We start from the raw sequence: 144,179 nt of genomic DNA, 5'->3' as shown, positions 1-144,179 counted from the left end.
CTGCAGTATCTTGTGAGGAATGATGATGGTCAGATTTGTTTTGTGGAATACTATTGCTGCCCTGATGAAGAAGTGGGAGAAGAGTAATTGGAAATGCTTCATTTTCTCCATCTTCATAATTGTTTGTGTTTTGTTTGATATTTAGTGTGCACTGGCCTCTTGGTTCTTTATTCTGATAATTTATGTTGTATACTTAAATAGAAGCTTAATATAGTTATAAATAAAAATAAAAAACTTGTGGATTTTGTATTGAATTTGAGACAATACTATGTGTGATCGGCAGAGGGCGGCAGAGAAATGCTAATTAGGTCACTGCAAATATTAGCAGTCTGATGTTGGGATTAAGGTTATATGTGTATATATATATAGAGAGACAGAGAGAGAGAGAGAGGCATGTTTTAGATTTAGCTTTTAACTCATACTAATTGAAAGTGTGTGTGTGTGAGAGAGAGAGAGAAAATGATAGAGATAGTATTTTATCAATAGTCGGTTCATAAGTCTACTCTTAATGTTTACTTTGCTCTAAATTACTGACTAACAGCGAAAGTTGTTGTCTGGAACATCTACATTTTTAATGGGTGTTCATTTTATTACACGAATGCGTTGCGAGGCAAACATGCAGTTGAGCAAAGCAGCTTGATGTTGACGCTGGCTGACGCACGCACTCCTACAGAGAGTCCCAGAACAGCGCGCGCGATGCTTGAACTGCCGCCTCGCGACCAATCGCTTCTCCATTCGCAGCTGTCGAGGCAACACTGTTTCCGGGCAGAGGAACATCACAGGAGCAAAACAAGCGAGCTTCTGTCACACTCATCTCAGCGGGTTACTGCCCTGACTGATGAATGTCCAACTCTGCGTGTAGACGCTGCAGCAAAGCCCGCTAAAAACAAACAAAGTTGCTATTAAATAGTGTGTTACGTCATTTTTAAGCAAATTAGAGAGTTGTTGGCTAATTTAATGAATAGCATTCTGAAAATCAAGAAGATTTGTTTAAAGGGATAGTTCACTTTGAAATTAAATTTTGGTATGTTTTAGCTTACCTCAAGGGCATCCGAGATGTAGGTGTCTTTTTTTCCGCAGTAGTTTCAATTTTGATATTTTTAGGTCAAACCGTTCTTGTCTGTCAGTCATTTAATGCAGGTCTATGGTCACCACCTCAAAGAGCATGCACAGAGTCCAAATTAAAACAATTCCCCGTCGTCCAAATTAAACAATTCCCCATCGTAAGTACACATTGATGGCCTAAGACACGAAACGAGCGGTTTGTGTGAGAAAACGAACAGTATTTATATAGTTTTTACCTCTTATACACAGCCACGTCCAAGTGATCTGAGGGCGCGCGCGCATCCTGGTGTGTGACATGTACGCAGACTGGTGCATAGATATGTACACTAGATGTCGTCTTAAAGACATTGGTTCCAATGAACTGCCGTAGACAAGGCGACATCTAGTGTATATATCTATGCACCAGTCTGCGTACACATCAGATCACTTGGACGTGGCTGTGTATAAGAGGTAAAAACGATATAAATACTGTTCGTTTTCTCACACAAACCGCTCGTTTCGTGTCTTAGGCCATCAATGTGTACTTACGATGGGGAATTGTTTATTTTGGACGATGGGGAATTGTTTTTAATTTGGACTCTGTGCATGCTCTTTGAGGTGATGACCATAGACCTGCATTATATGACTGACAGACAAGAACGGTTTGACCTAAAAATATCAAAATTGAAACTACTGCGGAAAAAAAGACACCTACATCTCGGATGCCCTTGAGATAAGCTAAAACATACCAAAATTTAATTTCAAAGTGAACTATCCCTTTAAAACATCACCATATCAGTATCGAAAAATGTGGCTAAAAGGTTTATGTTGATGTTATATATGTGTTATATATTAATGTTATATTAACAGTTTATAGAGAGAGGCAATAGGGATTATGCCAAATTTGTCTTTATATAGACTTGTTACAGCAAGATATTTAAAGGGACATTTTTGTACATAGTTTTTCAGAGTTGGACCAATGTTTGACATTTTGCTTTTAATAATGTCTGAATGTCTGGTCAGTATTATTCTGCTTGTTGTCGATAAACTGTACATCTTAGAGCTACACTATTGAACAAAAGTTTGGGGTCAGTACGGTATAAATTTGTCTATTTTTTAAAGAAATTAATTTTATTCAGCAAGAAGTAAAAATATTTAGAATGTTACTAAATATTTGTATTTCAAATAAATGCTTTCTATTCATCTGATGAATAGAAAGTTCATCTAACTTTCTATTCATCAAATAATCGTCAAAAAAATCCATTGTTGTTTCTTGAAGAGCAAATCAGCCTATTAGAATGATTTCTGAAGGATCATGTGACACTGAAGACTGGAGTAATGATGCTGAAAATTCAGCTTTGCCATCACAGGGATAAATTACATTTGAAAATATATTAAAATTGTAATCATATTTCACAGTATTACTGTTTGTCTGCAGCCGTGGTGAGCAAAAGAGACTATTTTCAAAAACTTTTAAAAATACTATCGACCCCAAACTTTATAATGATAGTGTACATTGAGAGTACAGGTGTATATATAGCAGCTGTGGGCTTATTATTGGCTATGGCTATTCATCCCTACTTATGGAAAACAATTTATTGCAATTCTGGTTTTCTCCATCTGCCAACCTAAAAGTCTTTTCAAGGCCTTTAGCTCCAACACCTGCTGGCTATTTATTCATCAGTTATTGAAAAAAAACTTAATTGAACTACCTTACAAATAGCTGAAAATATTAGGTCTTCTCAAAGTATTTGTGATATTTCAGGGATTTCCTTTCACTTGATCGATAAACTCTTAATACTGTAATTATCCCTTACAAAATCACCCAATTATATGCGCATAAACCATTACTGACCGAACAGAAAACAACAACATTCAGCGTAACCAAGTAAACACTGTCTACACACCAAGACAGAGTATCATTTGATAAGGGTGAGCAACTTGATCCTGCTAGATCTACATCACTCACAGCAGGTGATGTCAGGCTCTTCAAACACAAGCTTGCTCGATGATGAAGATGGGGATCTTCTACCCATTCCTCAGATAAACAATCGAGCGCTGACCCGTTGTTTGATGTCTTGACCTACCAGTGAATCAAGTGGTGTCAGGTTCTGGGTTTTGCAAACACAAACTCGGCAATGACCTAATTGTTGTGACACTCCAACAATTATCAACAAGAGAGCCCATGGGAGGTGAAGAGAAGGTGCACGGCTTTCAGCACGGCGTCACTAGGGACAGTGAGTCATCATATTGTCTGTTGCTACACTATAAATTAGAAGAAGAAATGTATGCACTACGTAACCTTCAATACTGTTAATGAGGCTTAACGGTTTTAAACACTTTTTAGGGTCAACTTGAAACTAATTATACTCCAATAGTGGATAAAAGCTCAATTTGATCAACATCTAATATGTAATGTCTGACTTTCCACAAAACAACTGACCATGAAATTGATAAGCCAACAAAAGCGCAGCGCCGACTCCTGCCTAGTCAGCTGAAAGGAACCCTGAAATGGGAAACTCCGCAGTGCATAAACATGATTTGAGTATAACATTCCTTCACTTTGTGTTAAAAATAACCAACATTATCAAGCCATTGTTTGGGGACTGTGGGTGTCACACGGGGTCATGTTTGCAACAGCTGGCCTTAACAGCCCTCTACAATCCACCCCCAAACCCATTAATACTGCTCTCCTTCTGCCTCAGCTTGCAACCATGTGTGAAATGATCCTTGATGATGGAGATGAGGTAATGCCTTCAGCAGCTCTGACATCACTATAGCCTTTCCCATCCAGTGCAATTGACCATCACTATAGGACAATGAGCTTTTTGTCTTACACTACCTTTCATTAAGGAGAAAAGGATGAACATGACACCTGTGAGTGGTTTAAAGAGCTGATATTGCAATGTTAAGCATATATATATATATATATACAAATTGTTTTGTACAAATTGGCGGATGTACTAACGGATGATATAATTGTAGTCATGTGTAGTCATAAGTTGTGTGTCTAAAATAATTTTCAAGTTTCATTAACAGTATTAAAATGTGTCATTATTTATGTAGTGCTGATACACACATGCTATATACATATATATTGTATTTTTAACATATATATATATATAATTTGTGTATTAACATATATATGTATATTAGTGCTGTCAAATAAATTAATCGCATCTAACATAAACGTTTTTGTTTGCATAATATATGTGTATATATATATATTATTGTATTTATATATAGTATATGTCTGTGTGTGCATTTACTGTATACACACACATATGCACATGCACACACACATAGGCCTATATAATATATTTAAATATAATAATATATACAAAAGGTTTTATGTTAGATGCGATTAATCAATTTGTATCCGTACAATATATATAGGCTATTTATATATGTATACACACAAACACACACACACATATATATATATAGGCCTATAGATAGATAGAAGATAGATGCGTTATATTATATTTTTTGTAGTGTAATAATTAGCATATAAAGAGCCCAATTAAATATGGCACGGTCTAATGGGGAATATGAATAATTCTAACACACAGTGAATCATGATCTTGTAAGTTTCTCTAATTAATCTTGAAGTAGACACGCTATAATCGGAGGAATCGTGCAGCACTAATGGTAACAGTTTAATGTGGTTGCAGAGAAACATGCCCATAGTGGTACACAAAACATGTTGTTTTCTGTTAGTTCCTTTTTTTTACAATCCTATGTAAACACTCACAAATGTGACTGAAACTGGGTTTCAAAGATGTGTTCTCACTTCTGTTTCTTTATTGAGAAGATTTATGAAAAAACAAACAATAAACTTACGTGATCATCTTTGCTTGATATGTAATGATTGCTGCTTTCAGTGTAGGTGATTTGGATCCTTATGACACTCATATCATGTAATCAATTACGAGTAATTTTCAATCATGACTGAATGAGAATCAGGAAGCATGCATATTTTCCCTTCTCTTTTTCCCTTTGATGTCATACGTGACATGCAAATTGACCTCTCTGCCACAATCATGGAACTTGGTGAGCAGAATAACAGCGTGACTACAGTCGATAACCACTTTACACATGGCGGCTAAATGCAAGCATAGACTGGTTGTTTGTTAGCCTTCTAAACCTGCAGATCTCGGGTCTGTCACTCACTCACCACCCTCCCATTACCTTGAAGGGTGGCAGCTGCGGCCCTGCACCACCAATAGGGACTGTTTATCAGGCAATTAAGGTGACAACAATGAAAACTAATATGTAAAAATGTGGGATGGGAGGTAGACGAGCAGTGCCCGAGACAGGTTTATCAGATACGGTGGAGTGTGAAGGAAGGAGGGGGTAAAGTAAAGGATGATGTCACCAGGACACAGTAAATTCGAGCCTCGCTCTTGTCTCGTGTTTTCACGCTCACACCCACGTGGACGTTGTGTTTTGGTAACGTATGTAGCCGTTGCGCAGTCACAGAAGAACCATACACATGATCTCTTCTCTGTCAGGTAGTGAACTTTGGTAAACTTATTGTTCTCAGCTGTCATGTGGACATTGGAGCGAAGGGAAAAGTTATTTATTTACAGTAAAGAGACTGTCTTTTGTGTCATTGTGCTGAAGTGTCACCACACATGAGATGGAAATAAACATGTTACCTGTTTGACCATTGAGCTTTGAATCAATTGTTCATGTTTACGTCATAGAGGACTGTATGTGGCCTAACCTCAGGGTAAAAACCACAAGTAAAACACTGTACCATGCATATACCACTGTACCAATAATGAAATAAAATGAATATAAATACATTTAAAATAATATTTTTTAAATATTGCAGTAGTCTGTTTTTATACAAATTTTGTATATAGTATACTATAGACCCTTTTTTTTTTTTTTTTTTTTTTTTTTTACAAGACTACTTGTTTTATATTTATCTATAGGCCTATTCATTATAACTATCACAATAAACAGTATCAGCTTTCATGAAATACTGAATTTCATGTCAACACCACGAACTAGGCTATGCATTTAACACTGAGGCGACTGATAATAAAGGCATTGCCGTCCTAGAGCAGTCTGCGTGGGGCTGTATGCCCAGACATGTACCTGAATGGGGATTCCCCTCCACACAGCGCTTCCTTCATCTGCTGTCTGTGGGACAGGAGCTCCCCATCCATATATGAAGTTAAGCTCCCCATCATGCGCAGGACATCTGCATTTAAACAATAGATGCAGTCGGAAGCTGCTGTACAAAGGTCAAAGGGGATGAAAGAAACGGGGGGATTCCGTATTCAATTAGCATATTAGCTCACGTTATCAGCGCTGTGCATCGATGATTAGCAAAAGAGCAAAAGACTAACGAATTTCGTAGTTTTTATGTTTTATTAGTGAATGTTGAACGATTAAATTAGCATATTAGCCATCTTATGCATGACGTATTAAATCGCAAAGGAGGAAACAATAAAAATATATTTTAAATGATATGATAATAATTATTATAATAGCAATAATGATATTAATAATAATTCTGAGAAACTAAACAATGTTATTGAGGGAAAAAAATGCTGCTTAGCAAACTGCAATATTTTTGTGCATATTCACTGCATATAGGACATTTTAACGTAAAATCTGAGTAGCCTACATGAAATCTGATATTACTGATAGGCTATATGACAAAAAAAGAATATGACAAAACATTTAAAAGATTTCATTTATATTTTTTCATATTTCATGTATTTAGAGGTTTCACTTCTTTTTCCTCAATGTTGCAAAATAAACAAAAACAACATATTTACTGTCTAGGCTACTGCACGCGAAATTTCGAACTAACAGGTTTAAACAAAAAATAACAAATAAAAATGCATGTTTAATAGCCTATTTAGCAATTTGTCACATTAGTGTAGGCTACGTTAGTGGCAAGTCAGCCATGTTGAATAGGCTTATGTCATAATGGGATAAGAATACCAGTCGCGTAGAATCACGAGCATAGATATGTAGGCTATATAACTATTTTAGGCTATCTAGTATAGCGTCAAATGTAATCATAGCTTTTAAAGTGTGGATCCTTTAAATGCAAATGAAAAATGACAATTATGCATATTTAATATATTTTTTCAGGCAGTATAGGTGTGAACTCACACTGAACTTAACTTGTTGCTTTTTCTAAAAGCACATTTAGTGCACTGTTCTATGTTCTATATTTTACTATATGATGTCACTTTATTGTATTTTGCTCTATGCAATATTCTATGCAAAACAACAATTCTAAGTGCGTTGTCAACTGTGAGAATGACAATCATCGACAAGATCTTGTACAGCACACTCAGTACATACTACAGGCACGCTACTCCTATTGCCAATAAACAAACAACAATGGGCGTGTAAGGGCTGCTTGTTCCTGTGCTGTCTCGACTGCTCGTGTGTGTGTGTGTGTGTTTACACTGTCTCTCGCCACGCCCCTGATGATGAGCATGTCAGGACTTGTTATGAGTCTCTCAGAAGAGGGTGTGGCCTAAAGCGAGCACTTCGCGGGAGTGAAAGCAACTCGCTGTCATCATCATAACCATACAGTTTACAACCTCACGAGCACACGGCCAATGACGAATCCCATGAATTGACACACTTTTTCTTTCCTGCAGTTTGTGGAATAACATGAACGGACATTTCACGAAGTCTTTTTGAAGCACGACACATATCTGGTGTCAGAGCATAACAACCCTGGAAAAACATCTACTTACTTGCAACACATTTTTGAAGGTAAGCGTAAATGTGTTTTTACTTTTGTTGAACATGCATCTCTTTGTTTTTTGCAGTGATCGGTGAAAATTACCTATTTGGCAGCCAGTAGATGTGGCATATTGCTGCTCATTAATTATGCACAAACATAATTATTTAAATGACAGAATCAACCAGACTGCATTAGGTAATAAAAATCATTCGATTTTATTTTATCATGTTAGATCAGGTAGATATTTGCCATTTTCTTTACATTTTGTGTAAAAATGGGGTTTGATGTTGTCCTATCCCCTACTTAAAAGATTCCAGTTTAAGATGGAAACTGTGTTTTGGAAAATACAGTTGGTTTCTAGCTGGTCTGCTCGTTTGTTCAGGTGCAAGCTGCTAGACCAGCTACCAGGTGGTCAGTCAAGCTGTTTTTTGGAACTGGTAGCAGGTCAACCAACAAATAAACAGCTTGGACCGTCTTAGACCAGCTAAAAACCTGCTAACTTACCATGTTGCAAAACAGAACTAGCCTATCTGCTTATGTTGGAAGAAGTGATTTAGCTAATGTTCTAGTAGCCTACTTACATATATTAACCGGCTATTTGTATAATAGAACAAGCATTTAAACTATGCTGTATATCAAAGAACTGCCAGTTTCCAAAAACTTCCACCTCTTCAAATCTTTAACCTTGCATCACTCAACAAGTCACCGGCTGTGCGTTTGTAGGTGCCACTTTTCCGACGCTTCATAATTTCCACGTTCACAGCATAAGCCCTTGTTGCCAATTGAGAAAAATTGATAAAATCATAGCCAGTGTCGTAATTAGGAAAATGTAATATGTATTCCAGTGGAATTAAGCTTTTTAAATGCACTGAGTGTCAGAGAGACTCGCTATAGCGCAAGATTGTGTTAAAGCGCGCGAGAAGCTGTGTGTGACATCGCGTGCACGGATTTGTTTACAAACACATTCGTGAGCACGAGGCTGCAAGTTTCTGCCATCTTGTGGACGCTCAAAATATAGGTTGCTAGGTCAGACAATACTTTTTTTGTTGATTTTCTTACATTTTCTTCTTATTATTATTAATTCCATAAAGTCTACATGAGAAAAAAAAAAAAAAATGTTGGTCTATATAATCATTTTGAAAGTGTTCCCCTTAAAATTTGCCTGCGATTATATATGATGATGTCATTTTTGTCCAGCTGCATTTTTAAACAAACCAGGTGACGTTCAAACAGGTCAGATGTTTTCTATAACATTTTTCTGCTCTCCTCATGTCAAGGCTGTAACGGGTATGGCCCGACCAGAGATGGACAGCAGGGTGGATGATTGCAACCCCGGAGCACCGAACAGCTGCAGGATGGAGGTGCTGCGTCAGGATGCCTGGCCCAACGGCAGCATCATTCAGCCCTTCCACCGGCACCGAACCATTGCCACACAGACCAGCACTGTCTCCGCACCACTACCCCACGTCCCAACACAAGATGCCTTCAGCTCAGACAGTGTCCTGCAGCAGGACTGTCTACTCAGGGATATTACAGGTAAGGCGTTACAACATAGAGATCATGCTTGTGAAAAGATGTTTATGTGATGTGCATGGTGGAAATCATTAGCATAATATATTTAAATGAGATTCAGAAGACGAAATCAATGGCTTTGACTCCAAGGGTTAAAATGCAGCAGGACGTGCCCTCCCCTCCCCAGTGAGAGAGCTCAGACATGTTTAGACATGTTCTTTGCTGTTGGCTTCCTGTCAAGTGCTGCTCAGTCCACAATGGCGGCCTGTCACAGAGAATCACGCATCGTCTCAATGTTGTGGTTTCTCTCACTCCTTCCGCTCTCTATTCCTCATATTTTTCAAAGAACTTTAGCTATCATTTAACCTTATCTGACACTTCTGCTGACACTCCTCCTTAAAGGCTTTCCTCACTGGCTGATAGCCTGTCCCTGGTCCCTCCCTGTCCTCCAACTGTCCACCCTATCCCAGCCCACCCCTCATTCCTGTCCACCAATGGCTGGATTTCAGCTCAGGCTGCACCGGCTTGCAGTTACCCTGGCAACAAGCCAGAACCCAGCACTCCCGCTTTCTCAAGTCACCTGCGCCGAGGATCAGCGGATTCTCATGGCTGCAGCACTAATCCCCTCCGCGGAGGCATTTTCTCAGTGCGCTAAGCGAGAAAAAGATTTATCATATGCTTACTTAAAGTTAATCTTTAAAAACACCAGTAATTTAATAACACTGTTAAATGTGACCTTTAGTAAATTTCAAAATGAAAATCTATTTTTCATACTGTACATTATAATGCTGCAGTGCCTAAATTCACTTGTAGCGTTTCACACAATTGATTTTAGTCTTTTTTTAGATATATATTTAGTCAAAACATTACATTAAAGTTCATTCACATTGTATAATGAATACAATTCTAAGTGCTTGTCAGTGCATTCGTCAGTACACTGTAAAAGTACACTATTTCAAAGCCAATCGAAGTAATTATGAATTACCCAATTTCACAGACATGACTTAAAGGGTTAGTTCACCCAAAAATGAAATTTCTGTCATTAATTACTCGCCCTCATGTCGTTTCAAACCCGTGAGCCCTTCGTTCATCTTCGGAACACAAATGAAGATATTTTTGATGAAATCCGAGAGCTTTCTGACCCCCCCATAGACTGCAACATTATTACCACTTTCAAGATAAGGTTGTAACGACCCTTAAAATAGTCTGTGTGACTACAGTGGTTCAACATTAATGTTATGAAGCGATGAGAATACTTTTTGTGCAGAAAACAAAACAGAAATAAAGACTTTATTCAACAATCTCTTCTCCTCCATGTTTAGTCCCAGACTAAAATGCATGTTTGAGCTGTCTAAACCAAAAGCAGTAGGGTTGCAAAGTTTCCAGAGTTTGTTTTAAAATGTTCAGGATTTTGGGGGAATTTTCTGAAACTTTTGGAAAGTTTCAGCCCCTTTGCAACCATGGGTATGACTGGGATTCTAAAGTGTGTTTTGTCCTTATTGTGACATGTATCCGAGTGAAATGGTGTCTTGAATAAGGAAAAAAATGTATGGCGGTACTTGATTTTGTTTAAAGATTATGAGGGCACATTAATTAAAAAAATATGAATTGCCCATTTTGATTTCATGGTGACTTTTAAGAAGCGGCGGGATGTTATGCCTTGTTAAAATAGCAGTACTTATTCAGAGGTGATACATATTATTGCTTTCCTGCTGTCACCTAAACCATAAGGATTTGAAGTTTCCATTCAATCAATAAAAGAGGATGAGTTGTCATATATTTAATCAGATTAATATTGATGCAACCGTAACACAATGTGAAAGTTAAATAGAACATAACATGACCTAACAAAACAAACATTGTGGTTCAACATATGACATCACCTGCTAACAAAAGTTACTTAAACAAATAGAGTATTTGGCTCACCAATGCATATGAAATCTCACTGCTATTGTAAGCTCTGTTGAATCTAAATTTGGTTAGATTATCCACTCCTTTACATGTCTGCCTGTTAAATAGTGGCAGACAGTGGAACAGTCCCATATATCTCAGTTTTGTTATGAGAACACTGTTAACATTGTGCCAGTGGCACAATTTTACTCCAAGTAGTAGTAACTTAGGTACTAGTTTGACAGTACTACCAGATCGTATGACAACAAATGACGATTATCAGTGGATCAGTTGCATACAATTGCATACAAACAGTAATCTTAAACAACCAGCAGTGTTGCATTTAGTTGAGGAACTCAAATAAAGCCCAAAGTATACTTCAGCCGTCCGCTCCGCGCACTGTCCAGGTAACAAACATTTCGACATCAGGAGGGTCCGCGGACCTCCATAGATTTTTTATTAAACTTCTATTAATTAATTGATAATTGTAATGCTTTTTAATAGTCAAAAATGTTAGGGTGATGTGAAGAAAAATCTCATTAAAAGAATTTCAAATATAATTTTTAATAAAAAGAAAAAGAAATTATGTCTATAATCATGTGCCAACACACAGAAACATGCAGATCGTGATACGATAATCATACAGAGAGGACACCTTCAGACTTTTATGACTGTCAATAATGTCAACGAGTCTCTTAAAATAACTTATTTTTCACATGTTTTTTATTTAAGACAAGGTCAGGTCATGTTGTGTGCCTCCCCAAAAATGTAATGATATTTATCAATTAAACATTTATAAATAAAGAAATATTTTTACTTGAACGAATATATATCTGTGCAATCAATATAATATTTGTACTCTTATTGTTTTTATTTAGGTACAGAACAGGAACTTCCCCTGCCTGATCTGCTAGCAGACAACCAGAGCTCCTCAGAAGACTCGACGTCCAGCAGCTCTGCCGCCGAGGACGACCCCAGGCTGGAGGATCAGGCGGTCGAGAGGGTGGCCATACAGCTGAGGACCATCGGAGATGAGATGAACGCTGTTTTTCTTCAGAGGGTAAGGATCACGTTTGTCTAGTTGCAACAGTTTAAATACGCCAAAGCGTCATCAAGTGCGATAAAGTAAACAGGCGCGTACAGGGCATTGTCTGCTTGTTAATATGAGCGAGTGTGGCAGGGCGTGCACAAATGTAGCCTCCAGTGGGTCTTCTTGTAAATGGATCAATATGATATTCACAATCCTGTAGTGAATGTTGTGACTGGAGTCGAGTTTCCAGTTGTGGCTGAACTTAATAACCTTCCCTCCCTCTCTCCCTCTCTCCCTCTCTCCCTCTCCCCGCTCTGGATCCCTGTTGTATCGCGTGAGGAGCTAGTCTGTGAAGCGAGCAGGAATAAACAGAGGCCAACCCCCCCAACCGAACCCACCTCCCCCTCCTTTCCTCAGACAAACACACATGACGTCACTGCTTTGCCTCTGCGCTCTCTGATTTACCTATGTTTAAGTGTGTGCGCCACTTTCCTCATTTTTAGTAAGAGTCAATTGTTTTGTTTTTTCAGTAAGAGTCACTCGTCCCCAGATTCCCGTACATGCTAACACACCTGCACCGACACACGCGATGCTATAAAACAAGTATGTCTCGTTGAGGCAGCTGCCGACATGGTCATGTGCAGAAAGTCTGCGACCTGTCGTGTGGCCTCGCTGAACTCTGATACCAGTGTGTTTTTACTGGATGAAGGCTCTGTTTACTGTGGCCGGCAGAAGAATGACATGACAGGGACTTCCCTAAACGGAGCAGTGCAACAAAAGCTCAGTGTGATTGTGCCGTATGCATGCTCACAACACCGTTCTCTTTCACCGTAACATGTGAGACCGCCGGACCATAGATCCTCCTCCCGCCCACTTCTGTCCTCTTTAGTCCCTTCAGTTGTCCAGACACTTTCTCTTAGACTCAAGGCTGTAACCGTCTTGAACATTGGGGGGGACACATTTTTGTTTATAAAGCATAAAGAAATAGAACAGTGAAGGAAGTTCTAGGTGTAATTAAAAATGTTCTTTGCAAATAATATTTGAATTACTTTGAATTAAAATTTGAACTCATGTACTTTTATTTGTATGCCTAATATGTCGAAAACGTAAAACGTGTCTTGTCTCGTCACACTCAGTTAGGAATTACATGAATCATAAATGCATATTTTTAAGTAGTTTGCATGGGGTGGGGGACAATTTGGACACTTCTAATTACTGGTGGTGGGACTTGTCCCACTCAATGTCAATAGTGGTTACGGCCCTGGTTAGACTCTTGCATTCCAAATTCCCATTTTTATACCTTCCAAGGTTCCTCATTAAAATTTTCATGAAATCATGGAAATTAATAAAATATTAAAAAACTTAATTTCTATAGTAAATATAATTTGTTAATATTTGTATTTATTTAATATAAATTATTTAATATATTATTTATATAATTTAAAAATATATATTACATTATGGAAATATATTAAACTATTTAATTATATTAAATATATATTTTATATAGTATGTTAATCATGGAAATAGTCTTTAAAAATGAAATTTCTATAGGAAATATAATTTGTTAATAAATGTTTTTATTATATTATGAAAATATACTAAACTATTTAATTATATTAAATATATATATATTTTCTAATGCAATATTTTATATAGTATATTAATCATGGAAATAAATAAAAATCTTTACAATTTTATAATATAATGTTTATATATAGTAATTTCATGTAGTATATTAGTTCTTAAAATCTTACATAATATTAGTCATTGTCAGCTTTTAATTTGTCTAAGTAACAGATGGCAAAAAGATTGAATGTGTTCCAAAATATTGAATCTGTGCAGCGTAAATGAAGCCCGAAAGACATGCTGTTGTCTATGATGTCATTAAAATAATCTAAGCAACAATATTGACAAGAAAACCACACAGCTCCTTAATATATATATTTGTTCTTTAGTACTGTTTACTTGTGTTATTATTTGAAGCAGTGTTAACTTAATTTAAAAATGTTGTTTTAACTTAATAAGTCAATATTTAAGCTTTTAAATAAACATGTTCGTTAGCATAATAGTTTATGCTGTAGTAACAAAAACTTGCATAGTAAATATGCATAGTAACCCTGACCGCCTCAATATTGTGTCCATATGTCCCATCTTGCACCTTTCTCTGCGTTTAGCTCATTCTCCCACTGTCACTCTCTTGTTTTCCCTCTTTCACTTGATCCCCCCCCATGAAGAGTTATTTTTAGCGGATGACTCATAGCAGCTGTTGAGGAGTAATGTGCTGCCTCTCCTGACTCCTCTGTGCAGACATTGTCTGTCTGAGACTGCCTCACCCCACCTTGTGTCTGTGCTTACACACGTACACATCTGTGCTAATATAAACCTTGACACTCACTCCCACTCAAACACATCAACGTCACAAAAAGTTGAAGCAATTGCCTCACGGCCGCTGTAGGATAGAAGAGGTGGAAAAAGCTAATAATTACACAAAGCAAAAGTTTCGAAATTCAGTTTCCAAACGGGGAAGGAACTAAGACGCAGACCTCAGATCGAGTCTTTTGCTTCATACCATTGTGACAATTTTTTATTTATTTAATAGTATTTAAAAGAAGTTCTTAATAGTATTGAATGTGCACTTTGTAGTGTACTTCAAACCTCAAGTATATTGTTAAAAAAGCTGTATTTGCAGATAATATAATATTAATGATATAAATGACCACTTAAGTGTATTAAAAGAGAGTACACTTTCATGACTTCATTGCACGTCTTAATAAGTTTTACTTTAAAGTACATTTTAATAATCTCTCTTCATGCTTTAAAGAGGTACACTTAAAACCACATGTAAAGTACATGAGTATAATTTTAACCGTAGTGTTTTATTCACTATAACAATTAAAGTTGCTAAATATTTTAAATGTTTCAATAGAAATTACATTGAAGTATATTTTAGTTTGATATAAATGCTTGTCAGTACATTTGGCAGTACACTTTAACCATATTTCAAAGACTATAGAAATAGTTATGAAATTACATATAAAGCGAGGGTGGGCAATGTTTTTCATGAAAAAGTTTTTGTTATACTGGTTGAAAGTCTCTTCGCATCCTGATAGAAATGAATCATAGAAGTCGTCTAAATATTAAAAAATGTACATATATCTTCTGTGGAAGTCTTAGGACCAAAAAATGTCCGTCCGATCATTGCATTTGGTCCGAAAGTTCCCATTTAGGTATATTCTTTTAAAGTACATTATTTCCACAAGTGTACTTCTTTTTCACAAAAGTAGGCAGATGATTAGAGCAATATCTGAAATCTAAGTAGGTCGACTGTTTCGTTTTACAGTCCCTGAGTGCTTTGCAATGTACAAAAACAAGTTTTTAGTTATTCTTATGTTCCCTTTCACTTTTTGTATTGCATAAAACACATGATGAGCTCATTCTCCTCTCATCTTTGTTTCAGAATGCTGACCCACGCTGGCAGAACTGGAGGGGCCTGTACCGCGGGCTCGTCGCATTCATCGCCGACACCATCAATGCTTTCTACCAGGACGGGTTCAGATAAACAGACGGGTTACGTCACAGGAAGAGTGCAGGCGCTCTCCTGCCGACCACTTAAAAACTCTGGGACTTTTCTGCAGGATCAGATGTCACGTTTGGTTCTTAATCTGTGTTTGTTTGTTTTGTACATCTTTTTTTCATGGATTCTCATGTAGCATAGTGACTGAAGCGTGTGTCCCGGTATAGATGTCAGTAGGAGTGCGTGGCTCTCGGCGCGTTTGCATACTCCTTTGCAACTAACTGCAATGCTGCGAAGTTACAGTAAGCCCGGGTCGCTCTCAAGCAAACAGAGTGATTAGATCTGCACAGCGCCTCGGGGCCAGAGGTAGTTTATGTGTCATGGGTTTTCCTCTCAGCCGCCTTACAGGAGCAATAACTGCGCTGCACTATCAGTCACCAGTGGCGCAGGGCACGCAACCGCACACCATTAATGGAAAACGGGCGATAATTATTAAGATAATGGAATGCTCACATACTATATTAATGGAGCACAGTTGGATCGTGCCTTGCTAACACCCTTTTTTTACTAAAGCCATCAGGGACAATCAGCAGATGGTGTGCGGGTAAACCGACCCTGTTGCCCCCTACCTGAATCTACACTTCGGGACACAAATTTGCCACTTAATTCAAAGATTGGTCACCTCCAATGGAGGTACGGGAGTGAGGCTGGAAGCCTTGTGGGAAAGCCAGACCACTAGTTATCAAAATGGCTGGAGAGCAGTGTTAATATTTGTATGGATTAAACATGTACATATTTTGTGAGGAAAAAAAAGGACAGGATAGAATAAACAGGGAGTTTTGTTTCTTATGTGTTTTGTATATTTTGATGAAATGACCTTAAAGTACTTAACATTAAGTTCCTTTTTTCGGTTTGAGATTTGTTTTGTTCTGGAAACATTTTTTTGGACCAACACTGGAAGCAGTTGTTCTAAAATCCAGTGGATTTCTACTTGCATTTTGTTTAGATTTAAATAGGCTATCTGGAGTCCTGTAAAAAAAAAAAAAAAAATATTGAAAATCCCCATGAAATGTACTTTTCGCAGATAATTCTCAAATAAATATTTGAGAAACACAAGCTAATTTATTTTGTATGTCCATCATTTGTACTTTTTTTGTTTTTTTTGTTGATGATTTATATTCATTTTTCAAGTGGATAAAATAAGCATGGAGATATTCATTAATGTTGTGTTCTATGGACCAAATATCTCTGAAGGTTGTGAGAAAAATCCATTTGTATTTTCTGCTGTAACTTATTTGTCTACAAAAAGAACTAAACTGAGCCAAACTTCAATCATACTTGAAAAGTTGGTTCTCTAGCAGTCTTCGGGCGGTAATTGTTTCTCAATGGGACATAAGCTATTTTCAGCATCCAGGGGCCAGTTGCATAAACATAGACATTAGGCCTATGTTCACCTACTAGCAGCTAGTCCAGGGGCAGGCATTATGCCATATTGCAATCTACGTTTTTATGTACAAAAAAGTTATAACCAGTCTTAAAGATTTTTTTTTTTTTTTGATGACTTAAGCCCTATTCGGATTGTAATAAGCCCTATTCGGACTGTAATTAGCCCTATTCGGACTGTAATTGTTTCTCGTGGACGTCCGTAACAATACATTTGCATGGCACCTGACCTCAGTGATAAACTCGGATGGCAATTTATTCGCTACGGATGAGCGCGTTCTTCTTCTGTGATCCGAACCGGGAACGCGCAGCTCACATGGTGAGTCGCATAGTGTCTGCTGTAAATAAAATGTCATATGCTTGAAATAACAAGAATAAGACAGAAAACCATTGTAACTATATTATTTCATGCATACGACATTTTATTTACAGCATACAACCATGCGACTGACCACGTGAGCGAGCGTTCCCTCGTTCGTATGATCATAGAAGAACGTGAATAAATAGTTTTATCACTGAGGTGCCATGCTAATTTTTTATTTTTTTATTTAGACGTCCACACGATAAACAATTACCGTCCTAATATGGCTTATGAATCAACGTTGTCAGATCCAGTTCTGTCTGGGCATTATACAGATAATAACACTGTTATGGTTGCAAGCACTTCCCTCAGAAACCACTTTTGAAAAACTGTGGCCAGTCGGTGGGAAAACTCCTTTAACCACTCCTTTTCTGTTTGCATTGGCTTTGTAATGCCGGTACAGAGTTTTCATGGCATATTGTGGATCAGAGATTCCTTTCCTGTGGCTGCCTGTCTCATGACTTCCTGTGAAACAGTTGTGTGGTCTCCTCCTTCCTGTGGCCACCTTTGTGACTTCTCATCAATACAAGTGTTCTCTGATGCAGAAAGGCCTTATTTGTACTGTCAGATTTACACTAAACACGTCAGACTCATTTTTCTAACTTTGTACTTTTGTCATTTGGAATTTTTGATGTACATTTTTACATTGATTTTGTATTGTTTTTCCCTTACCATTTTCAATAAATACAAGAATTGCGAAAGTGTTTTGATGTTGTTGTTTTTTACGGACATCCTCAAACTCATTTTAAAAGGATTTGACACATTAAATACACCAATTTTCAAAAACTAGCCATAATGGCTGTTCAAAAGTCTTGTCAGTAAAGCCAATTCAATTATATTCGAATATTTTTGCAAAAATATATATAGCCTACAAGATTTTTTTTTACAGTTTTATTAAACACAATATTAATTTAACTTTGCATTGCAACCATCAAATCAAAACAAATACAAATACATGTGGTAGCCTACAATATGCATATTTTTATAGGCTAAAATGCTACTTAAGTTTAGTATAATATTCAACAGGGGGGTCTCGGCTCCTTCTCGGTCTCTTTTTTTATTAAGGGATCATCTGCCTGCATTAAATGAACAGAACAAACCTTTTCCTATGCATGTTTGGTGTAGGACTGTTTGACTACTCGTGTTGAGAAAACCACGAGTCTTATCTGAACAATACGTGATAGATTGGGATCCTCTGATTTGCGTGTGCCCAGAACATTTCCCATGCAGGCTCATTCAGGCTTCACCAGTGTTCCTAAAAGGGTTGTTGATCATTTGAGACTGTTCTTTATCCTGTCACATGGTTATGCATTTATAGCTGGGAGCATCACATCTGTTCTGAAGTAAAATCGTCTCGCCTTGGGCTCCTTCGTGGTAAGAGGAAGGTTGCTTAATTAAAACGATGAGCTTAACGCAGTGTCCGTATTAATCCTGCCCTCTCCTCAGCTAGAGAAAGAGCAGTGGATCTTAATCATTCAGGGTCTCTTAACAGCTGCGGCTGCTGTTTCATTTCTCACTACTGGCACTGGCAGCGATGTGAAGTACTTAAGGAATTGGACTTCATTACTGTACACTTCATTATCTTTGTGAAAGTGTACTTGAGCACCATTTAAAATGAATACTTGTACTCTTAATGACATTTCCAAGAAAAAGAAAGTACTGTTTACACCTTTAAAACAACCAATGAAATCCATTTGAATATAAATTGTAATTGTCCATAATTATAGTTATTCGTCTTGTGAAAAAAACAAACATTTTGTGAGTCATCACATTGTCTTTGACCTTAAGTGATGCAACTACTGCTGAAGATGGACCAACTGGATTCAAGTGGCAAATGGACAATGATCTGTCAATAAACAACAATACACCAAATATTAATATAAAATCAGCTGCTGACACCTTTAGGTAACCGGTGTAAGGATATTTAATAAAAAAACTTAATTGTTTAATAAAGTTGGTTTTGCCTACTTGTATTTAAATCAAAATTTTGACATAATACCCAGACTTTACATTGAAACCATGCACATAACTGTGGCATGTACATGTTGGTAGAGACATCCTGTCTGTTGTAGGAGTTTTGCCTCTCAGTGAACTTTAACAGCTGTTTTGTTATTATTAGCACAGTGCAGTTAAAAATCTTTTCCATACTGATTTAAACCTGCTGCAATGATAAGAATCTTCAAAAAGTTTGGCATATTAGTGGTACCCAGTAACCCATGTTTCCACTGTCAATGCATTCCCTGAACCTAAAAAAATTAAGAACGGTTACGAGACTTGCTGCCACTCCCACTAAGCACCTGCTCAACCAGTCTGACCAGTTTCCTCATCTGATTCAGAATGACTCACCCGTGCTGTTGTCATTAAAGGCTCACGTTTATTTTCCATTTAAGGCCTGAAGTCCTGATTTTGCATGTCTGCAGCACAGTCGCAACATCATGTGTGACCAAACAAATGTGACGCATTTAGTACTGTTTGTTCCATTACAAGAGGCTGTAGTTTCCTTAAAGGAACACACCGACTTTTTGGGACTTTAGCTTATTCACCGTATCCCCCAGAGTTAGATAAGTCCATACATACCCTTTTCATCTCTGTGCGTGCCATAACTCTGTCTGACGCTCCCACTGCTAGCCTAGCTTAGCACAAAGACTGGAGGTAAACGGCTCCAGCTAGCATACTGCTCCCAATAAGTGACACTTGGGCACTGCTACTTGGGTGGAGTGATTTGCTCACCTCGCAGCACCTGAGAAGCCCCGTGGTGAGGAGCAGAGAGTTCGCTCAGAGTTGAAGTAAATCACTCCGCCCAAGTAGCAGTGCTTCGCCTTCTGAGAATATAGTTCCCAGTATGTAAACAGTTAGAAGATGGCTGTGTCTTATGTGACTTTGTCTTTTGTACACGCTGTGACTATACAAATCATAACATGTAAATAGGAAAATGTTGGCGTTATTTTGTCACTCATTGGGAGCAGTATGCTAGCTGGAACCGTTTACCTCCAGTCTTTGTGCTAAGCTAGGCTAGCGGTCAGACAGAGTTACGGCACGCACGGAGATGAAAAGGGTATGTATGGACTTATTTAACTCTGGGGGATACGGTGAATAAGCTAAAGTCCCAAAAAGCCGGCGTGTTCCTTTAAGCACATGGATGAACTGTCAATCATATCGAAAGTTACATTACGTTCTTTTGCATTCCTCTTTACCTATAACTGGACGGGCAGGATCATTTCCTTCTATGAAATCCTAAAAATCAAAACATATGAGTGCCTACTTGCCTCAGGGTTATAAACCCTGCAGTACCAGTCCAGTAAATGACATACCTGGGCTGAGCTAATAAAAGAACTTCCCGTTACGCACGTCACCCAAAAAAAACCCTACACCTGACAAGATACGTCAAAATACGCCTCAGGCTTTCACTACACAAGCGTCAAAAATAAAAAATAAAAAAATCACCCGGCCTCATTTCAGAGTGGGAATGGGATGATTTGTGTTGTTTAATTTTCTGAAATAAATGGCTCAAGGGAGCATTAGACATTTCTGCATTCATTTCAAATTCCCTTTAAAGTGGTTTGCATCATTTTTTTGCAATTTAGCATAGAAAAGAGACCTTAGGCAACACATTAGAGGAAATTATTGAAATCGATGACTGGAGAAGCACAAAACAATCCAAATCATGTTTATTTCCATTGGCCTTTTATTATTTTTTAATACAAAACGTAGAAATCACATAACCCTGCTGAAAACCGTGCGCATGAATATTTAAGAGCGTGTGGACAAAATGTTCTTGTTGCTCTTGGCATCAGTCGGTGTGTGGCGTCCAAAAGACAGATTTTGATGCCTGCGGCCACTGGCAGAAGATGAAGTCCATGGTGTTTCGAGAGCACACATGCATCGCCACACATCTCTCCGTGTTCTCTGGGGGCCACTTATTTGGATCCGAAGTAGTCGACCACTCCGCTGCCCTTCAGGCCGTCGAAGAAGAAAAAGTTCCTGTGCGGAGCATCTCTCTGAGACAGCGCCTGTCAAACACATGCAAACATATCTCATTCAGACACATCAGACGCCACAGACCTACAATTCTGTAATGAAGTGCTTTGATCGAATGCGTCGGACACATTCTCTGTTGTGGCGATGAAGACTGATGGGCGAGGGGCAGCGAGGAACAGAGAGCCATATGCGAATTGCAGCCTGTTTCATCATGCAGGGAGATGGCGAGACAGCCTGGCTTCACTCCACCGCCATGTGGGTTCAAGGCCTGCCCAGCCACCGCCTCCGAGACCATGGCATTCACTCCATCACCCCACACAGCCCTTATCCCCAGCCTGACAAAGACCCCACCGCATCCCGGCCCGGGCTATGACATCACCCTCTAAGAGATATATTGACGTTTAGCATTTACTGTATTCCGTTGTGTGCAACTGGAATGGGTTTTTGTTTTTAAATTGCCTACGCAACAGGAGATCCTCTTTACGTCCATAATCCAGGTGTAATTATCCACTCTGGACTGACTGATTACATCACTACGCTTTGTCTTATTTAATCTCTTTCAGTCATATTAGAAGATTTCAGCAGCTCTCCGCTGGATTTCATCAGTGACCGGAATATTACCTCGTCATTTCTGGCATTTACACACTGTCAACAGATAAAACTTTTGGATTTAGCCCAGATTCTGATGGAGAGGGCAGCTGCCATACGCTTCTCACTGTGCCTCATCAGAAAAGTCACTTTCGCAGCTAGTGAAAGCGGATGGTTTTGTGGAGAACCAGAATGAAAGGTAATATGGAGGAAGAAAAAGCTAAAAGTGTATTCATTTCATGTATAAATGGAACAGTAAAAGCTACAGTAAACAAATCTACAATCAAGACTTTGGCAAGTATAAGGCCTGGGGATACCAGCATGGGGTGCTACCCAGATTGCTCTGGCCACTGCTTGTTTATGAGATACCCATCTCTACTGTGGAAAGGAAGATGAACAACAATTTGAGGAGATGGTTGGGCGTTCTGAAAAGCTTCTGCTCCATAGGCCTGTAGAGCACAGACATCAAGCTGCAGCTGCCAGTAAAATCAGTGGTGGAGGAGTAGAAGGTGACAAAAACACGGCAGGCTATGATGATGTGAGAGAGTAAAGACGCAAGAGAACGTCAAGCGGACATTGAGGTTAGAAACAGTCACAAGTGGTTAGCTGGCAGAGCATTGAGGGATGCTGAGGAGCGCCTGCATCATGCTGACATCGTCGGGTTTAAATTTGACGAAACATCGAGTAAGGAGGTGCCTATTTGATAACCCGCAGAAGCTGTAAACTCAACCAAGTTGGAAGAAGGTGTCTTGGGAGTAAGAGGGGATATGGCTCAGAGATGGTGCAATGTCAATGGCTCAGAGATGGTGCAGTGGGAGTACCTGTAATGGTACGTATTTTTCATAGACGTAAATAGATCAAAATCTCACCTTGACAATCTCTTGTCCAAGAACACCTCCGACTACAGCGCTCACTGGGGCCATCTCAGAGAAACAGTAACTGTGAGGAGAAAACACAAGCCGGGAGTTGTAGTTAACTTGGAGAGAAAAGCACAAAGTACAATTCAGTTTTTATGCATAGCTTAGTATATCCGAACAGCTGAATGCATATACTCCATTTGATAGTGTGCGTGAACACATGCGCTCGACACATGCACACTAGAAAGTTTAATCTTTGTCCATTGTGTTATTTCTCACCATTATGATTGATAAAAATGTCTTCTACTCATTCAAACTAAAGCTGCGTGTTTCCCTTAACCACTTTATGCAAATAATTAGTAAAAAAAAAAAAAAAAGTGTGACCTGAGTTTTTGCAGTTATTCTATGCATGTGCAACACAAAATGATCACGCACAGAATGTCGGAATTAATATAATTTTTTCTGAGAGCTCCGACTTTTACATTGTGAACATTGTACCACCTGACCGTGGCAAATTTATTTTGCCGTTGATCGTGTTGATATAGAAGCTCATAATACCGAGTCAGAGGACGTGAAGATCATGGGTTATTATCTCGTAATTGCGGTAATTACAACATGGCATGAATGCCATGGATATGTATACGCAGAAGCCACATTCGACTGTTCCAGACATGTTGACATGTCCGCCATCTTGGTACGACCAACATTTCAGATGCTGTTGTCACTCAACCTTTATGGTTGTGTTCATGCCGTTCTGATATGGCAGACGGCTTACATATAGCAGCCCATTGAAACAGCTGCAAATGAGGCATCTATGTGACTATGGTGAATACAGCATGTATACCCTAGTGTACAATGAACTACAGTTTGGGCTAAACTGAGAAGATCTACGCTACATTGCCTCTCATTTTTCTTCTTCTTTTAAATGTCATGCCTGCCTCTGACTAGTTAAAAATAATTCATCTTTTAAAAAACGTTTGCATTCAGTTCCATTCCGTTGCACTCTGTCTACTTAGGAACCTGGTCAGGGTCTGGTGAACCTGAAACCAGACTTAACTATCTTGGTCAACTAGTCATTCACCTACTAGATTTGCACATCCTTGGTTGGTAGGGAAAAAAAAGATGTTGGAGAAACTTAATGTGAACACCAAGTTTCTGGGTCAGTAAATACCTGACAAAAGTGTTGGGGAGCAGCTCCGAGCTCAGGCCCATGGTCTCGAGAACATCGTCGCGGATTTGCAAGAGCAGGTGAGAGTCCTCACCAAAGCTGTCTGGTTGAGGATCACGACCTTTATCTGTGCGAAACTTCAGAAGCACTGTTAGAGGAAGTAAGAGAAACTGAGTGGGGGAAAGAGTGGGTTTTCCACATTAAAAGAGGACGAGTAAAGGAAAGACGAGTTTGAAGATTTGTGCAGTATGTGAAAAAGCATTCAGCCCCTTTAGGCTATTTTCCAAAGTATCACTTCCCCTTTTTGACTGCCCACCAACTACAACACAAAGAACCTCAGCCCACTGCATTTCCACCTGGCAGCGAAGCACACACACACACATCAAAGAAACACACACCCACTCATTCATGTTATCTCACTCTATCTGGCACATATATACAATTTCAGGTTTCATAGCTGAATTTCTTTATAGAATTTTCTCCAGATTGTGAAAACATCTGAGGGTTAGGAAAAAACAAATCATTGATGTAATAGTCGCACCACTGGGGTGATAAAACCTCAAATAAATCAGTGAGTTAAGACAGAGGAAACGGCTCTTCCTCAAAAGCTGTTTGAACTGATGTGTGGTATTTTTGAGCACAGAAATGTATTTAAAGTCTTGCTTCAGTGCACAAATAGGAAGTGTTATTTTTTCCATAAATGTAATACTAGATGTACTAGAGGGAGGGGCGGAGGTGTAGTCAGAGTCTGTTATAATGATAGAGAGGTGCGGAGGTGGCATGTTTTGTTTTTGAGAGCCACTGCACATGACTGGCCATGGACAGCCTGTGATGGAAAATGAGCCAGTCTCAGTGAGGACACCAGGTGAGCACTAGTATAAAAAGAGAATTGTTGACAATAATTACACAGATCAACAGGCCCTCCCCCTGATAACGGTGTGCAACAGACTGCAGGAAGAAACTGCAATGTGTTCAGTCGCCTAAACAAACTGAACCACTTAAGGCCCTGTTTGCACCTGGTATCCATATCTCAGGTGATATGATCACAAGTGGTCAGCAAAGCAATATAATATAATATAATATAGAGCTCCAAATCATCATATTAGAATGATTTCTGAAGGATCATGTGGCACTGAAGACTGGAGTAATGATAATGAAAATTTTGCTTTGCCATCACAGGATAATAAATATATTCAAATAGAAAACACTTATTTTAAATTATAATATTTCACAATATTATTGTAATTTTGATCGAATAAATGCAGCCTTGATGAGCATGAGAAACTTCTCTCAAAAATGTACAAAATCTTCCTGGCCCCAAACCTTTGACCACTAACATATATTTATGGGTTTTTCCAAATCGTTTCTATCCTACAGTTGTCTAAAGACAGTCTGGAATATAGTTCGGACAATAAACCTGAAGATCAATCAGTAAATTCCACAATTTAGGAAGGAAACACCTATTTTCCCATTCATTTTATCTGATGAATTGAATTTTTTTTTATATTTAAATAATCTGAAGGTGTACCTTGCAGAAGAAAGTAGTCTGCAGGAATGCGCTTTAGGTTGCTTTTGGCTTTCTCATTCGTCCAGTCAACCTCCAGGGCTTCTTTGAGAGAGCAGAAACTAGCAGTCTACATAAAGAGAGATTGAGGGGAAAAGTTAAAGCATTAATTTAACTTTGAAAGGATGTGAGTGAAAACTGAAAAAAAAACATAGTTTACAGACATCAAATCTACCAACACACCAACCTTTTTCACCATTGTAGTCTCATTGGGGTCGACCTTCGGTTTCTTCGCCTCAGGACCGTCATTGGCCTCATTAGACCCTTTCACCACTTTCGGCTTTTCTCTGGCAAGTTCGAATAGGAACATTAAAAACATTAATTTTTTTTTTTCACGCACAGACACTTTTCATATGCGTTTCATGACTTACTCTACATAGTGATGCTCCTGGCCGAGGTCGGAGAACATGTATCCATGGTAGCCAAACACGTCTCCACAGAAGACCTTAATGTTCCTGGAGGCACACAGCTGGTCCACTCGCACCATGAGGTCTTTGGAGCACCTGGTCAGACAAATCTGAACAAAACAACATGCATTATTATGTGGTTGTTTTCAAACCAGTGACCTTGATGCATCCTTAAAACGCATCTTGCTAAATTGGAGGAACAAAAGTTTGGCAATGACCGACAACTGACCAGCACATTAGCACTCTTATCCAAGGTCCCAAACCTCTCACACCCCCCATTTTTGGTTTGAGATAAGAATGGGGTGGCGTATTAATACCCATCTGATATACCAATGGCATGTGCCACGATGCGTTAACTGGGTGTATCGTAAAGGACAGCTGAATCATCACTTTATCTGATGAATTGGGTTTACTATTTATTTTGGTTGTTTACTTCCCTTGTCAGAACACCATCTGTCACTTCATAACTTAAAGTACACCTGAAACGAACTGATTATCTAAGCAGGCCTTTTGAAAAGATGTCCAAAGGTTACACAATCCACACCTGGATATCAACAACACTTCTCAGAAATACTGTTGCAATGAAGTAGTGCCCTTAGGAGTAACACCTTCACTACTGTTCAAGTTCATCTGGGAAATTATGAAACATGTGGCGAGACATTGTCTTTTGACACATTCTTCCTGTGAGCATTATGTGCCTCCAGGCAGCCAGACGACTCCAAAGAACACATCTTTATCAAGCAGTGACCTCTAGAGGATGCAAAGAAGAAACTAATCATGCCACAATGGATGGAATATCAATCAGAGCTACCAGCATCTACCATGTACCTCCACTAAATAACATGGCATTACATGAGGTCAAATCTATAATTCAGTTTAAGTTTTTGGCTTTAGTCCTCCACTACCTTCAGTCCTTCAAACCGTACACCCCAGCCAGGCCACTTTGAACAACTTCTTATGTAAACCTAGCCTACTATAAAAAAACACAATAAAAGTATCATAAAAGTGGTCTATGATGGCTTTGTGTGAGGAACAGACTGAAATCTACGTTTTATGGACAACTTCTATGCACTTTTGCATTACTTTTGAAGCTATAAAAGGTCATGTGACTATAAATGTAATTATGGAAAAGGATGAACAGTACATTCTTTTCTTCTTGTGTGTTCTACAGAAGAAAGTAAGTCATGCAGGTTTGGAACAACATGAGAGTGAGTAAATGATGACAGAATTATTATCTTATTTTCCTTATCATGTCATGTCTTTGATGTTATGCATTTCCACTACATAAGAAAATAAATCATGCTTTTGTAAATTATTTATAATTAATAATGTTACATTTATATAGCGCTTTTCAGGGTCTGAGAACATGTATCCATAGTAGCCAAACACGTCTCCACAGAAGACCTTAATGTTCCTGGAGGACCACAGCTGGTCCTCAAAAATAAAGTGGAATATATGGCATACTAAGTTATAATTGAGATAATAAGTCAAAATTATTACATAAGGGCAAAAGGATGGCATGCTAAGTCAAGCCAAAATTATGACATACTAATTCGTAATAGAGATAAAAATGTGAAATGATGACATCATAATTTTAAAAGTTATAACTGACTAAAAAAAGTATGCAACTTCATCATAATTATGACATGACATCATTATGACTTAGTATCATCACTTTTTATATCATCAATATGAGTGTGATGATTTTTCTTATGTAGCAGAAATGGGCCTCCATAGATATAAATCATTTATTTGTGATTCTGAAAATCAACACCTGCACTAGCAATGCTTTGTACTTGTTGCACAAAAACCTTCTAGTACGTGTTGTTTTAAATGATCTTTTCACGTATGCACAGGTCCTGACAATTAATTAATTCAGTGTATTGTTGGCTATCTCTTTACTAAACAACATGCGTTGTTTATTAGGAAATCGCATGTTAAAAAAGACCACACATAAACAAGAGAAGACAAAGACATATACACGCAATGTTTTCTGTGCACTTCTCAACGAAATATCAAGAGAAGCAGATGAAAGAGAATAGATGATGTTAACCCCACCCCTCCCTCCTCTGTCTGTGTCCCACCATCTCTTCCGCCTCCTCCTGAACTCTCACTAGCACTCCCAGAGGGACAGTTCAGACAGCTCCCAGAAAGAGAGAAGATGAAAGACTGACTGTCTGTGCTTTGAACAAGGTATGTATGCTGACTGCATCTTCCACAGCCAACAACAGAGTCCCGATTTATAGAAAATATGGCCTGGAACATATCATTTGCTTGGAAAAGACCAAACTCAGATAAAAGTCTGTGCCTAGATCTGACGCTGGCTGTTCATAGATGGGTTCACGCTGAGGTTAAGGGGAAAATAAGGGGAAAAAGAAGATATATAACCAGCCTAAACAAAAATGATCAATTGTGTATAGTGACATCTAGTGGACATGAAAGGCTCAAAGGAAAACAATCTATCATTGATGAACCTCAATCACACCTGATCCTCCTGATGGTGATAAAAAAAGTGTATGTTTATATTTGAATTAATTATTATAACTGCCCATTAATATATTCATAAAGTCAAATGGAATGAAAAAAGAAAAAATCCAAATTTTGAATTTTGATGTTAAAATATCTTTGGAAACAATATCAAAAAGTAAAAACTTCAAGCAAGGAAAACTATACAGCTGTTTAATAGGTAGGCTACAGTTATTTTCTGTAAAATGCCTTTCTCTTCTTTTTTGTATTTTTCTTACCCCTGACATGTTTAGTTATATGTACTCTTGTTATGTTCATATTAAATTTCAATAATAAAAAAAATAAATAAATCAAACCTGATCCATCTTAAAATTACAGCAAGTCAAAAAGACAGTTCCTGTCCATCAAACTTTCCATAGAATTATTACATTTCTTATGGGATTTTTGTACAAAAAGATATATTGTAATATGTGCTGTAAAGTTGCATACCAAATTTGGTCCAATGCTGTTTTGCATGATTTTATTCTATTTTATTTGCAATGTGCAATTTGTCTCTTAAATATTTGTTTGATGACCAATAATCAAATAGTAGTTTTGAATATAATAAAAGATTGTATGTCTGTCTTTTGTGTGCTTTAGGTATGTCAAGTCTACAGATTCTGGCACTCACCGCATCAAACTGGAAGAAAAAGTCATCCGGCTTGCTCTCCACTGGATCGGTGTCTGCCTTCACTTCCACCATCGGGTTGAGGAACTGAGCTCTCTCCAGAGAGGCCCGAGCCTGGTTTTTTCCATCTGCATCCACAGGAATCAAGAACTGAGCACGTCTGGACTCCTCTGTCACCTGATTAATGGAAGTCATAAAAAAAAAAGTCCACTTAGTTAGGTAGCTATTAAGGTGCTGTTATGAGCCTCAGTCACCATTCAATTGTATTGCATGTCTTTTCCATACAATAAACAAGTATTACGACTTCTTGTCATTTTGCCTTACATCTCCTTTTCTGTTCCACAGTGGAAAAAAAGTCAGATTTGGAAGAATATGAATAAGAAGGTGAGAGAATGATGACAGAATGACGTGAACTATCCCTTTAAGTCAGTCTAATTAATACCTGCTCATGGTCCAGGAGGGTCAGTCCTTTGACTCCAGCCAAAATAAGGTTCTTTGCTACTTCTGCTCCAAGTCCCCGGAGTCCAACAAGAAGTACACGTGATCCCCTAAGTCTGAAAATGCAACATTTATATAAACGTCATATATTATGTTACATTATATTGTTTACTATTTATGCACAACTAGCTCAAAAATGAATTCGTGCGGTGGCCCTAATACACTATTTTTGTTTCAGACAAAAAGCACGAATGTGAAAGATTCACAAATAATGCGTTTGAAATCATGTTTATGATTTCTGCTAGAGAATTATTCTTAAACGGTCGAAAAAAATATCTTATAATAACATGAATACGTTTGTTCTTTATGTACGTTATCGAATTGTCCACAAACCTCTTTTGAGCATCCAGACCCCAGAGGCGAATCTGACGATCATATTGTGCAGCCTCCTCCTCGCTGATAATATTGTCTTCTTTTTCGATGGTATCAATCATTTCAAAATATTTCCGTTTTTAATAATAAGTTGTAAGAAATTAACTGAGAGGCTAGTTTGAATATTCTACGCTCTGTTTTTTCCACTGCCCATTCAAAGGGACAAAAGTGCCGCTTAGAGATACTCGTAAAGGCGCACAATGATGACGTATGAGTTGGGCAAAAGCGCCAGATTCAGAGCACAACAATGGACATGGATACACTCTAAAGCTTTTAAATACATCACACAATGTATTGAATATATGTTTGAATTCTTATAAAGTCAAATTAAATGATTGTGCACTGTGTACATCCCTGACTTAGGAATAGGAAAGAATATGGTTTCCTCATTTTTGTTTTATCCAAATACCATTGTGTTATAATCTACTTACATATAAATAGAACATTGACTCATAAATCACATTAGAAATTCAAAGAATAAAGTGTATTTTTTATTTTTAAACATTCTCAAAGAATTATTCAAAGTCAAGATAGCCTATATGAAGATCATACTCACTTGATTTTCGTTTTAAACAAAATTGAACAGTATAATCTAGAAAATAGTAATAGTCTTAACCTTTTAGAGAGATAAAATATTATGTTTATTGGAATATACATAACTGTTTATATCATTAAATTATTGTTTCCAGGAGCATGCTCAATATACATTCAATTACATATTTTAGTCTATAAGAAACTGATATTTTAATCCAAGACAATATAGTTTAATGAAGGGTGGGATATATCTATATATGGACAAAACTGTTATACAATAATGCTCCCAGGGCAGGAACTTTTAAAAAGCAGGACCTTTTAATAAATAAAATAAATCTGTTTTACACCAAGCCAACACTATTTCATGTTACAGAACATTCATCATAGCCTTTTTTTTCTGGACTATACATAATTAATATTTCAGGAACAGTTGATCGTGTCACAGAGTCAATAGGCATATCAGAATTACTGTGTTGAAGTTTACTGGCGATTTAAAGCAATGGTTCACATTGTGAACCATTGCTTTAAATCGCCACATCACAACCATGGGGCCAGGGCCCAAACCAAACTCCCAAGGAGCCCCAGGCCAGAATGACTTATTATTGACACAGGCCAGAAATTATTTTTATTATTACTATAATTCATTTTAGTAATACTATTAATATAGGCTATTAAAAAACTATCTTTATTAAAAGAAAAGAAAAAAGAAGAAAAAAAAAAGAAGCATGCAGTCAAGAAACTGAAATATATTATAAAATATTTTTTATTATTATTGAATAATCTGGAGTCACAAAAAAATATTGATATATATATATATGGTCAGGTCAAAAATAAATAATGTATTGTTCTTTATGGCCCGATCGGTCATATCCGTGACAGACGACGTCACGTCTCACGTCACATTAGCCCGTCCCCTTCTCCTCGGAGAAGAAGCATCGCCATTTTAAGTGAATGAGTTTCATTTCACATCGCAACTGTAGGACGGAGAACCTCAGGAACGTTTTCAACCTGTTTCTCTTTTAAACTGTTAGTGGGGAATTGACTACTATGAACTGAATCTCTTCCTAAAGCCAATCAACAAGTAGATCAAAGTCAAGTAACGCATAAGACAGTTGATTTTTTGCACTGAATGTAGTACGTTAGAGGAAATGGCTGTGGAAAGCATGACTGTCCATCCAAACTCCCCAACAGCCAACCACGAACACAACAGCCTTCTCACTGACGAAAGGTCGAGTAATATCATCATATTTCTATCCAACTATTGATTTGTCCTTTGCTTTTTTCCAAAAAACAAAAGCACGGGCATTTGCTTTTTTTTTTTTCAAAGGGATTAAAGTCGCCTTTTCTGGGAAACGTACAGAGGTAACGAAACGCCATCTTGAAACGTTAAACAGCGCAATCTGGAAGGTCACAAGCGAATCAGGAAAACATTCAGAATATGATCAAATTTACATTTTCCGTCACTTTTCGAAGCTTTTTAAGTGATCGAAGACCAAGCGGGCCACAACTACGCCAAAACATTGCTCCAGTAACTTAATGTTTTCATCACAGATAAAAAACGGACGGACAAAAGACAAAAAAAAAACCGAGTAAACAAGATTTGGGTTATTAATATCCAATTAAAATCGTAATAACGAACGCAAATTGTACGTAATGTGGCGGATAAGTGGTAAAATGTATCCCTGGTAACGCATTAAGGAATTTGTATCTTTATCCATCGCGAGGCCCGGACAAAGCTAAAGCTAACAGTTAGCCGACGACTACGTAACATACAACAACAACACGGCTAACAGAAGCTAATGAATAGCCACGGACTAGCATGGATTATGACTTGCCCGCTTGATTAACCATTCTTTCAATTCATTTAATTAGCCATCGAATACAGTACGATTCAGTTTATCTTAATGTAATAACATTATTTAAGATAGGCGATTTTAATTTGTCACCGTTTAGCACTTAGCCTGTGTGCTAAGTGTCACGAGCTACGCACTTAAATTTAGTGATAACGTTATTTTTTGTTTTAACGTTAAAAGTCACTATATAATTATACCACAATATTTTCAAATATGAAGTTCTTGTAGTGTAAGTAGTTAGTAAAGCTATTTTTAATGACATTTATTTTATTCTTGTCTTTTCTAAAAGTTTACTGATTTAACATGATACATTTTAGTAACAGTACGACATTTGGATAGGAACTAACAACGAAAATTAAGTCTTCCACGTCAGATACAGAAATCATATTATAACGTATTGTAAATAATCGATTAAATGTTCCACAAAAGGTGCTCCTGTATATCAACATACTCTAGTTTTGTTGTAAACTAGTTAGCTTTATGTGCACATGCATCCCTTATGAACCAGTGATTTGTCCAATGTCTCAGAAGCATTCAAGGTCTTACCAAAACATGAAGCAAAACACAAAGGTTCTTAACCATACCACCATTGTCTGCAAATGCCCCAAATGCAACCTTTCACCTTCCATGAAAATCATTTATGCATACATTTAATATTTCGCAGTAAGTATTTTCAGTTCATTACCAGAAATATGAAGGCCAGTATTTTGTAGTCACATTTGTTTTGTCTTTGCATGATATTGTATCTTAGAACTTGGATACTTAGTGAACAAAGTTTGTTAGTAAGTTTTCTTTAGTAAAATTAGAGGTAGCCTAGTTCTCAAGCTGTCTATCTGCCAAGATTTTCTTGCAACACTTTTAAATGACTAAGAAATCCCTTCCTTGGTTACTTTGGCATCCTTTCTTTCGGCAGTTATTTTCGCTAGGTGTTAGACAAGTAATTATTACAAGTGTGGCCTGGTTTTTGTCTGACCATATTTTTTTGGCACTTCAGTATGTTCAATAACAAGCATGAGTTAAAGATCTTCCCTCACTGAGACTCGCTAGAGCTGTTAGATAACTGCTGAAGCTTGTAGATTTTTATTCACAACATGATATAAATGCTTGTGGAGATTGTATTGATAGAGACGGAGGGATTTGTGGTTAATGCAGTCATAATTCATCAATTGATTCCCTCTGTAATACTTTAAAGACATTACATGGTCAGAGGAGCAGATGACATGAGTTTAGCCTAATTTAATGCCAGATCTTGTGTACACAGTCCATTGAGAAAAGAAGTTTGTCTCTTTATTGTAATTGTAAAAGAGCTTTGGAAGAATCCTGAAAAATATCCACATAGTTGGAGGATTTAGAGTTCAGTAGAATAAGTTTTGTCTTCTAATAAAGTGTATATGAATGGTTGGATTAAGACCTTCATGTAGGCCTAGACTTCATACTGATTGTAAGATGATTGAGAGTATTAAATAGCCATCACTTAGCCTACTGATTGTTGCAAGTAAAGCTTTTTTGTACATTATGCAGCTGGTTTAATTTCTGTGGTAATTATCTTTTGAATCGTATCTCACACACAGCTTTGCATTGCAGTTCGTCTGGTATCACACATTCTCTTGTCAGAAGTTGAATGGCAGGGATCTGTTTTTATAGGCCAAAGTTGAGTGGTTAGGTGATAATGTTTTGTCAATGCACAATTTTAAAGTGCAGCAATGCTTCTATGTCTTATGTGGCAACTCCTTATCTTAGTTTTAAAGGGCAGCTCTGCCTGAATGTAATGAGTGTTTACCACCAGGTGTCCTGTATATACTTGTATGTTACACCTTCTATAAACAGAGAGGCTCTGTAATGACTCTGAGTTGTTCTCAGCATGTGACAAATAATCAGTCAACATTTGACACCACTAGTGTGATGCTTGAAGCAACTAAATTATAGTATTACGTCTGTAGATTGGCAGTCCTGTCCTGCTCTACCCTCACTGCCTGAAAGTTTGAAGATAAAATGCTGTTAAGACATCCCAATTTGCTTAGTTATCTACACCGTAAAGACATGTGAATTGTTTATAGCCAGATCAGCAGAAGCCGTGTCAGAATTGAGAATGAAGGCCCACCTAAAAAGCAATCAATCGAGTTAATGTTCTGTTCTGCACAGCTTTTGACAACAGTAGCCTTTGTGCAACTAACCAGTTATCAAAGACCAAGATTTCTCAAATGGCAGTGAGTCAAAAAAACAAATAATATCCTTTGTAGTCCTGTTCAGAGTTGTGATGTTCTTGCTGTGTTTTCCATGTCAAACAGGCAAGAAGATGGGGAACTGGAAGAAGGCGAGTTGGAGGATGATGGCGGAGAGGCAGAGGTGCCCAGCGGTGAGGGAGCTGATCCCCAGGATAAACCTCGCCGCAGCAAAGAACACCATGTCAGTGAATCGGATGATGAAAAGTCACATCGGCGGAGGAGAAAGAGAAAGAGGGAGAGAGAGCGTGAAAAAGAGAAAAGGAGGGCCAAGAAAAAGCGTAAATCTAAGCACAAGGTAAGTGTTTGTGTTGATATTGAGAGAAGCACTGCATTTATTTGACCAAAATACAATAAAAACAGAAATATTGTGAAATTTTATTACAATTTAAAATAACTTTTCTATTTTAATATATTTTAAATAGTTTTGTCAAACGATTAAAATATTTAATCGCGATTAATCACATTAATGTCATAGTTAACTCGCAATTAATCGCACATTTTTATCTATTCTAAATGTCCCTTGATTTCTTTTTGTCCCATTATTTTTTTTCTCATTTTAATGCTCTTATCAACATGGAAAAGTGGATCGGCTTGCTTTGTGCAAATGTTTTTTTTATTGAAAACAACATTGGCATATACTGTAGTGTTCAATTTCACACTAACATTCTCACTTGGAGCAAATGATCGCATCAGAGAATTCGCATCAGTTGTGTGCTTGGCCATCAAGTGGTATTTCAGACTGGACGTGCGATGATAGCTCAGTTCACAACGACAAAACACACAGATCACTTTGGTCTTGTCAATGGAACCATTTGGCAACTTTTTAAAGGTAAACTTTCCATTCAGAATATTATTGGCATCCATTTCGGCGTCTCGCGCTCGCCATCCACTCAAAACGTAACGTTAGGCCGGCGACACACTGGCTGCGTGGCGTTTCTGTTGCGTGTCAGCTGCGTGGCGTTTTCTATGTCTTTGCTCACCAGAAACGTGTCTGACGCTGCTGCTGATAGGTGACATATGATAAACCTCATTGGTGATATATTCGACATATGGGGAGAGAGTTGTGGAAGGCCTATACTTAATGTTAAACATATAGCAGCAAAGACAATGTCGGCAGTGTTGACGGCAAAATAGGCTGCAGAATATTTCGTTCTGTCTATACTTTATATCTGCATTTATGTCAAAACCTAAACTTTCAAACATCAAAATGTCATTTATTAATATGTATTCATGTCAAAATGACATACAAACATCTTTTCCTATTCTATTTTGCCAGGAAACGCTTCCAACACGCTTGCGTGTCGCGTGAAAAATAGGTTCTATTTCTTGCATGGACGCGTTTTCTGCGCGGCTCGGGCTGCGCCTGAGACGCGTGCGTGTCACGCAGGCAGTGTACAAGGCCCGTTTCACACATACTCCGTAATATAGAGCACTATAGCACGTGCTGCTCCTGCACCACATACGCACTGCAAACGGAGTATGTGTGAAACGGGCGACTACTCTTTGGCCGGCTCGCAAGCCCAAACAAGTGTGTGCGGTGTGCCTGTTGTTTTGTTTCCGGTCTAGCTAGATCCTGTGTGGTGTTGTAGTTTTTCTAACGTTACTAGTTGTTGCAACGGCATGTGAAAAAAACGACAAAGTTTGCTAGGCCAAACAGAACGTTAATCTCGCGATAAAAAAAATTACGCTGTTAAAATGACTTTGCGTTAACACCGTTAATAACGCGTTTAACTGACAGCACTAATTCATTTTAAAATAGAATTTATTCCTGTGATGGCAAAGCTGAATTTTCGGCATCATTACTCCAGTCTTCAGTGTCACATGATCCTTCAGAAATCATTCTAAAATGCTGATTTATTGCTCAAGAAACATTTCTTATTATTATCAATGTTAAAAACAGTTGTGGTGTTTGATTTTTTTTGTTTAAATCACATCAATGGTTTTACCAATAATATTGTAGTATATATATTTGGCAGGCACCATTATATTTTATCAGGATATTTTGATGAATAGAAAGTTTATTTGAAATTTGCATTTATTTGAAATTGAAATATTTTGTGACATTGTACTAGTGTTGGCAAAAGTACAGACTTGGGTACTAAAAATTAAAAAAATGTGATTATACCAGCATTTCCCTCTAGCATTTTGAGTACCACACCGTTATTAGTGGGGTAATTTATGAGATACATCCTTGGATCCGTTAGCGCGTGCACTAAGTCATCCGGCTGATTTCTCTAAATAAGCTCTAACTTTTATAATGTTTAACCAAGGGAAAAAAGGCTTCTGGGGGGGGTGTTTGGCTCGAGGTCATGATTCAAAGGACCCTAGGTTGATTTTACTCAGAACCATCCCTTTAAGAATCTGTTCAACAGCGATCAAAAAACTAGAGGGAAATGCTGGTATAGTCACATTTTTAAAAACATTTTTTCATATTTGATCAATTGAATGTGTCCTTGCTGAAAATGTTACTGACCACAAACATTTAAGCCCCTTTCACACAGATTCCGGAAAATACACGGATAAAGTGACCCGGGATTTGACCCGGGTTCGTTTGATTTTGGTTCATTCACACTGCCAGTGATTTTCCGGAATCAGAGAGTGCGTTCACACACAACCCGTAAAAATTCCGTAAAGACACGTGACATCGATGTGACTTGTAATGTCTCAGCAGCGTCTTAAGTTTGCTTATGAGCTGCAATTTCTCTCTCGAGAAACCACGCTTGTGCATTTTTTTTCTCTGATTCGATCATAAACTTGCGCATTACGTACCGTTTCACTAGCTGGCGAACAATCCCGGCTTCAGCGTCATCACTACGACACAGCATTATTACGGCTTTTGTTCACACAGCGCACGTTCCGGGACTGAACACGGCAATGTTACTAGGTCCCCAACCCGGCATCGATGCCGGCATCAATCCCGGGTCGTGTTTGCGTTCACACAGAAGGCGTTCTGGCAATTTCCCGGCAATTTGCCGGGATCATCACGCTGTGTGAAAGGGGCTTTAGTGGTGGATAGTCTATATCATCTGTATCATCTTATCAAATGTATTTGTGTGTAATGCAGCGGCACGCATCCTCCAGCGATGACCACTCAGACTACAGTGATGACTCAGATTACAGTCCCAGTGAAAAGAGGAAGTACAGGGAATACAGCCCTCAGTATCCTCCCACTGTGAGTAAAACATCATTTTTGTTCTATTTAAAGTAACATTTATATTAGTAAAACATTTATATATGATTTTAAAGTAACATTCATAACATAACAACTACCTAGACTGGCCAACCAATCAGATTAGGTTTTAATCCCAGTCTATATTTTGTAGTCTCAAGGAGGTTACCCTCCTGCTTCCTCTGCTCATGGAGGTCCCATCCCAAAGAAAGGCAACTATATGAAGATGGACAAGCAGGGCTATGGTGGCTATGATGACTATGAGGAGGAAACATATGAAGGTGAAGAGGATGAGGAAGTGGGTGATGATGACTATGATGATTTCACCAAGGAATTAAACCAGTACCGTAAGGCCAAAGAGGTTGGAGGGGGTCCTCGTGGCAGAGGTGAATGTTAATTTAAAAATAAGATAAATAAATTAGCTTGAATGGTTTTGGCTGAATGCATATCAACAAAAGTGCTATACATTATTTCTAATAATGTGCAGGTAGACGTATGGAGTTTGTCGTTTGGTTACAGTGTCATAATTATAACTAGTACACATGTTCAGTGTCTGCATACTCATTCTCTGGCTCAAAGTGTGTGAATTCACACCAGTGTGTCAGTGTCTGTGTTATTACATCTGCTGACCCTTATTACTGTCACACAGGTGGCAAAAACCGCATGAAGAACCAGAGAGGTCGAGGCAGAGGAGGAATGAGAGGACGTGGTGGGAGAGGAGGCAGCAGAGGAAGAGGACGGGGCAAAATGGGAGGAGAGAATGATGATGGTGATGGCATGTATGGAGATGAGATGGAGGTGGGTCATAATTCACAAGTTTTAAACACCAAACAAAGCTCATACCGCATATCCAGTGTTCTTATATTCATGGACATATAAGGGAATTTTAATATTGTGATTTCCAGGCTTAGAAAAACTAACAGTTAACAAAATCTAAAAACAAAAAAAAAAAAATTACATTTCTATAGGGAATATAGCTCTGCTGTAAAATATTTAATGGGCTAAAATTGCATTTATGTGAGTATAAATCGAAAAATCTTTTCCAAAAATCATTAATAACTGGAAAACACATGATTGGTCAGATATCCCATCCATTCCATATCTCGGATTATAAAATCTGTCATTATTACTAGGCAAGCTATACACATTAGTTCAGTCAGTTTGTCTTTTACTTCCCCTAAAGCATGCATGTTTTCTTTGACAGTATGGAGAGGATGACTATGACAACATGGGAGATGATGACTATGATGACTATTCAAAAGAACTAAACCAGTACAGGAAATCGAAGGACAGAGGGCGGGGTGAGTTCTGCTTGACTAACAGATGTGGAGGTAAAGCATTATATTATGTTGGAGTGTTTTTCATTTCTAATTTTTTTTTTCTTCTTCAGGTGCGAAAGGTGGACGAGGTCGCGGGAGAGGGAAAGGAGGTCGAGGAATGAACCGGGGCAGAGGGAGAAATCGAGGGAGGGGCCGTGGAGGAGACCAGGGTCCTGATGAAGATAACAATGGAGAAATGGACTTGGGGGTAAGGCAGTTCTTCAGATGATCTACATATTTAAAGGTATTGCGGAGGATTTTATTTTTCCGGGTGAATCATCAAGACTATTGGTCCTCCTAGTTGTCAATCATTCTGGTGATATGTTTACGTAAGGCCGTCGTACGTGATCGTCCCTAGGTAGTTTTCGCTTACTGCGCATGCGCACTTTCGGGTGTATGTGTGAGCTACGGTTTCAGCCATTCATTGAAGCTCGCCGTTCTCACCGGGTTTTTTCAAAATGTCTGAGGGTCGCAAGAGAAAAAGTTTCTACGAATTGTATGACAAGAAGAGAAAGGCCTCTGAAGAAAGAAACAAGACCAGAGTGTTTTTGGGAGAATATTTCACACGCTGGCGTGCGCTAAAATCACAGGTTGGGCTTCCCACTGATGCCTCAGTCGCGAAGTTTCTACTCGACAGGTAAAGTTTGGCATGCTATTTGGAGAAATCCATTTAAAATCACTGCTAGTAAAAGTTAATGTAAGCTATGATTAGCGATGCTAGCCCTGGCACAAGTCACGCACCGCGCAGACACGGTAAACATCTCAATTTGTCTAAAGTAATTATGACCAAATGGTAAAAGGTATCACGCTGAAATGTTCTAAAACCTTGTGTGTTCATTTTTGATAATTCCAATGTGTTCACATAGTATTTATTACACAAATGCAACAAGCTACTTCTCCATTGCAGATCATGTCTTGAGTCCTCACTCAATCGATCAGTATAATAAGTACCGTATTTTCCGCACTATAAGGCGCACCGGATTATAAGGCGCACCTTCAATGAATGGCCTATTTTAGAACTGTTTTCATATATAGGGCGCACCGCATTATAAGGCGCATAGAATAGAAGATACTGCAGTCAAACGTTTGACTGGGTTTGCGTTATGCAGTGGTCACCAACCTTTTCAAGCCTAAGATCACATCCAAAGTCCAAATGTAAACCAAGATTCCTTGTTTATACTCGACGCGTCCGCATGAGCGCGAAGTTAATAAAAAAAAAAAATCCGTCTGCTCGGGCAGATTCGTCCTAACAGCGCGCGCGCCTCTGAATCCGAAGATGCATGACTTTGAGCCGAATCTGCCCGAGCAGACGGATATTAGTAGTACATCTCATCACACCGGCACCCAGTTTGCGCGTCTAAATCAGTTATATGGTCTGGTGTTCAGTCTAAAACAAAACAGTTGCGTCAAGTATAAATGCCTCGTCTGTTTGGGGAGTTGCGCGCGCAGTCAGCGGAGGCTCGCGCTCCGGTGTCAGGCGAAAGTATAAACAAGGTTTAAGTCAGCGGTTGTTTAACAGACGTTAACATAAGGCGCCAGATCCATATATAAGGCGCTCTGGATTATAAGGCGCACTGTCGTTTTTGGAAAAAATTAAAGGCTTTTAAGTGCGCCTTATAGTGCGGAAAATACGGTAAATAAAACACGGAAGGGCATTTGACATTTTGTCTTGCATGAATGTTTTTGAGTTAGAGTGTTTTTGGTAGAATATTTCACACTAAAAGCACAGGTTGGGCTTCCCACTGATGCCTCAGTCGCGAAGTTTCTACTCGACAGGTAAAGGAAAGTAGGCTTGTATGAGCCATGCCAACAGCAACTTGTAAACAGAGCGTGCACGAGGAGAACTAGGCTCGGGCATGCTCTCTCGTGCACACATTTAATAGGCATTCCCTCTCGGGAGCAGGTAGAGTGTTGCGCATGTGCATTTTTTTGCAAAAAGTGGAGAGGGCGGTTCTTTTCTAAAATTCGGGAAAATCCTCCGCTATACCTTTAATCAGCAGACCATAAATTAGCATCTGACTTGTTTGTTCTCTGACTGCTTTAGGATGGATCTGGAGGCCCGAGGAGACATGAGCAGGAGAAACATGGGCCGGACAAGAAGGGGAAAGCCATCTGTAAATACTATATTGAGGGCCGCTGTACTTGGGTAAGCACAGTAATCCAATTTTGGAAGATATTGCAGATAAAATTGGTTGAAACACAGTTTAGATGTCCTTGTTATTTCTGAGTATTAAAAAGTTTTGTATGTTTAAATAAATGAATTATGTCTGACTGATGTAAACATGATGTAAAATCTCATATGACTTGTTGACAATAATAGTTATTTCTGTACTAATTGCTGTCAATTTATCATCAGGGTGACCACTGTAACTTCAGCCATGACATTGAGCTGCCTAAGAAGAAAGAACTCTGCAAGTTTTACATCACTGGTTTCTGTGCACGAGCAGAAAACTGTCCCTACATGCATGATATCCTTTGGTCATTTTGCTTGCTGGTATTGTCATATAAGCTCTTATTATCTGTATAAGGACTTGCACTCTGAAAAGAGTAAGAGTTTCCACACGTGTCAAAATAACTCCTTGACTCCACTGCACGTGATTTCCCTTGCAAGTTGTTCCATACCACAGGGAACTGTGTGAATGGTGAAGAGTGCATGTTCTCTCATGAATCCCTAACAGAAGATACTCAAGAGCTGCTGGATAAGGTGGTCATCGCAGATATTTTAAATGTAGTTGTAGAGTTGTTGTTGTTTCTGTGCACCCTGACTAACATCACACATTTTTTTTCCCAATGAAGATGCTGGCAGAGGATGCAGAAGCTGGTGCAGAAGATGAGAAAGAGGTTGAGGAACTGAAAAAGCAAGGCATTAACCCTCTTCCAAAACCACCCCCTGGTGTTGGTCTTCTCCCAACTCCACCAAGACCTTCTCCAGGGGATTCTTCCACGCCTATGGAATTTGGAATGCCTGTTGCCCCACATGGAAATATCCCTCCAAGTGGTCCACCAGCTCCAGGCCCTGGTGCTGGCCCAGGTCCTGGTCCTGGAGTTGGGCCTTGCCCAGGCCCCCCTCCTCCCTGCCCAGATGGAGGCACCTTCCAAGGGCCTCTAAACCCCAACGGTCCTCCTCCGCCTCCTATGGGTCCACCACCTGCTTGTGGAGGAAATGCTGGGAAGAAGATCCCCTCCTTGTTTGAGATTGTGGTGAAGCCCACAGGACAGCTAGCACAAAAACTGGGTGTCAGGTTAGCTGACTTTTTCTTTCTATCAAATCATGTTGGTTTACTTACTTGCCGCATACAGAATATACTGACACAGATGCACTCTTTTACAGAGGACCAGGTCCTGGCAATGCTGCTGCAGGTGTTGCAGGACCTCAGGGCCCTCCTGCAGGTCCCCCAGGTGCACCTCCACCTCGCTTTCCCGGTGCCCCGCCACCAGGACACATGATTCCAGGCGGTCCTCATGATATGCCTCCTATGGGCCCACCTAACATGAATCAAGGCCCTCCACCAGGACCGCCAATGATGCCGAATTTTGGCCAGGGAGATGGACCACCAAACCCGGGGATGATGCCTCCAGGTGGTGGATCATCTGGTAACAACTTCTATGATAACTTCTACCAGCAGCAGCAAGTCATGTCAATAGATGGAAGAGATGGTGAGTTAATTTGGTATTTTAACTTTGGTTTTGTAAATTCAGAGCACGCAAAAGCACAGTTGCATTTAAGCATTTGTTAGATGGTTTTATCCAAATTGATTTTAAATGAAAGTATATGCATTCCCTAAGTATATGACCTTGTTTTGGCCAGCACCATGCTCTACCAGTTAGGCTGCTTTATTGTCCTACGCTGCTCTATTTATGAAACATTAGTATTCAACCCCATTCTTTGCCTCCCGGTACAGGTGACAACTTTCAAGGGGTAGGTGGTGGAAACTTCAATGATCAGTCACCTGGGAACCAGAACTCTGGAAATGTAGAGGGTGCAGCTAATGTAGGCCCATCTAATCAGCCTGGGATGGCAGTGCCAGATTTCCTGCCCCCAGCACAGCGTGTGCTTTTTATGAGACTCCAGCAGAAACAGCAGGAAGATGAGGAGAGAGCCAAGAGGCTGGCTGAAGGAGGAGGAACTGAGAGGGAGAATGAAGGTACTACTGCACAACTTCATTTCTTGCGGTGGCAGTATTCAGTACAATCATATAACATATATTTTCTATAGAAACAACATGCATAGCTTTTATACAGGAATGGTCCTTTTTTACCACAATACTTCAGAAGAAAGCATTTTGATTATTATAACATTGTTGTCATACAAATAGCTGAGGTTTTCAAAGTGCTGACTTCAAATGTATATTTTGCCAAGGCTATTTCTGGGAAGGAAACATCTCAAGGACTCTGCGCAGAGCTTGACCCTGCCCAGAACATCATAATTCTGTAAACATCCTCTGGCCTGGGGTTGTGCAATCTTGCCACCAAAATATCTTGTCCCTCCACTAGATGGTGCTTTCTTGCACTAATACTACTGAAACTAACAGAGGCTGATGTTTTCAGATGAGACTACCAGCAAAAGAAAATCAGATTCAGGGCTCAAAATGAACTTTTTTACTTGGTAGCACTGGTAAAACCACAATACACCACCCACGGTACGTGTCGCGATACTCTCATAGCGTACCGAACTTGCTCCGCCCCCTGCTGCCCCGCCCAGCCCCCAGTCCATTGTTGAGGTTGTCACAAAACAAATAGTTCTTCCTTGACATTTGATCAAATATTAATTAGAGGTGTAGCGGTACACGTGTTCACCCCACAAATTTTTGTGTCTTGTGTATACAAGACGAATACAGCGTTGTAGCCTAACCACCAATAATCGCAATAAGCTCCGCGTTTTGTTACTTTCGAATAGAAACGGCGTGTCATTTTCATATCCATCTTATCACGAAATTCAAACAATAAATGCCGTTTTGATGCTCTTTAATGTGTCGTGACAGATGACTATATAGGCTCCTCAGTTAAAGCAGCAGCGCGCAGAGAGCGAGTGAATGCGATCATCTCTTCCTAATAAATATGAATGAAGATCTGAAAGTATGTTGTACAACTTACATACAGTACAACTTACTTAAACGTATTATATATCGTGTAATCGCAAGTCATTCAGTGTCCACAGCTTGTTAGTCAGCTAGAGAACTCTTTCGCTAAATATATACACTATATTAGCCTATATATTCATTATATTTTACTTAACCTGTTAGTGATGTCTTGATTATTTAATGTATGTTAAAAATGTCTGTCATGAAAATGAAAGCCAGTGTGTAAATGATTATATTTCAACAACAAATTGGAGTAAAACATATACTGACTTACACAACTCCCTTATGTGCAGTTTACGTGTTTGCATACATTTTTTTTTTATCATATCTAAAAATAAATAGCAACTGAATTTAGGCTAATAGTGTGGGCTCTGTTGTTAACCATTAATATAATGGTAATGTGCAAGTAAGGGCTCCCTATATAGTTTACAGCATTAGTAAACTAAGATCTTTTTTTATCCTTAAGAAACTTTTAACTAACTTAACATCCTTAACTAAAAATATACAGATAATTCTGAAAAAAGTGTTTTCCAACATTATGTTGGAAATATTAATGTTTTTTTGTCAGGCACTACTTTGCTGACTCTCATTAAACTCACAGTTGCAGGGGCCAATTTTTTTAAGTTGCAATAGATGCAAAACAGATCCGAGATCAATTTAAAAAAGGAGAATTAAAAACAAAACAAAAGGAAGGAAGGAAAGAAAAGTACAGTGTGGGAGCGTTTTAGTGAAGTAGTTAACCAGGACAAATCAAGTGCTGGGTATGTGATATGTAACCGTGTTCTTTTCATCTCTCTTCAGCACTTTACATTTTGTGTGCTAGCTAGCTCCCTGTCACATGACAACAGAGCGCAGTGAAAGGGAGAGATTGACGGCTAATTTTAACTAACCTAAAATCTGTTTTAAAGTTAAGAGCATAAAGATGAAGTTTAATTGGTTATGTGATATAACGGTGGACTGGTCACTGTATCAGTTCATAGCAGGCACATGCTGTACAAAAATTACCAAACGTTTTGTTGAGAAATTAAAACATTTTGCAACTCAACAACTATTTGCACTTGCACAAATGCTCCCAAATATATTTTGAGGTCACCCAGGTGGAGCATATGCAAACAAAATGGATTCAAAAGCCTTTAGATTGCGCTCTAAATCGGTCTAAATCAATTCCTTTTACTTACAGGAGATTCAGCAAACTGGTATTCCAGTGAAGATGAAGATGGTGGTGGCAGTGTCACTTCCATTCTCAAAACTTTACGCCAACAAACCCAGACCCAAGGCCCTGCCAAGCAGGATGCAGCTCCAAGTGACCCTCGTCTACAAAAGTCTCAGCCCCCACTCCCACCCAGCCGACCAGCAGACCCCCGGCTGGCACGAGACCCACGTCTGTCCCGGAACACAGACTCTCAGGCACCCGAGGCCAGTGCTTCATCCTCCCTATCTCCTACCCCTTCAGACCCCCGACTTGCCCGGCATGCAGCCGCCCATGCCCCTAAACCAGAGCCTCCGCTTGTGTACAAACCTCCTCCGTTGACCGCCCCAGCCAGTAATGAGGAAGAGGAGGGTGAGAGGATGCTGAGGGACAAGCCTGTGCCCATCCCTCTCGACCCTTTAATGGGCATGGCTTTGCGTGATCCCCGCTCCCAACTACAGCAGTTCAGCCACATCAAAAAGGATGTAGTCCTGACCAAGCCTTCGTTTTCTAAGGCGGTGCTGTGGAGTCCTGAAGACCTCATCCCTATCCCCATTCCCAAACAAGACTTGCTCCCACTGCCCCCTGGCATCCCTCCAGTTACCGCCATAGATCCTCGCCTGTCTCGCACCCAGCCCCAGCACCACTCCGCTTCTCTTCCTTCTACTGCTCCTCCTGCTGAGCAATCGAATCAGTCCTCCTCTACCCTTCCAGACTTTGAGCTGCTCTCCCGAATCCTCAAAACTGTCAACGCCACTTCATCCAGCCCCACTCAAGGTGCTTCTACAGGAATCTCGTCACCTCCGTCCATCTCTGCCGAGAAACCCGTTGACCCTCGCATGGCACGAAAAGCCCCTGCCGACCCCCGACTCCAGCCACAGAAATCTGCCCTTAAGTCCACCTCTGAGCCACCTGCTCCTCAAGGATCTCCCCCAGCTGCCTCTTTATCTCCACCTTCCTCCAGCCCCACCATCGCACCCTATGACCCTCGGCTGCTATCAGCAGGAGGGTCGGTTAGAGGCGTGGGAGCTGGCGGTGCAGGTAGTGGTGGTGGCAGCAGCAGCAGCGTGCTGAGCGGCATCAGTCTGTACGATCCTCGGACTCAGGGCTCAGACAAGGCAGAGGGTTCAGGGGCAACTAGAAACACTAGCCCTCCCCCTGAACCAAAGTCAAGCGAAAGTACAGCAGCTTCAGCTAAGCCCAAATCTAAAGAGCCGCTGTTTGTGCGTAAGTCTGCACTGGACCAGCCGGAACCAGAGAAGAGCTCGACGGAGCAGACTACGGATCGCTACAACAGCTACAATCGCCCTCGACCCAAACCTTCACCTTCGCCCAATGCAGGGACAGCCGCAGGGACCCCTGCTACAGGTGGTCCAACCACAGCTGGTCAGGGCCCTACTGGTTCTGCGGAGCAGCCTGCGGGGGTCCACAACCTACCTGTATCCACACTGTTCTCCATGGTAAAGCAGGCCAACAAACCAAGCGGCACCGGCAGCCCATTTGGCGGCAATAGCCCCGCCCAGCCTGACACGGCTGAACAGGACAATGCCTCTCTAAAGGACGTTTTCAAAGGCTTTGACCCCACAGCGTCACCGTTTTGCCAGTGAACTCTACTGTGTTGTTGTGAGCTGCTTTAGGACTTTTAGGTGTGTGGCTTCACTGATACCTGATATATAAAGATTCACCCCTGCCAGATTACACACCACAGTATTCACATATATATTTCTATTGGACTAGTCTGTACTAGTGAGGGAAAGATGAAAACTAAATGTCTATTTTAAAAACCAAATAAGAAACGTTTAAATAAATGTCATTTTAAGGACCTCTATGGGTGTGTACATCAAGAGACACTGAATTACATTAATTTTGGCATTGTAAAAGACAAACAGTTTCATCAGCCTACACCAAACAGGTTTGTTGGATTATGACCCATTAACCCCACCACATCAACCTCCTTGAGTTTGCCGACTGACTTGCTCCACCTGGCAGCAGGGAGACTTCATTTACTGCCACTCCCTCTGCCTCCTGAGGTGGAACTGAACTAGTTCCTTTTGCTCATTGGCACTTTCCATTTGTTTCCCACCAGTGATTTAGATCCTTTTAAGAAATTTTAGCTATATTTCTTCTGCTTAGACTAGTTAGCTCCTTTTTCATGTCTGTATGGATGCCCCTTATATTCCTATTGTTTCAAATTCGTGTTTAGTCTGTCGATGCCACTTCACAGATCAGACCTACTGTTGTATGTGTTTGTCACATGTGAGATCATTTTTATTTATTTTTTATACTTAAGCAGTCTGCTATTTTTTTTCTTCTTTGTAACATGGCTGTCAAATTGAACCATTTTATGAATGTGTATATATATAAATATAAATATATATACATGTGTATAGTACATATTCTTTGCATCTGGTTTGTAAATTAACTTGAATTGCTCAACAGCTGATGTTGAGGGAAATTATATCATGTCTTTCTTTTGTCCTCTCACTGCTCTGTCGGTCTTTCCCTGAAACGTGGCACGTCTCATTGACTGCTCTGAAGTATCTGGGTTTTTGTTTTTGGGTTGCCTCTCTGCAAAATGACAGCTTTGTAAATTGAAAAGTGTCCATATTTGACAAAAGGTAACCATTTTGTAACCATTCATTGTAGGTGAAATTGTGAAGTATTTAATAAAGGCAATACCAGATTGAAACCTAGCAGGACCTCAAACAATGGGTGAATCGGTGGTGGTTGTATCATGATTCTTTCTTTGTGTGAGCATATGAGTCATTTCCTCTAGATTCCAGGTCTTCAACATTCCTAGCTCTGACTGTTGGTATGCTTTAAAAAGGTATGAAAAAAAAAAATCTGATGATATTCATTCACCCTCAAGTCGTTCCAAACCTGCAAGACTTACTTTCCTCTGCTGAACACAAAAATGACAACATTGGTAACCAAACAATTTTGGTGACTATAATATTGGTTTTGACTATAATTTTGTTAAAAAAATCTTCTATGTTCCACAGAAGAAGAAATAAAGCCATATGAGAATGACATGTGGATGGGTAAACAATGACAGAATTATAATTTTTTTGGATGAACTATCCCTTTAATTGCCATGTTGGTTACCTTTATGGCACTTCAAACACAGGCTCATCACCAATGTCAACTGAGGAGTCAACTTACAGTTTTTCTCAGTCGCTTTGGTGCATTTCTCAAATCATCCTTAATATTTGCAAAGAAGTATGTGCATTCTCAAAACAATTCGTACAAACAGGACCACACTGGATTACCTGCAAAAGTAGTTTATCCAAGTAAGTTACTTACTCAAAATCTTTACTTCATCTCAAAATTAAGTATTCATGTCAATGAACATATCAGTGCCATCAGAAACAAAAGACCTTGTGTCATCGTTCACAAACAAGATCGTCAAAATGCTTAGTCATGTTGTCAATAAAACACTGCACTCTGTTAGTATTACCTGATGTAAACTATGGCAACAGTTTGGATGACAGTTACTGTATTGAAATGTACAAAGCTGCGCTTCTTCTGTATGCCATATATCCGTTTCAAAAGTACAAATTTACACACTCCTGTATGTGAGTTATTGATTGAAAGAGACTGGATAGGATTCACAGTTACTTTTTTACTAGTGGTCTGACAAAAAAAAACATTACAATATTATTGTGATATAGAAAAGGAAAGGAAATAGGGGCACAAAGGTGAAAATACAACATTAGAAAGGAAAACACAGGAAAGACCCCTTAGGCAGAACTTTGCCTTTGCATGCAGCACTTTATGCTTGCCAATTGAAGGTTCATGAGATGCAACTTTGAGCTTTTTCAGAGAACTGGTTTCTCATTGGTTGATCTACAGGGTGGGCCATTTATATGGATACACCGTAATAACATGGGAATGGTTGGTGATATTAAAGTCCTGTTTGTGGCACATTAGTATATGTGAGGGGGCAAACTCCTCAAGATGGGTGGTGACCATCACATATACTAATGTGCCACAAACAGGACTTTAATATCACCAACCATTCCCATGTTATTACGGTGTATCCATATAAATGGTCCACCCTGTACATTCTCTTCATTAGTTAAAGTTAAGATTCACCTGCACAATTCATCAATTCATGGCACATTTACAAAAAGTCTCAGAAATGTGTAGAAAATATGCTTGACAGTTTATGACAACTAGATCAACCATTTTGCATTTAATGACTTACACGATGAGCCAATGACTAGCTGTTTTGAGGGGTAAGACTATTGCCCAGAGAATTATTTAAAGGCACACTATGCAGTTTCCGTTTTTCTCAAACAGCGCCCCCTAGAGTCGCTGTGGAGTACTTTAAATTAACGTTACTGTCGTAAATACCACTCACGCAGAGCCGTCTCTGCACTCTTCCGACCGCGCTTTCTTCGTCGACTCCGCCACGATTCACGTCTGAAATGCATGCTAGTGTCTTCCATAGAGGCTGCTTCATTTGTTGTTGATGTATGTGGCCCGCCGCTTTGCCATCGGGATGATTAGCTCTACTACGAGTTAGTTTACCATCGAAATGATTTCTAAGCTGTTATGTTAAGGTACAAATCTTGCATAGTGTGCATTTAATACATTTTGAGCAACATGGCATTAGTGCAAGCAGACACTTGTACATAATCAATTGCATGAATTTACCAAAGCAATCGCAACTTGTTCAAAAGAATGAGAAACTGCTTTTATGATGTGTACAAGTGACTAGATGATGTGGAGGATGAACAAGTAGTTTTGAGAATTAAATTTCAGATCTGAGAAATGCACCAAAGCGACTGAGAAAAACTGTAAAATGGTGTTCATTTGTTTATAGTCTCAACGCTGTCATTTGCTGTTAGGTCGAACCTCCCTAAATGAGAAACCCCAGAAAAGATCCTATTTGACTATTTTTTACATTTAGTCTGTTGTAAACACATTTCTATACAGGGTACCACCACACCCTGCTGTTTTTATAACTGGAGTGGTAAGAGTGTTGATTTTCTTTGGCAGGGGAAACAGGCCTTGATTAAACAGAGGCTAAATTTGCGTAATGTTCTTATAAAGTAGCTTATTTTAGCCCAGCTCCTTTGTTTTAAACTGAATGCAAAGTTTTTCTCAGAACAAAACTACAGCTTCTTGTCACGGATGTACCATCAACACTGACTGAAAATAGAATAGTTGAATGATGCATTGGCATTTTTTTGTGTGTGTCACTAATCCTCTTAAAGGGATAGTTCACCCAAAAATGAAAATTCTGTCATCATTTACTCACCCTCAAGTTGTTCCAAACCTGTATGAGTTTCTTTGTTCTGCTGAACACAAAGGAAGATATTTGGAAGAATGTTTGTAATCAAACAGATCTCGGTCCCCATTGACTTCCATAGTAGGAAAAAAATATACTATGGTAGTCAATGGGGACCGAGATCTGTTTGGTTATAAACATTCTTCCAAATATCTTCCTTTGTGTTCAGCAGAACAAAGAAACTCATACAGGCTTGGAACAACTTGAGGGTGAGTAAACGATGATAGAATTTTCATTTTTGGGTGAACTATCCCTTTAAGGCAACAACTAAATTAAGAATAGGCTTAAGTAAATATAGTGTCCCTCATATTAACCAAAAATGATTATACAAGTAGTTTTCATTTCTTGTATAAAATGTTGTTTTATGATTTAATTTCAAATTGCTAAATATATAGGGCATTAAATACAAGGTCTGCCATTTAACTCACAGCTAATAAGGCCTCACAATTAAATGATTTATGTGGAAAAAATAAATCAGAGACTACTGATAATTTTTTTTACTGTGAGCCTATTTTTAGTTTTACTTTAACTGGAAGCCCTGCCGCCAATCTAGAACTGTTTAGGAGATTAAGTCGCACTAAACATCATGCCAAATTTCTACAGCCGTCATGTTTGCGATTCCCATGTGGTCACAACTACAACCTTCTCTTCGGTCCCTCCACCCTATTTCCTGCCCTCTTTGAGGAATTCCAACCAGCGCTCGTTTTTCTTGGGAAGACTGATCTGAGCCAGGCGTTGGAGCAGGAACGAGATGTCTGCTTAAGAGACCTCAAAAACAAAACTGGCTTCCTTTTGAAAAAAACAGATGGGGAAATTCAATCAGTCAATGAGTGGAGCCTTCCTTTTCACTCCAAACACTTTCTTCCTATTCCACTGCTGTGGATGAAGGGGGAAAAAACCTATTCAAATAGATTGTTATGTAAAATAACACTCGGGTTGTGACAAAAATAGCATGGGGTACTCCAAGTTCTTTAACTGCAGTCATTGCAACTTTTTTAACCAAGCTATTTTCAAAGCAAGATTGTGGTGTATAAGTCCATTTTGGTTTGGTTGATTTAATGTGAAGTCCTGTAACCAAGTAAAATGTACTAAAATACTAATAAATATCCGAACCTTTTTGATCATTTTCAAGGTGAACATATTTTCACATCATTAATAATATACTTGTTTTTAGTCAGTATTACATTTTCTTAAGGTTCAAAATGTTTGGTCAAAATAATTTTTTTTTATTTTTTATAAATGACCCAGTCATGAGTCTAAAAGGGGTCCACTGTGTTTAACAGTTTTCTTGTAACATGACGTATATGGATATGCCACACTGATTTTGAATGGGTGGGCAAAATTACATTTCTTCACTGCTTTTTTCAAAAGAATAATTGTTTATTATTAGAATAAAAACCATCTAGACATTTTGATTTAGTCAAAAATCATATTTAAGTCATTGTATGAATTTAATTTCTAAGGCATCTTGAATAACAAAACGATTCATGCATATACTTTTATACCAAGTAAGCAACTTTCAGTTTTCAACTCTACATGCAAGAGCTGTTTAATGATAATGACTGCAGTGAATTCAAACATAGTCTACTGAGTTCCCACAGCAGCCCCTCGGCCCTCTGGGAACTATCTGCACTAAATGGGTCATATACAGTCTGTTTATTTCTTTTCCCGCTGAGCTGTGCCTTTTCCCAGGTCTGCTCCCATTAGATTGCTGTAGTAAATCACACCAATTTTTGTGACATGTCAATGCAACTGAAGTGTTAAGCTATTTCAGACTCGGCTAAAGATATAAATATTTGATTCGTCACTCATTGTTTTATTCAAGCCCTTTACTTTGTATTGTTTTCTTATCTTATTTTGGTATTCACTGCCCACACTGGCAGCAATATGTCCTTGTGAGGAACAGAGACTGAATAGGCCATGAATGGAATCATGTAGTGTGACAAAAAAAAAAAAAAAAAAAAAAAAAATGGTTAAATTCTGTCCATTTGTGTTTATGGCATGCAGGATTTTAAAAGAATTCTTCCACCTTTCGAACTCCAGTTACAATTTAATCTGTCGGTTCAGTGATTAATAGGCTTTGTCAAGCTCCATCGACTCTATACACTAAAACAAATTATGATAAATGTACGGTTAAAAAAAAACGGTAGCCTTAGCCTAGTTGCCAGAAAAAAAATATTTAATTAACTTGGTGGTGATGAGAAAGTCACATGATGAATTAAACTTATAAGAGTCGTAAATTATACAATGACTCGTTCTTCTTTACTTCCAAAAACTGTACATTTAACGGTATTTTACTGTAAAATTACATTTCATTAAATGTACGGCTAGATCTATTACAGTTATTCACCATATATAGTACGGAAACCTTCTGTTAACCAATTAACAGTTTTTCACCGTAGCGTTTTACCGTAGTCTTTTACTGTTAAAATCACGATCGTTTTTTAGTGTACAGCATAACAATGTTATGTCATTTATCCTATAGGTAGAACAAAATAAGCATTATTATACACTAAAAAGTCTAATAAGCATATCCAGACATCAATATGCCAGACATCAATAAAAGACACAATTGTTGAGTGTGATTTCATAGTGGAATTACAGCTCTTTTTCCATCTCAGCTTAGTGTGTCATCCTCCCAGTGTGCCTTCTGACAGGCCTGTGTGCTGAACACTGTGAAAACACTCAGAGCACTAATGCAAACCACATGTCATATCTCGAAATTCCCAGAATTCCCACTATAAGGTCACTTAGCTAGTCAATTGTCCTGCAAAATCGGTCTCTCGTTCAGCATTCCCCATGCCCATTCATGCAATATACACAGTAACATCTTTGATGGATTGACGACTTGCAAGGGCCCCTCGGAAGGGGGTGCTGGTTGACCCGTGGGTTCATCCTGGCCCTCTGCGTCAGAGCTGACCAGTAACTGAACCCTCAAGTGCTAAACCACTGATTAATTCAACCAGAACAGACATTAGACCTTCCAAGGAGTATGTGGAGGAGGACGGTCTTAATCCTCACATGGTTTCTGCAGTAATCTGATAATTTGGTTTTGTAACGAATATATGTGACCTTATTGAAGACTCCACAGTTTCACAAAACATCACAGAAGTATTTATGCCATTACAGTTTGGTCTGTCAGGGGAGAAAGGGGAATTTCTAGGTCACTGAATCATAGTCTAAGGAACATTTTCACACAGATAATGAGACACTATGGAATAGTTTTCAGTCAAGTGGGTCAACACTATGATACATAAGGTGAAATGATGTTGAAATTTACAGGAATAGCTCTGAAGACTTATTCCAACACATTGAATAGGCTATACTGACACTATTATATTGCGAAAACGGGTTAGAATGCGGTGTGTTGAATGTGTGTTAAAGTTATAAATGTCAGTTCTGTGAATGTTGGAAGTCTGATTATAATAATTCCAGAGGTAGTCACTGATTTTAACATTAACTGGAGCTTAAACCCACAGAGCCATAAAATAGAGACCCGTTTTAAAGGATGGTTTGAGAGGGCCTTGTATGCATATTTGTAGTCTGAGATCAACTTGGCCCATCGTCCTATAAAACTACGTAGACTGTGTCAAACAAATGTTTCTAATGAAAATCTATTTAAACCACATAAAGTAGGTTCTCTTTGCTGTTTTCAGCATATTTTAAGGTGCTCTGCATTTTTTTTATCTTCAAATGAAGATAATGATCTGGCAGTCAGTCACATTCTTTAATCAGAAATCCATCGCTTTTTCAAGCTAGAAACACACCAAAATGATTAATCTGATTTCTTTGGAAACATGACACAAGGCAAGGCAAGGCAAGGCAAGTTTATTTATATAGCACATTTCATACACAATGGCAATTCAAAGTGCTTTACATAGAAGAAATTAAAATAATAAAAAGAAATAAGAATAATTAAAACAGTTTAGAAGAATACAAAATAAAATACAGTACAAACAGTCGGACGAACATTGGCACAGTGCTCATTCAGTAAATGCATAGTTAAACAGATGTGTTTTGAGTCTGGATTTGAATGTGACTACAGTAGGAGCACATCTGATCTCTTCTGGAAGCTGGTTCCAGCTGCGGCTGGCGTAATAGCTAAAAGCAGACTCGCCATGCTTAGAGTGAACCCTTGGTATTTCTAGCTGATATGATCCTAATGATCTGAGTGATCTGTTGGGTTTATATTCAGTGAGCATATCTGCAATGTATTGAGGTCCTAGGCCATTGAATGATTTATATACCAGTAATAATACTTTAAAATCAATCCTAAATTTAACTGGGAGCCAGTGTAAAGACCTGAGGACTGGTGTGATATGTTCATATTTTCTGGTTCTGCTCAGAATCCTGGCGGCAGCGTTCTGTATGAGCTGCAACTGTCTTATGGTCTTTTTGGGAAGGCCAGTGAGGAGTCCATTACAATAATCCACCCTGCTGGTGATGAAAGCATGCACAAGTTTCTCTAAGTCTTGTCTGGAAACAAAGCATCTTATTCTTGCAATATTTTTCAGATGATAGTATGCTGATTTAGTTATTGCTTTGACATGACTACTGAAACTAAGGTCTGACTCTAGTGTCACACCAAGATTCCTGACTTGATGTTTAGTTGTTTGACCCCTAGAGTGAAGGTATGCGTTCACCTTGAGAACTTCATCTTTGTTTCCAAACGCAATGACTTCAGTTTTGTCTTTGTTTAACTGAAGAAAGTTTTGACACATCCAACTGTTAACTTCATCAATGCATTGGCACAGGGAGTCAATGGGGCTGTAATCGTTAGGCGATAGGGCTAAGTAGAGCTGTGTGTCGTCTGCATAGCTGTGGTAAGCAATTTGGTTCTTTCTCATTATTTGGCTCATTGGGAGCATATACAGGTTGAACAGGAGTGGTGCAAGAATTGAGCCTTGAGGGACTCCGCATGTCATGGATGTCCACTCAGACTTATGGTCTCCTATACTCACATAATAACCTCTCCCATCTAAGTATGACCTGAACCATTTTAGGACTATCCCAGAAAGCCCCACACAGTTTTCCAGCCTGTCCAGAAGTATGTTATGATCGACAGTGTCAAATGCAGCACTGAGGTCGAGTAGTACCAGCACCGATAATTTGCCTGAATCAGTATTTAAGCGAATATCGTTTATTATCTTTATGAGCGCTGTCTCTGTGCTGTGATGTGGTCGGAAACCAGATTGAAAATTGTCAAAGTATCCATTCGAGCATAAGAATTTGTTCAGCTGATTGAAGACAACTTTTTCAATGATCTTACCTATGAAAGGAAGATTTGAGATCGGTCTATAGTTGCTTAATATGGTCTTATCCAGATTGCTCTTTTTCAGGAGGGGCTTGACAACTGCAGAGTTTGGAAAACTACCAGAGAGAAGTGAAGCATTTACCACTTCTAGAAGATCTGCTTCTAAACTGTTTAACACACTTTTGAAAAACGATGTGGGAAGTGTGTCAAGAGCGCAGGTTGATGTTTTAAGGTGCTGTACGGTGTCATCCAAAATTTTGCCATCAATTTCTTTGAAATCAGACATAGTAACAACTTTCTCAGGTGGTTTGATCTGTCTGACCCCAGCGCAAGTCAAGGATGTGCTGATCACCTTTCTGATATTATTGATTTTCTCAGAGAAGAAAGAAGCAAACTCACTGCACTTGTTGTCTGAGAGCATTTCACTGGGAATCTGGCTTGGGGGGTTTGTCAGTCTCTCTACAGTAGCAAAAAGAGTGCGTGTGTTGTTTAAATTGCTGTTTATAATATTTGAGAAGAAAGTCTGTCTAGCTTTGCCTAGTTCCATATTGAAAGCATGAAGGCTGTCTTTGTAGATGTTATAATGGACTACAAGTTTTGTCTTCCGCCACATGCGCTCTGCTTTTCTGCATTGTCTTTTCATATTTTGCACTGCTGTTGAGTTTCTCCAAGGTGCCTTTTGTCTGCCACTCTTCTTCCTGACTTTAACAGGAGCAATATCATCAATTACACCTTTAACTTTTGAGTTAAAAGAATCAAGGAGAAAATCAACAGAGTCTGCAGATATGCTTGGTGTTAAGGATATAGCCTTCATAAATAGGACACTAGTGTTCTCATTTAAGCATCTCTTCTTGACAGACACAGATCTAGCTTCAGTGGCAGGAGAGATCAATATATCAAAGAAAATACAGAAATGATCAGACAGTGCTACATCCTTAATAACAATCGATGAAATGTTTAGACCCTTACTGATAAGTAAATCTAGAGTGTGTCCACGATTGTGTGTGGGTCCATGTACATGCTGAGTCAGATCAAAAGTTTTTAAAACAGTTTTGATTTCTTTTGCCATATTGTTTTCTGCATTATCTATGTGAATGTTAAAATCTCCAGCAATGGCAAAACAGTCAAACTCTGAGGTAATTGTTGATAACAGTTCTGTAAAGTCCTCAGTGAAGGCTGGAGAGTATTTTGGCGGCCTGTAAATAATGATAAGTAAAATGCGTGGAGCACCTTTTAACACAATACCCAGATATTCGAAAGACGGGTAATTCCCAAATGATATTTGCTTACATTGATAGATATCTTTAAAAAGACACACGATTATGCCATTTAAAAAAAAAATGTCCAAAATGATAATCAGAATGGTTAAAGTATAGAGTTAACGTTTTATAAGACCTGATTCCTAAAAGTTATTTTAACTTGTATAATGTATTGTAGCCAGATTGATTTAGTCACATTAAATAATATACAGTCAGCTATTTAACTTAAAAATACACAAAACCAGTTAAAGCCAAACATTTTTATATTTTATTGAATAAACATTTAATGCTTGTCAATTAAAATATAAACGTTTTCTTGATTATTTGACTATTTCCATGTATAATAATTTGTTCGAGATTTATTTTTTGAAAAAGGTTAGAAGTAACCATGCAGGTTACCAGTAAAGGGATATTACATCATTGTTTATTTGCTTATGCAATCTGTCTTGCTTTGTTTTTTACTGTTTATGAAACCTACAGGGTAGGGCTTGTCTATCCCATGAGTCAATGCGGCATCAGCATGGGAAAAAACATTGCTAAGCATTTGCAATGCTTAGTGGCCTGAAGGTAGAGGAACAGTTCACCATGAAACTTCTGTCGTCATTTACTCATTGGCGTGTCATTCCAAATTCCCATCTGACTTTAGTTCTTCAATGGAAAAACAAGGGATAAGTTTACCAGAATGTTTGAGCTACTGTCTTCCATATAAGCCTAATGCAAGTGGATGGGGACTGCTGGGGATGTCAAGTTTAAAAAGATAACAAAAACCATAAAAATATCATAAAAATAGATAGGCCTACTAGCCTACTGGTACACCGAAGTCATATGATAGTTTTATGTTAAGTTGCTGTTGACTAAAACTTGTGTTTGACCCATAGATATAAACGGTTTGACCTCCCTGGTCACCATTTACTTTCACTGTATGTAAAAGAGCAGCGTGGACATTATACTAAATAATATGTTTTGTGTTTAACAGAAGACAAAAAGACATAAGAGTTTCAAAAGTCATACGATTGAAAAAAAAAAAGGTTTTGAAGCTTTTACGAGTGAACTGTCCCTTTAATTTCAATAAATAACTGACTGAGGAAACGGTCAGTTTTAAACGACAAAACTTCCTGTATAACAACTTTGAACAGATATTTTACCGTACAGCGGTGCAAACCCTCACTTTAGGGCCCCTCCTTCTGACAAAAAATGTCATCATTCACGAGCATGATGAGCGCACGCCCCCGTCGCGTCCCTGCCCTTCTGCAACTCGTCACCCTCAGCTTCAGCTTCAGCGAACTTAAGAGGTTTATAGCAACCCTACCGAGAACGCGCACAGAGAGCAGCTTATCCACTAACACCCCGGAATAACCTATCAGTACCAGAACAAACGAGGGTTTCAACGCAAATATCAAAGGCAAGTACAGACACTTTCACATGAAGTTTTGAATATTGTAATTTAAATATCAACTTGTCAAACTCTACGTCAGTGCTGAGATTTACAGTGCCACTCAGGATATGAATACTTGTTCGAATCTGATACATTGCCATTTCATTTGTAGGCTACTATATAGGCCTATCTATATATCTAGATCAACTCATTAACACTGAAAGGTTTGCTTCCTTAAATGTTTAAGGACATTTTTTATTTAATTTCTGATGACCGAACTGAAAACTCTCAAAACTCATAAATTCAAGTAGACATGACAGACATTATTGTAAGTGTAATGGATATAAGCACACATATTATTACATAGTGATGAAAACACTGTTCACAGTGTGTTTAAGGTAAATTTCAGTAGGCCTATATCTAAAACTGGCTTTTTCATTGCACAAATCAGGGTCTTGGTGACTGTAAAAGCCCTTAATTATAATACTTAAACAAGGTTTTAGTCATTCACATCCACATCTCATCTAGCTATACATATATATATATATATATATATATATATATATATATATATATATATAAACTGATAAATAACCAACTCCGCCATTCTCTAAACACCATGGTGGGTGTGGACTGAAGTCTCTATGTTAAAGCAATGACACCATGTGGTTTACTAGGGAAATCCGGGAATTGGCTGATCTCAAGGACTAACAGTGTTTAGCCATTACATAATGGTGAGTTAGTGTAACTGGTTCAAGTGCTTTTCTGAAGGTCATGAGGACAGATGTCATTTAAGAGATGTACATTAGGTGATGCTTCTGCTCACCATTGACAGAACACACAGCTTTTTAAACATTCAATATATATTTTTTGTCTTTCTTTTAACAAACATGTTTTCACAGTTGCGTCACACACCAGTAAATCTCAGCAACAAGCTGTGAATAGTCTAAATGGTAAAAACATATGGCTCTCATAGAGAAACAATAACAGAAATGTGCTTGTTTTAATGCCCGCAGTCCCAGTAATGGCGTAATTAAATTAAGTCTGCTAGCAAAAATAACCACTTTGATTCTGTCTTTTCCCTTACACACACACACACACACACACACGCACACACACACACACACACACACACACACACACACACACACACACACACACACACACGCACACAGAGTATATTTATTACTCCAAGTAAATAATAATACTGTGCAATTAGTCTGTTGTATTCAGTGATTTCCAAAGGTTATGCAATCTTCACACCACATTTAAATGTTGAATACAATAGTATATGTCAGTGTGGATGTAATTTACAGTAATAGCTAGAGTTCAAAGGGGAATAAAAACTAGGGATTTCTAATCTCGTTCTCTACTGCCAATAATGTTCTGGGGCAGTCAAAATTATACTCATAAAGGCATGCATGCACACAATGTATTCGCTATTTTATCTTACAAAAAATCCAACAAATGGATTAGACATGGTTTAGGTTTGGAAGAAGTGATATTTCTGAGGGTTTGTAATTTATAGGTAAGTAGCTGCAAAGACTAGAGAGAAAAAAAATATAAATCACCAGGAGAAGAAAAACAGCTGTTTTCTTTTTTGTTCAAATTGCACAATAAATTCATTTTCTCTCTCTCTCTCTCTCTCTCTCTCTCTCTCTCTCTCCCTCTCTCTCTGTGTGTGTGTATTGTATTTTTACTTCTACAATGCACTCTTGATTTTCACAGGTTGTAAATCTTTCTTCTCCTTTTTTGTTCCTCAGATCTGCTGTTGTGATGATAAATTCCAGGAGCTGCTGAAGAGTTTACACAAGACATAAAGGACGTCGCTTCCAGTTGCCATTTTGGGATTTAAAAGTGAAATAAAGGTGGCCGACCAGTCGAAACGTATGAAAGAGCTAATATCAGACTGAGGACTAGGTTCCTCTTCATTTCTGCTACAAATCCAGACGTTTCACACCGAATACTGGGAAACAGAATGCCAGCCAAGACACCCATGTACTTAAAGACATCTACACCAAAGCGAGGCAAGAAGTTGAAAATACGGGACGTTCTTTCAGGTGACATGATAAGCCCGCCGCTGGGTGATGTGCGTCACAGTGCTCATGTCGGGCCTGAGGGAGAGGGGGGCATGTTTGGCGATGTGGGATTCTTACAAGGCAAACTTGACATGCTTCCTGCCCTCAGTCAACCGCCCAACTCTCGTTCTCACAGCATGGACAGAAGAATGGATGAGATCTGCGATGTGAACAGCAAGAGCCACACTTACCATCACAGTCATAATTATCATCACAACTCTCTCCTCAAAACCACAATCTCCATGCCGGTGTTCATCGCGCCAGTGCAGCCTCCTCCTAAACCCCCCCGTCTGCATTTAGACGAGCAGCCGACTCCTGTTCATCAGCATCACAGTCCACAGCAGCAGCGCTCCATGTCTGTGTGTGAGGAAGGGATTGGGAAGTGCAGGGATCCCTGCCGTGACCCCACTCTCTCCGCCTCGATCCCAGTCCTGCCACACCTGGTGCCTTCCACGGGCTACTTATCCGAGGCTTCCTCGGACGACTCCATGTCGGAAGGCTGTGGTCCGCTGGATCCAAAACGAGGCTTGAGCCTGGACTCTGATGCAGGGCTCAGTAATGAGGACCTGCGGAGCGAACACTGTGAGTCTCCGGCTATCTCACCCAGTATGTCACGCTCAGAGTCCCTAATGGGTTTGGACCTGGACCTGGGACCATCCATTTTGGATGATGTTCTTAGCATCATGGACCGTTATAAGACTGTGGAGGAGAGACATGAGATATGAGGGGATTCACTTCAGATACTATGATATAAGTGTCAGCTCACCCATGCCATCTTATTATGCCTGTTTCAGAGGACAATGAAAGAATTAGGATTAAAGAGCAATAGCTGGTTGTGCCACAGATGCTGCAGAGTTATGGCACATTTTTAACCACATGTAATTATCACAAATAGGCAATAATTGTGAAAACTCTGTGATGCTGTCATTTAAAAAAATACAATGATCAATCGATCAATTCATTTCCATAAGGCGATCAGGTCATTACACAACAGTGTTAATAGATAACATTACAAGAGCAGTGTGTTCCTGGGTTTTGGTCATTCTGACCTATCTGGAGATGTAAAAAATGCAAGCACTTACAATTTGTTCATTTTTTATATTTGCTGTTACTTATTAAGCTATGTTTAGCAGGGAATGAAATTGGGAGTTTGGCTAGATAGTACATTTTTCTTGTCAAAAACGTTTCATTAAGTTTTGAGGAAGGTATCATTTTTAGGCAAAGTAGGAGCATTTTATCAAGGAATGGCCCAAAATGCTTCCATATGAGAGTAAACATATTATGCAGATAAAACATTGTATTCTGTCTAGCCTGTGATCTAAAATACTTATTTTCCCTGCCTATGAGTACAAAGGAAATCTCTTTGTAAAGGTTTATCTTTGTCGGGATATAATGTATAAAGTATATTTTATTGCATTGTAATATATTAAATAAAAATGTTCATGTAAATAAAAAAATATATATTATAAATATATGCCTCTGGTGTTTCAAAAAAACTTTCTTTCATTTTATCTTTTCATGTATTTATTATTGTATTAATGTTTATTATATACTCTATGGTCAAAATATTAATTATTTAATGAAACATTTTTATATATATTTTGTATTTATTATAATACATTTATTTATTAAATGATTATTATTTTTTTATTTTATTTTTTATTATTTACACTAGACTCTTTAAAATAATTGATGCTAGTAAAGTACAACTTTTCTTTTCTTTTTTAAAAAAATTATTATTATTATTATTATTTTATTATTATTGCAGTCGGGCAGAATATTATTTTTCTAGTGAAAGTTTATTCCGGACTCTTTTTTGATTATTTAGGTCTAACCCCATGCTTCTAGATATACTTCCGCCAAAAAGTTTTATTGACATGGGTATCATCCAATGAGATGAGAGTCTGGGGGAGGGTTTTCAAGCTAACACCCAATCACAGAAGCAAAATACCTTACGCATTTTAATTGCGACAGCTTTTCGTGCTGCTAGGAACGTCCGTATAACTCGATAGTAGTCATTTGTGTAATATACGCGTGACAGTTATATACAGACTTATTATTGTGTGAAATTAAAGAAAACTGACTACAAGAAGTGGTATAGTGCTGTAAAGCTACCAGCTATCATGAAGTGAGTAAAACCGTAAAATTAATTATGGACTAACGTTAGTAGCATTGCTGCAAATCTCCAAACCCAGTGTTTATTTACCAGAAGTTTTCTGCCCTTAATTTCCCCTTTCATCCCTTTAGGTTGAATATCGACGGGCTATTAGTCTATTTTCCCTATGACTACATTTATCCCGAACAATACTCGTACATGCTTGAGCTGAAGAGGACGCTGGATGCAAAGGTGTATAATCCATTCATCCATTGAGCCAATTTCGTCTTATATATTATACAGTAACATTATGGGTAATTTACATGACATTTCATGCAATGTTACATGCTATAGGCCTACTTAATGTAAAATAAAAATCTTAAAGATAAAACATTTAAACTGCTTTTTCTTTTACTTTATACAGAATTATTTATTATTCTCTCGAATTATTATTAACAATTGTTTTTTTGTAATCTTATATTAATTGAGAGACTACATAGCAAATTTGTTCATTTTACATTTGTCTCACAACAGAGGCGTTTAAATGACTTAGTAAAAGTTCAAAGTCATTCAAAAACTTAGATATGTATAATATGTGTATTTATCTATCTATAATTGTTTCTCTCTTCTATTATGTGTGCAAAGGGTCATGGAGTTCTCGAGATGCCCTCAGGAACAGGAAAAACTATTTCTCTTCTTTCCCTCATCGTTGCTTACCAGAAGGCGAGTGATTTCTGAATGACTGTTATGCAATCGGAAACTTCACTATATGATAACTCTGCACATATCTTAATTTATATTTTCACCTCTTGCAGGCTTACCCTTTAGAAGTCACCAAGCTTGTCTACTGCTCTCGCACTGTGCCAGAGATAGAAAAGGTATTCAATAACTGTTTTATATTCAACAACCGCTATTTTGATTGCTTTCCATCAGTTAATCAAGTATGACTTTTCTGCGTCCTCTCTTCTCCTGTCAGGTTGTGGAAGAGCTGAGGAAACTAATGGACTATTATACAAAGCAAACAGGAGCAAAAAACGACTTCCTCGCACTGGCACTTTCTTCACGGAAAAACCTGTGCATTCATCCTGAGGTAGAGGCTGCTAAATGAGCTTCAGTAAAAATGTGTGTGCAGGTGAACTCAAGTGGAAGTGAATGTGTGCTTACAGGTGAGCTCTCTGCGGTTTGGAAAAGAAGTAGATGGAAAGTGTCACAGTCTGACAGCTTCGTATATTCGAGCGCAGCATCACAGTAACCCGAGTCAACCTGTCTGCCAGTTCTATGAGGTATGAAGCATTTCTCAAGTGTATGCTGTAGCATTTGGCCTCTTTATTTATTTTTTTACTTTACAATCCTGCCACAGTTTGTGTCATATGAGTCACTCAGTTTTTGGTCAGTCCCTGTATGCAGGGAATTACAATATATGTTATAGTATTCTAGTGTATGAAATAAATAAATCCATGTAACTAAAATGTTACATGATTTTTTTTTTATATATATATATATATATAAAAAAATAAATATATATATATATATATATATATTTAATGTTTTTAAATAATACATATTTAATTATTATTTAAAAATATTTGTTTCCAAATTGTAATTTGAACTGTATAGTCTTTAATTACTTTTATATTTAAATTAAATGAAAAGTTTTTTTTTGTAAATCTTTTTTTTTTTTCTTGTAATCTAAGTAAAACATTTAAATAACACTATTAAAACAACACTATTAAAATGTAATACCTGTATGCAGGAATTTGATTCAGTTGGCAGACAAGTGCCCATTTCCCCTGGTATATATAACTTGGATGATCTGAAGGACTTAGGGCGTAGAAAGGGCTGGTGTCCGTACTTCCTGGCACGTTACGCAGTGAGTACTTTGCTAGATTTAGTATGATGCTAGATTTAGTATGATATTTTTTTAAGCATGCAATTGATTGTTGTTGCTTTCATATGTTTCTTCATTCAGATTCTTCACGCAAACATAGTAGTGTACAGCTACCATTACTTGCTAGATCCAAAAATTGCAGACGTGGTCTCAAAAGAGCTTGCAAAGAAATCTGTTGTGGTGTTCGACGAGGCTCACAACATCGGTGAGTAGCAAATTGCAGTGCTTGTCACTGTCATCCATATCATGCAGACAGATCATGGTTATTTAAGCTGATGTTGTTCCCTCTAGATAATGTGTGTATTGACTCCATGAGCGTCAACATCACCAGGAGGACGCTGGATCGCTGCCAGACTAATGTGGAAACCCTGCAAAACACCATTAGCAAGTGTGACAAAATAGTGCGAGAGTGAATTAACGAGTGTCTTATTTATTACTACATGGGTAATGTCTTAAATTTCCTGCATTCTGCTTGTTCTTTTAAAGAATTAAGGAAACAGATGCTGCCAAACTTCGAGAAGAATACAGGAGATTAGTTGAGGGTCTTAAAGAAGCAAATGTTGCCCGAGAGACTGACATCTATCTGTCCAATCCAGTTTTGCCTGATGAAATCCTCCAAGGTCAGTTTTTATCATCTACAACGACCCACTAAGTATTTGGAAACACTTAAAGGGTTAGTTCACCCAAAAATGAAAATTCTGTCAGTAATTACTCACCCTCATGTTGTTCCAACCCCGTAAGACTTTCGTTCATCTTCGGAACACAAATTAAGATATTTTTGATTAAATCTGAGAGCTGTCTCACTCCTCCACAGGCTTATGGACACTATAACTTGCTGGCCCAGAAAATGTATTAAAGACATTGTTAATATAGTCCAAGTGACTCCAGTGGCTCTGTGTTGCACGTCACCACGTAGGCTCACTATTGGGCGACGCTGGTCATGTGTGTGATACGTGGTGACGTGCAACACAGACGCGCTGCGCTAAAACACTACGTGAAAAGACTCGAGGCCCAGAGAGAAGGAAATGAAAAGTGGAATAAAGTCGTTATTTTTGTTTGTTTTTGCACACAAAAAGTATTCTCGTCGCTTGATAAACTTAAGATTGAGCCACTGGAGTCACTTGGACTATATTAACGATGTCTTTAATACATTTTCTGGGCCAGCAAGTTATAGTGTCCATAAGCCTATGGAGGAGTGATCCAGCACTCTTAATTTAAAAAAAATATCTTAATTTGTGTTCCGAAGATGAACGAAGGTCTTATGGGGTTGGAACAACATGAGGGTGAGTAATTACTGACAGAATTTTCATTTTTGGGTGAACTAACCCTTTAAAAAGATGCCTGTCATTGAATTAGATACAATATATCAAACCAATTTGCATCTGCGAACAATTTTTGATGATGACTTTTAACCAGCTGGTCCCATATTTTTAGTTAGATACTTTTCGTCTTGATTTTGAATTATACAATATCTATCCTATCAAATGAAGCGTAATAGACTTCTTTTGTGAAATGTTTTGCTTCAAATTGCTATATTTCTTTAAATGACATATTTAGATTTATAAAGTAAAGACATTCATACATTTTTAAGTGTGGCTTCAGTGTCCAGATATGTTTGACACATGCGACTCTCACTACAGAGGCTGTTCCTGGCAGCATCCGCACCGCAGAGCACTTTGTAGGCTTTATGAAGCGCTTCCTCGAGTACCTGAAGGCACGTTTGCGGATCCATCATGTGGTGCAGGAGAGTGCTCCTCAGTTCCTCAAAGACATCTTCGAGAAGGTCTGCATTGACCGCAAACCCCTGAGGTGAGAAAAATACACAGTCAGTTTCTTCTGCCACCCCGTACTGGAAATTAGCCTGGTAATACCAAACTCTGCTACTTCGCTTTGCTTCGTAGACAGAGTCTGGAATGGCATAATAGAGAAGTGTTTTCTCTCGCGCGGGGGGCGCTTGTCTGAAGTTTAAAATCATTGGTTACCCGTAAGCCAATCACATAACGTTTGGTTATGGCGTGTGTTATGCGCATGCTCAGCCGCATCTAACTTCCACTGTAAACACATGTATGATGCGAAAACAAAACCATCGAGCGAAATACTGTGCGCGACTTTTGCAGATTATGTGAAGTAAAAATCAACGCATCCACGGTACAATCAGCGTCTACGTCACGGCTCTCAGCCCGCCCTCTGTTCGTTGATTGGCCCGGCTGTTTTCAGGCCGGAGGCAAACGGAAAGCTATTACGCTGTATCAGACTGACTACAGAAGCGAAATGAAATTGAGCGGAAGTAAGAAGTCTGACGTAGTCAGGCTAACTGGAAATAGCACTGATGGTCATCATTATTAAGTAACGAAGCCACATATTCACCCCAGCCTAAATGTATATTTAATCCACTTCCAGATTTTGTGCCGAGAGGCTGCGCTCACTGCTGAGGACGCTGGAGATTGCAGACATCGCTGACTTCTCAGCCATTACCCTGATCTCACACTTTGCCACACTTGTCAGCACCTACAGCAAAGGTAAGAAAGCCTCATCCTGCCCTCCCGCCACCATGACGGTGCAGTCTTGTTTACCCTTGTTCTGCAACTTTACATGGAAATCCAGTCACTCCAATTGGAATCCACGTGATCAGGAATTTAGCGTGAGGGCAGAACATTTAGCAGATTTTGCAGCGTTTAAGTTAACACCGCAGCGACCAACAGAAAGCTGCTCTACTAATGTTTTCCTTCAAAAGTGAGTTCTTATGAGTAATAATTTTCTTTTAGGCTTCACCATCATCATTGAACCCTTTGAAGATAAAACGCCAACAATAGCGAATCCTGTTCTTCACTTCAGGTGCATTCATTCTGCAATATGTCATTTCTATTAGATGTCTATTCATTTCAGTTTATTAGCATTATCACTAACTCTTCCTGTCTCTGCAGTTGTATGGACCCCTCTATCGCCATAAAGCCAGTGTTTGGGCGTTTTCAGTCAGTTATCATCACATCAGGGGTAAGCTGTGCTCCTCAATCCATATGCCGCTATCTTTGCATGAATATTAGATTACACACACCCTACCCACTAATCTCTTCATTATAATCCCACTGTAACACTCATGCCATCTGTGTAAGACACACTTCACTTTCACCCTAAAGTGTGCTGGCCAAGTGTCACTTGTCATCAAACCTCAGTAGCCTACACTTCCACATCATCCGTTATTATCTTCTGAAGTTATTTATTTGAGAAACTTCACTATTCTGGGTTAGCTAGGATTTAGGATCATTTTTAATTCTCTCTCCGAATTAGACGCTCTCTCCGCTGGACATCTACCCACGCATCCTTGATTTCCGCCCAGTGACTGTGGCTTCCTTCACCATGACACTGGCACGAACCTGCCTGTGCCCTCTTGTGAGTTATGACTATGGCAATGTCACCAAACTGTTTGTGCAAATATTTGCATATTTAATTGAAAGTTTTGAAAGAAGATATATGAGACGGATGTCAAAGACAAGCCCCCCCCCCCCTTACTTAATAATGACTTAAATACTTATGTTATCCTCTGGCCCCCTGTATGAGAACCACTGCATTAAGCTGTATTAGAAATCTAGACAATTTTTTTCCCCATTTTATTTCCAGATTGTTGGTCGAGGGAATGATCAGGTAGCGATGACCTCCAAGTTTGAGACCAGAGAAGATTTTGGTAAGTTGTTTTGTGAATTTTGTTTGTGAAATTGGCTTTATTTTGTAGTGCTGTTGAAAGAGAACCATTTTATTTACTACATCCCATAGCTGTGATCCGGAACTATGGAAACTTGCTGCTGGAAATGTCCGCCGTTGTCCCTGACGGAATTGTGGCATTCTTCACAAGTTACATTTACATGGAGAACATTGTGGCCTCCTGGTATGAACAGGTATAAAGAAGCAACTTGATTCCTTCTCCGATCCTTTAAAGTGCTGTTATTATAATCATGACTAATTAACTTGCTGGATTTGTAGGGAATCCTTGAGAACATCCAAAGGAACAAGCTCATTTTCATAGAGACCCAAGATGCAGCCGAGACTAGCATGGCCCTGGAGAAGTATCAGGAGGTCAATAATCATTGGGTTTTTAATGCTCCCTAATCCTATTTCCCTTAATCGTCTTATGTAATGTTGACTTTATTTTAAGTGTCCTGCAATAATGTAATCACTTTTGTTATCTTTCACTTTCAGGCCTGCGAGAACGGCAGAGGAGCAATTCTGCTCTCCGTGGCAAGAGGGAAAGTGTCCGAGGGGATTGACTTTGGTGGATACTGGTCCCTTGATCAATTTAGCGCTGTTTGTTTTTAATCCGCAAATTCTTTAATAAAATTAAGTTAAACCTTTTGTTGATCAGTTTTTCCTTTTAACCCCCAGTTCATCATTTTGGTCGTGCCGTTATCATGTTTGGAGTGCCGTATGTTTACACTCAGAGCCGAATCCTCAAGGTATGTAGAGCTCCTAGATCATGATTTCTAATACTGTCTGTAACTAATAAAAACCCTGACCCGTTTGCTTGAATCAGGCACGGTTGGAATACCTCAGAGAGCAGTTTCAAATCCGGGAAAATGACTTCCTGACGTTTGATGCGATGCGGCATGCGGCTCAGTGTGTGGGTAGGGTCATCCGAGGCAAAACAGACTATGGCCTGATGATCTTTGCAGATAAAGTAAGTAAACTGGTGGGAAAGTAGCATGCGAACGTTTCTTTGTCATTTAATTGTTATTTTTCCCCTCAGCGTTACGCACGAGCAGATAAGCGAGGAAAGCTGCCCCGCTGGATCCAGGAACACCTCACAGATGGAAGCCTAAATCTGACCATTGATGAGACGGTGCAGTTAGCCAAACACTTTCTGCGACAGATGGCACAGCCCTTCAGACAGGTACGGTCAAATCATGGGTGACCACGGTCATCGATTCAATGATCTAAACCTCTCGTGTTAGAAGCAACTGAAATCATGTGTATGCAAAAAGTGAGAGCGTATCGATACGTTGTCTGGGATGAGTTTGTGAGGTGCATAATTCTCATAAGAATCTTTGTGTGGCAGGAGGATCAGTTGGGTTTGTCTCTGCTGACCCTGGAACAATTGCAGTCTGAGGATATGCTCCAGAAAATTGCTCAGATTGCGCATCAGGCCTGAGGTCTCTTACAGCGGAAAGGAACAGAACTGAGAAAATGTGTATATATGTATTTTTTTAAAGTGTTTTCTACAACAATCCCAGAAGCATTAATAAATGCTGTTCTTTAACCAGTGTCGTTCTGTACTGTTTGAAGTGCAACATGCTGTCTCAGAAGCAGCTGTAGAGGGCACAAACGCACACTAAATCACAACTGTAGATCACCAGGGGCCTCATTTATAAAACGTGTGTATGCACAGATTTGTCAGGTTCTAAGACGACGTATGCGCTTTTCCTTATGGAAGAGAGTCGGAGAACCTGTTTGGAAATCGAAGCAATTCTTGCCGCTCACCATACTCAAGTAAAGGATTTGGATGTTGAATGGTGTATATTTCAAGATCATTTGTGATTTATAAATTTCACATCTAGAAGAGAGGCATACTTTTTTTGTGCGTACGTTTGTTCCCTGAATCACATGTACACACATTTGAGAAATGAGGCCCCAGCTATTGATTCGGGCCATATCAGCTGTCATTCACCTATTTATCAGACAGTACACATTTTGATTAAGACAGAGGTAGAACAATTTTATTTGGTTCATCAGCAACATTGTGTACATAAATATACTCTCTAAGCTCATATGTGCATAATGTAACATTCAACCATGTAGCATGTACAACTGTTTAGATTATGTAACAACTCATTGAATTATAGGTCCGAATGCCTTTACCTCTCAATAACAACTTCCACTAAACTAGATTCAAGTTATATACTGTAAATTACTCTTGTACCCTGAAGTTCTGCTCTTATAAAATCCTTCCTATAATGATGAGCGCTAAAACAATAGTACAGCATATATCGACAATATGTGCTTGAAATTGAAAAATAAAAAGTCCCTTATTTTATAGGCACAAGTAAGTACCACAATTTTTTTTACATTACCTCAGCAATGCATTTCATTTATCTTGGAATGTAACATGTAGCTTTAATTAGGAATTTTAAGTGCATTTAGATCCGATTTTAAGATTTATGTGCAATTGAAATTGTTCAATTCCAATACTATAATTTTACTGCATGATGGTGTGAGAACATGGAATGTATTTCACATAATACTACACTATTCTAAATAAACAGTAAGGTGCTGTCACGTTAGCAAACTTCTGGAGAAATGTTTTGGTCAATGTGACAAAATTGCACATCCAACTTGAGGAAAATTTGCATGGGGAACTTTTTCGCTCTCGCACAAAACTCCCAATCATGTGGATTCCTATTGAAAAGACTATTTTGCCAAGCAACAAAGAACACTGCATCCTGCTGAAGGCTGTGGTAAAATTACAGTAATTGTAGGAATGATTATGTATTAATATTGGATAGTATTATTAAGAAAACCTCAATCTGGTCTTAGCTTTGGAATGCAATAAGTTAAAATTCACTGTGACTTTTTATAATGCAACTGACTTTAAAAAACAACAACACAGAGATCAAACTGATTTCAACAAAGTAAAAAAAAAGCTGCTTTTTGCAAAGCCAAAGTGTGCTTCCTTTTCCCAGGAGCACTTTGACAGACTGCATTCATTGTCTCATTCTATTTCACATATTATTATCAAATACGATCTCCGCAGTGATTACAGACCATTCAGATGTTGACATCTCTTCAAGGTGTCCTGATGTGTGGCTGAAGGTTAGCTGTGTCCACCCAGAGACGAGCGGCGGGCTAAACTCTGCGTGCTGGAACTCAGACCCCGTGTGTCTGTCAGCCTCTTGGGCTTCTGAAAAGACAAAACTAGGCTTTAATCATCTGTTAATCAATCTCGATCTAATTCCTGTGAAATTATACCCTTCCATTCATCAGTCAAAACTTTATGGTCACTAAATGTTTTATATTTTATTTTTTAAAGAAAATACTTTCATTCAGCAAGTGACAGTAAAGACATTTACAAAAGATTTCTATGAATAAATGCTGTTCTTTTGAACTTTCTATACATCAAAGAACCCTGAAAAACAGTTTTCAACATTGATAATAATAAGAAATGTTTTTGGAGCACCAAATCAACATTTTGAATGATTTCTGAAGGATCATGTGACACTGAAGACTGGAGTAATGATTCAAATTATTACAAAAAACGTTTTAGCGCACCTCTCCTAAACAAGATTTGAGGTATCATACATGTCCAAACCGCAACCGGTGGGAAAACAGTTGAACATTTATGGTTAGGGGTCTGTTCAAATCCCAAACCAAAAGTATGAGAAAACTATATGAGGAATACTTGAGAAAATTTGAAAGCAAAGACTCAGCACTTACCATAGCAGCCTCTTGATTCTCTTTAAGACCCACATTAAGCACATTGAGAGAGTTGGCTCTCTTCATCCTTTTTAAAAATAGAGTAGTAGTTAAAAAATTCTGCTTTGTTCTACATAAAAAGTGATGAGAACTGAACAAAAAGCAGAATATCATTACCCAGCAGCTCGAGGGGTCGTTTCTTGTGTCCCGACTCCTTTCAGCTTCCGAACAAGTTTTTCGCTGCTTCGTCTTATGGATTCCCGGAGCTTGGTAAATGATCCGCTGCGCTTTAGACTTCCTAGTCCATCCTACAGTACACACACACACACACACACAAAGAGGAAAATGTCAAAGAAAAAGCTATTTCTCCTTATAAAACATATATTTGGATTGGAAACATACCTGTCTAGAGCATCCCTCCTCTGTATGTATCCAAACAGGTCGTTCGTCCCCTTTATAGAGGTGAAAATATTACTTTACTATTGGACAGGTATGTTTAATAGGCCAAACTACGGTGCATAGATAATTCTCTGATGTAAAATTAATTTTACCTTCCACTGAGCCGAACTCCTTCTCATGAGCACGAGTCAGAATCTCTTTATAAAGAGCCTCAGCTTGCCTGTATTTACCCTGCTTGAGGTAGCAGGAGGCCTGAGGAGCACATGAAACGGTATGTTATATAACACGCATTATATAATACTGCTATTGTTATAAAATAACTCATTTCCAATCCTCACCAGGTTGTTCTTCGTCTTGGCCACATTGGCATCGTCAGGACCCAGCTGGCTCTGGTAAATGTGCAGGGCACGTTCATAGTATTGCTCCACCTCCTGGTATTTGCCCTGATTCTGGCATAGGAGGGCTAAGTTATTCAGCTGCTTGGCTACATCAGGGTGATCCATCCCAAGCACCTGTCAACAGACAAATATAGACAAGATATTTAGACTAGACCAGTGGTTCTCAACCTTTCTGACTCCAAGGCCCCACAATGTCCAACACAATATTTAAAGGCCCCATGACTTTTTCCAGTTGTTCTTGATTTACTGGATAAAGATAAAGGATATTTTCAAGATAGGAATCCTGGTTCTTCAAAGACAAAAAAAAAAAAAAAAAAAAGTGTACAAACTTTTCTTTCAAAAGTGGATATGATCTGACAGGTGGGATCACCATTCTTCTATTATGTCAGTACCTTTTCTCTGATCTCCAGAGCTCTTTTACACAGTGGCTCCGCCTCTTTGTACTTCCCCCTTTTTCCATACAACACGGCCAGATTATTCAGAGTAGCTGCCACCTACAAACACAAACACATCAATTCAAGGAAAGGGATCTAAGAATTTGTTGACTTCCTAAAGAAATCGAACAGTACATACTGCTGGATGGTCCATGCCTAACGTCTTCTCACGGATGGCCAATGCATCATTAAGGAGATTGGCAGCTTCCTTGTATTTGTTCTGATCCCTTTAAAGCAACATATTAATAATTATTATTTAATAAGCTTATCATTTAAACACAACTTAATATTGATTCTGTAAATTATAATTATTTGATGTTCCATTCCATATAACTGACCTGTACACTAAAGCCAGGATATTGAGCATGGTGGCGACATCTGGGTGGCTGTGGCCCGAGGATTTCTCCAGGTCCTCCAGAGCTTGCTTGCAGAGTGGCACGGCCACCTCGTAGCGGCCCTGAGAGGCGTACTGGATCACCAGGTTGTGGAGCGTTCGCAGTCGGGCAGGGATCTCATATCCTCCCTGCTGGGCAGCAGCGGCGGCACTACTGTGTGGCCGAGACACTGCAAATACAAGAGCTGCACTGAGACGCACATGCACATGCTCCAATAGATAGATCATGAGTTCAAATCCATCTTGTGACATTTCTCAATTTCCTCTACCCTTATCGAAATAAAAAAGGGCAATCTTTCAGAAATTTACATTTAATGTGAGGTTCTACTAAACTGTCCTAACTGTGCTTGAAATCAAACACCACACTAAACCTAGCTTACTCTAACCTAACAGCTGACATGGCAAAAACTCTGAAAACAAATGTGTAAAGGAACAGCTGTGGTCAGTGAGGGATGATGTACTGTGTGATTGCTCCTCTTCTTCAGTAGGAAAGAGATCATCAAGGGATTCCTTCCCTGAAGAAGCATCTTTATCCTCCTGTAACAAACAAACATGAACATTTTGTGATATATTTCGGAAAGCCTTTAGACTAGTGGTTCTCAATCATGGTGTCAGGGCCCACAAGGGGGCTTCAGCACACTTCCAAAATCACTATTATGATTAAAATGATTCTTAAAATGTTAAAATCATCAAATTCTAATTGAAATTAAAATGCTAAAAAACTAACAAAGCAAGATGTAATATACATTCATATTTCTTTTTCTTATTTGTCCTTATTGAAGAACATGCAGTTCTTAAAATGACTTTTCCAGGTCTAGAAATCACACTTATAAAGTTATAAAATACTTACAAACAATATTAATACAACTTTTTTTAATTTTAACCATTTAAGTCATCTTGAGGCACCTAGTTGAGATACTGGATTATACAACTAGATTTTGATCTATTGATTGAGCCATCAAATGTATATCTTATGCTTATTATTCTGGTAAAAATAAACATTTTATTTAGACAAGATATTTAAAGGTATATAAATAAGTGCTGTTATGTGCACTAGATTTTCAAAAGTTGAAAAATGCAATCATATTTCTTTTTTCTTATTGAAGAACATACAGTTCTTAAAATCACAAAAAGAATCATGGCTAATCAATTTGATATATCAATACTCCTCAGTTTTTGTTAACAAATTACAGTAGAAATGCAGAAACAGTCTTCGCCTATATGGAGGTCTTCGTCAAAAAGTTGCGTGTTTCTTTAATTTTGCGTACTTTTATGTCCCAGGGGTTGATTTTTACTAAAACTAATAGATTTAAACTTTTTCCTTTTGTTATAGCAAGGCCAAACTGACTTGTAACCAATGCTTTGTCATACCATGCATTTATTTCTTGCTACTTTTCAAATGCCTTTCTATATGAATATTATTTGTTTTAGCATTGTCCCAAACCCTTGTCCCAGACTTTTGATAAAATATGAAAATCCCTCATAAACATATGAATTACATTACATGTTTAAAACTATGATAATCCCCCAAAAAAGTTAACATAACTATACAAATAAATATAATTTATATCACTTACGACTGTCCCACTGCTGTGTGCTGGTTAATTCCCAACATAAATTAAAAAAATATACTTAAGATGAAATACAAGATGCAATGTGTGAATAAAATAAAGATAAATATTACTTGTGTTATATTACATTTATAATACAATTATATTACTCATTACCAATCAATCTGTAATTGTCAAATTATTCAAGAAGTGTGAAAATATTATTTAATTGTGTGTATTTGAGAAGACAAAGGAGTCTGCCATTTTATTAATATTTAAAAAAGTCATTTCCACCACAGAATGCTAGTATTAAATACAACTTGAGATGTGGTGTAAATGACACTGTGGTGGGAATTGTTTTATTAACGTTTGTTTAATTAGTATCAGGAAACATGATTGAGCACACAACAATAGAACCACAAAGCTAGTCTAGAACAAAATGTTTAGCCTAAGAACCTAACATTAACTGTATGAATGTTTTGAAGATGAACCCTTACCAGTGGCGGCTCTTCGTGGTCGTACTTGCGGATGCTGCTCATGAACTGCAGGTGTCTGTTCTGCTCCTCTAAAGTAACCACTTCCTGTTCCCGCTCCTGTAGCTGCAGCTGGGCCCGGGCCAGCTCGTCCCTCAGCCACTGGTTCTCCTGGCACAACCTCCGCACCTGAGCACGCAACTTCTGCTTCTCTGCCTCCAAGGAGCCCAGGTGTGCTGACAGCGCCATCATTACCTGGATGAGCGGGAAACAGACAGCTAAGGGTGAGTGGAAATGCTCTTAGCGTGACAGATGAATGAAGATGACTGCGTCGCTCACTTGTGCCTCTCCTAAGCCCAGCTCAATCCTCTCCAGAGACTCTAAAATGATGCTGGTCTTCTCCTGCTCCAGGCTGCCGCTCTCGCTGGACTTCTGGCTCTGGAGCGTGTCCTGCAGGCTGTCCAGCAGCGTGCGGTTCTCTCCACGCAAAGCTTCCAGCCCTGCGATGACCTGCTGGGTGCTGCATATGATTTCCTCCCCTGACAACATGTCTGACCTCAGTACCTGGAGAGGAAAATATGTATTTGGTATTAATGTGCATTTACTGTGAAAATTGAGCATGATTCTAAGGACCTTTTCGTATGCAGAAATGCATTATAACTTTCCTACTAAAATGATGGAAATTATTTAAGGGGGGGGGAATTGACAAATAGTTCAAACTTTCTTACATGAGGAGAAGGGTCACATTTACACTGCTGTTCAAAAGATGTTAAGATGAATTAATACTATTATTCAGCAAGAATGCATTAAAATACAAATGATTTTTATTTCAAATAAATGCTGTTCTTTTAAACTTTCTATTAATCAAAAAATCATGAAAACAAGTTTCCACAAAAATATTAAGCCGTTTTAACACTGATAATAATTAGAAAAGCATTTTAGAATGATTTTTGAAGGATCATGTGACACTGAAGACTGGGGTAATGATGCTGAAAATTCAGCTTTGCCATCACAGGAATATATTCAAATAGAAAACAATAATTTTAAATTGTAATAATATTTCACAATATTACTTTTTTTTTTTTTTTACTGTATTTTTGATCACAGTGAGTATGAGAGACTTCCCAACCCTTAACTTTTTAAGTATCCAAATGGTGTACATGCAAATGATAAATCTACACAGATCAAAACCCAAAGTGTAGCTACTGTATAGACTGAATTGAGCCAGATTTACTGATTTAAAAAAAAATGTGTGCCCTTTTTTACAACTTCCAGTCAGAAGCTCAAAATAAATACTTTTCTAGTGTATTTCCACAGCATATTTTATAGTTCAGCACAAAAAGGCTGCTACACTTACTTCGGTTACATAAATTTACGCAGACATCACTGTTAAACACTGTAAATAAATAAACACTGCTACGAAATATCACAGGTGATTTGTCAGCCAGAAAATGGTCTGAAAAATGTGTAAACAAACTCTACACAAGCAACTACTAAACACGCATATGAGAGTCACAGGTAAAATTACATAAGATACAACACAGTATAGAATATCAGAAACTGACCTTAATTCACAATCTCCTTAGGCGGCAAAGAAAGAAAAAGCTTCATAATAAAAAGGCATTCTCTGATGGGAAAAGAGTTAAAAGTAACTGCACAAGCAAAACAGCACTGTATGTGTGATATGTTCAGATGGGCAATACACAGGTTTTTCAGGAAGCACCAAAGAACACAACTAGGCCTATTTTAGTTTTAAGGGAATGAGAGCTGAGACCCGTTATAGCCTTAAAAGACTTAAGTGAAGTGTAGTAGTGTAGTGAAGCTTCTTTGCCACCCCAACCAGATGAAAACAAGCAGAAGGGTTACTAGGTAAGAATCAGTTTACATGTAGGAACAAAGATCCCTCTGGGGAGGTAAAGACCTGAGATAATGTTTACGCCAGACTGATGAGGTCATCATACACGGGATACATGGTTTTAATGGTAATTAATTGAGAAAATAACAAAACGATGATTACGTATGTCAACAGCTGTTGCTGTTGAAAAAGCTCTTCATTTCTGATTTGTTTGAAATGACATTGCATACCCTGATTTAATGATGCAGTTCAACACTTAAATGATTCCCCTCCAAAATATCTGTCATTATTTATTCACCCTCACGTCATTTCAAACTGTGGAACACAAAAAGAGAAATTTTGAACATTGTGCTGGTCGCTCTTTCTCGTGCAATTATTATTGCAAGGTTTCAAGACTACAAAAGGATGCAAGACAATCATAAGTGTCGTAATGCTTGTTCATATGACTAGTGTGCTATATTGCAAGTCATCTAATTCAGACTAAATTTCAGTCTGTTTGTTATAAAAGCTATTGTATGGCTTCGGGGGACAGAACAAGAGTCATATTTTGTCATTTTAGAGGTTGACAAACCCAATCATTGTTTACTTTCAGTGTAGTGAAAAGAATGGCTAAATGATCATGGAAGAAAGAACATCATACCAGTTTGGATTGACAGGAGGTTGGGCAAATAATGATAAAAATTTTATCTATTGGATTTGACTTTTGAATACTACAGTATTACTAAGTATATTTATATTTAAATAGCCTATATACATTTTTAAATTATATATAAGGTATATATGTAGCCTAGTATATATAAACCTAAAATGAATCAACTGAAATAATATCTCCTTATAATAAACACGCTATAACACGATGGGTAGACCCTTTAAAAAGTGATTTTTAGTGATGATAATTGCAGTCGACTTAATGAACTAGTCGACTTTTACCAGACTAGCAGTAGTATCGAAGGTTAATTCAGGAAAACAAACACTGAAAATGAAACGAGAGTGTAACAGTCTATTAAACCGCACAGTAAAGCTGTTTATTTTCCCAGCTCATTAAAAGAGACTATCGGTCAGTGAGCGTCAAGTCAACAGCTGATATTTATTTACCTGCAGTAACTCGGACAAGTGTCCGCGACGCGTCCCAACTTTACAGCCAGACAATTCCGACTAAAATATTCCACATCACATCTTTATTTCCTCGATGTTGTGGCGATAAATGAGTACAGCCTCCGTCGCGGTCATTCATTTACCTGTTGTTGCGTCGCAGACAGGCTGAATTAACAGCGCTTACCTGATCCGTCAGTTCACACCATGTACGGCGGCTGCGCGTGACCACACAGAGCGAGGCCACCTATCTGTGACACTCTGAACTGCGTCTGACTGAGCAACAGCATCATATTTTATTTAAATCTCGTTCTATTATATTTTTGTTATCAGTAATGTACAGCCTATTCATATTTTGTTACATTTCGTTGTTTGTATTTTTTGGTATTGTGTACTGTGAACCACATCTGCCAGTTTTTATTACTGTAAATTTAACGAGGCAGTGTATGTAAATATTTCAGTTATGATCCCAAAGCCTCACATTGCATCGATTTGATTGTTTTGTTAATGACAACATTAGTGAGGCAGCCCACTGGTGAAAATAACAAAATCTAAAAACTAAACAAAAACTATAGGTAGGCCTAATGATAAATATTGATGATGACAAGCCGTCTAGGTAGAGTTGCTTTTTCCCTCAGTGCCTGGCAACAAAAACATAAAACAATGCTGACAAAGTAAATGCCTGTGTAAATCTATTTGTTACATCACACAGTCACAAATCAGTCTAAACAAACTGGACATGCCTAGGGAGGAGTCTTTCTGTGATGCCACATTGGCAAAGTTTCAATAAAGCCGCTTAGGGTGAGTTGGGGTAAGAGGGTGGGGGTGTTGTCTGGGTGTGTAAAATAAGCAGCATTAGCCTCGGACCCATCAGACGGGCTTAACTTAATGATAGGAACCGTACAGATCAGGATGCATGTTGGAAACGAGTTGAGTTTAACATACAAACTTATCAAAATGAGACTGTGCAGAGTTGAGGGTGAGGAAAGGGAGGGATCAACTCATTCAGAATGCAAAAGACAAAGAAAAAAGGCTGATACTAGCAGCACTTTGCTGCATGGAAAGATTTAGGAAGAAAAATTAGTCGAGGGATGCAAAGAGGAAGGAGCGTGATGCCGATGGAGCAACTGTGGGCAGATATATGAGACTGGAGTGATTAATGGTTCAGCTGCTAGAGGAGCTGGGGGCAAATCTACTCCCAAAAAGGGCAGCTAGGCTGGGCCAGTGCAGTGTAATGTTCTCAAACGGGGAAAGAGCTAATCTATATCTCTAAATGTGATGAGGCCAAAGTCAATAGAACCACTAAAACCCATTTTTATCTCTCCGCTCACTCTGTTGTGTCAGCTCAACCACACTTTTATGTGGCATGACTTAATTATGTGAGGACACTAGACAGTGTCTGAAATTGTCAGTAAAATGCAAATTCAAGAAATATTATTCCCCAACAACATGAACAAACAATTACAATTCTATCACCCCCAAACATAAATATGTGGTTATAGACTTACAAAGTAGCAATAGGGATGTATTGTTACTAAAAAAATATTACAATTTGAATAGATAACTGATAATTCTGATATCATTTAGTTTCACAGTGGCTCATAAATGGGACATTATTAGGGGAAAAATAACCAATGATTTTTCTCTGAGTAGCCAGCTACTCATATTTTATGGCTGTAAAAACAGCTTTATACAACATAGAATATAATTTTTTATATTCACATGTATGTGTAATAATATATAAAATGATTAATAATAACAACATGTAATATTATTGTCAGGATATAGACAGGCACAGGAAAGAGAGAGGTAGAACTTGAGAACACAATGGTAAGTTTATTTATAAAGGCATCAGGATCACGGCAATGCAAGCGAGGAGTGACTTGATGGTAGAACAGAGGATTGAAAGACCGAATGATACAGTAACTGTGGTTTTCTTAGGCAGGAGATAATTTGCACACACATACACAAGGGAGCGGACGAGACGAGGATCACGGAGAGGAACACAAGTAGACGACTTGGAGATTAAGGAATCACAGATATGTTTCACAAGGTATCGAGGTAAGTGATAGTCTGTTTCTCTAGTTGAGGCCAGACAGAAACTGTGTGTGTGCTTTATAGTGGGTTTGATTGGCAAACTGATGAGGGACAGGTGCAGGTGATTAGCACTTGGAAATGTGACAGGAAAAACGTAACATTTATATTATATTATTATATATTAATCAAATATTATATTAATAATAATATACAATATAATATATTCACAGTTTTTGTACTGCTCAACTGCAAGACACCTCCTCATAAAAGAGTTGATTTAGTCAACTTGAGAAACCATTATTTTTAAAGAGCTGTCAGAGTGCAACAGTACTGAAACAGGGATGCAAAGAAAATGCATAAACAATTTTAGAAAAAAAAAATCTACATATAAATAAATATAATTGATTTTTTATAATTCTTTATAATAAATTCAAATATAATGATAATGACTACAGATATACAAATTGGCTGATGTTGCAATGAAAAATGAACATTGAAAAATGTATAAAATTTATTTTGCAATAAAAATATCAATTAATGTGACTAATACAGTTTCTTTTAATTTTACCAATAGTCAGTCATGAGGACACAAATTGTGCAGATGTTTCCTAAGAATGAGGCGCTATGTATTTGTTTTAGAATGAGAAGTTTCCATTGAATGAAGCTTTTGTCTACAGGTTATGGAGAGCAGTGCTAAGCACAGAGAATGCAATGAAGATGTCTGCGTGAAGCCCTTCCACACCTCAGGTGATTCTGCTGTTATAGCTGTGCCTTCAAGGAGGAGTTCTGTAACAGCTCATGTACAGGTACAAGTCGATGGGTATCTGTGGGTAAGTTTCTGGATTGATTGTATAGATGTGGGAGATGTAATGCTATACAGAGCCAAAGTATCAGTACATGAATCAAATGCTCAATGACCTTTTCACTGACAGTAAAAGCAAAGCGAGAACACATCTGGCACATTAGCGCTAAACCATGTGACTCGATGCTATCCAGCAATGTTTATTTTCAAAAAGAGTTACAGACCCGTACGTACTGCTGTACTGGAAAAACATAACACATGCGGGACATCAAAAATGCATTTCACATGTTTAAATACATGTTGTTTATGGTCACTCTAAATTCTGGGGGCAGAGGTCAATGGACAGGCAGAGGGAGGGACGGACAAACGGAGGGACTCATAACTGAGTCAGTGCAATTCAATCTGGCGTGATGGCATGGGGAAAGAGACAACCTTGCAACCTAGCACTAAACTTAGTGCCTGCGAGCCAGTTGACCAACTCTGATTTCAACGGAAGAGATTGCAGCGGATGTGCATGAAGGTGCACAAAAAACTCTCAAAACTATGAGCTACACTGACAGTAAAAGCAAAGCAAGAACATATCTGGCACATTAGTGCTAAACATGTGACCATGTGATCACTGCTGCACTAGAAAAACACACCACATAGTTGCATCTTATGCATTTTGATAACGACTGATTACGATTACATTGAGATCAGGTTTATTTGACCCCCAAGGTCAGATAAACATAAATTAAGCTACTTTGGAGCTAAATTTGAGTTTGTAGTTATTGATACTTGAACTTTTATGATAAACATATTTCCTGTAATTAAAGAAAAATTTTGTATGATCCTTTTTTATTTCAATAAAGTGGGTAACAGGGTTGAATGGTTGAGATTGCCGAATGCCCTCAACACTACAGACTGTGTAAAAATTGATAAAATGTTATGAGATTATTTACTTGTCTTCCCACCATGCGTTAGAAGGGATCCAAATGGGGAAAATCATGTTTTAGCAGGGTAGAAAACAGCTATATTATTATGCATTTGGTCATTAAAATTAGTTAATAATTAAAAATGTTTTATGACAATTAATTCACTATAATGTTAATGAATTATATCAAAATGATGAGATTGTTGCATGATTTTGATTGTTGGATACAGTCAAGAAAGTCAAGCCCTGAGAGGCAAGACAGGCCAAAATCACCATTTTACAGTACAGACGTGTTTAAAACTAGCGTGCTTAATTTGATGTTAGCTAAAAAAAAAAAAAAAGTCATGGGACACAATTTTTTTGCCTGTTTGTAGAAAGTGAAATATATAAAGGTCTTATTTGCATCAGTCCAGCACCTTGGTCATGGGGTCATGGGACACACGTCCCACCTCTGCTACTTATGTAAGATCAATTGGAATAAAACTTGCTGTCTGTTAATACCAGACTGTAGCTCAATTACGTCTCTCATTACATCTGCCTGGGCCCCGGCAGCTTGTTGCTGTCTGCTAATTCGAATGTTGGGTTGGCTCCAACGATGTTGGACTGTTAAAACTGTTAACTTTTCAAACCTGAAGTGGAGACCAAACAGAATTTGAATATGTATTTCACATGTAATTGTGTTTGAAAGCATGTGCATCGTACAATCCTGAAATACAACAGCTATGGAATGGCAAGAGACCATCACACACATTCGGCTAAATATATCTCACGGTAATCAGCTGACTGAGTTATATAACAATGTGCAAACAGGTATTGACCAGTGCAACAAGCTAAAATTTGCAAGCCATTTATTATCAATGAGGTTCATTATCTTTTATGGTCACAGATAAAAAAGAACAGTTGTTTTCAGAACAATTTCTAAGTTAAGTGTGGCTATGTTTTTGACACAGACCTTTCAGAGGTCGTGCCCTACGCATGGGGTCAAAAGAAGGTGCCTTTATAACACTTATACATACCTTCAGTCCAAAAAGCTGTGGAGAACCCTAGGCCTAATGTTTAGAAGATCCTCTACGTCAAATCACTCTTGTACCCTTCTAGAAATGTTGCAAGCATTTCCCTAGAAGTTTGCAACCAAGATGCAGTTTTACAGTGCATGTAGATACTCTGCATGTAGATTTTACAGCGACCCCGACCCCCTATAATTTCCTAAAAGACATATACGTATGCTGTTATGAGATAAGGGGGTTTTCTCTGTTCATGGGGACCCCCACACACCCTGTTATGCCCACTCTCTCATGGCAAGTGGTAACGCTGTTCTGTGACTGTCCTCTCTCTCTGCTAGGCATGCTATGGTGTTGGATGCACGGCTGCTAATTTTGGAGCAGACTGTGAGCTTGAGTTTTTTTCCTTTCCCCTTTTAACCCTTCACTTCTCCACCAAATCCAAAGGCTCTCCTGCCCTATAGCAGACAAAACTCAATGCTTTTTTTTATTGTAAAGATTTGGTCATCAGCAAAATAGACTTTTGACATAACATTATTATCTTTTTTGTGCTTATTTTCATATTAAATAATCCTGAGGTAAAAACAAGAAGTTTAGATCACATCGTTGTCTAGACACAAATAAGATCTGGCAGAAAAGCGAGAAGGGGATAATGGTTAAACTAATTTTGTCACATTGGTACACATAGCAGGGGTGCAACTGTGAAACTGGACACTGGGTATTAATAGCGTAGGGGGGATGGTTGAGTTTTGTCCTCTTCTATCTTCACATTTTCACAAACCCATCTCTTCACTTATGTTATAGAGGTTTTTTTTTTTCCTCCACAGGGTTCCTAAACTTTCTGCCCATCTGTCATATGCTCAGTCATGTGCCCTTAAAGCATTTGCCAGGGTGGGAACCACTAATGAACCAATGGATGCACACTGGAGTTTTACTAACACAAACTCCAGAGTGTTTTCTGGTTTGTTCCAACAACTTCAGGCTGTGGATGTGTCTGTATGCAGCTGCCTTCTGACTTCACTGCAATGGAGTAGAAGTAGTTTTATTTTAATAGTGTCTTTCCGAGTCACTTTACAATAAGAATATTTACTTATAGTACATAACAACTTAGGGCAATAATAGCAATATAGACAATATTGAGAAAAAGATTACTTAGTTTTTACAAAAAGTTGTCTACACAACTTTCTATTGAGACTAGTCAATAAGTCTTTAAAATAATGCCATAATCACAGTTTGTATATTGCAAAGGTTTTAAGCAGTAGAGTTGACACTGAGAACACTAGTGTGTACAGTACAGACTGTCTTCACCTCGAGGGACACATGATGCCTTCTCTTACGTTCTCTAAGTATATATTACAAGACATGGATGAATACAGGGCCAACTACTATTTTAATGAGAACAATCATTAATGTTGACTTTTTCATAAGTAAACAGTATTTTATAAAAGTGCAAATACCATATAAGGCTATTTTAAATCGTACATTCACAGCAACAATGAATATTATGATTCATTTTAGTGGGTTTTGTTAACATTTTTGTCCTTTTTCACAATTTCCTTCAGAAAACGGATTAAGTACCAAAGACAGTTTTAGGCCTAAACACAACAGTAAGTTATAACTAATCCATTATAATTCATTAAATTGAGTAAATAAACCATGTTTTTGTGCTTCTGCAGTGCCTTCGAGTTTATTTCATAACACGGGGGAACAGGCCACTGTGAGGGGGTGAGGACAGCTGTCTGCCCGTCTCGGGTGTTGTGATGCAGCTTCTTTCCTTTTAGAACCTGAGACCCCTATCAAGGAGTGCAGCTGTCCAATCAGGTTAAAGCCTGCATGAGCTGAGCAGCCAATGGGCAACAAACATTGAAGTATATAAACCAAGGTCTGACATCTTGCAAAGTTGGGCAACCCCTACATTGGCTTGGTGAACAGGATCTGATCCCAAGGACTGTTACCTTTTCTCCCATACAGGTAAACTAAGTTACGGTTCAGAGATTTTACAAGGGTGGGAATAAGGGGTACTTGATTAAACATGATAAACTTCAGAAAAAAAGAACCCAATAAATTGGGGCTTTCAGTTTGGTTGATCCAAATTTTTCCCCGTTCAAATTATTCAAATCACATTGGTGTTGCTCATGCACTGGATTCTTGTGGAATTACTATATCTTGATTGTTGGAATGTTAAAAATGTTCATATTTTTAAGCTGCTTTGCTTTTTGAAGCATAACTAGATCTGCAGAAAGCTTGTCCTTGCCTGATAAGCTTCAGAGTCATAATGCATTGAAAAGCTATAAGAGAGCAGTCTGGAGTTATGCTGTCTGTGGCAGGGATGATCTGTGTGCTTGACACCTGTTGTACTTTAGTGCAAGGTCATGCCATCTGGGGTTCATAGCTGATGCATTTTACTCAAGTCTATTTATAATGCCTCAGACATTTCATTCTTTTTGTATGCAACTATATGCAAAATCTGTGAATATGGACAAATAGATCAGGATGATTTATTACTCCTAAACTGTACGCATTTTTTTATATCTCAAATTAGAATTTTTTATTAAATTTCACAAAAGCTAAATTGATATGGACATAATACTATATGGGGACAGTGTAAATGCTCCACCCCCATCAGAAACTAGAGAGTTGAATGCTATCTGCTGTGAGTGAGTTTGCCAGCTATGCTAAAAATATCACCTGCTGTCTAATGCATATAAGCATGCAAGCTATGCAACAAACACTCCATGTAGAAATATGAGGTGCTGGTTAGAAAAAGCAACATTTTGTTACTGAGAGATTGAAGTTTACTTGGGGCACGAAATATAGTATATATTAACTGTGTCTGCAACTGCTGGCATTTTATTCTGGAAACAAGTCTGGCTTATCCTTAACTAAATGCAAATTGGTAGCTGTTCGTAATTTGCAATATCAATATCAGCGAGCAGGTTCCCCTTCATTCCTGGGTCCAAAGAGTAAGCTACACCATAGAGGACCTTAGTAGGCCTGGGGCAATGTTTCTAGTTGTCCACCCTGACAACAGCTCTGTCGGCAAGTGTTGTAGACTTATCCTTGTCTCAAAAGCAAATTGTAGGTGCCAACTTGCCTTACTCTTGTCTTGTGGCAGATCATTGTAAAAGTGCAATCATGGCTAAGAACTGCCACAACGATTACAAGATGAAATTCCCTCTGGAGGAGGAGTTCCCTGACCTTTCCCTGCACAACAACCACATGGCCAAGGTCCTGACTAAGGACATCTACAACAAACTCAGGGGCAAGTCAACTCCCAGTGGATTCACCCTGGATGACTGCATCCAGACCGGTGTGGACAACCCTGGTAAGCAGAACATGTTTGAACACATTCCCCCATAGCAGCTGATCTCTCAAAGATACCACAAGTGATGTTTTATTTGTTCTTGAAGATATATAAATCACTTCCTTTTGTTCTCAACTCAAGGCCACCCCTTCATCATGACTGTCGGCTGTGTGGCTGGTGACGAGGAGTCTTACGAAGTCTTCAAGGAGCTGTTCGACCCCATCATTTCTGACCGTCACAGTGGTTACAAGGCCACCGACAAGCACTTGACTGACCTGAACTGGGAGAACCTGAAGGTACTCTAAAGTTCTTTACATGATCATGGCTGTTTTGCTCTTACCATGGCTGATGTTTACCTGTGCGCAGGGTGGTGATGACCTTGACCCCAACTACGTTCTGAGCAGCCGTGTGCGTACCGGCCGCAGCATCAAGGGATTCACCCTGCCTCCCCACAACAGCCGTGGTGAGCGTAGAACTGTGGAAAAGCTGTCCATTGAGGGTGAGTCTCAGTCACGTCGTGTATACTGACATCTACAAAGCAACATGCCTGCTTTTGCTTTTACTGACGTTCACATTGTTCCCCTCACAGCTCTGAAAAGCCTGGATGGGGAGTTCAAGGGCAAGTACTTCCCTCTGAAGGACATGAGTGACAAGGAGCAGGAGCAGCTCATTGCTGACCACTTCCTGTTTGACAAGCCTGTGTCCCCACTGCTGTTGGCTGCCGGCATGGCCCGCGACTGGCCTGACGCAAGAGGTATCTATCACAATGACAACAAGACCTTCCTTGTGTGGGTGAACGAGGAGGATCACCTGCGTGTCATTTCCATGCAGCAGGGCGGCAACATGAAGGAGGTCTTCAAGAGGTTCTGCGTTGGCCTGCAGAAGGTAAATCCCATTATTTACTACCTAATTTTCATATAATGCAAAGATAAGCAACCAAAGGCCTGACCCCTTCTTGTATATTGCAGATTGAGGATGTCTTCAAGAAGCACAACCACGGTTTCATGTGGAACGAGCATCTTGGTTACGTCCTGACCTGCCCCTCTAACTTGGGTACCGGTCTTCGTGGTGGTGTGCACGTCAAGCTGCCAAAACTCAGCACACATGCCAAATTCGAGGAGATCCTGACCAGACTGCGTCTTCAGAAGCGTGGCACAGGTGGGCTTGAAATCATTGAACGTATAAAATGGCACTGTTGCACTGAGATCATCCATTTGAGTGACTCTTTGTACCTCTCTTTATCCAGGTGGTGTGGACACGGCCTCTGTCGGTGGTGTGTTTGACATCTCCAACGCTGACCGTCTGGGCTCCTCCGAGGTGAAGCAGGTGCAGATGGTAGTCGATGGTGTGAAGCTCATGGTTGAAATGGAAAAGAAACTGGAGAAGGGCGAGTCCATCGATGGCATGATCCCTGCCCAGAAGTAAAATGGCAAAAGTGCTTTTCTTTTTTTATTTGTTCTTTCATGCGGTCACGCCACCTTGACTTTTCCAAGAAACACTCCACTCCTGCTCCCTTTTTCCTACTTTTTTTTTCTCCTTCCTTTCTTATCTGTCGTCTTCTTTTTCATGCACTTTTCTTTATCTTCCTGTTCCTCCTGTAACATCCTGGGATCAAACCTCCACATAGCTAGAAAACCCTAGCTATGTTGTATTCACCTGAACTTTTTTTTGGTTGTACAAAGTTAATAAACGGCCCCATGTAACAATCAACCTGTTTTAAGTCTTTACGTTCTTTGCATTCTTGGTTTTTACCTCCAGACACAGCTATAAACTCTTTTGTGGGAATTCATTCAGAATTCTATATAATTGAAACTTTAAGCACACTTTTATGAATGCAATCAGCTAAGCTGACCCAACAGACACTAAAAGATGAGTAATTTGTGCAGAATAGCACAATAACAATCAACAATAATTCAAGCAAGCATGATTTGTCATTTCTTTTGGTTGTTATGAAGTCAGATTAATGCTTGCTTGAATTATAACATGTCAGTATATTTGAAAATCATACACAACATATTTCATCCTGAAATTTAATACATTAATAGAAATTGCTGGTACAATGGTAACTGTCTTTCGATGAATTAAAATATTAATTACTATTAATAATAATTTTTTTCTAGATAATAACACCTTTAATTGTTATATATTCCAAATATTAAAAAATTTCCTTTATGAAATCCACAGAGTGCATTTGCTACAAAAATCAAACTGTTTAAACCGTGAAACCAACAATAAATAGTTGGAATACAACAATTGTAATTAAGAGTAGGCCTTCTTTAAAAGATAATTCAGTAGGTTTAAGCACTTAACAATATTTGCCACGCAAACAAAAAGATAGAAAGCTACTAAATAAACAGACATACAAATCACTGAATTTCAGACAAATGTTGTATTAATCATTCTTGCATTTTCTCACATTGCACAGCTCTGACATATTCCAATCTTGACGATGAGGACTTACTATATCAAATCAGAGATAAACAAAATCAACAGTCTGTTTGTAGCCATTCAGCAGAGTGCACTTCCGGCAAGATAACAGAGGTTTCTCATCAGCGTAATACACATACAAGAGCAACACAAAGAGCACTGTATCTCTACTTGGCTCAGTGGGGTAAATTGCACCATTTGAAGGGGGAACTGCTTTAAAACAGATGATGTTGCTCACTCAGCCCTAAAGTGCTACGGTGTGACCATGTAATATGACGAATCTAAAAACAAGGAGGCTCAGGAAAGCAGACATCACCTACTCAACCTGCATCACTGGCAAGTTCGATGGCTAAAACAACCAACAAGGAAAGATCATAAAAAAATTAGGAGAAATTGCTATCACTTTCAGCACTTGCATGTCTCAGCATGTTGTCTATGGTTCGAAATGGTGTGGCATTCACATGTGTTTTTTGTGAATATGGTTATTGAAACGAGGATAAAATAAAACATACTCTTCTCACTGGCGCAGAAGAATAATAAAAAAAAAGAGTTAAATAGCAGCAGTTAAAAAGGAATGACAATGTACATAGTGAATATGCAACAAACAATCCGTGTTAAAAAATAACATGGCTAAGATACCAGGTAAAATCAGCGGTAAAACAGACCCGGTAAAGGGAGTTCCTTCAGCAGGGCTTTTGTGTAAGCAGGTGCCCAGTTCTCAATGTGTGTGTGCCAGTCTTTGTAGGCTTAGAGGGGGCGGGGGTGTGGGCGGGGCTACTTCCACTCATCCCATCTTTCTGTCCCATGCTTTTGTCCCTGCCCTCCACCCCCTGTTGCCCTCAGAGTTCGAGTTCTTTGGACACTTTGGTGGCAATGTCCCGAAAGGCAAGCGGTGCCCCCCACAGGCGCTTAAATCGAACACCGCTGGTCTCGGCGGGGCCGTTGGGCAGCTGGCAAACCTCGGCTTCGAAGGCAACGCGGGAGCCAGCGGCTCCGTGGGTGCAGGAGAGGAGGAAGGGCCCGGCCTGGTGGACCTGGCAACCGCAGCCCTGCGCCGCCTCCCGCAGAGCCAGAACCACCTCGGCCGGGTCCCGCGGGCTCCGCACCTTCACATCCCAGCCGCATCGGGGGGTCCGGGGCTCTGCCGCTTTTTGATACCCAGATAGATAGCGACTGTGGAAGGAGGAGGAGGTGAAATGGGAGAGAAATGTGAAGCGGGTGGTGATGTGTGTGGGCGGATGGGGGGTGGAGGGGGAACAAGAGAGAAATATATTAGAAATCTGTGAGAGCAAAAATCCTTAAAAAAGTTCTTAAAGACTGATTAACCAGTGTGGACTGCTAGTTTGTGATATTATTTAACTAAGCTAATTAATTTCAGGGGCCAGGAAACAGAAAGATAACACTTTACAGTAAGGTTCAGTGTGTTAACATTAGGTAGAGCATAACATGACCTTTTTTCTTATCTAGATTATTGTTCATTTGTAATATACACTATTGTTATTTGTTAATTAAAGTTAGTTCATATTACATGAATTAAAATGTAATTGCAAAAAGTTTAAACTTTAACTGAAATTATACATCTTGAAATGTTAAAAATGTATTATTATAAGAAGAAATTAACATTAACCTAGATAAATAAATGCTTAACATTTTATGTAAACGTAATGCGTTAACTAATGTTAAATGAACCTTGAGGTAAAGCGTGTTACCAATAAAATAATGCTAAATGATTTGAAAGAAACATCTTAATAAAAAGTTTGAAATCCTTCTACAATCAAAAAGGGAGGAAATGTTTAGATAAAAGCTAAAACCAGTTACCTTGCAGGAGACACTGGAGTTCTTCAGGATAGTAAAACCATTTTCAAAACCAGTTAAAATCTAAGCATTATTTCAATTTAGTGTGATTATCAGCAAAAAGTTGTAGAACATTTTGCAAGGCCTGAAAAAAATGTGAACGCCATTCATTTTTAAAGGTGACTAAGTAAACTACGGTTCAAAAGTTTGGTGTCTGAGATTTTTTAAATAAGTCTTATTCGCTCACAAGGGTGCATTTAATTGAATCAAAAATACAGTAAAACACAACAATTGTGAAGCATTTCAATGTGAAAGAATGGTTTTCTATTTGAATATATATTTTAAATGTAAACATTTTTCTTGTGATGGCAAAGCTGAATTTTCAGCATCATTACTCCAGTCTTCAGTGTCACATGATCCTTCAAATCAGCATATTATATTCATTTCTGGTGCATTTTAACAGCTGTTTTTTTGTAGAAACCATGATCATTTTTTTTTCAAGATTATTGGATGAATAGAATAATCCAACATTATGTCTTTCCTGTCACTTTTCATCAGTTTAATGGGTTAGTTCACCCAAAAATGACATTTCTGTCATTAATTACTCACTGTTGTTCCAAACCCTTAAGATTTGTTCATCTTCGAAACGGCGTCAACGTCAGACCGCCGGCTCATTATTGGCCGACACTGTTCATGCGAGCACCACGACGCATGCGTGTGATGCTGACGCAGGAGCTGGCCAATAATCACCGGCGTTCTGATGTAGAACCCAGAGGCGCTGCACTGTTTACTACGTAAATAGCCCAGCAGACTGACATGGAGGAGAAGAGAATTATTCTCGTCGCTTCATAACTTGAACCACTAGAGTCACATGGACTATTTTAACGATGTCTTTACTACCTTTCTGGGTCTTGAAAGTTACAATGACTATGGCTGGTTCAGAACCTCTGGTTCAGAAAAAGATGAGGGTGAGGAATTAATGACAAGAATGTCATTTTTGGGTGAACTAACCCTTTAATGCGTCCTCACTGAATAAAAGTATTCATTTCTTTAAAAAAAATTCCTACTAAACCCAAACTTTTGAACGGTAGAGTAAAAAAACATTCAGGCACATACAAATATAGAAATAGAATATAATAACATAAAAATCAGGCAAAGTATAGAACAAAAGTGTATAGGTAGAGCACTATGTGTATGCTTAAATCAGTACAACCTGTGCAGCCAAACATCACCTGTGTCATGCACTTCATAAGCCTCATACACATTATCCCTCAATGTAAATCTCAACCGAATGTAAACTGCATTCCAAATACATTCAACTTTTACCAGCAATATATATTGAAATTAGCTGGTCACTATTAGCACAGAAAATAAAAAAAAATGTCATTCAAACATCCATGTTTAAAAAAACGGAAATGTGACTTTCGAAATGCAATAGCCAACCACTGTCAATGAATATTATATTGTGATTGTGAATATGGAAAAGGTAAAGGGAAGGACAAGTACGTATCTAAGGAAACTCTACATATATCTAAGCTAGATTTGATGCACATAGTACAGTACACAGTTCTATATAATTAACAAAAAGCAGTCACATTCTGATCAGTCTGATCTGACATGGCACGCAGCACATGCTAGAAGTTACCTGTGTTTTTTAGCCTGACTTTTTGTAGCTGTATCTGTAGCTAAGGAGAAGTAACAGAGTTAAAATAGTATGTGAGGACGTTTTAACATTTATTTATTTTTTGTTCATTTATCTAGATATTCTTTGTGCTATTATTTTTCAATTTCCACTACCTATTTTCTGTCTGTCTTCTGTTTGAGTTGCTTGCTTGTTTTCTGAAATGAAGATGGACAACTTTTATGCTACTTCCTCAGTCAAATATGTGTATAAAAAAGAGTATGGAAACACTCACCTTGTGACCGGAGATCTGCTGAGTCTCTCAGGTTCGTCTGTGACCCTCAAGAAGAAGACAAAAATGGTTCATGTTAGGAATCAATTAGCCAATAGAGCGGCGATTATCACAGTTTATTCCTCCCTCCACAACAACCAATCACAGACGTGCACCGTTACACTGACGTCACCTTCAATCAATCCACAAATATCACTACTGAGAACAAAAGAAACTGACAGCAGTGATGGATTTGATAGGGTAGGATTATGTATTTTCTTATAGAATATATTAATAATGTTTTTGAGACATCGTCACACGTTGCTTCATGTCAGCGTAACAAAATTTAAAGAAACATTCACAATTGTATCCTTAATAACACCATCTAAAAACAATTTCTTGTGTGTGGTTATTTGCCTTTGAGTTTATTAATCTAATATTCTAGATGAGACATTAGTAGTTATTATTAGCTCTAAACAAAGAAAGTGCTAGTTGGCTGATGTCCACATGAGGGCGCTACGGTTCAAGGTTGCTTTTATGAACACTTGTGAAACTTTCCATTCACATAATGTAGCAAATGAGGTGGCCAGTGTGTTCCCTTTTAAAGGGACAGTACACAGCCATCTTCCTCAAGCATTACAGTGAAAATGGAGGGCTCTCTGTTGGGTGTGAATAAACCATACCTGGACAGAAAAAAATATCTTGTGATAAGCAGGGGAGGCAAATGAGCTTGGCCAACGGTGATTGGGATTTGACATGAGAGGATAAAATACAAGTTACATAACTAATCTGGGTCTAAAGTGGAGAGAGGAAGCCCTTGCTTGGCTCTGCCTTTTCCAAAGTTAGGCTTTTGTGATAGAACAGTCCAGATGAAATTGTTTTACGAAGCATTTTTAAAGGGTTATTTCACCCAAAAATGAAAATTCTGTCAGTAATTACTCACCCTCATGTTGTTCCATTCCCGTAAGACCTTCGTTCATCTTCGGAACACAAATTAAGATATTTTTGATGAAATCTGACAGCTGGATCACTCCTCCATAGGCTTTTATGTGACTGAAACTTGCTGGCCCAGAAAAGTTTTTAAAAGAGATCGTTAATATAGTCCAAGTGACTACAGTGGCTCAATCTTAAGTATATCAAGTGACAAGAATACTTTTTGTGCGCAAAAACAAACAAAAATAATGACTATTCCACTTTTCATTTCCTTCTATCTGGGCCTCGAATTGGTTCACGTAGTGTTTTTGCGCAGCGCGTCTGTGTTGTACGTCACACGCATCACACACATGACCAGCGTCGGCCAATAGTGAGCCTACGTGGTGACGTGCAACACAGACGCGGTGCACAAAAACACTACGTGAACCAATTCGAGGCCCAGAGAGAGGGAAATGAATAGTGGAATAAAGTCGTTATTTTTGTGTTTTTTTGCGCACAAAAAGTATTCTCGTCGCTTGATATACTTAAGATTTAGCCACTGTAGTCACTTGGACTATATTAACGATCTCTTTAATAACTTTTCTGGGCCAGCAAGTTTCAGTCCCTTAGAAGCCTATGGAGGAGTGATCCAGCTGTCAGATTTCATCAAAAATATCTTAATTTGTGTTTCGAAGATGAACGAAAGTCTTACGGGAATGGAACAACATGAGGGTGAGTAATTACTGACAGAATTTACATTTTTGGGTGAACTAACCCTTTAATTCCGTTAACAATCACGAGAAATCTAATGAGGGCACAGTGTTCTTCAGGCCAAGCTAAATGCCATTCCTGTGAATGAGTAAAAGGTGAGAGAAATGCATGAATGAGTGCATGAAAAAAGTGATGGAGCTATGGTGTAAAAGACCTCTTGAGCATCAAACACAAAGAAAGCACATTCTCAAATATTAAAACATATCCGCAAAAAATGCAGTTTTACAAAATGCATTGACATTAAATAATCAAAATAGTGTTGGTTCACCCCAAAAAAAATTCTGTCAAAACTGAAAACATTTGCTTACCCTAGTGCCATTCCAAACATGTATAATTCTTTTCTTCTCTTCAAAAAACGAAATATTTGGCATATTACCCAAATTGGGGCTGTCATGTTGTGGAAATGACAAATAAAGAGGCATGAATTTGGCCCATACGATTTGTACGCAAGTCTTCCCCCTTTGCTATTGCTTTAAAAACGTATTTGATTCATACATGTCGTGCCATACCATGCCATATTTGAAATGAATGCGATTTAAGAGCCACAGCAAAAAGGATGATTTTCAGTGAATTAAGTTATCATAAGACTTCAGAAGACTTGCAATAGAGTGTAACGGTTCTTTGTAAAAGTTCTTTGTTGAAGAGTTAGAAGCCATGAATTAAACCGACCAAGCTACAAAGGTAAAATGAGGGAAAGAACTACAATCCCATGAAGCATTGCGAATGACAATCAAATTGAAATGTTGGATAAATATAAAACTATTGATTAATATATAATTATCTTTGCAGAATCAATGGTTCTGCTAACTGTTAAACACAATTATTTTAAAAATATGTTGGATTAATGGATTCAACAAAACCATACACTATCGATTAACAACCCTGAAACTCACATTAGGTCTGTCTTTAAAGGTTTATACACTCTCAGGAAAAAAAGGTACAAAAGCTGTCGCTGGCCCGGTACCCTTTCAAAAGGTACACCTTTGTACACAAAGAGTGCATATTAGTACCTCAAAATGCACATATTGGTACCAAAATTGTACAACTTAGAACCTAAATGGTACATATTGGAACCTATTTAAAGGGTACCGTCCCAGTGATAGCTTTTCTGAGTGTAAGTTATCATTCAAAATCAATTCAAATTGCCCTATGGAAAAAATAAAATCAGATTTTTACTTCCGGAACCCAGCTGTGGCAAACAAGTAATATTCTACTTTTCTGCTGCTTTTTGTAGCCCGACAGCTCTCAACATCCCACATCGCACAAAACCATACAGGTTTGGACACAAGGGTGGTGATGACAGTCAATGATGACAGAATTTCAATTTTGAATTATCTCTGAAAGCTCAAAGAGGTGCTCTGACACCCAGCGCCGACACGGGTGCCAAAGAGAGCGGTGAGACTGATTATTTTGACAGACTGAGAGATGGAACAAGGCCACAAACAGGAAGAAAACTTACTAACTGTTTTTGATCCCTGTGGCAGAGTGCAGCCCGAGACTGACTTGTTTGAGCTCTGGCGCTTAGAGGGGTCAAGATTGACCCTAAGAGTTGATGAGGGGAAGGAAAAAGAGAAAAGGAAAGTGTGATAGACAGAAAGAAGGAGGGGAACAGGGAGATCGAGAGAGAAATAAGATTGCAGCAAGGGAAAAAAAGGCAAAGAAACAAATAAACAAAACAGAAACACTGAGCACCCAAAAACAGCCAAGACCAAGAGATAGAGACACGAGGAGGAGCAGGCGCCTGAAACTGTCGGTTAATAACACAGGAGGCTTGAGGAAGAGTTAATGCAGAGAGTACATATGCAAACTTATGCGGAAAAAGGACTTTATCCATTGGATGTCATCCTAGATAGGTGCTTAATCTAATCTAAGAGATGGAAGTGTTGCTCTAATCTAATAAAGAGCTTCTAGTTGCGTATCTCTGCAAAAGTCGTTCTTTCTGGCTTTTGGCCCAGACAGGCACATAAACAATTCAACTGAGGATGCTGAAGAGCAAAGCGCCCCATCAGCGTTCCTACTTTCTACTGAACATCTCAATCACATTACGGACTTCAAACGCTCCCATATCTAACTAAATTACCTCCTCATATTCCACAGGACAATGGGCACCAAACCAAATGAAAGATGACTTTGTAAACTAATTGGCTCTAGCGGTGGAGCCCATGTCATTTTGATTTTAAATGCTAAAGAGCAATTCACATCCAAGGACGATAACTAAAAGTTTGAAAAGAAGTTTTAAAAATTCCTTCGATTTTTGTGAGAATAGGTCCACACCACATGTACAATGATAACAACAAAGTCATTGTATTCGCTTTCAGAATTTTTTTTTCAGCCGATGAACAATAAAAACATTGACATTGAATTAGAATCCACCCTGACATTAAGTTTGAGCACTTAAAAAGGCAGACAACATAATTGCAGAACGCTTATAAATGAACAGAACATTATGTGGATTCCAATATAGTTATCATTACAGTTGTTTTTAAAGCTATTGTTCTTTGGTGTGGATGCTAAAATAGTTATCGTTATAATTATCGTCTGTTGGTGTGGACGCTTAGTTATCGTTCTTGGTGTGAAAACGTCTTTATTATTATCGTCCTTTGGTAAGGAGACTAATATAATTTTCGTTATAATTATCTTTATAGTTATCGTCTGGTAGTGTGGATACTAATATATTTATCGTTATAGATATGTTTGTAGTTATTGTTCTTGGGGTGAACAATAATATTGTTTTTGTTATAGTTATCTTTTTCAACTTTTTCAGTGTCAACGCTGTTCTTTATAGTTAATGTTCATGTTATCGTTATGTTTACAGTTATAGTTGGTCCGTTGATTTGAATGCTAATATAGTTCTCTTTATAGTTATGTCTATAATTATCGTTCATGTTATCATTATTGTCATGTTTATAGTTGGTATATAGTTGGTCCGTTGGTACGAATACTAATATAGTTATCATTTTAGTTATGTTTATAGTTATTGTTCTTAGTGTGAATGCTAATATAGTTATCGTTATAGTTTTTTATAGTTATAGTTCATGTTATCATTATTGTTATGTTTATAGTTGGTATATAGTTGGTCCGTTGGTATGAATACTAATATAGTTATCATTTTAGTTATGTTTATAGTTATTGTTCTTGGTGTGAATGCTAATATAGTTATCGTTATAGTTTTTTTAAAATAGTTATAGTTCATGTTATCATTATTGTCATGTTTATAGTTGGTATAGAGTTGGTCCGTTGGTATGAATACTAATATAGTCATCATTTTAGTTATGTTTATAGTTATTGTTCTTGGTGTGAATGCTAATATAGTTATCGTTATAGTTTTTTTTAATAGTTATAGTTCATGTTATCATTATTGTCATGTTTATAGTTGGTATAGAGTTGGTATGAATACTAATATAGTTATTTTAGTTAGGTTTATAGTTATTGTTCTTGGTGTGAATGCTAATATAGTTATGTTTATATAGTTATCGTTCTTGGCGTGAATGCTAATATAGTTATCTTTATAGTTATCGTTCTTAGTGTGAAGGAGCCTTAAACGTCTTCAGATAGAACAATGTATACTAAAAGTAGAAGATTTGGGAAGAGTAAACTAATGATTTGGAACTTTTATGTGGATCTATTTTTATCTATAATCAACAAATGTTTACTCTCACAAAGTCATTCTGGTTTACAAGATGAAACCGTCGCTCTCCTCTTACCTGCGGGTAAGTTTTGAGGTCAGCTTAGAGAACAAGTTTGTGGTGGCACGGCTACGGGAGTGTGGCAGAGGGCTGGCTTCGTGGGAGAGGGTGGGTGAGGTGGGGGGTGCGTGGGTGGGAGGCCGGTGGTCCCTTAGCTGGCCACCGTGGAAGGTGCTGCGTATGGTGGATCCCCTCGTCAGCCGAGAACGTTCTGAAGATGTGGAGCCAGAGGCCCCGGCCCCAGAGATGCTGTGGGTGGATGGGGAGGCTGGAGGTAATCGATGTGACAAGGAGCTGAGGAAAGAGACAAGAAAACATGGATTAAAGCAAAAAAAAAAAAAGTTTGCCATATAACCAGCATGGCTTTTGCTCTGGAGAAGAATGATATCCATCAAGAACAACCATAGCAGCAATGCTAACAACCACAAAGAGCACAGCAATGGCTTAGCAAAATGTTAACAACGATTTAATCAATGGCATAATAATAAAGTTAAACAGATCCCACTCACTTTTTCAGCGGCCTTGGTTCCGAAGGTATTTTTTATAAAAAAAAAATAGTTGAAATAATGCAGGGTGATGGCTTCAACAAAAGCATATACCATCTATTAACAACCTTGCAGCTCACAGTAGGTCTTTCTTTATTGGTTTATAAGTTATTGTTCAAAATCAGATTTTGATCAGATATAAAGATTTTTATAACACATTAGCAAAATGAGTTTTGCACAGGCAAAGACTTAGATTTAAATATGGCTGCTGTGCTGTACGTTCATTGTTCCCACTCATTAGCAGTCATAGTGGCTCTAACTGGAGGCTACTTTGGTGGCAGAACTTAATCCATAAGACAAAGTCCAAAACGTACCACAGTAACAGCTCTATAGCGATGCGATTAGACCGACATCAGATCTCGACACTTGAAGAGGCCGCTCTCGTTGGGTTCAGTTGAGCGTAAATGTGAGGCAGGATGCTGCTGAGTCACTGAGGCATGAGCTCTCTTGTGTTCTTATTCCCATCTCAGAAACAGCCACTTAAGGCAAATTAAAACCCTTGGCGGAAAAAAGCTTGCACACGACTGCACATCTCAACGCAGAGAAAAGGCGAGACAAATCACTCTATTTTCTGTTTGTCAAACAAGTCCAAACCCAGGACAAAGGACAGAAAGTCAAACATCAAAGAGAGAAAAGGAGTGCAAGATGAAAAGATCATTCAAAGCTCACAATTCTCCTGGCATTACTGAGGTGTGCTTAATAGTGGATAACATGCTGCTGTGCAATGGAAGAGTGTTCTAGGTGGTTACTAAGGTGTTGCCATTCAATTGCTGTGGTGTTCTGGGTGGTTACTAGGGTGTTTCTATGCAGCTGCTAGCTACAGTGTTCTGACTTGTTACTAGGGTGTTGCCATGCAGTTTCTATAGTGTTCTGGGTGTTACCAAGGTGTTGCTATGCAGTTGTTAGGTGGTTACCAGGGACTACTTGATTTCTGTTTAAACCTGATGTTGTCTGATCACAGTAGCACACCTCTCCTTTTGATGAGCAATAGGAATCGTGATGCTTTCCATAGCAACCAGCACTAATGATCTCTCCGTTCAGATGGGTTCACTTTGCTGACGTGCATCTCTTGGCATCGGACTGCCTCTGTCCCCTCAATCTCGCTCAGTTTTGGCATAGATCTAACAGATCTCACATGCTGCCTCAGTCTGCCCACTCGCCTGAAGCCACTTCACTTAACGCTCTAAATAACCCAGCGTTGATGGACCTTACACACACACACACACACAGGATTTCCTATAACAGGGTTTCACATATTAGCTTCCCTTGGTCAGCCACACTGCAGTCATTAATAGCGGTGCTGGGCAGAAAATTAGCATGATGAAGGGGTTTGAAACAGCATGGCTGGGTGTGTGCATGGGGTCCAAAAGATTTAAGACTAGTCTGGGATTTAAAATCCCAGAATCTATGTTTATTTTAAAAATATATTTAAGTATTATTTTTAAAGTAACTAATCAAAAAAGCTATTTGTGACATATCAAACATAAAATATTAATATCAATTCCATTTGAATCAAATTGTTATGCTTATAATACCATTTAAAGTATAAAAATAATTTCCTAGGTGGTCTCAGATTTCAGACTATGTATTTGTCAATTATGGTGATGGTGATTTTACTGTACTGATTGTACTGTACTGGCTGGGCTCGGGGGAGGGAGGCTTCTTTAGGTCAACCAGTCAAACAGCCTTGTGACCCAGACAATCCACGTCACCATGTGCCTCCTCTCATTCTTTTTAAGTCACATGACACTCAGTCTTTGGACCTCCCCCAAAGGGGGGGAAAAAGAGAGGAGAGTGATAGAAGGACAGCTAAGCAGCCACCATCTGCCACTGCTGAAGCATAACAGACCTAATCCATCTCAATAAACAAGCCCACAGGAAAAAATTGTTTCAGCTTCAACATGGACATCAATTATAAAACTTCAATACACATAAAATACAGAGACACATATACAGAGACAGTTTTACCTGTTCTCTTTCCCATTCTGTAGTAAGGTGTGTCTGTCAGTGCTGGTGCGGTCCGTACATACGTAAGTGTTCCTACGGGTCATGGCACTGGCAGGGATGTTGTTCTAAAACATGAAAGAGAAAGCATTGAAAACCAAAAAAGATGGAAATTAACACAGACATAGTTTATGTCACTAAGGCTATCTAAATATAACCAGCATTTCTGACACAGTTGTCCTCAGAAATTCATGCATTTTGTCCAACGGAACATTTTAGGAACAAGCTGTTTTGCATACAAGGGGAACATCAATTTATGACCTGAGAATGCCGATAACGAATCTGAACATGCGCCATTATATCCCAGGGGGAAGAAAAGTTATGCAACATTTTAATGGGCGGCACTTGAATTGTCATCAGGATGATTTATATATTTTTCTCTATTAAAGGAAATGAACATCCAAAAATGAAAATTCCGTTATTATTTACTTATGTCTTTCAAAAAGGGAGGATTTTCTTTCTTCCTTGGAACACAAAAGGAGTTATTTATAGCAGAATGTCCAGCTTCCCTTTTCCATAGAATGAAAGTGAATGGTGACCATAGCTGCAAGCAAGGTTAATGGCTTAAATTTCAGACCGTTCCTCACATAAATCTATCAAATAGCTTCAAAAGACCTGGAATCTAGTGCACAAGCCCTAAGACAATCAATGAAAAAAAAGTATATTTCAATGAATATTTCCTGTAACCGTATGTGCGTGATTTCCTGTGCTTGATTACCGTTGTTACGTTGATGTCCTTGCGGCGGTCAGGGATCTCGGCCTTGTTGGGGTTGTTGGCTGTGCTGACCATGGGGCTCGACGGGGGGATGCTACGACTGCCCACCACACTGCAGCTGGCCTTCCGTGAGGGCAAACGTTCCTCTTTTAGTTCCCCCTCTCCTGTACTGGTGGGGCTGCGCTTGGGGTGGGTTACTGGCACTGATGGCCCACCTGACAAACATATAAACACAATTACAAACATAGTTCATAATAAAAATTATATTATTATTACATAGTCAATCATAATTAAGCTATATAATATCAAAAACTATAACTGGCAGACCCCCCAGCAATACTATCATGGATCACCTGTGAAAACCTCTGATCTAGGCCATTTATAAATATGAAATTATCCTTGAGAAATGTAGGGACTCACAGAAGTCGCTGTGCCTCCTCTGGCGGTGGTAGGTGGAGGCACTGCGCTGGGGTTTAGTGTGACTGGAGGCAGAGGTGGAGCTGGAGGTGGAGGAGTGTTTGCTGGTGCCATTCGTGATGGGACTGGGCCTCACACGTGCTAGAGACAAATTGCTGCTTGACCGGGACTCCATGCCATCCTATATGGGAAACATATGAGATATTACACACTTAGGATAGCACACTGGCTGCTCTCGGGTCAGTGGCAATCCCTATCTCACCTCATTCTTGCGACTTAGCAGCAGATAGGTGGCAAATATCTCATTGTACTTCTGTGTGGTCAGGGCATCTTTGATTTCATCACGGGAGTAACCCATCCCTACCATCACATCTGTATGAGCAGAGAGAGAAAAAATTTATTTAAGTAAATAAGTTTAGCAGACGATTTTAGCCACACTTTGAGCAATCTGGGTTCAAGTGTCTTGCTAGCAAGATTTAAAATTACGTTCTGGTTACTACAAAGGAAAAAAAAAAACTTTACTTTTACGTTTTTCCTTTTTAATCAGTAATCTGTCTTGTTTCATTTAAAAAGTCATAATCATCTTAAAAACAAGATACATTTTCCTTTGAAAATCAATATTTTTCACAGAATATACACTACAAGGATACATCATTTCTTTTACATTGTAATAAAAGATTTCTTAGAATGATTTCTGAAGGATCATGTGACACTGAACACTGGAGTAATGGCCGCTAAAATTCAGATTTGCCATCACAGGAATAAAATATAAAATATAAAATATATTTTTTATTAAATAAAGCCTTGGTAATAAGCACAAGAGACTTCTTTCAAAAACATTAGAACATCATACCGACTCTAAATCAATTCGCAAATGATGTAAGAAAAAGAAACAATTTAATATACTACAGTTTAAAACTTTAATCATATATTATTTATAGAAGAAAAAAACGATTTGGCAATGGGGTAAAAAAATTAAATATGTCTTGATTTATTACTTAAATCAATGTATACTGTTTGGAAACCAGATGAATTTACAAGCAAAATTGTGCAAGAGCTTGTTTTAAAGGATGTTTATATACTGGAAAACAAGATAAAAATACAGTTTTTTTTCCCCAAAAGTGTTAATAGTCATTTCTTACCTATACGGCTGGTGTCATTATAATCCTCCACCGGCTCTATATGAGGCTTCAGCTCATCGCTTTCATACCCGACATTCATCCACTTATCCTTCATGATTTGCTGAAAGGGAAGAACAGAAAATCAGATAGAGTGAGCCAAAGACCACAAGATCTATGTAAACTCAATAAAACGTGTTATCAGCTGTGTTGGTCGACTGCGGGTCGCAGTTGCTCCTCCTCACCTCCAGGGTGCAGCGCTTGGTGGGGTTTAGCACGAGAAACCGGCGCAGGATGCCCTCACAGTCGGTAGACATGTAGAATGGCACCCGGTATTTCCCCCTCAACACACGCTCACGCAGCTCCTGAGGGAACAACACAGACTTCTTATTCAACACCTAATCTTATTCTGAACCAGTCAGCCACCGAATCGCCCCCACGGCACAGAGAAACAATCACAGCTCACTTGACCTACATTACTTGAGAGCAAAGCATTTCATAAGAGCACTTGCTGCACGTGAGGCGCCTTAGAAAATGTCTCAAAATGTTGCCATAAAACTGTTTGGAAATGACACAAAACAGATTTTACATTGAATATTAGCGGTGACTAGACATATTATTAAAAAGTTTGTTACAAAAGTAAACAAAAATGTCTTTAAAATTGAAACACACATATTTAATGTAGTCAATTTATTTTATCCTGAATAATTATCATAGTATCTACCAATCACGTTTTCTACCTAAATATAGACAATATGTGCAGCCCTTAGTGATATTCAACACGCAAATAAATTATTTTATTGACCAAAACTATCATAGTGTTTACAATCAATGAAAATCAATAAATAATGCATAATAACAGGACATAACAGATTTTTATTTATCATAATGGTTTATATTGTATATATTTTGACTGATACTGGAAATTGAATTGCATTTACCCTATTTTTAGATGTGAATTGTTTTTGTCGTCATCTAATGGTCACTTAAAGTTAATCTCTTAAATGTTATCTTAAGCAAATCTCAAATTATCCATTTTTATACTGTACATTAATATTGTGTTGTGATACTTAAATCCACTTGTAGCATTTATAATGATTTTAACTTTTAGTGCTTTATTTTTTATTTTATTTACACAGAATAGTGCAGATTGCAGAATGTTAATAGCGGCATTTATTGATTATCAGCCATAATATAAAAATAATTATTGGCTTATCTATATCAGCGTCAATTTTAATAATGGGGCATTCGTTCCTACCTATCACCAAATCCAGATAAACATGGTTGTTGCATAGTATTTTTGACATTTCTTGCCTTACTTTCTTTCGTTTCATACTTTGTAATTTACCTTGAGGTTCTGTCCATCAAAGGGCAGTGATCCGCTGACCAGCGTATAGAGAATAACCCCCAGACTCCAAATGTCCACCTCTGGCCCGTCATACTTCTTCCCCTGAAAGAGCTCTGGGGCGGCGTAGGGGGGGCTGCCGCAGAAAGTGTCCAGCTTACTGCCCAGCGTAAATTCATTACTGAAGCCAAAGTCAGCAATCTTGATGTTGGAGTCTGCATCAAGCAGGAGGTTTTCCGCCTGAGTGAGGTATAAGATAGGATGGGGTAAATGACCATGAGCAGGAGCAATTTAATAGTTTTATGCTTTGGGGGTATTTTAAAAAGGGAGCAAAGTGTGTATCTGTAAGGCCTTTACTCTTTTATGAGAGCTCCAGAGGTAATAAAAGGATGTATAAGTCACGAGAAAGAAATATAACCTTCAAGTCCCTGTGAACAATATTCTTCTGATGACAGTAATGAACCGCAGACACAATCTGAAAGGAAAACACTGACATTAACATCTCTGTAACAGGGGGTTAAACATAACTGCTACATTATTATGAGCATAAACGTTTACACATTAGAAAATACAGCTTGGTTTTGCTCCTCTAAGATTTGTATTTTATCAAAGGTGAACAAGTTTCAAGATTTTTTATATAGATTTATAGAATTTATTGATGATATTTCTCACCTGCCGGAATTTACCACGTGCCTCCTTTTCCTTCATTCTCCCATGGGATACGAGGTAGTCAAATACTTCACCTATCACAGAAGAAAAATTCGAGTAAAACTAGGAAATTATTGAAATAAAATCTTAAAACGACAGCCGATGATTATTTATTTTCATTTATTGCATTGGCTCTCCAGGGCAAGATTTGAGGAACCCTGGTGTACAGTATGAAAAATGGATATTTATTTTGAGATTTGCTAAAGATTGAATTTAACAGTTATTCAATTAATAAATGTATTTAATAATACATTAAATTAAATCATTAAAACAAATTTAAGTAAGTATTATATATCTTTAAAATTGGAGGATAATCTATTTGGTACAGATATATTGCACATTCCTACATAAAGCTACATAGAAGTATGGGTAAAGATAAAGGTAAACACACATTGGACGTGTAATGGAGGTCACTAATATAACTCATTTAGATAAGTTATGAGCAATCAATTAGGAATTTCCAAATTAACGAAGTAAGTTACTTAATACTCAGTGAACGAACACAATTTTTCATTCCGCTACGTATTCACTGACGACAGGATCAGATTCATTAGAGGAAGTGATGGATAATGATGATTAAGCTTCCAGTGAGATGTGAAACGGGGAGGAAATAGAAAAGGCAGATTGCCAATGTGTATGTAGTATAAGCTGTACCGTTGTACATGATTTTCCACGCGCTCACACATGCATCAGCCTCATCAGATAGATTAGGAGTGGAAACGTGAGATTCATTAAGAGAGCAGCCGATTCAAGCGCCACGAATAGGATGGGCTAAAGTTAAAATAAGCCTGATTTGACTATGAACATCTTTCATAGCAGCTTTAATTGCTGAGCTGTGTGTGCCTGGCTTCAGTGAATGCACATGAAACCTATAGAAGAGACTGTGCAGCTGCATTCAGCACAGAGTCTGATTGATGCGACAGTCGTACACATGCATGTTTACGTGTGAGTATGAATTAAAACTGGAGACGTGTGATTATTCATGTAAAAACTCATCAACACTTGATGGTACACACAGAAAAAAAAAGTTTTACTTTTTTTCAGGATTAACAATTATGTAATTTGCTTCTTTTAAGCAATGTTTTCCAACATTATGTAGGAAGCATGTGTGTATGTTGAATCAGGGAGGAATCATACCTCCACTGGCGTATTCCATCACAAGGTAGAGCGTCTTTTCTGTCTCAATCACTTCAAAGAGCTGAACTGTAGATGAGAGAAACAAATCTGATCATATCACTGGGTAGAGTCGAAAAAACATGGTAATAAGTGCATTGAGCAACAGAGCATCAGGTTGTTAATTAAATAAGTAAATAATTGAAATCATTATTCACTGAAAATGTTCTGTTCGACATAGCTGTCAAATCTCATTTGTGCTAACAAATATTTGACATTAAAATATAAAAACTAACTGAAATAAGTTGAAGTACTAAAATGACTAAAACTGAAATAAAAATAAATTAAAGCTAAATAGAAATATAAAAAATCTAATCGCATAACAAATTCAAAATATTAATGAATATTACATACAAGTATAATAATAACAACATTGCGACAGATACAGATAGTATAAACTAAAAAACTTCAGAGGAGGGTCAGTGTGTTTTGAGAGGCCTCAGATGTCAATATTTTCCTGTGTAAAGGATAAAATGAAGAGGACTGACATTTTTTTACTCAAAAGCATCTAAAATACTCACCTATGTTTGGGTGGTTGAGGCCCTTCATGATCCGTACCTCTCGAAAGAGCTGAGGAGAGAGAAAATAATCAGCTATAAACTTTTGTTTATACAACAACATGGAAATATAATTCATAACATATCATTCAAAGATAATTATAATTCATGGAATTATCTGAAATGATCTATAATTAAAATGTAACTTAATATAATCTGAAAATGAATATAATTAAGATAATTAATGTGCACTTTACATTACATTTCACCCAAATTGTTATGCTGATCATACAATTTGTATTAACCTAGAAACAAATACAAAATAAAAACATTTTTACTAGTGGTCTCAGACCTTCTTCAGTCATGTTTAGAGATTGATAAAGTCATCTCTGTCAGACATGATTTGACTGATAATATTAATAAAACATCAGAAGCCACAATAACTCTGCAAAGACCGACGGACGGGTATTCATCAGTTGTGTAAACCCATAAACACCATTTACACCAAAGTCCATGATAAATACAAAACACGGCCCACACTCTCTGTGATGCAACCCGTGGTGCTGCCAGCGCAGACCAGCCTGTCCTTTCTAACAGCGTTTAAACTGAACAGAAGAGGGATCACAAGATAAAAAAAAAAAGACCCATCTTATGACCAATCTTTCTGTTTTCTAAGACATCAGAGCTAAGAATCATGCCGCTGAGAATCACGGTCTTGAGGTACAAGGTTGAATCCTTCCAAAATTGTAACATTTACTTGTTTAAAATTGTACGAGGGTAAATAATGACAGTATTTGCATTCTTGTGTGAACTATCCCTTTAAGTTTAAGAAGTCCAACCTAATGGCCATGATGAAACGACAAACAAGGTGTGTGAGAACCGTCCGTCTGTTGTTTGAAAGCAGAACTCGACTGCTGCAAGAACCTTGTATGACAAAAGGAGAGGGGCGGAGAGACAGAGTCGAAGAGAGAAGTGACGGACCAAGAAAAAGCGTGACTGAAAGACAAAGAGTCACGAAGACTACGAGAGTACTTTTGAATATGAGAAACATAAAGGGAAGGTAAAGGAAAGAGAAGATAATACGTGGAATGTGTCGATGGCTGACAGACACGACACGACACCGCTAGAGCTAATTCTTCCCAAACACACTCAGTCACCCTGGGAGAAAGTCCAAATGAAATAGAGAGAGAAAGGGAGGCCATGTTTTCATTTGTCCTCACTCACTGCCCTCTGTGTGTCCCATCGGTTAGTTTCCATTTACCGTCCGCTTTCAATTCAGGAGTCTGTGCAGCTTCACTTTCCCAGCCCTGGGCCAAAATCATAGGTTGACAAAAAGCATCACAACACAAAGCCGAACAAACTGACGCAGAATCAGGGCCAAGTTTACTTTTCAATGCAGTATAAACACAATGATTATGAACACAATGGCTCTGTTCCAAATCCCCTACAGAGACAGCATTTAAGGCATCACATGCACCCTCAACACAAAGGCAACTTAATTATGCTCATATACAAAACACATTTTAATTCAAACTCTATGCATCCTGTGGAGAAGACAATTCCAGAATGCACTGTGATGAGCTCTGTGAAAAAAAAAAAAAAAAAAAAAAAACGAATGCAAAAGAGAAATGTTGATTTTATATATACATATACAATATTCAGCCTAATTAAAACTTAATTTTGTCCAATATTTGTGTGCTTTGTATTTTTATGATTCGTTTTATATATATTGTAAAGTGTTACTTTAGTACCATTGAGAGTGGTACTAAAGAGTGGTACTAGAGTAGTACTCTCTCTCTCTCTCTCTCTCTCTCTCTCTCTCTCCTCTCTCTCTCTCTCTCTCTCTCTCTCTCTCTCTCTCTCTCTCTCTCTCTCTCTCTCTCTCTCTCTCTCTCTCTCCTCTCTCTCTCTCTCTCTCTCTCTCTCTCTCTCTCTCTCTCTCTCTCTCTCTCTCTCTCTCTCTATATATATATATATTTATGCATATCTATCTATCTGTTTAGTTTTTATTCATTTTTATTTCAGTTTTAGTTATTTTGGTACATCACCTAAATGACACCTCACCTCTATGTATTGCAGACCACTCCAAATCAGTCAAGGCAGCTGCACAAGTAGGCAACGAGGCAGCTCAGTAGTTTTTGGAAAAGAGCTAACGATTACCTACATTTCTTGATTGCTAGCAGAGCTTGAGATTGATGAAGGCTTTTTTTTTTTTTTTTTTGCTGGCTTATATTCCAAAACGTTCGTATTTCTGTCTCTCCTTAAAGGCCTTTTCAAGACAAACGACCTCATACGGCTTTATATCTGGCTGCTTTAAAGAGCAGGAAGGAATTCCAGTGAAGTTCTCTCTAGATTTATACTGTCTGCATGCTGACGGCCCCCCGAGGAGTTTTGTTTTGCTTCTCGGTGCACATACGCTTACCTTTGGGCATAATTTGTTCTAACAAAACCGGTACAGGAGCAGGTTTGCCCTTTATACATCAGACACACTCCAGATAACATTATGATCGAATTGGCATGTATTTTGAGAAACATGAGGCCTGTTCGGCAAAGTCCAAGAGATAAAAGATCTAAACACGGTGTCAAAAGCAAGAAGGACTAGTTTTTAGATGCAGCAGTGCTAAAAATATACTTTTAAGGGTTGACAACATGAATTGGACAGATTATGATCAATTCGATCTTTATATTTTAAGAAGTCATGCACTTCACTTGAGGTACTATAGCTAACACAGTTCTGGTGGGACACACCAACAGTAGGCATCTGTTTGAGGTCACTAATCTGTTTGTTTTACGCATGTACGGCTGGAACACACAAACACAGATGCTCTCCAATGCGAATTGAACTGATCGAGGCAGACAGGTTACATAATGACCCCGCTAATGCGAAAGACTCTGAGCCAGCAGCACAATCACTGTTCAGAGAAAGGAAATCGAATCCTGAAACAAAACAGAGCTGTTACATCACTAGTATGCACAGGTTATTCGTCTCGAATCAACTCCAGTGTGCCTCTGTTTTCACAAGTGCATTAAAAGTTGAATGCCCATGAACCAGCTGATCAGCACTGTCAAAATTCAGATATTTGTTTTGTTTATAGTACAAATATCAACATCAAGGTCAAATAACTGTTTTCAATTTTAATTATCACTATATGCTGATTTGCCGCTCAAGGAACATTATTATTATAAACAGATAATATTTGTGGAATCCGTGACATTTTTTTTTCAGGATTCTTTAATGAATAAAAAGTTAAAAAGAGCAGCATTTATTAAAAATACAAATATTGCAACAATGTAAAAGTCTTTAATGTGATTTTTGGTCAATTTAATGCATCCTTACTGAATAATAGTATTAATTTTGTAAAAAAAAAAAAAAACATTCATACTGACCCCAAACCACATGTTGTACATTTATATTGTTCTACAGATGTTTAACAATTTTTTTTTTTTTTTTTCTAAGACAAAGATGCACATGTGCTTTTTTGCAGCGTGCACAAGTGACCTTGTATTTTCAATTTGGAATGTGAAAGTGTATCTCTTTTGCTTTTATAAGCAGTCATTCAAGCTGAATGATCATATGACATCCGGGGTATCCTGAGACATCAGGGGTATCCTTAGACATCAAACGTCACCCGGCTCACGCATACAGGAACGTCCCCTTGAGAGCGGCTCTAATTGAATTGCACATCAGCTGTTCACCTGAGCCCTAAAGATAACCATCAGATAATCCAGCCCCTCCCTCACTCTCTTTCCTCATGCATCTCTCCAGCTTTTCCTCAAAGACAGGACTTCCTGGTTCATTTCCTAGGCTTTGGCCTCACGTCACTGTTGCTATGGTGACCTGGTATTTAAGCAAGGACTTATCTCACCCCCTATGTCAGGCAACACTCCCTCAGCACCTGATGGAAAACCAGCCTCTGCCCGCACATTACTGCTCTATTTCTACCCTTCTCTCCTGTTTCTAATGTCCATTTTTCAAGCTGCTGATTTTCCAGACTGCGGTGATCAAACCCTGATTTGATCTCTTTCCTTTTTTCTTCTTTTAGAGAGATGAATTTGCCTTTCTCGGTTTCCCTCTGGATGGCATTGCGGGTGAACGAGGTCATGTTGGTGGTGCTGGACGCAAACATTTGTCGAGCCGTCGAGCCGAGATCGTTGTTTGCGCAGGACCACCTCACCTTGATCCCACTGCAGGCTTCCCACCAGTTAATCCAGGCCTTGTGCTGGGAGCCTGATTGAGCAGCATTTACAGATGCAAAGAGCGAACACCATAACTGTTGTAATGAAATGCACAGGCAAAAATAATCAAAATATACATGGGAGGGTTTACAGTGAGTACTCATGCCGAAAAATTTAAGAGATCAAGCCCAAAAAACATTTAGGCCTGGTTTCAGAGACGGGGCTTAGATTAAGCCAGGATTAGGCCTTCGTTCAATTAGGACCTTTTATAAATGTGCCTTAGAAAAAAAACATTACTGGTGTGCATCTTGAGACAATGGCTACAATAACAACATTGATTGTGAGATATAAAAATATAATGATAAAAAAATAGCAATTCAATTAAAAATGTTAAATATGGATACACAGTCAATCAGAAGGTTTAGAGTCTGCATGAAATTGAAGATGCAAGTTTGTAACAGCCATTTTACTTGGAAAAAAACGTCACAATGAAGGCGATCAAACAAGAACAAAATAGAGCAGGACGAGATGTTATCCCTTGGTAGCAATATGGAGACAGATCTGATGTGGAGAAGGATTTTGGACTTTAAGATTTCACTGAGCAACACTTCAGAAGTAGAAACCAGGCAACTGAGATCATTTCCAGGCTCTGGTTGCTTGTCATGTACAAAAACACAAATTTACATGGAAGAGATCGCATCACATCTGGTGTTAAGACTAGGTGTGACACTTTATACTGAGGCAAACCTTCAGTATTAGGCATATTTCTTCATTCATCATATCACTGAAAGTGTCTGATAACCTAAGTTTGTCCTTATCAAGCTCATCGGTCAGATATAAGCACATAACAGCCGTCCACATCCCACTGGGAATCATTTTTTATGTGCGTCTGGTTCTGTCCAGGCCGTTCTCTTTCCACACCATCTCCAACTGCGACACGGAGAGGGGGTGAAATATGCAAATCAGAGGCTTGACATTTTTGCATGTCTGAACAAGAGAACAAAAACGCCCACGCAACACTTCTGACATCAAATAATAGCTATAACAATGATTATTGGCATGTGAATTATCCTTTGCCTCCGATCACTGTTGCACAACTCTACAATTAAAGGGATAATTTACCCAAAGATTGTAATTCTGTCATCATCATTTTCTCATTCTCATGTCGTTCAAACCTGTATGACTTTATTTCTTATGTGGAACATAAGATACTTAGAACATCGGGGCCCAGAAAATATTGTTACTACCAGGTTTGGAACAGTGTTATTATATAATATAAAAAACAATAAAAATAATAAAAAAATATATATATAAATATATAAAGTAAAAAATAATATATTTCAGCTAGTTGCCAAAGCAACATTTCTCATTTTCGTTTAGTTGAAATTTTTTCGTTTCGTTCAGTATAATAAAAACTATACAGACATATTTACAAAAAAACTAATAAAAATGACAAAATCACAACACAATTTCTAAAACTAATGAACTAAACCTATAATAGTACATCAATGATAGTAAAATAACACTGGTTTGGAATGACCTGAGGGTGAATAAATAAATGACAGATTGGTCATTTTTGGGTGGGCTATCCCTGGCTGATTGAATCTTCCATCCGGAGACAGATCAGCATTTTTAAACTGGATCACGTTGTGGGAGGCGTTGACAAGGAGCTTACATGGGCGCCACATTATATCCAAGTCTATCATAAGACATTGTAAGAGCCTCTCAGTCGAGAGGGAAAGAACGGTTCTGCATCGCTGCATATTCTACTAAAAATCTGCAAGATTTAGAGGAATCATGTCAGTCTGAACGACGACTGCTACAGTAACTTCCCAGCAGTGGCTATACGTCATATTGGTAATCCCTGCTTCTACATCTTTGGCTCATTCTGTTCCCAAAGGGAAGTTTTTTTTTCAGTGTGATTGTCTGTAGGCTAATGGCATCCTCATATGATCGCAGATGCCCGTCTTTCTCTGTACACCATCACATTCTCACCTAAAGAAATCTAACGTTCGGTCAATCCCATAAACACACATACAGCCAGCCCAGTCCTGGAAGAATGTACCATTCAGATGTGAAAACAAAACAGTGAGAGTATTTAGAAAAACTGCAAATAATCAACATGTTAGTTGACAATTTAAAGTGAATCATTCACATATACAAGTGATTTTACCAAAGAAAACACTTCAGAATTTCAAAGTACTTCTATAGCTCCCAGGCATTAGTGCTTATGCCCACGCCATTTCCCTAGCATTGATCTGGATCCCGGTGAGTGACAGAGAGAGAAAGAGAGCTGGATCACCACAGAAAGCAATGCAGATGGTCTCATCCGGGAACACCAACAGCTCAGGTCATCATCAACATCAGGACAGGAAGTGCCAGAGGGAAAAACGTTGGCTTACCCAGAAGCCTCATGACTGCTCAAAGTGCACGTCCCAAAGGAATATTTTATTGCTCAATGCTCTTTCTTTAGATTTATTGGAGATTTCATTTGTGTTTTATTTATGTATCATCTTGTTCTGAATTCTTTAGGAGAAGTAAAAACATACCATAAAATACACTCACCTAAAGGATTATTAGGAACACCATACTAATACTGTGTTTGACCCCCTTTCGCCTTCAGAACTGCCTTAATTCTACGTGGCATTGATTCAACAAGGTGCTGAAAGCATTCTTTAGAAATGTTGGCCCATATTGATAGGATAGCATCTTGCAGTTGATGGAGATTTGTGGGATGCACATCCAGGGCACGAAGCTCCCGTTCCACCACATCCCAAAGATGCTCTATTGGGTTGAGATCTGGTGACTGTGGGGGCCATTTTAGTACAGAGAACTCATTGTCATGTTCAAGAAACCAATTTGGAAATGATTCGAGCTTTGTGACATGGTGCATTATCCTGCTGGAAGTAGCCATCAGAGGATGGGTACATGGTAGGGGTGTGACGAGACGCTTACTCCACGAGACGAGACGAGACGAGACACGAGATTGGGTTCACGAGAACGAGACAAGACGAGATTTTTACACAATTTTTAAGAAATCCTCAATGATGAAATATATGAATGGAAAATAGTCTTTTATTCAACTGAAAATCACAAAATGCAAAACAATTTAGGTTCATTTTGAAATCAACTTGTAATGAATGTTATTTTACTTCTATTTTAATGAATTCTATGCAGTAAAGGACATGCAAACACTGCAAAATGTTTTGCTATAAACTCTACTGTCTGGCTTCTCCCCTGTACGATTTCACATGAGAAATCTAACTCCTTTCCACAAATCGAACATAAAGAAAAATAAAACAGTATAAATAAAATAAATATAAATAACTGAAATAACACTTTAAATGCAAACAGTAAGTGTGTATCCATAATCAAAGTAGGCTACTGCTCTCTCAAAACTACAAGTTCAAACAGAAACAATTTTTTTTTTCAAGCATGAAAAAGAGATAAAATTAACTACACAGAACAGACTAAGATTTTGGTCATGTTCTTTTTCAAGAATATAAGCATGTCGACGATTTCTGGCAGCATTTGAGACCTTTGGGCAGTAGCTAACTAGGGCTGCACGATATGAGGAAAAGCTGCGATGTGCGATAACATTGTTTAATATTGCGATGTCGATATGACTTGTGATATGTGAATGTTAGCTATACTGTTCCCATGTCTTAGTGCTTTAATAGGTTCTTTGCGCGATAGGTCAAATGTTTATTACCTGCCTGGTTCAGATTACACTATTTTAGCGCGATTTTGGCACGATCCGTTTCGTGGAGATTCGTAAAGGACAACGGGCGTCGGGACGCAAGATTCGATCGTTTCATTTCGAATAGTGTGTCATAGTGGGCGACAACCTACGCGTCTGCGATGCTCCAGGACATCATGACAGAAAGACTAGCATGTTTAACTTTAACGGTCCTCCACGACGGGTTGAGTGTGAGCGTGAGTGAGTGAGAGTGCGAGCAACAGTGAGTGTGCGTGTGTGCGCCCGCCAGTGAGCGTGTGTGTGTGTGTGTTCGCGCGCGAGTGAGTGAGCGAGGGACAGTGAGTGTGTGTGTGTGCGCGGAGTGTGTGTGTGTGATTGGCCCGGCACACAAATGATTTAAAAGTGGCAGGGGCATCTTCAATAGGCTACTAATTTCACCCTCACTCACGAGACAAAGTTTTACCTCGACGAGAAATCTCGTCGCGTTTTAATCTCGCGAGATCTCGTAACACGAGATCTCGTCACACCCCTAGTACATGGTGGTCATAAAGGGATGGACATGGTCAGAAACAATGCTCAGGTAGGCCGTGGCATTTAAACGATGCCCAATTGGCACTAAGGGGCCTAAAGTGTGCCAAGAAAACATCCCCCACACCATTACACCACCACCACCAGCCTGCACAGTGGTAACAAGGCATGATGGATCCATGTTCTCATTCTGTTTACGCCAAATTCTGACTCTACCATCTGAATGTCTCAACAGAAATCGAGACTCATCAGACCAGGCAACATTTTTCCAGTCTTCAACTGTCCAATTTTGGTGAGCTTGTGCAAATTGTAGCCTCTTTTTCCTATTTGTAGTGGAGATGAGTGGTACCCGGTGGGGTCTTCTGCTGTTGTAGCCCATCCGCCTCAAGGTTGTGCGTGTTGTGGCTTCACAAATGCTTTGCTGCATACCTCGGTTGTAACGAGTGGTTATTTCAGTCAAAGTTGCTCTTCTATCAGCTTGAATCAGTCGGCCCATTCTCCTCTGACCTCTAGCATCAACAAGGCATTTTCGCCCACAGGACTGCCGCATACTGGATGTTTTTCCCTTTTCACACCATTCTTTGTAAGCCCTAGAAATGGTTGTGCGTGAAAATCCCAGTAACTGAGCAGATTGTGAAATACTCAGACCGGCCCGTCTGGCACCAACAACCATGCCACGCTCAAAATTGCTTAAATCACCTTTCTTTCCCATTCTAGGACCACACCCCTAAATGCATTGAAGCAACTGCTATGTGATTGGTTGATTAGATAATTGCATTAATGAGAAATTGAACAGGTGTTCCTAATAATCCTTTAGGTGAGTGTATATTTTATATTATATATAAAAAATGGTTTAAAATCATTAATTTGCACAATTATACTGTAGGTAATTTTTTTTAAAGAAGTCTCATGATCACCAAGGATGCATTTATTTGATTAAAATATAGTAAAAATAGTAATATTGTTACAATTTAAAATATGTTTTGTATTTTATTTTATTATTTTAATTCTATTTTAAGGTGTAATTTACGTATTCCTGGGATGTAAAGCTGCATTTTCAGCATCATTACTCCAGTCTTCAGTGTCACATGATCCTACAGAAATCATTTTAATATGCTGATTTGGTGCCCAAGAAACATTTCTTATTATCAATGCTGAGAACAGTTGTGCAGCTTAATATTTTTGTCAAAACTGTGATACATTTTTCTGGATTCTTTGATGCATAGAAAGTTTTAAAGAACCGCATTTACTTCAAAAATAGAAATCCTTTGTATCAATGTCTTTACTGTCACTTTTGACCAATTTAATGCATCCTTGCTAACTAAATTTATTCATTTCTTTTAAAAAAACAAAACACTTGCATATTGCACATACACTTGTACAACACTGCACATTGATGGCTACGTCCGAATCCAATGTTATCTTCACTTCCTGTATCCTAAAGCCTGGGACACACCAAGCCGACGTCCAAGAGCTAGCGGCGATGAAAAGCTGACTGTGTTGTTGCCTCTCCTCCGCTGCGTCTAGGCCAAAAAGCTGCGCTTGAACACACTGTCTGAAAGGACTAAAGGCGATGGTCAACTATTACGTGCGTTCTGCGCCTGCTTGTAAGTAAATATCTGTCTATATCAACAGGTTTCAATAGTCTATTTTCTGCATTCAAAAAGGGAAACAAAACTAGGACTGCAGATATACAAACTGTAAACAAAGCAGTGCTTGCTTACCATTTTGAATATCAATCATGCTGAGCACTTTCTTAATTCCAGTTGGCTCATGTTTTTATGAAAATAGTCGTGCATTTGAATGCTCAGGTAAGAATACGTAAAAATGTAACAGCCTTCTATCTGTATCGTCTTGATCTCTTTGCTCGCTTTCATCACTTTCGCACTTTCTCATGCACTCTCTCATTCGCTAAGCTGAACAGCCAATCAGAGTTCTCTCTCACCAACGGCCCAGTGTGGATTCAACAGGCTGAATTGGCCCTTAAAACTCAGACGGCATCTGACTAGAGCCAACTGTGCGGAACACACCAAAAAAACTAAGCCACCCGACGCTCAAAAATGGCCTAACACTGCCAGATGGCTGACCTGCTTGGTGTGTTATACCTTCATCTAATCGATTTTTGAAGGCAGCATAGATGTATCCTTCACTGCCTTTGATTTCCCACAATCCTGTGCTTCCCATTCTGTGACAGATGAGCTAAAAAAAAAGAAGAGTTTGTGTGTAAATGTAAGTTTTTGACCAACGTTTTCCACTTCTGATGTCACTTCTAGCGAGAAATTACTATTATAGTAATAAAATATTTGTTTAGTTATCACCAAAGCTTGCTCTATTTTGCTGTAGATCATTACGCTACCACAGAAGTCAGTTTCGTGGGATACCTTCATGTGGAAACGCTGCCTACAAAGCCAGCTGCCTAAATTTTCGGACGCAGCCGATGTCTCTCTTATTTAATACACCAATCTAAGGTCTTGGAGTCTTTACTAATGAGCTGATGAGTTGAATCAGGTGTGTTTGATTAGTGAGACATCTAACTGTGCACTGCTGGCAGTACTCCACACCCAGGGTTGAGAACCACTGTCCTAGATACATACAACACACAGTGCCCTAGGGTGCCAGAAATAGTGATAATCTCATAATTGATGGAGCTTACATAAGTAATCCATGAGTATTTGGAGTTGATCAGAAATAATCTTGAAGTGTTAGGCGGTGATGCATCCCCAGTGTGACTCATAAATGTCAAGTTTACTTCATCTTCTCTTTTTGGAGTACTGTATATCTGGCTCTGCCTGTTAGTGCTTTTCCAGCAACTGCTCTCATCGGTGATTTAATAATTATAATGACTGCATACATAGATAATATGCACTAAACTGAATTTTTTTTAGGACATTCAAGTTACTAATAATTCTAGCTTTGGTGGGACTGAGGAGTCACAATCATCCAAAATGCATGTAAACTGACTTTCCCTAAAGAGATATTTCACCCCAAAATGAAAATTCCTCGTGCCTTTCCAAACCTGACTTGCTTTTTTCATTGGAGCACAAATTAAGATATCTTTACAAAAATATAGACACATTTTTTTTATATATATATGTATATCTGAAGTGACACTTATGTGATCTACATAATTAATAATTCATGATTCATTCTCTTAGAAACAATAATAGTCATACATCAGTACATTTCCACCATTTCAAGACTGCACAATGCGCTAAAATGAAATAACAACGACACTATAACAACACAGTCAAAGGTGCCAAACAAACCATGTTAAATCAGGGCCTTTTCCCTTTCTGATATCATGTTATAGACACTCCTCACTTCTCTTGTATGCAAGCTTGCTTTCTCAGGATCTCTGCTCCTGTGCTACGGCCCCTCTGGAGTCCCCCACCCCCTCCGGGTTCAGTTGCCCCCATTGTTCGTATGTCTGGAACAGCGCTCCTGGCTGCAAGAGACTTGAATAAGGGACACCCAACCCCCTCTACCCTTCTTCACCCACGGTCCAACTCTGTCACCCGCCCTGAAGTTTTTTTTTATTAAAGTAACACTGTGCTCTTATGATGGGGATCCAAACCTTTACATCAAGCCCCCAACCCTCTCTCTCACACACACACACACACACGTTGATAAAGGCAAATGCCATGTCTTTTCCGGCCCTTCTGAAATCCAGCTGCTGGGAAAGTTCATGGTCAGCTGATTGTGCTCTGCCCCCCTCCATCTCTGAACAGAATTAAACAGAGAGGAGATTGGAGAAGAAGAGAAGAAAGAGCCTGCTGGCGTATCTCCAGTGCTGTGGCCACATCAGACTAACAAAACCTCTTGATCTGCACTAAACATGACACAGGAGCAGGGCCGTAACCAGCATAAACATCAAGAGGGACAAACAATTTTTAGATTTGGTCTGCGATCTTCAGTATTTGATTACATAGAAGCTTGTCTATCATCATCATGTCTCATAGTTTATGATGTCATGGTGAAGGCTTAATTTTTACATATACATATATACATATATGTGTGTATATATACATATATATATGTGTGTGTGTGTGTGTGTGTGTGTACTACCATTCAAAAGTGTGTGGTCAGTGGTTTTAAAAGAAAATAATGTTTTTTAATACTTCAGCAAGAAAATCCAATGTACAGAACTTGTACAGAAAATCTAATGATAATGTTATAAAAGATTTCTATTTAAATAAATGCTGTTCTTTTGAACTTTCCATTCATCAAAGAATTCTGAAAAAATGTATCAGTTTCTATGTATCAATCTTTTATTAAATATATTAAAATAGAAAACAGTTATAACATAGATATAGATACATATACACAGAATGTGTGTGTGTGTGTGTGTGAGTGAGAGAGTGAGAGTGTGAGTGTGAGTGTGAGTGTGAGTGTGAGTGTGTGTGTGTGTGTGTGTGTGTGTGTGTGTGTGTGTGTGTGTATGTATGTATATATATATATATATATATATATATATATAATTTGAGAGAAATTCATTCACATCTGTCATTGTCAATCATGGGAATTTGTCGGCCAGATGCAGTATGAAGTTGACAGTTGAATGAAGGTTAGGAATGATACCATGTGAGTGAGTGAGAGAACAAAGAAAGAAAGAAAGAAAGAAAGAAAGAAAGAAAGGAGGAACATGTACATAAATATTCTACTCAGAAGTGTCACCTAGTATAATGCTGATGGGAGTGGCATGCATTTCTGCTGCAGTGTCCAATCCATCCCTACAGAGACCATTAACACCTTTAGCCCAACCTAGCACAATACACTACAGTACACAACGCCTCTGCTCTGACCCATCATTTGCTTTTGGTTTTGAGTTGACCACATGACATCACTCACCAAGACATCACAGATAAACTATTACCAACAAATATAACTCTTATTTTAAGTGTGCCATCACATCCTCTAACTAAAACTTGCTGTTACATACTTATTAATCTTCTTGACAGTCATTAATAACGCATTACACTTGGATATTCTGGAAGACCTTTCAGAGCTTAACGCCAATAATAATCTAAATCTACAGGACTGAAATGCTGTGTTAGAAGAACAAAACTTCAGAATGAAGCAGCACACCATACTTGGTTCTCACATTTAAAGGTGTGATTATCACACAGACTCTCTCACACTAACACAACATTCCCTAGTCATCAAGCCATATGCATAACAGCAAGGAATATTTTGCACTAAGGAGGATAAATCCTAATCATGACTCAGTTCATGTGATGTACCTCAGACAACATTAAACAGAACAAGCGTGTTATTAAGTAAATAAACTTCAAATACACAAACTGATGTAATATGTAAATGTAGAGATTGTATTATCTTCACAAAGACACATCAGCTAAAAACAAAAAGTGCAAAATAATGATAACGTGCCTATAAAGAAACAACCACTTAGCTCCATCAAATTCAACAGCTTTCTCTTATTTGACTTGCTTATCTTATCTTTCCTGCCACTTTCCAGTGAATTAATACATTTATCTGCAAACTAAACCAAGGACAAAAACAGCTCACTGTTGTATTTTTCAGATTTCACACAGATAAAGTGCTCAGACAGCTCCAGATATATTACAACAGCATTAGACCACAGTCCACCTCAGAGAACAATGGTGGCAAATCAAAGCCATGGGGTCAAAGTTTACATTTTTACTGACCACTGCTAAACAGTGTCTGATCAAATACAATTTGACCAAAACAAGCTCCTCGATATGACCTTATGCCTCGGGCACTGAGTGCAGATAAACATTAGCGCGCAAAGACATAATTAGGATCACAAGCTTACGAGAGTGCAGCGGTTATGACCTAGTTCCTACCTTCTGAAGGCTTGTAGGGTTGAGTTGGGTTTTGTCAATGATTTTTATTGCAACCTGAGAAGACACAAAGTTAAAAATCATCAGAATGCAGCTGACACATTGACTTGACAACTAAATTGCATATAAAAGGAGCAATCACCTGTTAAATTATGCTAACTGCGCACACCTCAGCAGGTTGATAACATAATTGCTTTTGGTCAAGGTGTGACAAACCAGATGAGCAAATGTAAAAAAGTTATTATATACATTTTTCATTTGGCAATTGGCTAAAAAAGTACAGCAGAGACCAGTCTGGTCACAAAGTAGAACAAGAAGTTTTACCTAAGAGTCAATCAGAGGAGCCTTGAGAATCTTTATTCATTTAATTCCCCACATTAATATACATCTTACCTCCTTGCCGGTCAAAATATGGCGTGCCAACTTCACTTTGGCAAAATTGCCCTTGCCGATGGTCTTGAGCAGCCGGTAGTTGCCGATGTGTGGCAGTTCGTCCGAGCAGGAGGCGATGGAATTCCGGCAACGGGCTCCGAGTGAGCGACTCGACCATCCCGAGCCCTTCTCTGAACGACTGGCTGAGAGAGAGGCATGCTGGGGGTTAAAGAAAAAACGTTACTCATGATGACCAGGCTCAATAAAAGGCAATGTTATTTCAGTGTAGAATATTCAGCACATGAATTCATAATCTTGCAAAATGTAATTAAATTCAGCTTCAAGAATGAATAATCTGTCATAATTTACACACCCTCACGTCGTTCCAAACCTTTATGACTTTGGAACATAAAAAGATATTTTGGAGAACGTTTTTTTGTCCAATCAATAGGGTTTAAAATATTGGACCTGATTGATTTTCCTTGTATGAAAAACAAAACAAAAAAAACATTGAGGCATTTTTCTAAATATATTTTTTGTGTGTGTTCCACAGAAGAAAGAATGTCATAAATGTCTGGAACAAATTTAACCAGATTTAGATGGGTACACTTAACAGTGTTGTTATAGTTTTTGTTAATTGAAATAAAGCTGAAATTAAATAAAATATAATATTAGCTGAAAATAATTATTTCAAATAACTGAAATGAAAGTACTACAACTTAAAACTCAAATAAATATAAATTAAAACAAAAGAGAAATATAAAATAAAGCACAAAACAAAATGACTAAAAATGAAACATTTTAGTGTATACACTAAAAATAACACTGCTTCAAATCTCAACATACTTTAGGCATAAGTTTTTGTGGTTTCTCCAAGAAAAGCTAATCTCTGCTTTGCTATACATTGCTGACATGTTTCATGTCTGGCTGTTCAAAGATCTTAAGTCTTAAATCTAATCTATCCAGGAATGCATTGCGACACTAAACTGCACTCGCACCTTGATGCGATGTGACGCATGTGGCATTCTCAGCCGGACACTGATCATTCTATGTGGGTACAGAATAATCAAAAAACAAATACAGAATGCATCTTATTCTTGAATTCTGCTTGTACATTCTACATTCTAGAGTATAAGGATATATTCCATATAGTACATCTTTATGAGGAGATATATTTTCTATAGTCTCATGAGCTCAAATATTAGTGATGGGAACATCTTTTCACACCAATAAGGCTCTTTTAGTGACCCTACATCCCCACACCCCCTATTCCCAACAGTTTGACCATATCATGCTGACATAGACCTCATCGCCTGTCACCCACCCATCCTCCTCCACCACCGCCCACTGCCCCACCCTGTCCAAGCCACACACACATTGATTGTTCCACTGCTGCTCTCTGTCTGATTGCCCTTGCAATTTATATGAGAAGGTGGGGGCAGGGTGTAGAGGGAGAGGGTTTCTCAGTGAAAGCAATATGTCACTGAAATAGATGGTTTAGATGGGGGAAGAAAGCACCTTGCTATAGAGAACAATAAATGATGATGCATTTAGATATTCAGTTTCCTCCCACTTAGTGTTTACATGCACTTTAAAAGTTTGATTTACATCTGACTAAAGTCATGTAAACGCTTTATTGCAACCAAAGTCACACCAGTCTGATTTTTGCAAAAATGTAATTTAAGGTGTGGTCATGTGGTCACGCCAAAAAATCTATTATTCAGAGTCAATAGTGTAGCAATGCATAAAACACTCCTCACACAGAAGTCACTTTAAAACCAAGCAGATTTCAACGGAGTGAATTCTCATGACCACCTGGAACACAAACGAAATCTTCAAATTCCGATTGTATGGATTCCTATCGAATTACTGGATTTTGAACGCAAAATTTCAGCAAGCAAAACTAAATATTACATTGTGCTTTTGCTACGAAACACAGAGGTGACTCTTCTTTAATCTTTTAAATATTAAATTCCGTGTGTATCATGTACATTTAGAGATGAAGTCTGTAGTTCGACAACATGCAGGAGCTTAAAGGGTTAGTTCACCCAAAATTTTTTATTCTTTTATTGATTACTCACCCTCATGTTGTTCCAAACCCGTAAGACTTCCGTTCGTCTTCGGAACACAAATGAAGATATTTTTAATGAAATCTGAGCAATTTCTGACCCTCCATGGACAGCTACGCAACTACCACTTTGACACAAAAAGTTAATAAAAAGATCATACAATTAATCCATACAAATCGAGCAGTTTAGTCCAAATTTTCTGAAGAGACACAATCATTTTATATGATGAACAGATTGATTTTTTCACATATAAACATTGTTCAGCGAACATTAACAGAAGCTCAACTGAACCTGCTTGATGCAAGAGAACAAACCTCTTGCACAAGCTCAAACGTGCTGCGTAACATGAGAATGAACCTCATTGGTTCTTGCAGAAGCTCAAACGTACTGCGTAACATGAGAATGAACCTCATTGGTTCTCGCTGAAGCTCAAACGTGCTGCGTAACACGAGAATGAACCTCATTGGTTCTTGCAGAAGCTCAAACGTGCTGCGTAACAGGAGAATGAACCTCATTGGTTCTTGCAGAAGCTCAAACGTACTGCGTAACAGGAGAATGAACCTCATTGGTTCTCGCTGAAGCTCAAACGTGCTGCGTAACACGAGAATGAACCTCATTGGTTCTTGCAGAAGCTCAAACGTGCTGCATAACAGGAGAATGAACCTCATTGGTTCTTGCAGAAGCTCAAACGTACTGCGTAACAGGAGAATGAACCTCATTGGTTCTCGCTGAAGCTCAAACGTGCTGCGTAACAGGAGAATGAACCTCATTGGTTCTTGCAGAAGCTCAAACGTGCTGCGTAACAGGAGAATGAACCTCATTGGTTCTCGCTGAAGCTCAAACGTGCTGCGTAACAGGAGAATGAACCTCATTGGTTCTTGCAGAAGCTCAAACGTGCTGCGTAACATGAGAATGAACCTCATTGGTTCTCGCTGAAGCTCAAACGTGCTGCGTAACACGAGAATGAACCTCATTGGTTCTTGCAGAAAGCTCAAACGTGCTGCATAACACGAGAATGAACCTCATTGGTTCTTGCAGAAGCTCAAACGTGCTGCGTAACACGAGAATGAACCTCATTGGTTCTTGCAGAAGCTCAAACGTGCTGCGTAACACGAGAATGAACCTCATTGGTTCTTGCAGAAGCTCAAACGTGCTGCGTAACACGAGAATGAACCTCATTGGTTCTTGCAGAAGCTCAAACGTGCTGCGTAACACGAGAATGAACCTCATTGGTTCTTGCAGAAGCTCAAACGTGCTGCGTAACACGAGAATGAACCTCATTGGTTCTTGCAGAAGCTCAAACGTGCTGCGTAACACGAGAATTAACCTCATTGGTTTTCGCACGACAAGCAGATTTGCTTGAGCTTCCGTTTACCTCAACTGATGTGTGCGTTGATGCATGTTTCATGTGAATAAAAGCCTAAATTCAATCTGTTCATCATTTAAAGCAATCGTTTCTCTTCAGAAAATTTGGACTAATTATAGATTGTAAAACCAATCTCTTTATGACCTTTTTGAAGCTTCAAAGTGGTAGTTGCATAGCGGTCTATGGAGGGACAGAAAGCTCTCAGATTATCTTAATTTGTGTTCCGAAGATGAAAGAAAGTCTTATAGGTTTGAAACGACATGAGGGTGAGTAATGAATGACAGAATTTTCATTTTTGGGTGAACTATCCCTTTAATTATAACTGCAGATTTAAAAATATGTATTGATCTAGACCTGGTAGGACTATGCAGCGCCCAAGACATAATTCCATATAATAACATGATTCTAGAGTCCCACCCCAGACTGAGACAATAGACTGCCTATCTAGCCTGCATCCTGCTCATGGTAGGATAGAAGCACATGTGAAGGGGGTAGAGATGGGTCAGGGTCAGTCCATCCAGACACACATCCTGCTATTGCATCTTATGACTTACTCCCAAAATCCATTTACAGGGGTCTATGTCCTGCCCTGCCCTGTGAAGCTTTGCATTTGGCATTGCAGCAAACCAGTTTCCTCTGTGCTGATTTCTTTCACAGCGTTTCCTTGAAATGAATGCACAACGAGTTTTAGTCGTTCACAACATCACTATGCAATATTGTGTTGATGTGAGATAAAAGTCTGTGGGGAAACAGGTGTACGCTTGAACCAGGTGTGAAGAACCCAGCGAAAACTCAAACGTGCACGGTTTCCTGTCTTGGATAGATGTTTTGCCTTCCTTTTGTAACAGTTTTCTGGTGTGGCTTCCAGAGTAAATGCTTGCAACAAAGCTTTAGGCTTCTTAAACAGGTTCAGTGTAAAAGGCTTTGTTGGTTTGTTCACTCTTTATAGGCTTATGGTTCACTGACATGGAAATAAAACAAACAATATATTGACTTCTAAAGCCACTTTTTGTAATGTCTACTCAAAGATTTGCTTATCTGCCACAAAATTAACAGGCTGCATGCAAACACGAACATGCTACGTAACCAGTGTAGCCCAATTCTCTACATGATTTGCAACATTAGCAGAGAAAGAATTTCCTCACAAGCTAAATGGACATAACTGAAATATACCTAAATGAATCAAAATTAAAATCAAATAAAGAGCTAGTGAATCAGAATCAAATTGATTCTGGAAATCTGCATCAGTACCCAGCTCTGCATAATAACTGTTATTAATTATCCAGCATATCATGCAATTAATTTGATAACATTTTAGCTGAATGACAGTCCCACTTTGAAAGATTCATGTTAACACGGATAATTTACATAGTTATTGTGAGTTAAACAAATCAAGAGCTTGTGAATCGGAATAAAATTTAATCTGGAAATCTGTATCAATAATATCCCACCTTGGCAATTTACTGTGATAAATTATTCAGCACATCAGAATAGCATTTAATTAAACACATAAAACGTTTAACTGAATGACCGTCCTACTTTGACAGGTTGATTTAAAAAATGGATAACTCACATGGTTATTGTGAGATTCATATATTTAAATGAACATGCAATCTTTCTCTATTCAGCAGATGACCAAAGACACTGCCTCAACACCGACTCAGGCCTTGTGACTGAAATGCTATTAGCCCCTATGCTACTTGTTACCCTTAAGTAAGTGTCTCTGCCATGAGTGAAACATCTGAATAACTAATGGTGCAATCCTCATGACTACAGAGCAAAAGTCTCACCTTGGCATCAGATGAGAGAGCCAAACAAAAAGCCCCAGCTGAGGCCCATCTGCTAACCGCACTTCGCAACCCCCCTCCCCATCAACTAGTAACATAACCCCCTCATGTGCCCGCACACACATAAGCCAAACACACAAGGAGACAACATCAATATCAGTTGTCAAGAGCAACTATTGGCTTGGCAACGAAACAGGGGGTGCCACAATACTTCCACAATGACTAGCACAAAAAACATGCTGATTGTGTGATTGTCGCACACGGTCTAAACACCCTCTTGATTCAAAAACTTGCTCAGAGATAAAGGTTCGACTAGATAAACATGTTTTACTTGTAGTAGCTGGCCAAACCAAATGATAACTGCATTGTGGTGGACAACATAATGCTAAGTTAATAGGCTGACTTGAAGACACTGATATACTGGACTGAATATTTACCACAGTAACATTAACACAACAAACTAGTAGTGCTATGAACAAGACATGCCACAGACTTCGACCAACCAAGAAGCAAATGCTCTTTATAAAAGATGCGCCTTCAACTTCAGTTTCTTTGCTTTCTTCACAGCAGACACAATAACCTCTTTATTCAGAACATGAATGTCTAGGCCTAGGTTTCACTGGTTCCTCAAAAAAAAAAAGCCACCAGGCGTGTGGTACCCCTGCCTATCTGAACTTTACATTGGATCAGCTTTCGTGCTTTACTGAGGAACAATGAAAAACCAATCCGCTCAGTGAATTTCTTTTGGCTGAAAGTGGAGGTATAATGTCCAGTTACAAGGGTGTGATAGTGTGTTACTGTGTCTCTTGAAGGGGTCATAATATAAATTAATTATTTGACAGACTTTAACAGCCATTTCCACCCTCTCTTTAGATTTAAACAAGCTGTTTGTTTGTTGCTGCTGTCCCTTTAAGAATTCTATGGAAGGGAAATAAGAGAACGGGTGCAATATAGTTTGCATCACTCCATCATTCAACAAAAATCTCTTTCATTTTTCATTATTTTTCATTAATGTCATGCAATTAGTTCATTAAATTGTCACAGGTTCATAAAACAATCAAATTGTTACTATCACGTTAAAATAAAGACAGATCTGGTTGAAAATAAACTTCAGCCAACACTGGGATCCTTCAGAATGATGTGCAGTGCGGTAGGTGCTACACATCCAGGAACGGCACGTGGTTTTGCAGACTTGTTATTCATCTTAAGGTGCGGTCACATTAGCGAAATTTCATTGGCAAAAAAAGTCCATTGTCCATTCATTAGTAATAGTGTAGTGATATATGAAGCACCACCCACACATAAGTCACTTTCAAACAGGAGATTTGCAGATGTTATCAGTACATCAGTTATCAGCCAATATTAGAGATCTGTATCGGTCACTGTTAAAATTTTAATTGAAATTTATTTTGACAAAATAGTACAATGCAGCAGAATTCCATTTATCAGCTTATCAGAATCATCCAGAATTTTAGGAATCATATTCTTATCAAATCATTAGCTCTTATGTATAGATTAATAATATCTATCCTTTTCCTCATTACCTCACTGTGACTGGAAGGGCCAAATTTCTAAACACTGAAAATATGTCTTTAAAGTGTAAAAACACGTAACAGATCAGCAATGAGGAAGTCGATTGCGTGAACATAACAATTACGCATTTCACCAATCAGTTTCCTCTTTTGATGTTTCGACACTTCAGCATAAGTTAAACGTCCACACAGTAGCTAACACATGAATAATTATCGTTTCAAACAAGAGATTTTTAGCTGATATAGACATCATTTAAAGTGTCTGCTCCTCTGTGAAAGCTGCAAGCTTCTTCACATAATCAAAATCAACATTTGCGTGAGTCTAGGTCAAGTCAAACAAAATGATGCAATTCTAACATCTTATTTTCCACCCGTATGTCTTGATAAGCTGTTATAATGTGATGGTTATCAAGATGGCTGCAATAATAGAAAAAGATTTGACCTCGCAAATGAACATGAATTCATTTTCACATATGCCCTTACATGTACTGAACATTCTGGGCTTCCTTCTTGAACCAGTCCTTGCACAACTTGTATTTGACAGACAACATGATGTTTCTAAATGGAATCTGTGGATTCACTTGCAGGCTCTATGTTTTGACATCATCGTTCCACTCTTGTTCCGACATCATCGTTCCACTCTTGTTCTGACATCATCGTTCCACTTTTGTTCCATGGCTAGACAGAGAGTTTTAATAACCTCCCAGATCGGTAGACACATTTCCTATTGTGTTTGCTTTGCTTGCTATCTCATCCCTTCACATCAGCTCTCATCATTCTAGATTAGAAGGTCTTGCAGTGCCTGTGTGTGACATGCCACACTGTTTGTGTCTGTGCTGGCAGAGGTGCTGGATAACTGAAGCAAAATATGCAAACTTTTCAATTATCTTCAATCATTCATGTATCCAACCACTCCTTTTTCTTTATGTATGCTTCTTTATTTTTCAGTCTATGACCATCTCCACTAATCGCTGTTTAGACCGCCCTTTGTCTTAATAGTTTTTGCATAACATATAATCCGACTTTAGATTACAGTAGCAATAAATACAAGCAATCGACTTCCTCCAAAGCAATCAAATTCTGAAATGTGATGTATTTTACATCTCCTAAAGAACTATTTAATACCCAAGCCAGGTAAATGGACACCTGCCATGAAATCCCACTTATAAAGAGCTTTGGTAACAATAAGTACACAGAACACAAGTTATGTGACAGTATGAGGAGGAAATAGAGAAGCAGTTCTTACAAAATGTGTGAAAGACATATTTGCAACAGTCTACATGATTGGCCACAGATAAATACTTGTTGCTGTTTGCCACATTATGAAAACAAATTCCAGAAACAGATCTTGAAAGGAACCAAATAAAAGAAAATTCTGACATCAATGACTCACTTCAAAAGCTACATGCCTTCTAATTTACATTTCAGTATTTTCATGACTTAAAATGTATAATGCACAAGTCAGTTTGACTACTTTTTAATAAAATAAACTGGTATACAAGTTTGCAAGTAGACAAAAGACACAAATTTCAATTGTATAAACTGTGCGCTTAAATAAGGTAATGACCTAGCCTTGCTACCTTGCAAACATGTTTTTGTGTTGTTTTGATATGCTCTGTGTGTTAAGAATGTTGTAACAAAATGCCGGGAACCTGTTCACATATGCATGTGCACATCATAAATCAAACGCAACTTTTTAAGCTTTCAATTAAAATACAACACAAATGTTATTCCATTTTGGCAAATGCACAAAGACGTCACCAAATATTCCAGACTGGGGAAGGGCAACATTAAAATGAAATAAAACCGCCCATTGATCGAGCACTAATCTGAATGTTGATGGTTTATAGCCCTGTTTATCGATAGATAGCTCGGCCTCTGAAAGCTGAATTCACACTGATTCACAAAGAAGTGGGTTTACTTTGCATCACATACAAGTAAACAAGTACCATTTTGCACCAGGACACGAATAGGCCTAACATAGGTTGCAAATGAATCTTCCACAAATTAAACCCAATAGAAGGTCTGTAAAAGATTCCCTTTCTTCATGATCTAAACAATAAAAACGTTGTAGATATACCCTCAATAGTGTCAATGAGTTTTGTGACAGTGTTTTCAGGGAGTGGCAGGACGTTGTTCATTTTAAAATTCATGTTTTAGTCAATGCAACTCCTAGTTTATGAAATAATTGAGACACAAACACAACTAACAACTACAGGTGAGCTGCGTAGAGATCACTTCTCGCTTCATGCCAGTGCTCTTGACTAGCGATTAACGAGTCTTTCTGTAGACTCGAATATTTTCAGTGAATCGGCTGAACTGGGGTGCGTTTCCCGAAAGCATCGTTGGCCAACTATGGTCGCAAGTTCCGTCGTTACCAATAGAGTTCAATGGACATTGCGATGAACTTGCGACCATAGTTGGCCAACGATGCTTTCGGGAAACGCACCCCTGGTTAGGAAAATCGGTCCGACTGAATTAGTTTATGAATTGTTAGCGCGGTTCTTGAGAAGCGATTACTCTTTTTCGGTCCTGTCTGACTCATATTACTAACTGAGTAGGCCTACTTATGATAAGAGCATTTGAGTTAACCGATGAATTGACAAACGGGCAAATAAAGATACTTTAAAAGCCAAATAACAGAAATATCACTAATAGACATTAGGCTACGTGTTATATAGGCTACTTTATATCACACAAGTATGGTTGTATGGCAGTTTTATTATCCACACATAAACAATAAAAATAAAAATACATAATTTTATGTCAAATGTAAATTAATTATTTAACGTCAATACAAATGATAGACCTATAATCATAACACGTGAAATTACAAAAAAAAACCACCATTGTTGTTAAAAACGAATAGGAAAAAACGTAATAAACAGCAATATGTTACTAAACAGCACATTAAATAATGTGTCATTCTAGAATGTCGTAATAATTACGTGATGACGTACAGAAGTAGCTGAATGTTATTTTGAACCATTTCTTTGAAGGGAACTGTTTTGAAAGAACCGATTCGCATAAACGAGTCTCACTTCCTATCGCTAATTTTGACGACAAACGTTCTAATCAAATGACGTAAGAAAGCTTTTAACTTACGTGGTCTGCATTCCTTTCGTTCCCGGGCTGCAGCGCTGCGCGTGAGGACATCGTCCCTGGAGCTTCAGCTTACAGCAATACTGGGTTTATTTCAGCGGTCCGTGTACAGTTGCTAATTGAATCAGCACAGACAGGAGAAGCAGTCCGTAGCCGAGCCAGTATCGCGAGGCTATCGCTGCCCTCTCCGACCACCAATACAGCGTTTTTCCTTAAACAATCCTCATTTTTGGTCAAGTTTACTAGATTTTATACGCAATGCTGATGGGAAGTGAACAAAGATAAAATAAATAAATAAATACAAAGCTATATGATGCTCATGTCTGTGGAGGTTTGGCTAGCCGGAACAATAGATCTTTTTGTACTTAGCTAAACGACAATTTTCCATCCAACAGTCCATACAGACTCTGTTTTACAGAAATGTATGTTGAATCCTCAAGAATACGCCGTCAACGATTGTAGACCACGAGACAGACAGAAAGAAAACAAAAGCAGAACAGAAGAGGAAAAGAAAAAATTAGCTACCGCAGCATCAAACAGGGAAAAACATCCTCATTTTTTTCAATGTGTCTGGCTTGTCCAGAGAAAATAAACCACTCCCACGGACGCAGCGTCCCCTTCAAAGAGTCATCTGTGTACATTTCCAGGAAAACAATATATTAATAAATAAACAAAGAACAGCGGATAGCCTACAATACGAAATACAATCTATTGCGTATCTCGAGCACGCTCCCGTCCCAACAAAGACCACTGAACAATATCCTTTTCGAAGAGGCAGGGAATGTCAATGTTCCCAAACATAAAAACTGTACAGTCGCTGTAAAATGTTCATCCCCAGCAGCGTGTGACACTGGCATCAAGGAAGGACGTCAGGAGAAAGAATAGGCTGGGCAGGGCTGCTGCGGCGGACGCTCACACACACCCTTCCCCCATGGTCCTAAACACACTGCCTGTTCGTTCATTCATTCATGTAGCAGACCCGTCGTCAGACAAACAGGGTAATCGAATAAATGTGCACCACTCCTCCAGCTGGTCACTGTACGCTAGTACATTCTGGTGCTGGAAATTTGATTCAAAATGCATCTGCATAATATAATAATCTGCATAAAATATATATGAATGTCCATGGATCTTCTGCATTGCTCAATTTAAAATAAAACGAGGATGTGAACAATATTGAGAAATGCATTAACCCCGCTGACAAAAGATTCAATTTCAAATAAATGCTGTTCTTTTGAACTTTCTATAGCAGGAAACCTGAAAACGTTTCCAAAACATTATTAGCTGTTTAAATCGTTTTCAACTCTGATAATAATAAGAAATGTTTCTTGAGCACCAAATCAACATGATTTCTGATGGATCATGTGACACTAAAGGAATGGCTGCTGAAAATTCAGCTATGCCATCACAGGAATAAATGACATTGAGATACAGTATATTCAAATATAAAGTAGGCTATATGAAATATCATATTTCATAATATTACTGTTTTACAGCCTTGGCGGTGCATCCATTTTGTATTTTTGCAAAGTTTGCTGCATGCTTCTTTTTCATATCTTTATATGCAGGAAAACTTTTATTTATTTTTATTTTTTCTATACTGGAAAACAATAAGCATTTCAAAAAGTTTTAAACGCTTTTACCTGCAAAAAGATTACATATAGCCTATGCAAAGAGTCAATATTTACAGTGTTGACCATTCTTCTTCATAACCTCTGCAATTTGCTGGATATCAGCTTCTGGGCCAATTCCTGAAATCTATACATGCATTATTAGTGCTCACAGTTTAGTATCACAGTTTGTGATAGATTCTTTTGAGGATTGAACACAGGTTCTCTATGGGATAAAGATCTGGGAAGTTGACTGCCACGGTCCACGGATCCAAAATTTAAATGCAATGATCTCTGAGCCACTTCATTATCACTCTTGCCTTGTGACATGTTGCTCCATCATGATATGCACAGATCATCACCAAATTGCTCCTGAGACCAAGAATGTGCATTATGTGTTTGGTTTTAAACAGAGGAAAACACAGGCAAAAAGGAACAAGATAAAGATCTAATAACTAAAATTATTTGGGCTGTGATTGATTAAAGCAATTATCGCTTCAGATCATGATGATAGTAATTGTTTCAGTCATTTGATTTTATATGACTCTTGTTGTGTTGCACAAGTTAATGCTTAACGAAACAGGGAAACAGATTGACTTCCTAAGGTACAGTATTGTCAAATTTCTTATGAAATTCAGACTTACTGTTCTCTGGACTGATAAATGTCAACCAACTGCGTCGAGGCTGGGATGATCAACTTTTGTTAGAATGCAGTGATTACATATTTCTTATTCATGCAGTTTCTTTTACCAGTAAATGTGTTATTAGCTTAAAATAATTAAGAATATTTATAAGAATATTTACCAACTGTTTGATTCTGGATGCGGTTTTTTTTTTTTTTTTTTTTGGATTCATTACGTTTTAAACAAATGATTTACTGGAAGAACAAACCTGTCCTGAATAAGGTCTACACAATAATAGTCAATTAAAATAAATATATTTGTTTACAAGCAGAAAATTATAGATTTGTTGGCCTATGCTGGACATCAGCTGACAAATAAAACTCCCAAAATATATGTTTACTGTCTAGTCCTAACAATATGTCTACTACAATGAATCTACTTCTGAATGAGCAAAAGCCATCATTCATCTCAACTGCGCCATCTATTGTTTAATAATGGGCAGTACAGTGAATTAATTCATTTCCCTATTTTGTCAGGCAGTGAATAAAGAGCTTTCACATATTTTTAAGAATGTATGTTAAACCAAAGAAACTGTCTAGAACACTATGCACTGGTTTAATTTCCTACTCAAACGTGGGTTGAGCCTGTTGGGTAATTTTTTGGGGTTATTTGTTCCATGGTTGACCACCATGTAGGCCACAGTGGCTGGGTCATGCTCTTTCGGCTATGAAAAACCACAGAGAAACAGCCCATCACGTGTTTCGGCAGCACACTTGAACGAGAATCAGCCCCATTTCGGTGGAAGAGAATGGTTAATTGTTGAATGTTGAATGTTTTTGTCGAAAATGTTGGTTAAACAAGTTTAAATGTTGGTAAAATTGTATAGGCTACACGAGTAAAAAAAAAAAAAAAAAAAAAAAAAAAAACTAAGAAATATAGTGTATTTAGAACTGTATTCAACCAACATAAAGTAGCCTACTTAGGCCTATCGTGTGGATTATCCGCAGCGATTATCCACTAGTGCTTTGCACTGCCCGTGGCAGTCATCCAGAATTCACTGAACCACAGTTACATTCTAGCGATTTCCACATCAAGCGTTTAAGAATGTCCCCACCTTCACAGCGAGCATCGCGCGCTCATACTAAACTCCTCAAGAGTCAAAGAGCTGCCGACTTCTCCAAGTGACACTGCATTACAAGCACAAGGGAGAGACTCAGCAGTGCACAGATCACGCGTGTCTCTCTATGAAATGGGAGCGGGAATTCACCGCATTTAGGCTACGCGCATTATGAACGTGGCACTTGAGGGAGTTTACGCTGTACGCAATACCCCCAATCTCACATCAAATGTCAGGCCCTGTAGATAGGCTATAGCCTATATAAAGATAATTTATTAAGCAGAAATGTACCGTAGCATAGGATTAGAGGAAGACGCTGATCTCGATTGAATTGATGCTTGAAGAATGCACTTCCACATCATCAGCCATGATTAACAGCAGGTATAGTGGTAAAAGCTTTCTATGCAGAATTTGATTTGACGACACAGTCACGAGACCGATTGGCCTACTCGATCCAAAAATAAAATTAAAACAAGAATGTAATGAGTAGAGACCACAAACGGAAGCAAAATAGCAGAGTAAAAGTACCGATAGGCTACGTCACTTAAAATGTAGGCTCAAGTAAAAGTAAAAGTAGGCCTACACAATTTTTATACTCTAAAAAGTAAAATTTCTGAAAAAAAAAAAAAAAGCCTATAGGCTATTCTACAGTAACGTGAGTATTTGTAATTCGTTACTTCACACCCCTGGATTTAGGGTGTACTAGGTGATCTGATCTGTGCCCAAGCGCAATTAACCCTCAAAGTCTGGTTTTGTTTGACTATAGTGATCGCTCCATACCGTGCCCGGGTGTTGTTCATTTGCTCTGGCCCGCTTGAAAGGGTGGGCTTGGGCATGGTTCGACTGGGCCTGGGCACAGTTCGCATATAGTGTGTGATCGCTAACCGTGCCAGAGCACGGAACAGTTATTTTACTATTTTTGTATGCGCTACTGGTATCATTACGACAGCAACAATCTTTATTACTACTTGGCTATTACACTTTTCAATTAATTTAATTCAAGTGGGCCTACATTTAGATTTATAACGGATCTGGTATGGTTCTCGATTTACTGTATTGATAAACAGGAATTGTTGTAGTTTGCAAATAAAGCCGCAAATTCCACCATTTGCGTCAGCTGCCTCCGTAATCCTCTGTAAAAAGGGAAAATCACTGCATTAGGCAGGCAGTGTATTAGCGAAAAGACAATCGCACTCGGGCTCAGTACGTAAGGCAACCGTGCCTAGTGTGAGTATGCCCTTAGAACAGTTTTTAGATCTTTATTGTTATCGTTATATTTATCTTTGTCTCTGCACTGTAAAAACTAAAGGTGCCTCAAATATCCTGTTGGATACTCAAGGAACTTCAAAATGTAATTTAGGTGCCTCAAAGCTCTTTCTCCTTAGGGTTTCTGGTGGAGCATCAGTAGCACCTCAATGCAGTACACGAGATCCGGGGGGTGGAGTTTGATCCAGATATAAGGGGTGGAGATTGGTAGGTTTAGGGGTGGGTTAAGGGGTGGAGACGGGTAGGTTTGGGGGTGGGTTTAGGGATCGGGGGTGGAGATGGGTAGGTTTAGGTATATGTAAGGTGGGAGGAGTCGGATCTGGATCCGACTCCTCCTCGTGGATTTCATGTTCTGCAGTGAGGACCATCTCTGGAGCATTGACAATCTTTGCGGTTCTTGCTGGAACTTATGGGATCCTTTAAGCGCTTTGTATTCAGTTCAGAGGTTCTGGAGTCACCTTTTCATTACCATGAGACCTCGAAGTGCTTTGGGGGAAATTAGAGGAACCAGAATTCTATAAAAGGGTTATTGTAAGATCTTTTAACATTTAAGTGGTTCCTGGAAGATCTCTTATGTTAAAGCCAGCATCTGGAGGAACCCAATGGTTCAGTGAGGCCAGAATAAGATTATTATTCAAATCAAGTCACCTTTATTTATATAGCACTTGTATCAAAGCAGATTCACAGTGATAACATGAAAATAATACAACAAAGTTTGTTTCTAGAAGAAAATTGTGTCATTGTCCACCTATTATTATACTTAGCTTTTTATACTTTTATACTTAGCTATATTAAGTTTGATTCAGTACATAGGCATACTTTTTAGTATAGGCCTATTTTATTGATTAATTTAAACATTAAACAACAACAATAATAACTAGATGAAAAAGTTTGTAGACAAACTTTAAGTTGGCATGAAAAAGCCTTGCCAGAAAGTTTGAAGGTTTTTAGTTTTAATTAGTTTAAGTTTAAGTTTAGTAGTTTTAAAAGTTTCTAGAAATTTGAAGGTTTCCAGTTTAGAAATATTAGATAGAATGGAAGTTTAAATGAGTCTCAATTAATTAGAAATAGTACATAGAATGGCAGCTGATGGAGTCTAATGAGCCTCTCCAATTGTCAAAATTTGAATTTAGTTTGAAGTTAGAATGAAAGAAAGAAAGAAAGAAAGAAAGAAAGAAAGAAAGAAAGAAAGAAAGAAAGAAAAAGAGAGCAAGAAAGAGAGAACGAAAGAAAGATATATAGATAGAAAGATTAGTTAGAAAGAAAGAAAGAAAGAAAAGACAAAAAGAAAGAAAGAAAACGAGAGCAAGAAAGAGAGAAAGAAAGGAAGAAAGAAAGATAGATAGATAGATAGATAGATAGATTAGTTAGGAAGAAAGAAAGAAAGCTTAAATGAGTCTCAATGAATTAGAAATAGTACATAGAATGGCAGCTGATGGAATCTAATACGGTGATGGATTGCTGCCACATACATATTTTTTCCCTCAATTATGTCGTAATAACGAGATCTTATGTCATTAAAACTACATATTTTCTCGTAATAACGAGATCTTATGTTGTTAAAACAACATATTTTTCTCGTAGTAACGAGATGTTATGTCGTTAAAAAGACATATTTTCTTGGCCTTATAAGGACATGTAGTCATGTACAAAATATGCCTTTATCCACATAAATTTGATAGCCTATCACGCCTTTATCACACTTCTACATTCAAAAAGCTTAAGCAAATAGTAGTAGCCCCCAATCAGGCAAAATTAATCAATGAGGTCCTTTTTTTTAATACATTTTATATAGGCCTATACGTTTTTTTTTATATAATATAAGATTTATTTTTGTTAATAGGCTATATCTTCATTACCTAGAGATATAATTAAACAAAAAGTAGTCAAAACACATCTAACAGAACATAAGTTGTTTATTTTTTAACAACATTGTGTTCTTATTTTGTTTAATTAACGAATATACAATACAATACAAAAATCTTCAAGATACAGCCTACAATCTTCACATGTATAACGGATTGTCACCTTATAAACAGTCCATTGTGTGGTGGAATAAGCAATGCTATATAGAAATATATGGTTAGTCTCTTAATTTAAACTTTATTTTATTATTTTATTAGTTCATTAACTAATTATGCTAACTCAACTAATTTAATGTAAAGAGCTGGATACTAATTACTAATTAAATAATGTCAAATATTAAATGTAGACTACTGATTAGAGTTGCCATAGACTAAAGATTTTTTTAGACTAGTAGTCATTCAAGCAATTAGGACTAATCACATGTTTAAATTCAACCCTGGGTGCATATAGCCTAGTGGTCGGTACACTCTGCACTGACATTCATTGCTTTTCAGCTTATTGCGACCCGAGTTCAAGTCACGGTTCGTCAAACTTTCTTGATACTATACTGTCCTATCATAATAAAAGGCAAAAATATATATTCTTTAAACTGATGCAAGTTAAGCTCCATCCACACACAAAAATAAAATCAGCATTTTTAAGCCCTTACATCAACACCTCTCATAATGGGAGTAGGGGAACGGATTCCGACAGCTGTTTTTTTTTGCCGTCGGATTCTGTTCACCCCAAATTTCTGACACACTGAGGTTCTAATATTTATCAAATTGATGCTGTTTAAGCTCCATCCACACACAGAATAGAATAAGCATATTTTAAGCCGATACATCAACATCTCTCATCATTGGGGTGGGGAATGGATTTCGACAGCTGAACTCTTTGCCGTCGGATTCTGTTCCCCCTATGTTTCTTACACAATGAGGTTCTAATATTTATCACATTGCAGCAAGTTACCATAGCTTAGTGGTCAGTGCCGTCAATATTATTTTTCTTAGCTTTGGGCGACCCGAGTTCAAGTCCCAGTTCGTCAAACTTTCTTGATACTATACTGTCCTATCATAATAAAAGGCAAAAAAATATATTCTTTAAACTGATGCAAGTTAAGCTCCATCCACACACAAAAATAAAGTCGCCATTACATCAACACCTCTCATAATGGGAGTGGGGGAACGGATTCCGACAGCTGTTTTTTTTTGCAGTCAGATTCTGTTCACCCCAAATTTCTGACACACTGAGGTTCTAATATTTATCAAATTGATGCCCCATGCTCTCAAATCTCATTCATGTTACTCAGAAAAATAAGATCACAGGTTTGGAGCCAATAATGCTATGCATTTTTTACAGGCTATACCTTAATCATTTGCATTTGAATATAAGACATTTGAACTCTGAATTATAACTTCAATAGTCTTTTTAGACAAAAAAAGCTAGCCTATTATATGGCTTCAGAAGACTTTGAAGCTCTGAAATGACTCTGAAATTAAATAAGTGTTGGCGGCCTTGGTTTACATAACCCACGTTTGGGTTTGTCCATTTTTGAAATTGGGTTATTTTTAACCCAATGCTTTTAGAGTGACAAGGACTACATCTGCTTGTATCTATTCATACCCTAACTGATGATCTAGAGCACAACTGTTTTATATATATATACATACATATACACACACACACACACACACACACATACAGTGGGTACGGAAAGTATTCAGACCCCCTTACATTTTTCACTCTTTGTTATATTGCAGCCATTTGCTAAAATCATTTAAGTTCATTTTTTTTCCTCATTATTGTACACTAGAGGGTGACACGGGAGTGGATTTTCAAACCTCTCCCGTCCCACTCCCACAAAAAAAATCCTGTCCTGTCCTGTCCCAATCCCACGAAAAAACATCCAATCACGTCCCAAACCCCAGAAGAATGACTCCTATTCCCTCCCACTCCCGTGTTGTGTTTTTTTTTTACCGGAATCTGTCAGTTACAGTAAAAAAAAAAAAAAAAGCATCACAATAAGTGTATTGTGATTGTCACTAACATTTTAGTAACTAAACAGATTTTTATTAGGTTTAGTGACAACATGTTACAATGTTTACATGGTACAATTTCTGGTAAACTACGCTTTTTTATTATTTCAATTTAATTCAATTATTGTGATTTGATATAATATTGACTCATTTGGATAAATATTAGGTAGGCTACACAAGATAGGCGTTATTTTTTCTCAAGAAAAAAACAACAACTCACCTAATGCTGTAAACATACAGAGAGCCCTATCAGCTGGTAGTAGGCTATTATTTAAGGTTAAAAATAACTCCAAATAAATATAATGCGTTTTTTAAATTATTATAATAACAACTTTATTTAATGATACAAGTAAAAATATAATAAATATGTAATATAGAACACATATTTAGCTAAATACTCTCTATAGCTATTTTTTTTCTTGCCAACTACGTGCTATAGCCTATATTATGGTCATTAAATGGCTTTCCTGAGGTAAATGTGGCATAATTGTCCTTCAGCTATGTTATTGACCTCTTCACGCTGATGAAAAACACTGATTGATAGATATTTTGTATGAGGAATATACATTTCGGTAAGTTGTACTGTATCTTTCAGTGTTCATTCGTGTTTTTTTACTATTAGCTTGTAGAGATGATCGGTTCACGTGCGCTAAGGATCTGTCAAGTAACATTTACAAGCGCCAAAACGGTATTTATTGTTTGAATTTCGTAATAAAATTTACAGAATCTGAGAGCTGAGATTTTTTTATATCATAAAGTAACCTGTCCTGCTCTGTCTGTCGGTCTCCGTGTCCTCTTTGCTTCGCGATTTTTCTGAAATAGAAATTTAGTTAAAAATAGAAATAGAATTTAGTTAAAAATTTAAATATAGAGTTTATTTATAGAAACTGTATATTTGTGTATAAAGTTGGGTATCATAGTTTTATTACAATTCCCGGTCCCGCCCACTCCCGCTGATATTTTTTCCTGTCCCGTCCCAATCCCGTGATTAATAGTGATTTTGTTTCCCGCGGGATTCCCGAAAAAATGTCAGCCTCTATTGTACACACAGCACCCCATATTGACAGAAAAACACAGAATTGTTGACATTTTTGCACTTTTATTAAAAAAGAAAAACTGAAATATCACATGGCCCTAAGTATTCAGACCCTTTGCTCAGTATTTAGTAGACCCACCCGGTAACACTTTATTTTACGGTGCCCTTGATACAGAGTAATTACTTAATTAATTACTTAGTAATAGACTTTGTAATAACATGTAACAAAATGTACTTAACATGTAACTAAGTTATGGAACAGCCTATACTTACAGATTGTAATTACGCACATGTAATAGGCAGCTACTGTTACACATGTGTAACAAGCCGAGTCTGTTACATATTACATACACATTACTTGTATGTAACATAAAGTAAAGTGTATCAAGATTGTACTAAAGTGCACTTCCTGTGTATCTACAAATGGTATCCATCTGAATTAACCCACTAGTTCATAGCTTAAATACATGCATTAGCTTCCTAATTACATTGCAATTACAAAATATTACACAGGTATAATCTACGTAAAATAAAGTGTATCAAGAATGTACTTAAGTGTACTTTGTGTATACATACCTTATCCATCTCTGCCTTAGTTTGATTTAACTCACTAGTTCACAGCATAATGCATGCAGTAGTTTCCTAATTACATTGTAATTACATAATATTACACAGGTATAAGCTACGTAAAATAAAGTGTATCAAGAATGTACTTAAGTGTACTTTGTGTATACATACCTTATCCATCTCTGCCTTACTTTTATTTAACTCACTAGTTCACAGCTTAAATGCATGCAGTAGTTTCCTAATTACATTGTAATTACATAATATTACACAGGGATAAGCTACGTAAAATAAAGTGTATCAAGAATGTACTTAAGTGTACTTTGTGTATACATACCCTATCTTTATCTGCCTTAGTTTGATTTAACTCACTAGTTCACAGCTTAAATGCATGCAGTAGTTTCCTAATTACATTGTAATTACATAATATTACACAGGGATGAGCTACGTAAAATAAAGTGTATCAAGAATGTACTTAAGTGTACTTTGTGTATACATACCTTATCCATCTCTGCCTTAGTTTGATTTTACTCACTAGTTCACAACTTAAATGCATGCAGTAGAGTTCTCAACGGGTCGGGTCGGCCCGACAAACCCGACGGGACCCGCGGGTTCGGTCCGGGTTCGGGTCGGAAATATAAGCAAATGACTCGGGTCGGGTCGGACCTCGGGCTTAATCTTTTCCGCTCAGTGAAAAAAACAACAACAACAAACAATTTTTTATTAATCATCGCTGCTGTTCACCATAAAGAAAGTCTGGCTGCTGCGTGCAACGTGCATCATGGAGAGGGGTGGGGGCAGACCTGACGCCGCTGAGTGCAAGCCTTTAGCCTGGAGAAGATGGAGTTGGTGAAAAGTAAACTTGCCGCAGGTGAATTCACCGTCGCTACTACAGGAGTGGGAAAATCAGAGGTCTGGAAAGTGTTTATTGTTTGTATTGTTAAAAGGCGTGAACATTAAAGGTTGATTTGAATTCCCATCTGCTGGTCATGATAATAGGTGTATGAAGAAAAAAAAAAAAAAAAAACGCGAGTTCGGGCAGATAATTCAAGTTGATGTGTCGGGTTACATCGGGTCCGGGCTTTAAAAACCACGGGCCGGGTCGGGACGGGTTGTAATTTTCAGGCCCGTTGAGAACTCTAGCATGCAGTAGTTTCCTAATTACATTGTAATTACATAATATTACACAGGTATAAGCTACGTAAAATAAAGTGTATCAAGAATGTACTTAAGTGTACTTTGTGTATACATACCTTATCCATCTCTGCCTTACTTTGATTTAACTCACTAGTTCACAGCTTAAATGCATGCAGTCGTTTCCTAATTACATTGTAATTACATAATGTTACACAGGGATGAGCTATGTAAAATAAAGTGTATCAAGAATGTACTTAAGTGTACTTTGTGTATACATACCCTATCTTTATCTGCCTTAGTTTGATTTAACTCACTAGTTCACAGCTTAAATGCATGCAGTAGTTTCCTTATTACATTGTAATTACATAATATTACACAGGTATAAGCTACGTAAAATAAAGTGTATCAAGAATGTACTTAAGTGTACTTCATGTGTATCTATAAACCTCATCCAACTCGGCTTGTTACACATCTGTAACAGTAGCTGCCTATTACATGTGTGTAATTACAATCTGTAAGTACAGGCTGTTCCATAACTTAGTTACATGTTAAGTACATTTTGTTACATGTTATTACAACGTCTATTACTAAGTACCTAATTAAGTAATTACTCTGTATCAAGGGCACCGTAAAATAAAGTGTTACCAAGCACCCTTTTGATGTAATACAGCCATGAGTCTTTTTGGGAAAGTTTTTCACACCTGGATTTGGGTATCCTCTGCCATTCCTCTTGCAGATTAACCTTGCAGATCCTCTCCAGTTCTGTCAGGTTGGATGGTAAATGTTGGTGGACAGCCATTTTCAGGTCTCTCCAGAGATGCTCAATTGGGTTTAAGTCAGGGCTCTGGCTGGGCCATTCAAGAACAGTCACGGAGTTGTTGTGTGCTTAGGGTCATTGTCTTGTTGGAAGGTGAACCTTCGGCCCAGTCTGAGGTCCAGAGCACTCTTGAGAAGGTTTTCGTCCAGGATATCCATGTACTTGGCCGCATTCATCTTTCCCTCGATTGCAACCAGTCGTCCTGTCCCTGCAGCTGAAACTTGGTCTCTTGGTCTCATCAGACCAGAGAATCTTATTTATCACCATCTTGGAGTCCTTCAGGTGTGCTTTCATGTGTCTTGCACTGAGGAGAGGCTTCCGTCGGGCCACTCTGCCATAAAGTCCCGACTGGTGGATGGCTGCAGTGATGGTTTACTTACTACAACTTTCTCCCATCTCCCGACTGCATCTCTGGAGCTCAGCCACAGTGATCTTTGGGTTCTTCTTTACCTCTCTCACCAAGGCTCTTCTCCCCCGATAGCTCAGTTTGGTCGGACGGCCAGCTCTAGGAAGGGTTCTGGTCGTCCCAAACGTCTTCCATGTAAGGATTATGGAGGCCACTGTGCTCTTAGGAACCTTAAGTGCAGCAGAATTTTTTTTGTAACCTTGGCCAGATCTGTGCCTTGCCACAATTCTGTCTCTGAGCTCTTCAGGCAGTTCCTTTGACCTCATGATTCTCATTTGCTCTGACATGCACTGTGAGCTGTATGGTCTTATATAGACAGGTGTGTGGCTTTCCTAATCAAGTCCAATCAGTATAATCAAACACAGCTGGACTCAAATGAAGGTGTAGAACCATCTCAAGGATGATCAGAAGAAATGAGGGCCCGACGTCCACAGGTGGGGGTTGTGCTTACAACCCAACCCCGTGCAGGACGCTTGGCATTTGCCATAGAACACCAAGATTGGC

At 38.4% G+C, this 144,179-nt stretch overlaps 9 protein-coding genes across 28 annotated transcripts in view; 6 read left to right on the top strand and 3 right to left on the bottom strand.

Annotated features, from left to right (window-relative positions):
- rad1 (RAD1 homolog (S. pombe)) overlaps window positions 1–254 on the top strand; it is a 2,034-nt gene extending 1,780 nt beyond the window's left edge. For all 5 annotated transcript variants that reach the window (XM_084420065.1, XM_084420064.1, XM_084420067.1 and 2 more), the window contains one exon: window positions 1–254. This exon is cut by the window's left edge and continues 91 nt beyond it. In XM_084420065.1, the coding sequence (XP_084276191.1) occupies window positions 1–87 (87 nt within the window). In that variant the 3' untranslated portion in view covers window positions 88–254.
- A 7,289-nt stretch (window positions 255–7,543) lies between these two features.
- On the top strand, window positions 7,544–18,225 carry bbc3 (BCL2 binding component 3). The gene is made up of 4 exons (XM_084418411.1): window positions 7,544–7,803; window positions 9,052–9,310; window positions 12,055–12,236; window positions 15,667–18,225. Exons 2-4 carry the CDS (start codon window positions 9,064–9,066, stop codon window positions 15,766–15,768), a joined length of 531 nt encoding a protein of 176 aa, XP_084274537.1. The 5' UTR covers window positions 7,544–7,803; window positions 9,052–9,063; the 3' UTR covers window positions 15,769–18,225.
- Window positions 18,226–21,166: 2,941 nt separating this feature from the next.
- On the bottom strand, window positions 21,167–30,298 carry sae1 (SUMO1 activating enzyme subunit 1). Its single transcript, XM_084418161.1, has 9 exons — window positions 30,054–30,298; window positions 29,665–29,776; window positions 29,226–29,399; window positions 26,054–26,199; window positions 25,870–25,969; window positions 25,647–25,752; window positions 24,122–24,266; window positions 22,963–23,032; window positions 21,167–21,537 (listed from the first exon to the last, which is right to left on the bottom strand). Exons 1-9 carry the CDS (start codon window positions 30,152–30,154, stop codon window positions 21,445–21,447), a joined length of 1,047 nt encoding a protein of 348 aa, XP_084274287.1. The 5' UTR covers window positions 30,155–30,298; the 3' UTR covers window positions 21,167–21,444.
- A 1,165-nt stretch (window positions 30,299–31,463) lies between these two features.
- Window positions 31,464–48,155, top strand: zc3h4 (zinc finger CCCH-type containing 4). 4 transcript variants are annotated; one of them, XM_084418090.1, is made up of 14 exons: window positions 31,464–31,854; window positions 34,768–34,999; window positions 37,769–37,876; window positions 38,028–38,259; window positions 38,523–38,671; window positions 39,078–39,174; window positions 39,264–39,400; window positions 41,237–41,338; window positions 41,549–41,660; window positions 41,787–41,896; window positions 41,989–42,434; window positions 42,524–42,849; window positions 43,095–43,337; window positions 45,454–48,155. In XM_084418090.1, the coding sequence occupies exons 1-14, from the start codon at window positions 31,775–31,777 to the stop codon at window positions 47,067–47,069; spliced, it is 3,990 nt and encodes a 1,329-aa protein (XP_084274216.1). In that variant the 5' UTR covers window positions 31,464–31,774; the 3' UTR covers window positions 47,070–48,155. The 4 variants fall into 4 exon arrangements, with proteins under 4 accessions (XP_084274216.1, XP_084274217.1, XP_084274218.1 ...); XM_084418091.1 differs by having other exon boundaries at window positions 31,800–33,142; XM_084418092.1 differs by lacking the exon at window positions 31,464–31,854 and adding an exon at window positions 33,184–34,686 and having other exon boundaries at window positions 38,028–38,154.
- A 10,313-nt stretch (window positions 48,156–58,468) lies between these two features.
- Window positions 58,469–62,265, top strand: LOC311297271 (cdc42 effector protein 2). Its single transcript, XM_084419493.1, has 2 exons — window positions 58,469–58,673; window positions 60,410–62,265. The coding sequence occupies exon 2, from the start codon at window positions 60,625–60,627 to the stop codon at window positions 61,447–61,449; it is 825 nt and encodes a 274-aa protein (XP_084275619.1). The 5' UTR covers window positions 58,469–58,673; window positions 60,410–60,624; the 3' UTR covers window positions 61,450–62,265.
- Window positions 62,266–62,678: 413 nt separating this feature from the next.
- Window positions 62,679–69,955, top strand: ercc2 (excision repair cross-complementation group 2). Its single transcript, XM_084418802.1, has 23 exons — window positions 62,679–62,852; window positions 62,972–63,071; window positions 63,465–63,542; window positions 63,635–63,697; window positions 63,796–63,909; window positions 63,986–64,102; window positions 64,573–64,689; window positions 64,789–64,912; window positions 64,999–65,095; window positions 65,194–65,327; window positions 66,348–66,516; window positions 67,108–67,226; window positions 67,473–67,542; window positions 67,632–67,701; window positions 67,996–68,097; window positions 68,326–68,389; window positions 68,479–68,600; window positions 68,686–68,778; window positions 68,902–68,974; window positions 69,085–69,155; window positions 69,233–69,376; window positions 69,446–69,589; window positions 69,755–69,955. The coding sequence occupies exons 1-23, from the start codon at window positions 62,848–62,850 to the stop codon at window positions 69,845–69,847; spliced, it is 2,283 nt and encodes a 760-aa protein (XP_084274928.1). The 5' UTR covers window positions 62,679–62,847; the 3' UTR covers window positions 69,848–69,955.
- klc3 (kinesin light chain 3) lies at window positions 65,124–78,969 on the bottom strand. Of its 8 annotated transcripts, XR_014628715.1 has the most exons (16): window positions 78,704–78,913; window positions 77,319–77,334; window positions 76,093–76,317; window positions 75,778–76,008; window positions 74,192–74,267; window positions 73,675–73,900; window positions 73,476–73,563; window positions 73,295–73,396; window positions 72,843–73,016; window positions 72,657–72,756; window positions 72,508–72,557; window positions 72,283–72,413; window positions 72,127–72,193; window positions 71,458–71,593; window positions 66,034–66,511; window positions 65,124–65,372 (listed from the first exon to the last, which is right to left on the bottom strand). XR_014628715.1 is itself a non-coding variant. In XM_084418804.1 (14 exons), exons 3-14 carry the CDS (start codon window positions 76,300–76,302, stop codon window positions 71,507–71,509), a joined length of 1,542 nt encoding a protein of 513 aa, XP_084274930.1. In that variant the 5' UTR covers window positions 76,303–76,317; window positions 77,319–77,334; window positions 78,704–78,913; the 3' UTR covers window positions 70,389–71,506. The 8 variants fall into 8 exon arrangements, 5 of the variants coding, with proteins under 5 accessions (XP_084274930.1, XP_084274932.1, XP_084274933.1 ...); XR_014628713.1 differs by lacking the exon at window positions 77,319–77,334 and having other exon boundaries at window positions 78,687–78,968; XR_014628714.1 differs by lacking the exon at window positions 77,319–77,334 and having other exon boundaries at window positions 78,888–78,933.
- A 1,595-nt stretch (window positions 78,970–80,564) lies between these two features.
- Window positions 80,565–88,467, top strand: ckmb (creatine kinase, muscle b). 2 transcript variants are annotated; one of them, XM_084419316.1, is made up of 10 exons: window positions 80,565–80,761; window positions 81,415–81,567; window positions 85,016–85,060; window positions 85,235–85,424; window positions 86,569–86,778; window positions 86,899–87,053; window positions 87,124–87,256; window positions 87,347–87,642; window positions 87,726–87,915; window positions 88,004–88,467. In XM_084419316.1, exons 5-10 carry the CDS (start codon window positions 86,589–86,591, stop codon window positions 88,180–88,182), a joined length of 1,143 nt encoding a protein of 380 aa, XP_084275442.1. In that variant the 5' UTR covers window positions 80,565–80,761; window positions 81,415–81,567; window positions 85,016–85,060; window positions 85,235–85,424; window positions 86,569–86,588; the 3' UTR covers window positions 88,183–88,467. The 2 variants fall into 2 exon arrangements, with proteins under 2 accessions (XP_084275442.1, XP_084275443.1); XM_084419317.1 differs by lacking the exon at window positions 85,016–85,060 and having other exon boundaries at window positions 81,415–81,484; window positions 85,130–85,424.
- Window positions 88,468–89,127: 660 nt separating this feature from the next.
- Window positions 89,128–132,086, bottom strand: mark4b (MAP/microtubule affinity-regulating kinase 4b). Of its 5 annotated transcripts, none has more exons than XM_084419313.1 (18): window positions 131,219–132,086; window positions 121,381–121,578; window positions 120,991–121,044; window positions 106,786–106,834; window positions 106,229–106,294; window positions 105,056–105,126; window positions 104,802–104,858; window positions 104,387–104,623; window positions 103,284–103,403; window positions 103,063–103,162; window positions 102,183–102,292; window positions 101,924–102,101; window positions 101,507–101,718; window positions 100,753–100,856; window positions 98,258–98,533; window positions 96,013–96,095; window positions 92,895–92,939; window positions 89,128–90,357 (listed from the first exon to the last, which is right to left on the bottom strand). In XM_084419313.1, exons 1-18 carry the CDS (start codon window positions 131,267–131,269, stop codon window positions 90,293–90,295), a joined length of 2,076 nt encoding a protein of 691 aa, XP_084275439.1. In that variant the 5' UTR covers window positions 131,270–132,086; the 3' UTR covers window positions 89,128–90,292. The 5 variants fall into 5 exon arrangements, 4 of the variants coding, with proteins under 4 accessions (XP_084275439.1, XP_084275440.1, XP_084275438.1 ...); XM_084419314.1 differs by having other exon boundaries at window positions 92,895–92,931; window positions 96,017–96,095; window positions 131,219–132,073; XR_014628764.1 differs by lacking the exon at window positions 89,128–90,357 and adding an exon at window positions 92,624–92,663 and having other exon boundaries at window positions 92,776–92,939.
- Window positions 132,087–144,179: the final 12,093 nt, after the last annotated feature.

The sequence above is a fragment of the Rutilus rutilus genome (assembly GCF_951802725.1).
Source record: "Rutilus rutilus genome assembly, chromosome: 9".
NCBI classification, from domain to species: Eukaryota; Metazoa; Chordata; class Actinopteri; order Cypriniformes; family Leuciscidae; genus Rutilus; species Rutilus rutilus.
Note: the sequence above shows the minus strand (reverse complement) of the source record. Positions and strands in the feature narration are given on the sequence as shown.

Bases quoted from the DNA above. Each gene is read 5' to 3' on its own strand.
- ercc2 (XM_084418802.1), top strand. The intron at 63,698-63,795 runs GTATTCAATAAC...TTCTCCTGTCAG, and splicing joins CTGTGCCAGAGATAGAAAAG to GTTGTGGAAGAGCTGAGGAA. The intron at 68,601-68,685 runs GTATAAAGAAGC...CTGGATTTGTAG, and splicing joins TGGCCTCCTGGTATGAACAG to GGAATCCTTGAGAACATCCA.
- bbc3 (XM_084418411.1), top strand. From the start codon at position 9,064: ATGGCCCGACCAGAGATGGACAGCAGGGTGGATGATTGCAACCCCGGA. The intron at 9,311-12,054 runs GTAAGGCGTTAC...GTTTTTATTTAG, and splicing joins TCTACTCAGGGATATTACAG to GTACAGAACAGGAACTTCCC. The intron at 12,237-15,666 runs GTAAGGATCACG...TCTTTGTTTCAG, and splicing joins ACGCTGTTTTTCTTCAGAGG to AATGCTGACCCACGCTGGCA.
- mark4b (XM_084419312.1), bottom strand. From the start codon at position 131,269: ATGTCCTCACGCGCAGCGCTGCAGCCCGGGAACGAAAGGAATGCAGAC. The intron at 103,404-104,386 runs GTAAATTACAAA...TTGTTCCCTCAG, and splicing joins TTGATGGACAGAACCTCAAG to GAGCTGCGTGAGCGTGTGTT. The intron at 100,857-101,506 runs GTAATCAAGCAC...TTCATGTTTTAG, and splicing joins AGGACATCAACGTAACAACG to AACAACATCCCTGCCAGTGC.
- klc3 (XM_084418803.1), bottom strand. From the start codon at position 76,374: ATGCTCAATTTTCACAGTAAATGCACATTAATACCAAATACATATTTT. The intron at 73,564-73,674 runs GTCAGTTATATG...GTTGCTTTAAAG, and splicing joins ATCCTGGCTTTAGTGTACAG to GGATCAGAACAAATACAAGG. The intron at 72,757-72,842 runs GTGAGGATTGGA...TGTGCTCCTCAG, and splicing joins CCAAGACGAAGAACAACCTG to GCCTCCTGCTACCTCAAGCA.
- sae1 (XM_084418161.1), bottom strand. From the start codon at position 30,154: ATGATTGATACCATCGAAAAAGAAGACAATATTATCAGCGAGGAGGAG. The intron at 26,200-29,225 runs GTGAGTGCCAGA...TGTTTTGTTCAG, and splicing joins TTTTCTTCCAGTTTGATGCG to ATTTGTCTGACCAGGTGCTC. The intron at 21,538-22,962 runs GTGAGATTTTGA...TGTGTTTGACAG, and splicing joins TTGGACAAGAGATTGTCAAG to GCGCTGTCTCAGAGAGATGC.
- LOC311297271 (XM_084419493.1), top strand. From the start codon at position 60,625: ATGCCAGCCAAGACACCCATGTACTTAAAGACATCTACACCAAAGCGA.
- ckmb (XM_084419317.1), top strand. From the start codon at position 86,589: ATGGCTAAGAACTGCCACAACGATTACAAGATGAAATTCCCTCTGGAG. The intron at 87,054-87,123 runs GTACTCTAAAGT...ACCTGTGCGCAG, and splicing joins TGAACTGGGAGAACCTGAAG to GGTGGTGATGACCTTGACCC. The intron at 87,257-87,346 runs GTGAGTCTCAGT...TTCCCCTCACAG, and splicing joins GGAAAAGCTGTCCATTGAGG to CTCTGAAAAGCCTGGATGGG.
- zc3h4 (XM_084418089.1), top strand. From the start codon at position 34,604: ATGTTCTGTTCTGCACAGCTTTTGACAACAGTAGCCTTTGTGCAACTA. The intron at 37,877-38,027 runs GTGAGTAAAACA...TATATTTTGTAG, and splicing joins GCCCTCAGTATCCTCCCACT to TCTCAAGGAGGTTACCCTCC. The intron at 41,661-41,786 runs ATATCCTTTGGT...ACTCCACTGCAC, and splicing joins AAACTGTCCCTACATGCATG to GTGATTTCCCTTGCAAGTTG.